This window comes from Rhododendron vialii, chromosome 5a (genome assembly GCF_030253575.1).
Source record: "Rhododendron vialii isolate Sample 1 chromosome 5a, ASM3025357v1".
Taxonomy (NCBI): domain Eukaryota; kingdom Viridiplantae; phylum Streptophyta; class Magnoliopsida; order Ericales; family Ericaceae; genus Rhododendron; species Rhododendron vialii.
In genome coordinates, this window is record NC_080561.1 from 195,528 (window position 1) to 319,280 (window position 123,753).

General features: G+C 38.5%; 11 protein-coding genes across 26 annotated transcripts; 7 read left to right on the forward strand and 4 right to left on the reverse strand.

Annotated features, from left to right (window-relative positions):
- Nucleotides 1–394: 394 nt before the first annotated feature.
- Nucleotides 395–2,884, forward strand: LOC131326870 (probable pectinesterase/pectinesterase inhibitor 13). Its single transcript, XM_058359779.1, has 4 exons — nucleotides 395–517; nucleotides 554–1,549; nucleotides 1,652–1,812; nucleotides 1,985–2,884. The coding sequence occupies exons 2-4, from the start codon at nucleotides 618–620 to the stop codon at nucleotides 2,674–2,676; spliced, it is 1,785 nt and encodes a 594-aa protein (XP_058215762.1). The 5' UTR covers nucleotides 395–517; nucleotides 554–617; the 3' UTR covers nucleotides 2,677–2,884.
- A 6,276-nt stretch (nucleotides 2,885–9,160) lies between these two features.
- On the forward strand, nucleotides 9,161–12,876 carry LOC131326873 (DNA repair protein RAD51 homolog). The gene is made up of 9 exons (XM_058359782.1): nucleotides 9,161–9,318; nucleotides 9,827–9,971; nucleotides 10,087–10,197; nucleotides 10,331–10,422; nucleotides 10,707–10,801; nucleotides 10,880–10,993; nucleotides 11,931–12,060; nucleotides 12,276–12,397; nucleotides 12,478–12,876. The coding sequence occupies exons 1-9, from the start codon at nucleotides 9,226–9,228 to the stop codon at nucleotides 12,599–12,601; spliced, it is 1,026 nt and encodes a 341-aa protein (XP_058215765.1). The 5' UTR covers nucleotides 9,161–9,225; the 3' UTR covers nucleotides 12,602–12,876.
- A 3,414-nt stretch (nucleotides 12,877–16,290) lies between these two features.
- LOC131326869 (conserved oligomeric Golgi complex subunit 3-like) lies at nucleotides 16,291–35,368 on the forward strand. Of its 8 annotated transcripts, XM_058359770.1 has the most exons (25): nucleotides 16,291–16,808; nucleotides 17,605–17,688; nucleotides 17,788–17,895; nucleotides 18,554–18,598; nucleotides 18,687–18,761; nucleotides 18,934–19,029; nucleotides 19,557–19,634; nucleotides 20,335–20,414; nucleotides 20,692–20,758; nucleotides 20,914–20,976; nucleotides 21,057–21,158; nucleotides 21,328–21,432; nucleotides 21,529–21,621; nucleotides 23,324–23,412; nucleotides 27,012–27,231; nucleotides 27,695–27,781; nucleotides 28,222–28,338; nucleotides 28,427–28,459; nucleotides 29,765–29,851; nucleotides 29,940–30,002; nucleotides 31,104–31,220; nucleotides 32,316–32,408; nucleotides 32,877–33,002; nucleotides 33,319–33,419; nucleotides 34,773–35,368. In XM_058359770.1, exons 1-25 carry the CDS (start codon nucleotides 16,710–16,712, stop codon nucleotides 34,903–34,905), a joined length of 2,361 nt encoding a protein of 786 aa, XP_058215753.1. In that variant the 5' UTR covers nucleotides 16,291–16,709; the 3' UTR covers nucleotides 34,906–35,368. The 8 variants fall into 8 exon arrangements, with proteins under 8 accessions (XP_058215753.1, XP_058215755.1, XP_058215754.1 ...); XM_058359772.1 differs by lacking the exon at nucleotides 33,319–33,419 and having other exon boundaries at nucleotides 16,297–16,808; XM_058359771.1 differs by lacking the exon at nucleotides 31,104–31,220 and having other exon boundaries at nucleotides 16,297–16,808.
- A 589-nt stretch (nucleotides 35,369–35,957) lies between these two features.
- LOC131326872 (uncharacterized) lies at nucleotides 35,958–42,536 on the reverse strand. Its single transcript, XM_058359781.1, has 5 exons — nucleotides 42,322–42,536; nucleotides 40,407–41,319; nucleotides 39,870–40,070; nucleotides 37,314–37,509; nucleotides 35,958–36,474 (listed from the first exon to the last, which is right to left on the reverse strand). Exons 2-5 carry the CDS (start codon nucleotides 41,271–41,273, stop codon nucleotides 36,290–36,292), a joined length of 1,449 nt encoding a protein of 482 aa, XP_058215764.1. The 5' UTR covers nucleotides 41,274–41,319; nucleotides 42,322–42,536; the 3' UTR covers nucleotides 35,958–36,289.
- A 2,853-nt stretch (nucleotides 42,537–45,389) lies between these two features.
- On the forward strand, nucleotides 45,390–67,838 carry LOC131326867 (phosphoinositide phosphatase SAC3-like). 2 transcript variants are annotated; one of them, XM_058359769.1, is made up of 16 exons: nucleotides 45,390–46,197; nucleotides 47,932–48,136; nucleotides 48,217–48,382; nucleotides 49,105–49,327; nucleotides 49,708–49,784; nucleotides 56,945–57,132; nucleotides 57,208–57,305; nucleotides 57,531–57,664; nucleotides 57,789–57,917; nucleotides 58,769–59,150; nucleotides 60,616–60,737; nucleotides 61,073–61,177; nucleotides 61,812–62,003; nucleotides 65,344–65,496; nucleotides 65,829–65,937; nucleotides 66,790–67,838. In XM_058359769.1, the coding sequence occupies exons 1-16, from the start codon at nucleotides 46,072–46,074 to the stop codon at nucleotides 66,907–66,909; spliced, it is 2,529 nt and encodes an 842-aa protein (XP_058215752.1). In that variant the 5' UTR covers nucleotides 45,390–46,071; the 3' UTR covers nucleotides 66,910–67,838. The 2 variants fall into 2 exon arrangements, with proteins under 2 accessions (XP_058215752.1, XP_058215751.1); XM_058359768.1 differs by having other exon boundaries at nucleotides 45,404–46,197; nucleotides 56,945–57,305.
- LOC131326874 (eukaryotic translation initiation factor 3 subunit K) lies at nucleotides 67,447–72,608 on the reverse strand. Its single transcript, XM_058359783.1, has 8 exons — nucleotides 72,285–72,608; nucleotides 71,181–71,237; nucleotides 70,985–71,035; nucleotides 70,825–70,887; nucleotides 69,509–69,559; nucleotides 69,364–69,430; nucleotides 68,187–68,269; nucleotides 67,447–67,837 (listed from the first exon to the last, which is right to left on the reverse strand). Exons 1-8 carry the CDS (start codon nucleotides 72,402–72,404, stop codon nucleotides 67,634–67,636), a joined length of 696 nt encoding a protein of 231 aa, XP_058215766.1. The 5' UTR covers nucleotides 72,405–72,608; the 3' UTR covers nucleotides 67,447–67,633.
- A 1,545-nt stretch (nucleotides 72,609–74,153) lies between these two features.
- On the reverse strand, nucleotides 74,154–80,911 carry LOC131327005 (kinesin-like protein NACK2). Its single transcript, XM_058359947.1, has 15 exons — nucleotides 80,586–80,911; nucleotides 79,594–79,846; nucleotides 79,365–79,454; nucleotides 79,185–79,285; nucleotides 78,939–79,052; nucleotides 78,765–78,846; nucleotides 78,439–78,506; nucleotides 77,868–77,927; nucleotides 77,658–77,782; nucleotides 77,162–77,360; nucleotides 76,505–76,642; nucleotides 76,215–76,283; nucleotides 75,200–76,108; nucleotides 74,625–74,929; nucleotides 74,154–74,529 (listed from the first exon to the last, which is right to left on the reverse strand). Exons 2-15 carry the CDS (start codon nucleotides 79,823–79,825, stop codon nucleotides 74,199–74,201), a joined length of 2,823 nt encoding a protein of 940 aa, XP_058215930.1. The 5' UTR covers nucleotides 79,826–79,846; nucleotides 80,586–80,911; the 3' UTR covers nucleotides 74,154–74,198.
- Nucleotides 80,912–86,053: 5,142 nt separating this feature from the next.
- Nucleotides 86,054–92,058, forward strand: LOC131326610 (sucrose synthase). Of its 6 annotated transcripts, none has more exons than XM_058359449.1 (14): nucleotides 86,054–86,203; nucleotides 87,496–87,628; nucleotides 87,761–87,887; nucleotides 87,999–88,150; nucleotides 88,256–88,448; nucleotides 88,849–89,184; nucleotides 89,283–89,378; nucleotides 89,479–89,652; nucleotides 89,739–89,855; nucleotides 89,974–90,140; nucleotides 90,249–90,473; nucleotides 90,796–91,359; nucleotides 91,462–91,600; nucleotides 91,715–92,058. In XM_058359449.1, the coding sequence occupies exons 2-14, from the start codon at nucleotides 87,531–87,533 to the stop codon at nucleotides 91,745–91,747; spliced, it is 2,421 nt and encodes an 806-aa protein (XP_058215432.1). In that variant the 5' UTR covers nucleotides 86,054–86,203; nucleotides 87,496–87,530; the 3' UTR covers nucleotides 91,748–92,058. The 6 variants fall into 6 exon arrangements, with proteins under 6 accessions (XP_058215432.1, XP_058215430.1, XP_058215434.1 ...); XM_058359451.1 differs by lacking the exon at nucleotides 86,054–86,203 and adding an exon at nucleotides 86,279–86,395; XM_058359448.1 differs by lacking the exon at nucleotides 86,054–86,203 and adding an exon at nucleotides 86,312–86,736.
- Nucleotides 92,059–93,671: 1,613 nt separating this feature from the next.
- On the forward strand, nucleotides 93,672–96,312 carry LOC131326782 (pectinesterase 3-like). The gene is made up of 2 exons (XM_058359661.1): nucleotides 93,672–94,934; nucleotides 95,513–96,312. The coding sequence occupies exons 1-2, from the start codon at nucleotides 93,860–93,862 to the stop codon at nucleotides 96,310–96,312; spliced, it is 1,875 nt and encodes a 624-aa protein (XP_058215644.1). The 5' UTR covers nucleotides 93,672–93,859.
- LOC131326609 (uncharacterized) lies at nucleotides 95,309–108,180 on the reverse strand. Of its 3 annotated transcripts, none has more exons than XM_058359443.1 (11): nucleotides 107,325–108,180; nucleotides 106,342–106,618; nucleotides 105,970–106,155; nucleotides 105,426–105,578; nucleotides 103,401–103,862; nucleotides 100,325–102,625; nucleotides 99,675–99,880; nucleotides 99,189–99,344; nucleotides 97,712–97,946; nucleotides 97,186–97,499; nucleotides 95,309–96,951 (listed from the first exon to the last, which is right to left on the reverse strand). In XM_058359443.1, exons 1-11 carry the CDS (start codon nucleotides 108,086–108,088, stop codon nucleotides 96,645–96,647), a joined length of 5,361 nt encoding a protein of 1,786 aa, XP_058215426.1. In that variant the 5' UTR covers nucleotides 108,089–108,180; the 3' UTR covers nucleotides 95,309–96,644. The 3 variants fall into 3 exon arrangements, with proteins under 3 accessions (XP_058215426.1, XP_058215429.1, XP_058215427.1); XM_058359446.1 differs by having other exon boundaries at nucleotides 106,342–106,580; nucleotides 107,325–107,464; XM_058359444.1 differs by lacking the exon at nucleotides 105,426–105,578.
- Nucleotides 108,181–115,927: 7,747 nt separating this feature from the next.
- On the forward strand, nucleotides 115,928–116,964 carry LOC131326611 (auxin-responsive protein SAUR76-like). The gene has a single exon (XM_058359453.1). The coding sequence runs from the start codon at nucleotides 116,081–116,083 to the stop codon at nucleotides 116,522–116,524; it is 444 nt and encodes a 147-aa protein (XP_058215436.1). The 5' UTR covers nucleotides 115,928–116,080; the 3' UTR covers nucleotides 116,525–116,964.
- Nucleotides 116,965–123,753: the final 6,789 nt, after the last annotated feature.

Below are 123,753 nucleotides of genomic sequence, written 5' to 3' on the forward strand. Positions count from 1 at the left end.
ACTTGAACCAGTGACTTCGCCCATGAAGTAAATCATCGCACTTACGGTCCAACAAATTGGTAGAGACTCAATAGAACAACGAACCAAAGAAGTTAGCTAATTCTCTTAGGATGGATTCCACTCTTGAGAGAGAGAGAGAGAGAGAGAGAGAGAGAGAGAGAGAGAGAGAGGGTACGTGTAGGAGTGTGTTTTGTTTATTTTATTTTAGATGAAGGAAATGTGGAGAAAGAAAACATTCCCGCGAACTACGGTATTTTAAGGAGCAGAATGTCCATAGCTCATTGTCCAAACATTTTAACTAACTAACTAACTGACTGACTTTTTGAATAATGATCCTAAAATGTCTCTTATCCAGGCCTTGCTCCATTCACGTGAATAGGTTTAAAAAAAGAAAGGCATTTCAAAAGCCATTGGTTGTTTGACAAAAACAACAATATATAAAGGAAACAACAAAACACAAAAACAAGGAGAATACAGAGGACGAAGAACAACCGGTCGCATTGCCTTGGTTTGTAACCTTAAGGCAGAGGGTCGCATTGCCTTGGTTTGTAACCTTAAGGCAGAGAGAAACCTCTGCCTTAAGTGCTGTCATTGTCTCAAGCAAGGTAAATCAAACCATGGCATTTCAGGATTTTGACCATATATCAGAACGACGGAAAAATGAGAGGAAGCAAAAGGTGAAAAAGAGGATAATCATTGCGTTAGTTTCTACTGTTGCCGTTGTCCTCCTGATTGCTGCTGCAATTTGCGGTGTGATGTATAGCAACCATCACTCGGATCATTCCAACAATGGCAGTTCTTCTCCACAAGCTAAACCAGAAAAAGAGATATCACAATCCCAAAAGGCGGTTAAAATGATATGTGCACCCACAGATTACAAGCAAACATGCGAAACCAGCCTCTCAAAGGCTGTAAGTTCCAACTCCTCTACTGCGGCACCAGAACCCAAAGATCTCCTTAAGGCTGCCATCTCAGTGGTTGCCGATGAGATCAAGATTGCCATCAATCACACCTCCTCCTTCAAATTTGACACCCCTGAACTCAAAGGGGCTTTCGAAGATTGCATGCTACTCCTAGAAGACGCCATGGAAGAATTGAATAGCTCCATTTCAAATGTGGCCGGACAAAGTTTGGGAAAACTCAACTCAAACACCCCTGACTTGAATAATTGGCTGAGCGCCGTGATGTCTTACCAACAGACGTGCATTGATGGATTCCCAGAAGGGGAATTGAAATCCTCTCTGGAGAAAGCCTTAAAGAATGCAAGGGAACTCACCAGCAATGCTCTTGCTATTATCAACCAGGTCTCTTCTGTATTTTCCAAATTTATGCAGGCACCACCTGCCACCAACCGACACCTTCTCTCCTATGATCACCCTTCCTTGGGCAAGGATGGGCTTCCAACATGGATGACACATGAGGATCGAAGAATGCTAAAAGCACAACCTGCCAAACTCACCCCCAACGTGATTGTGGCAAAAGATGGTAGCGAAAAGTTTACTTCCATTTCTGCTGCACTAGCAGCAATCCCCCCAAATTACCAAGGACGGTAGGGGTACTATTCCATTTGGTTTGCTTTCTTTCGCATGAAAAAAGTTGTTAATCCAGTGGGAGTCTATTATTTTAATCATCCACATTTGCCACAATGCAGGTACATTATATACGTAAAAGAAGGGATTTACGAGGAGTACGTTACAGTGACCCAAAAGATGGTTAATATTACTATGTATGGTGATGGGTCACAAAAGACTATTATCACGGGAAACAAAAACTTCGTTGATGGAACTCGAACATTCCAAACTGCAACTTTTGGTATGTTAACAGACAATCAAGAGGAATTAAGCTCTCTCTCTTCGGGTTTTTTTTTTTTTTTTTTGTGAATCACGCTATTTGGTTCATGACCAGCTAACTAAGAACATAAAAATACTAGATCCTAATTTCATCCGTAACTTGCTGATTCTTCTCTTAATTATCTTATCTGCAGCGGCTTTAGGAGATGGTTTTATGGCCCAATCAATGGGATTTAGAAATACAGCTGGTCCAGAAAAGCATCAAGCGGTGGCCCTCAGAGTCCAAGCAGATCGTTCAATATTCCTCAACTGCCGTATGGAAGGGTACCAAGACACCTTATACGCTCAAACCCACCGACAATTCTATCGTAGTTGTCTCATCACTGGAACTATCGACTTCATCTTCGGTGATTCGGCTGCCATCTTTCAAAACTGTGTGATGTACGTCAGGAGGCCATTGGATAACCAACAAACCATTGTCACTGCCCAAGGACGAACCGATAGGCATGAGACCACAGGAATAGTTATACAAAACTGCCGTATTTTGGCAGATGCCTCGCTTGAGCCTGACAAGACAAAGATTAAAAGTTATCTAGGAAGGCCATGGAAGGAATTCTCAAGAACCATAATAATGCAATCAGAGATTGGTGATCTTATTCATCCTGATGGATGGCTACCATGGGACAAGGACTTTGGCCTCAAGACATTGTATTATGCAGAGTTCAACAATAAAGGTCCTGGAGCCAGTGTTGCCGCAAGAGTAAAGTGGCCTGGTTTAAAAGTTATTAACAAGGATGAGGCGACCCAATATACAGTAGGTCCTTTCATACAAGGTGATTCTTGGGTAAATGCTGCCGGTGTTCCTGTTCATTTTGGACTATTTTAACGTTGACTTCTCATTTATCATTAGTTGATCATAATAGTTTCGCAACGTGAAGAGGGCCCAACACCTTTCACCAGCAGAGTACAGCAAATGATTTCACTTGGTTGGAACGGCATACACTATTTCAGTGGTTGATTGTTTGTGGTTGCCCTATGGTTTTGAGAACAAGAGAAGTAATAAAAAGGTGGGAAAATACAAATTTTGTTCGGTACATATATTTTTGAACTATAACTAAAGAAATGTTCGGCGCTTTGCTCAATCCATATTCTACCCAATTTAAGCTCAAGGTAGCTATTTTCTCATAAAAGTCAGGAAGGGTCCATCTCCAGCTTTTGTGATGTTATAAGACTCGAGCTCAGTATCATTTTACTTTGATAACCATTTGCAAGTGCTTAATGTCAGCAGTTTACTCTATAAAGTTAACTAGAACCTGATATAAGTTTTTTGCAACAAAGATCATGTAGCAATGATCTGTGATAACACACATATATACCAATAGTACAATGGTGTACACCACGAATCCATGATTACTGCCGCCATTAATAGTGATTGGGAGAAAAAGGCACCGTAAGTTTGTTTTTCTTCTTTTTTTAATTCCTCCCTCATCACCGTCGATCTCATGTGATGAACATCACTGAAATCACCATAAGCACCCTCCCAATATGGTTCCACCCTTTTATATATTTACATATTCACAACCAGACGTTAAATATTTGAGTCAATTTCCAACATTTCTAACATCAATAAAGTTTTCAGAGAAACTAGATCTACTTCTCCTATCCAGCGGCAGCCCTGTTGTGTTCACTACATTTGTACCATGCATGCATGATGCATAGACATGTATCACCACAACCACCGAGCCAGAGAAGTAATCCTTAGGATCAACGAACTATTTTGTTGTAAAAGGATTTATGGGCGAATTTGTAGTCTAGTATGCTAAAACGTTTACAATATTCTGACCCGAAAGCAATATTATACAAGCCACTGTACATTGTGAATATTACAGAAACTGTAACACCCATGCTTAAACAATTTTGACAAGCAAAATTTCGTGAGATGCTACTTTTTAAGAGAATCTGAAAATAAAAACTACGAAAATATGAAAAACTAAAATGGAAGTTGAGTTAATAGAATGTAATAGAGTATACTGTATACGTGGAAGAAAAGAAAGATGTAACGCCAAACCTGGAAGAAAAGAAACACGCAAAAAAAGATTTTACATCACGAAGGTAAAGCCAAACTTGGAAAAAACGAAACAAGCACAAAAAATATTTGACATCACGAAGGTTGTTTTCATCTGATCATAAAAAAAAAAAAGGTTGTTTCATAGACCTTTGTTATTCATCTTCGAAGCGCGACTGCACTGTTCACTGTTAGTACTGAAGTGAAAGTTTAACTGCACTACAAATTAACTTCTCAAGTTAGTCGTGGGCTTCGCTGGCAAACTAGGATTTGCAAGACATAAGTGTCGGGGAATTACTTTAAATCTTTGAAAGTCAAAATCATTGTAGTTGTCTAACGAAACAACAAACAAGTTTTAGTACTCCTATATTTTTGACCAAACAGAGAAAGCAGAGAGATACGGAGAAGGGATGGGTGGCACACTCCGCTCTAGCAGGACCAAGGCCCGTGCAAAGTGGTGTGACATTTGCTACTTTCATGTCCTATTTAGAATAGACTTGCTTAGCATCACTATTGTTAGAAACATGTATGAAAGATTGAGTCTCACATTGGATAACTAGAAAAAGAGTTGAACTTTATACAATTAGATAATTCATCACTTACAAGGCAGCCTTATAAGTGGATATAGGTCACTCAATGTATATTGGGTCCAGGTAACGTGGTGCGGACTCTGTGGATACTTTTTAAGGGATTGGACCTACGCCCACATGGGAGAACCTCACGCGAATTAGACTCCCAACAAGTGGTACTGGCTAACAATTTATGGGTGGAGCGAGCAAGTGGCTCTCAATGAAATAGGTGCCCAAAACAAGCTCGGGTACGGACACAGTGTCGGAAAATATCTGTCACGCCCTCGATTTTCAACATAATTAAGTAATACATTTCAATAAAAGAGAAACCTCGCATATCATATACGTTACCCAAAGGAGTTCCCACCTGTTTAATTTACAAACAAGTCCTTGAGTTTAGACAATTACAACTTTAGTCAAAAGAAAATTCAGTAGTAATTATTTACAAAACCATCTTTAACGAATTGAGATCTTTACAAAGATGACGAAGCAACTAGTGATGTCAGCTTCAAAAAGTCTTTTACTGTCAAGCACACAATGCATGTAATCTATTGCCCGGCATCAGAACCTGAAAAGAAAGATTTGGTTGAGCTACACTAGCCCAGTAGAGAATTCTAAGCTCAAGCTATATGTAGTTTGAATGAATCATACACCGAGAATGAATGAGTATGGACAGATACGCCTATAATACAAGTGACTACCAACAAGCTGCAAATTATCGCCTAAGAGTCCTAGATTTCACATCAATGTCACTAGCCGTTTACTTCTTTAACTAGTTATGTTATTAAGCTCACTTCATTCCACATTTGTCTATAATCAAATCAAACATCTTATTCTTCTTTGTACAGTAGTACAATCTTTCTCGTGTCCACATTGACCTTCATTAAATCCCTTTATTGCAAAACCTTTCTTTTCTTTTAATCCAGTATTTCCCATCAATCATCACTAGGGTCACCTCAGGTCTAGTTCCCTCGAGCGCAGGGTCACCCCGAGTCTTTTCTCTTAACAATAATAATCAGTTGGGGTCACCTCGGGTCTCGTTCCCTCGAGCGTAGGGTCACCCCAAGTCTTTTCCTCCAATAATATGAATCAGTTGGGTCACCTCGGGTCTAGTTCCCTCGAGCGTAGGGTCACCCCGAGTCTTTTCCCTCAATAACGACCACTTGGGTCACCTTTCACACTTTTCACAATCGACATCAATTCATAATCAATTTCATCATCCCTTTGACGGTTATACCACTGAATTTTAATTAATCATTACGTGGCTCCACAAATGTACATGTTCATGCCTTTTCATTGGTTTACCCATTCGCATCTAACATAGCATATCAAGCCTGTACGTATAATCCTACCATACCTTATCCATTAGTTTCTACACTTGAACCTCATAGAGAGAGTGTTAAAAGGATTAAAAGACTTGACGAGTCGTGAGGACACAAGTTATTTTATCATCTCAAACAATTCTTTCTCACATCATTTTCACTTCAAGCATTTTAAACAATCTACCAATCCACCACGTTGATTACATCTCAAACCGCTCCTAACTGTCATCCATATCAAGACTCTGATTAATTAATTAATACACACCTTTTCCTTTAAGTGCACCCTAATCCCACACGTCCTCACCGTACCTCTAAGTACATTTCCCGTACCTTTACAAGCCACAAATTTACCCACGACTAGACTCTACGATGCCCGATTATCTAGTTTCTATACTCGGAGTCCGTAAAAGCATGTACTAAAGGAATCTAAGAATTTTACGAGTCGAGAGAGAGAACGGATTGCACTACTACTCGTCGAATCCCTAGACATGTTCACTCTAGTCCATTGAATGCCACTCTAAGTGAGAAACGAGTAATACTCACCAAAACACTTGGAAGGATGCGTAAACAAACCCATTAGAGTCAATGAAAAGCTTCGACATGCGAGTTGAAAGATATATGGAAGCAGCTGAAAGATACTGCAGCAGCTCAAAGAAGCAGCTGGAAGCCCTAATCTCCTACCGGTAGGCAAGCAAGTCCTACCGGTAGAACTTTGAAAACGGAAACGCAACCTACCGGTAGGCAAGCAAGTCCTACCGGTAGAACTCAAAAACCTAAAGGCCAATACTACAATTCTTGCCTGACCTACCGGTAGATGAAAAATTCCTACCGGTAGAAACTGAAAACAGAAAGGCCAACATTCAAGTCCGTGCTTGAACTCGAAAACCTAAAGGCCAATACTACAATTCTTGCCTGACCTACCGGTAGATGAAAAATTCCTACCGGTAGAAATTTAAAACAGAAAGGCCAACATTCAAGTCCGTGCTTGACCTACCGGTCGGTAGAAGATTGGTACGTTGAGCAGCTTTTGAGCTGCTGCTATACGTTTGAGCTGGTTGACGAAATTTCTCAAACGTTCTACCGGTAGGTGAAAAGTTCCTACCGGTAGGGAATCAATTTTCTGGTAAAGTAACAATGTTCTACCGGTAGAAAGGACGGGCCTACCGGTAGGAATCCAGGAAAAATAGACAATTCTGACAGCAACTACGAATTTTCAATCCAAACTTAAACACGACATTACAAGCACGATTCATGCACCAAATCACTCATAAAACATATAAAGAGAGGTAGAATTCCCTACCTCAAGTCGAGAAGCGAAACCCACGCAAGCTAAGCAAGCCCTAGCTCTCCAAACTTCGAAATAAACTGAATACTCCTCTTCCGAGCAAGACCCACGAGATTCAAGGTTGGAGTCGCGTATAGAAGTCAAAATGGAGGTGGGTTTGTATGGGTTTTGCACCAATTTGGTGGGCTTTGGTGGAGAGGTCGGGAGAGAGAGATGAGGGCCGGAGAGAGACGAGAGAATTAGAGAGAGAGACAGCCGAGAGAAAAATGAGAAGGGGAAAATGTTCCCTGGCAATAATAGAGGTGGGGGAAATAATCCCATGCCCTCACACCACACACTCACACATGCACCTCTCATCTATTTACCTTTATATCCTTCTACAAATACGCCATTCCATATATTCACACCGTTTATCTCGACAAGCCGTACAATTATATAAAAAAAAATATAGGACTAAAATACGGGTCTCTACACCATCTAGATACTTGTTGTAAGTAAAAGTCACACGTTTAAAATCTACCTAGAATGAGAAGGAGAGGTGTAAGAATGATGATGGCGAAAATACACAATGTGTTTGGTCCGAAGAAGGGAGGAAATTAAGAGTGAGGATTAGGCTTGTGATGTTGGAAGATAAGTGAAATAAAAATGAAGAATCCAAACACTGTTTGAGAAGAAAGAGAATTGAAATTTATAAAATATATATAGGTATCATGAATAGTAAAATATCATTCACACAGGAACAAGTGTCATATATTATTGACTAAGGCAACACTTACTATCTTAAATAGGTACATCACAACTCTTAGATCAAAACCATCAACAAAACGTAGAGTGATTTTGTTAAAAATAAGAAGATAGTTTTGTAAATTTTTGACCAAAAGATGTAGAATTACTTACTACAGAAACAAGTGTCATATACCATTAACTAATGCAACACCTACTATTTTACGAGGCTAAACTTACTGTAGAGCATGACAACACTTACTAAGTATCTTATAAGGCTCTACTAATGGTTGAGATGAAACCAATCTGATCCAACGGTTCAGAGACCATGGGAGTATGGTGCTCCCAAACCGCTTGGGAGCACCACAGCCGTTGCCGTTCCAAACAGGTCATTAGTTGAGTGGGCCGTATGTGGGAAAATTTCAAAATACCCCTCAACTTTTATACCAAAATTCAATTAGACTCTCAACTTTTTAAAAACTTCAATTTTACTCCCAACGTTATCTTCCGTTAATCAAAACGCCCCCTTCCGTCCAAATGACTAACGGATTCCGTTAAAAGCTCCGTTAAATAGCGTCCCGGTCGAATTTCGATAATCCAAGCTGCTCAATGTGATTAAAACGTGATTTTAACGGTACCCACGAGAAATCAGCAAAAAAAATGACCGGAAAAGGCTTCATCTCAGTAATTTTTTATTGAATAGTTCAATCTATTCAATAAAAAATTGCTCACATCAAGTTTTTCCTGGTCATTTTTTTTGTTCATTTCTCGCAGATACCCTTAAAAATCATGTTCTAATCACATTGAGCAGCTCGAATCATCGAAATTCGATCGAAAAATTGGAGGTGCAGACCGAAGCAAAATCCGGACGTTCAAACTTGAACAAAATCTGGATCGATCTGCACCTCCCCTTTTCCAATCGAATTTCGATGATCTAAGCCGCTCAATATAATTCAAACGTGATTTTAAGGGTACAAGCGAGAGATCAACAAAAAAAATGATCGGAAAGGGCTTCATCTGAACAGTTTTTGTTGAACTATTTAATAAAAAACTATTCAGATAAAGCCCTTTTCGGTCATTTTTTTTTGCTGATTTCTCATGGGTACTTTTAAAATCACACTTTGAACCCATTGAGTGGCTCAGATCATCGAAATTCGATCGGGACGCTATTTAACGGAGTTTTTAACGAAATCCGCTAGTCATTCTGACGGAAGGGGGCGTTTTGATTAAAGGAAGATAACGTTGGGTAAAATTGAAGTTTTTAAAAAGTTGGGAGTCTAATTGAATTTTGGTGTAAAGGTTGGGGGTATTTTAAAATTTTTCCCGCCGTATGCCCTTCAAAGCTTCCCCTGTACGCTTTTTGTCTGTGTACAAGTGCAAGTTTTTGGCGCCTCTCTCCAACTCCAACTCGTTCGAATCTCTCTCTCTCTCTCTCTCTCTCTCTCTCTCTCAACCCAGGCAGAAATCGACAATGGAGCAGCTAAGGAACCAGAAGATGGCTCAAGAACACGACGAACTGGAAGAGATGCAACAGCATGGTCCTTTACCTGTTGAACAACTTCAGGTAACCCTTCTCTTCCTTCCACCCAACCCTCTCTGAAGCGGCCTCTCTTTCGTCCGCATATTCTTACGTCTTTCTCCTCAAGGGGTTATCGCTCGATTACCATCGGAGAAGCAAAATTGTTTTTTTTTTTTTTTTTTACTGATCTTGTTTTTTTCTTTTCAGAAGAATGTGACCAATTTTATCCAGTCAGGTTTTTTTAATAAGATCCCCAAATGGGTTTTCGCATTGGTTTCAACTATTAGCTTCGTTTTTCTTGTCGCAGTTTTGAGTACTTATTTACCTTCCAAGGGCTAGGGTTTTTGCACATTTTTGGGTCGATAATTCTTGTATGAGACCCTATTTTGTTGAGAAACCCTAATTTTACCTTGTGAAAAATTGGTTGGTTTCTAGCTAACCGATGATGACACATCGACATTTGATTGGTTGCAGAGGGATTTCCCTTTATTTCGATGGAGACACTTGGAATGTTATATTAATTCGTCTATCTATTTTCACATCAAAAATTCAGGCATCTGGAATTGCTGCCATGGATATAAAGAAGCTTAAAGATGCTGGTCTCTGTACAGTTGAATCTGTTGCATACTCCCCAAGGAAAGATCTTCTGCACATCAAGGGAATCAGCGATGCTAAAGTCGACAAGATTGTCGAGGCAGGTACATTTTACTGTTTCTGTTGCTTCTGGCCCCCCTTCAATTTCATCCACGCATTTGAGTGATGCAATGATAAAGTAAACTAATGAAAGTTCCATCTTTCCATGTTTGTTAACAGCTTCCAAATTGGTGCCTCTGGGTTTTACTAGTGCTAGCCAACTCCATGCACAAAGGCTGGAAATAATTCAGATTACTTCTGGATCAAGGGAACTTGACAAGGTCTTAGAGGGTAATTTTCCTTGATGTTATGTGCAATGAAGGATGCCTTGAATTATGCTAATACCTAAATTCTCTGGCATGGAAGTACTTGTCTTGAAGTGGTAACATCTAGCCTTGTAAGCTCATGTAGCTGTATTTGACAGGAGGAATTGAAACTGGATCTATTACTGAACTATATGGCGAGTTTAGAGCTGGAAAGACTCAGCTTTGTCACACACTATGTGTCACTTGCCAAGTAAGACGTGCCTGTTTCTCCATCACAGTATCTACAGCCATTAATACATATCACAGAACTCTCATTACAGTAACAATAAATTTTTGGCAACATTGTATAATGATAAGGACATCCACGAAGGGCGTAATGATTTTTGTTTCGTTGCCCTTTCCTCCTTTTGTCATTTAGAATTCAACTCATTGGCCTGGAAAAGTTTACGATTCTGTTGACCTATTTGCAACATCCCTTTGTTTCATTGTCAAGTCAACCCATTAATACTTACTTTTACATTTTTAATACATCAGCTTCCTTTAGATCAAGGGGGTGGTGAGGGAAAAGCAATGTACATAGATGCTGAGGGCACATTCAGGCCACAGAGACTTCTGCAAATAGCAGATAGGTGTTGTGCTGCTACCCTTACCTAAACACAGTCTCCTTACTTTGGAGTTCGTAGTTGTTAATTGCCTGAATGGTGCAGGTTTGGATTGAATGGCGCTGATGTTTTGGAGAACGTAGCCTATGCCAGAGCATACAATACTGATCATCAATCAAGGCTTTTGCTTGAAGCTGCTTCAATGATGGTGGAAACGAGGTATTGTTTGTTTCAAGAGGCTTGTCAGTTATTTTGCTTGATTTTGTGTTGGCCAGATTAAACAACAGAGTTGCCTCTGTTTTCCCTTTGATAAGTCCGGTTCTCTTCTTTCCTTTCTTTTGGTGATGTTATTTTAAGACAAGATTCACCGCCTTAATTAACAAATTGTAATGGCTACCAGATGTAACTTCTTGTCCGTGATTCATGATTGACCCTAAAAAGAATTCTGGAGATTTTGATTTGGACTTTGAAATTGATGTTTACTCAAGGCTCATAGACCGTTTTTTGTCTTTTTTCAAGGATGCCACTCTTATCGAACCAGTTGTACAGAGTTTCTTTTTGCGACAGTCAATTTAATTTGGATATTAGAATCTATTTTTACTATCTCGCCATGTCAACGCTTAGTTTAGCTTGGTTCAGTTTACTAGACCAAGTGAGAGTTAGCACTTCGTGCTGTAACTAACCTAGCTTGTGGTTGCATGTAAATTGTAAAGTATTGTAACCTACTTTAGAGGTGAATAGAATGGATAACTTCAACAATACAAAACCAACGCAATAGTATAAGCATCACTTGAAGTTTGTAGAGTATCCAAATCCAGATATCATCGAGTTCACTAAATTGTACAGCAAAAGAAAATGGATTATTCTGCAATTAAATGAAAAAGAATACCATGATACACAATTGAACTCTATTGTTTGCAACTTTATGGTGTGGGTTTAAGTCAGGGAATCAGCCTCGCCACTTAAATTTGGATAAAGCAGCCTACCTATTACCTCTCCCAAGCCCATTTGCAAACAATAAGCCTTGTGCACTTGGCTGGAACTTTTATTGGTAATTCAATACAAACCATTGACTAGTTTACCTTATCTCTAGTAGTTCATCTAGTTGATTTAACCTGTTACTGTAGTGATCTTTTACTGAATTTTGCTCAAATAGGTTTGCTCTCATGATAGTGGACAGTGCTACTGCTCTTTATAGAACAGATTTTTCTGGAAGAGGAGAGCTATCTGCCAGGCAAATGCATCTCGCCAAGTTCTTGAGAAGTCTTCAGAAACTAGCAGATGAGGTTGGTTTCTCTGTCCATCGTCGACACTGTTGAGTGTACAAAGATGATATGGTCATGTAAGAGGAATAACATTGCTGTTAGGATCGCATATTTAGTTGGTGTGGAATATTTTCCTTAGGCTATTGTACTTCTTAGTATTTCTTCATTTTGGTGTAGATGTAGATGCTACTTATCTTGCAGTTCATAATTTTTGTTTGTACTGCTTGTAATTGTAGTTTGGTGTAGCTGTTGTTATAACAAACCAAGTTGTTGCCCAAGTGGATGGTTCTGCCATTTTTGCTGGGCCTCAAATCAAACCCATTGGTGGCAACATCATGGCTCATGCCTCTACAACAAGGTATGCTTATGGCACTAGTGTTTTTCTTTCTATACCATTACTTTCTTTAAAGTTCACTATCCATGTCCATCTCTTTTCAGGCTTGCTCTCAGAAAGGGAAGAGGGGAGGAACGCATTTGTAAAGTAATTAGTTCTCCATGTCTTGCAGAAGCTGAAGCGCGCTTTCAGATTTCTGTGGAAGGTGTTACTGATGTTAAGGACTAATTCTTACCACCCCAAAATTTCCTTGAGGTTTTCTTGATGTATATTTGATCTTGGTCATCAACATGTGATATTGTGTAAGTCACGGAAATTAGTAGCAATTGTGTACTTTCTTCCTTGGCAATCCAAGCTTTCTGGATTTCTTCTTTTGGTTGTAATGTGATGACTGATGAGATGTTTCTCTCTTTTGTTTTGGTTTTCATAAGCATTCCTGTAATCCCACACGGGGTTGTTGCGCGAATATTTTAAGAGTTCAATCCTGCACTTGGATCTCTTAAGTGTTGCTTTAGAGCATCCGTATTAGTAATTCATCTCTGTTTTGCCGATGCTACCGTTAAAAGTTAGCTTGCTATAAAGCCATTTTGCTAGTTTTGCTTTTGTTATCCGTTGATTCATAACCGGGGCAGTTAGCCTAATGATTGTGTAACTATACTTAGGTGCAATGAGGTAGCAACTCAACTCGTATAGAGAGGATATCAATATTCTTATTGATGGGTTGGGATTGTTTTATTAGGATAATATAGCTTCTAAAATATAACAAAAGCAAAATCCATAGATTCATGTAATTTTGCAACAACTATTCATCATTCATCAGTTCAAATGCATTTCTTTTGCACAAAAGGTGAATTGCGGAAATGCATCTTGAGATTCAGGCGAATTGTGTGTGCTTTAACAATCATATAAACGAAAGCAATTTTTACAACCGTTAGATCACATCCTTTAAAATTTATGATCATACAATTAGGAAAAAACAAATAAGGAATACTTAATCTCACCTTTTTCTACCAAATCTCAATCTCTCTCTCTTAAATTGGTAATGATACTTTGTGAAAATGGAAAAGTGTTCGGAGGCAAATGTGTTCATGCACGAGAATTACTAAGAGATATAAAACTTTTGTTGAAAGTGCCTTTAGACGCAGGCAATTCGCTAGTTTCTATTAATTTGGGTTGACAATAAAAGAAGAAACTACATGTAGAGACCCGAATAATTTTAATTTTTGAATTGTTAACTAAATGCCTAATCGAGAAAATATGGATAAATTGGCGGATATTTGGATTGAGGACTAGAGTGAAAGAATAGAGAATTGAGGGAGCGTGGTGTAATAAAAATATACATGAGTATATATAGGGGTGTGTGAGGAGTAGGAGAACATTTTTTTTTATCTCCAGTCTCTCTCTCTCATCCGTTCTCCCTCTCTCTCCCTGCCGATCTCTTTCTCTCTCCTCTCCTCTCACTCAAAATTCCACATCATCTCCCAAAATCTTCGAGAATCAACCTCCCTCAGGCCTTCCATTCGCGTTCTTGAGCTCGGAGATCCGTGGGTCAAGCTTGAATCTAAGTTTCGAAGTTCGAAAGGTTAGGGCTCGTTCAAAAACGCTTGAATCTCGGTCATTGTTGCTAGGTAGGGACTTCTTTACCTCTTCTATGTGTTTATGTGTTGATTTGGTGTAGAATCATGCCTTGGGTTGTTGGATTTTGTTTGTTGAGCATGCCTTGAAAATCTGCTGAAATCGCTACCCGAAGACCCGTGGTATCGATACGGATTATGTGGCGTATCGATACAGTAAGCTTATCATTTTTGGACAGTTAGTGTTGTATCGATACGGATTATGCACGTATCGATACCAGAAGCTTAACTCCAGTTTTGCTCCTATTACTTCTCCGTCGATTGTTTTGACCCCCAATTACTTCTAAATCCTTTTGGACACCTCCTAACCTATCTTAAGCTTATCTAATTGACTTCCTTTGACTTCTCAATGCTATCCTTGTTCCGATGGTCTTCCGTTAGTAAGAATTGAATAAGAAATTACGTAGTTAAAATGTCGTTAGAGTCTATTCTATAGATTATTGATACTTGTGATTGTTCTTGGTTCATTTGTGATGACATAGGCATAACGTATGATGTCTCATCTATGAATGTGGTCATGGGTGAGTCTTAGCTTGTATATTGTATGAGAAAATAGTCGAATGGGTTGGAAGTTGGTTTAGGGAGTCCCGTAACGCAAGGGGGTGGAAATACGGAGACTTAGAGGGGTTTCGTAACGCAAGGGGTGGGAATACGGTAACCCGAGTCGTTAGGGATCACCGTGATGCACGGGGTGGTAACGCGGTAATCTTTGTGGCGTTGTACGGTAACGCAAGGGGTGGAAATACAAATGGTGGGAGTTTGGGTTAGCGAGTCGAGTTGGGATTATCTAAGTCATTTGTGTCACATGACTCATGCACTTAAACTGGATAGAAGTTCACTTTCAAGTCGGTTGAATAATATATATATTCAAGCTGAGTTTTCTTATCCTTCTTCGTTTGCACTTATCAACAAGTTTGCATTTAGCGTTGGTAAAGACTTTCCTACTGGGCTAGTGTAGCTCAACAAAACTTCTTTTCAGGTTCTAATGCTGGGCAATAGACTGCATGCAATGGTGTGCTTGGACATGAAGATTTTTTGGAAGCTAATTTCATTTAGTTACTTATTCATCTTTGAAATATACTAACTTTTGGCCAAATATGGCTTTGTAACTAATTTGCTCGTGAATTATCTTTTGACTAAAGTTTGTAACATCCTGAATATGTCGTATTGTATCTAAGTTAATTTGGGCCGTACTGCCAATGTTGTAATTCTTAAATCATGGGGACTTGTTTGTAAATTAAACAGGTGGGAAACTCTTTTGGGTAATATGTACAATGCGCGAAGTTTTTTTATTAAAATGTATTACTTATTTATGTTAAAAATAAGGGACGTGACATTACAATTCTTGAAAAAAAATTGCTATTTTTCTGCAGACTTTTTTCTATGAATTGTTGTAAAAGATTCTCAACTCTTTAGAATAAATAATACTATGCGTATTACGCACGGAAAACTAATCCTCTCTAAATTTCAGTACCAATTTTAGTACTACTCCTATGATTCGCAACAACACCATTTTATCAAATTTTATGAAATTGCTCCAATACTGTCCAAGTTTTTTTTTATCGGACCAAAGTTTTGTTTTGTTTTGTTTTTTTAGCAGACAGTCTACACACATACAATCTGTGCACAGATTGTGCACAGATTTTATTGTGGAGCCTACCACGGGTTCCACACAAATTATTTGAGCCGTTCATTAAATGTAAAATTATTTTCAGGGGTTCCCGTAAAAAATAATCTCAATCCGATACCCGTAGGTGCTTGATCCAATCATATAACTTTTCATTATCCAAAAATCTGAATGAAAAGTTAGATGGATGGATGACGCACCTATAGGTATTGGATTGAGTTTATTTTTTACGGAGACTCTTGAAAAAATGTTTTACATTTAATGAACGGCTCGGATAATTTATGTGGGACCCGTGGTGAGCCTCACAACAAAATCTGTGCACAGATTGCTGTGTGTAGCATAGTTCGGCCCTCTTGTGCTACGTGCACAGCAAGCTGTGCACAGCGACCTTTTTCTCCCGCCTCAGGTAGTGCAAAGATGATCGGAGCCGCTCATTTTGTTCAAAATATGTCGTTTAAAGTATGTGTAAAAAATAAGCTTCGTTCGATATCGTTAGAGGCATTAACAAAACACCCAAAATCACTTCACTAACGATATCGAACGAAGCTTATTTTTTACACATACCTTAAACGACATATTTTAAACAAAATGAGCGGCTCCGATCATCTTTGCGCGACCCGAGGCGGGAGAAAAAGCACAGCTGCTGTGCACGAATCATTTCTGGTTGATGGAGCACGAATCATGCCTCCACCGGAAGCGAACCCTCCTCCACCTTCTCCAATAGAGCTGTGACTCACACTCCAATCGAACCCTCCACCTTCGACCTCCGTCCGCGGCGGCACTGGACTGGACTACCCGAATCCATCCTGGGAGAGGGTTCCCTCCATATCCCTCAAACAAACAGGCCATAGTGTACCCTCTTTAACCGAGCTATAACGGCCTGTGGAACTAGTTGTATCGAATTTCCAACGGTGCAGCATGAGGAATGGTAGCAGAGAACCTGAGAGAGATATAGACACACAGTCACACTGAATCGAAGAACGATTGGGAGAGATAGAGCAAAGATCGATCCCCCTCTCACCCCATCCGTCTTGGATTGTATTCTCCTACCTCAAAATCGAAATCGAAATCGAAAATGGCAACAACCAAAGCAGCAGCTGGCGCTGGCTCCACAAGTCTTCCCAAGACGGGAGCCATTTCCAAAGGATACAACTTTGCTTCGACTTGGGAACAGGTTTCATACCCTTCTTATTCCTTGATTCATTTTTATCCTTCTCTTATACCTATTTTCTCATTTTATTGGTCCAAAGCACAGCAGATAAATGGAACACTAACTGTCAAAGAATGGTGAGAGAGCGCTCTAAATTATCAGTTACATGAACACAGACACAAGCAAAAGTATGTAGGTAATTACACAATTAAGAGATGTATACAACTCAAAACGAGAACGGATAGATCTCACGAATGGCGCTTGTGCAGAAACACGCACACAGAGTGAGATCTAAAACTGATCACATTCTGTTACATTAAACAAATATGAATTAAACCCGATCAATGAAAAAAAAAATTATGTGAATTGATTGATATACTCATAAGAGGGTAGATTTTCGATCTTTCTTTATTTTCCTGCTGTTATAATATTATACAACAATGCGGGTAGATGCATGCAATTAAAGGTTGCTCTTAGCATTTTTATAAAACTCAAACTTCTACTATATTATTTTTATTTGTGAGTTGTTCTCCCTCCAATAATAGTGCTATCATCTTATGTACCATATTTGGTTCTCATTATCAAAATTCATAATCCGTAGGTTATTTTTTATACTTCCGTCACTCCTTGTGCTAGTATACACTATCCTAACCCTTTGTTTTATCGTTTCTTGCTTTCTTTGTTTTATCTTTTCTAGTTTTCTTTTGGATTTGTAAAAATGTTTGACCTCAATTAGCTGATTAGGTTTTGCCAATCGTCCACAAACGTTTGGTAGAGTTTAAAGTTGGGTCCTCACCTCAATCTATTGTTGTTTGTGCAGAATGCCCCGCTCACAGAGCAGCAACAAGCAGCAATAGTAGCACTTTCTCACACATTTGCTGAGCGACCTTTTCCTGTCAAATTGGTGAGACTTTCCCTTGTGCATGATGCATTTTGCTGCTGTTGTGGATGCTTTGCTTCAGGGCAATAGTTTCATTCCAATTACCGGGCTTTGCTTGTGTAGTCCCAGGAGCATGTAGGTGGACAAGATAACGGTTTGTCCATTTCCACTAAGCACAGCACCATGGAAGAAACAGGGGAAATTGAAGCGGTTTTGGTCAATACAAATCAGGTTTTTCACCTTGACTTCTTGTCTCAGTCAATTCATTTACTGGGGCATATTCAGGAGCAGCAAACCTTAGCTCTTACTTTAAAACCGATGCCGGCAGGAACTTTATTCTTACATATGGTTGAGGAGAGGGAACAGAGATAAATTAAAGAGCAAGAACTTTTAGTATTGGTTGGATAATCTATTGTGCTTAACTTATTGGAAATGATCCCATAAAGAAAGTTTGATAAGATTTTCTCCTCTGGTTTTCTTTTTATTCTCTTCCAAGATGGAGATTCCAACAGGAGAAGATAAACTTTCTTTGCTTTTCTCTTCCTTTTCCATCCAACAAACACAACATGTCAAAGTGAATAGAAAGCTGGCACGCCCACTAACAATGATGTTTGGGTGGCCATTCACTTTTCACTTTCTCTGCCCTTTATGTTTGTTCACTCAATTTTTCTTGACATATCTTGTTTATTTGTTGTTCCCACCTCGTAGACGCATTATTGAACAGCCATTAAGTGGAGTGTGAGAAGATTTTGGTAGCAACATATAGTTCCTTTGGCATCTTGCATTTATGCTAAATTCTGAATGCTCTATTATAGTCCAGATTTAGGTATTTAACCATGGAACAAAAATTTATCTCTTGGTTCTACTTGTGTGCATTCTTGCGGTGCAGTTTTACAAATGGTTTACAGATCTTGAAGCAGCTATGAAATCAGAGGTTAGTAGCTGTTTCATGTTTTGAGATATTTGTCACCTAACAATTGCGTTATTGAATACCACTATTACAGCTGTTCCTTTTTACGCAGACCGAAGAGAAGTATCAGCACTACTTAACCAGTCTAACAGAACGCATACAGACATGTGATGGTATACTTCATCAGGTAAAGTATCTATGTAAACACTGTAACACATATGTTTAATAAGATACAATAATTCTTTACGTATTTTAGTTTGGCTATGGCTTCAATTCCTGCCTATTAGGTCAAGTCATAGTTGTCCCAAGGGGATAGGACAAGCCATACGATTTAATTAATTGATCTAACTTTTCTGTAGGTGGATGAAACCCTGGATCTGTTTAATTTATTACAGCTGCAGCATCAAGAAGTGGCAACAAAGACCAAGACTCTTCATGATGCATGTGATCGAGTGGTGTGTACCTCTTTATGCCCGACTCTATGCAAGCAACTTGATGGCCTTACAGCTCAGTTTTGGTGGGGGAAAGTACTGTGATAATAGAACTATTCGATGGTTTTTCTTGGAAAAATCTTGGCAAGCCTTTCTCTTGGACATTGATGCTTCATCTTTCAAGAGTTCCAGCATTGTCAATTTCATACCAAAAGTTACAGCTTGAGGTTTTCCAACTGTTGGAAGACTCATTCAAACATTTACTACAGGGCACAAACTTAGACCTCTGCTCACTAGGGCATTCCTTCAAAGCATGTCTAAATGATTGAGAAATGGAATAGGCTCCGCTTTTGTCTAGGATTGGATGTAGGCATGTAGCAACTTTGGGGGTTGAATACTATTCGTGTTGCATTTTTCGAATAATTTGGTTGGTTATTTTATTGGGTTTTTGGCTTAAGAAATTTGTTTATGTTTTTTTTTTTTTGAAAATGGATATGGCCTTGTTGGATGTCCTGGTTTGACTTGTTTTAGTTGCTTTGTTTCTGTTGCAGCTAATAGAGAAGCAAAAACTGATCGAGTTTGCAGAAGCACTTCGTACTAAACTCAACTACTTTGATGAATTGGAGAATGTATGTTTCGATCCTTACAGTACCTATGAGATTCATTTTCACGTCAATCCAACTTTTGTGGAAGCAACAAGTTTAAATTTGAAATTTCTAGCTTTCAGTCCAAAACAAGGATGGCATGACAAGTGTCCATTTGACATTTTGGGTTTCCACTTTTCAAAAGAGTATAAGGTAAAGAAACTGAGTCTACATGGTTTGTGAGCTTCGTGAGTAGTGCTCACGCACTAACTTTTAGGAGCTCAAGCAAACGTTTGAACGAATGCTTATGAGCTTGGTGAGTAGTGGCTAGGCTTGCTTACGCTAATTCTTTAGGAGCTCAAGCAAAGCATGACACATACCCGTCAGTCTTGAAGCCAAACTTGAACAAGTTCTAGATATTTGGCCCTGGGAAGTGTCAGCAGTATAATTGATTTCTTTGAACAACTATTAGATATATTCCTTGCTCTGTCTACATTCTATGGTATTAGGCATGTGCATGCACGTCAATCTAGGAGGTCAAGCATAGCTTGAACTCACCCTCCAATATTAGAACTCCAGCTTGAACAAGTACTAGATATTGGCCTGGCTAAGTATTAACATTATACTCAATTTTTTTGGACAACAACTAGTTACATGGCCTGGCTCTATTTGAATTTTTTAGTATTAGCCATCTGCACTTGCATAAGTAAATCTTGAGGATATTTTATTGTGCATACGTATGCAGGTTGCTACCAATTTCTATTCTGTGAATGTTGCGAGTGGAAACTTTCTCGCACTGCTCAAAAGACTAGATGAGTGCATATCGTAAGTCTTCTAGAGTCCATTCTTTTCTTGTAACTCTGTGGATCTGGCTTAATCAGTTTAGACGATGCTTATATGTTGCTGAAACTGTGGATTAAAAGGGTTTGCATTGTTAGGCTATAAATGTGTCATCTTTTTTTTGGTAAGCATAAATGCGTCATCTTGTGTTACCTAATATTGAAAATTGCTTGTTTCTTGTGAGCAGGCGCTTAGAGAACGATTGTATTGCTACCGTTATACTTTGTGATATTTATGTGAGCTACTGTTATATTGAGTATAGGTATGTTGAAAGCAATCCTCAGTATGCTGAATCCAGTGTTTACTTGGTCAAATTTCGACAACTACAGGTACCTGCAATTATATTATTGGTTGTCTAGAAAATGGTTAGTGGAAGATATCATTTTTTTTTCTTTTACTATGCTGGATGGTGCTTTTGTTGCCTTCAACATTTGCTTTGGATGTTAAAGTTCTAAAAACCATGTGCTTGCATGCTTTTTGGCAGTCTCGAGCACTGGGTATGATTCGTTCTCATGTTCTCTCTGTTCTCAAAAGTACTTCTTCTCAGGTAAAGTACCCTTGCAGAGCTGAAAAGGTTGTTATGTTTAAAGATGTAAAGCTCTATCATGCATTTGTTTCTTTCATCAGGTCCAGGCAGCAATTCGAAGCAGTAGTGACAGCAAAATGGCTGTTTCAGAGGGTGTAGAGGCATCTGTCATATATGTCCGCTTTAAAGCAGCAGCAAGTGAGGTAATGGTGTTCTCTTCTCATCTCTTTGGTTGTTTCTCAAGCTTCTATTTGGATTGTGGGAGGATTAGGCCTGGAACAATATTAGTTACTATATTGTGGGCATGTTTTTGCACAATTTATTTGCTTTGTATACTTCCAAAAAAGAATGAATGTTTCTACCTATTTGCAGCTTAAGCCAGTGTTGGAGGAAATTGAAAGAAGATCACCCAGAAAAGAATATGTGCAAATTCTTGCGGAATGCCACAAACTGTACTGTGAACAGCGGCTCTCCCTGGTAGGCTGGCAAAAAAATTTCCTTCTAGTATAATCATAACTCTCCCAAGTCTCCCTTAACTGTTAATAACTGATCTTTTTGTTTAATGTTACATAGGTCAAAGGCATAGTGCACCGGCGGATATCTGAATTTGCCAAGAAGGATAAGTTGCCATCATTGACTAGATCTGGATGTGCATACTTAATGCAGGTTTTTGAAATTTACACATTAGAAGTTTACCGGACCAAAATTGTTCTCTGTTTTGGGTAATGATAGGAAGCTTGAAGTGTGCTGTTTAAAGTTTGAGGCATGAACTTCCTAGATTGCTGCTTCTGGTTGTTTTCTTTTTCTTAAAAGAAGTTTGTTAATGTGCAAACTTCTTAGATAGTAGAGTTCCAATTCTATTACACATTAAAGAAGAGTTCCAATTTTATTAACAAAGGAGTGTCAAAGAAAGTAATTTATTCTGCTCAATTTGATATACTTTTTTATTTGATCTGCTAGATTTCCTATTGGAAAGCGGTGTTCTTATCGTTAAGCTTCTGTTACTGTGCTTAATCTGCAGTACCATTCTGTCGACAATTTCACTTAATTTTTTATGTAATTCTAGCATGGGGGGATCCGTAAGTTTAAGGTAGTGCAGGTAGTCGTTCAGAAAGTCCGCAAGACCCTTTTGAGGCTCTGAAAAGAAAAAGATGTAGTCAAGTTTGGATTAACAAGATCAGCCACGTGGGAGATAAGACTTATGCAGAGAGTAGCTAAATGTTGTCACTACATACTCAACCTTCCCATACAATATTCCAGTATGATAATGAACAACTTTTTAAGGTTGCTTATCTCCCCATGATGAGTAATCTCTCAACCATAATGTTAGCAAGTTTGGAAACAATATAGTTGCATAGTTGTCTCGTAAAATTCCTACATTTATATTTTTCCTTGTAGCTGTGTAGAGTACTAGAGTGGGAAGAAAGGTAACCCAAAGTATGTGTATCAACTAAGGGGGAAAACCTGGTTTAACTATGATCCCGACCCTTCAAAAATAGGAGCTAATATTTACAATCAAGCTCAGCGTTCGTCGCTGGGTCGACCACCTTCGAGACCTATTAATCGCCGATTAATCGGCTTGTAGCAATTAGTCAGGTTTTTATTTATTTATATATAAATACTCCCCAATGACAACTCTTATAAAAAATTGAACATTCATCTATCAATCCATCAACATCAATTGTTTTTCAAATATGACATAGAAATCTCTCCTTTACAGAAAACTGCAGCTGGTACTGGGTATGGGCCGTTCATTTATTAGTCACTTACCAATTATAATAACTTTATTTATATATACCAAACAATACTACACTTCATGTTAAGATTTAATAAAAAATATTACTACACTTTGTTTCCAGAATCACTAACGTGTCAATATGGGTATGGGCTTTTCAGAAAAAAAAAAAAAAAAAACTAATGTTCGAGGTCGGTGGAGACGTGGAGTGAGAGGAGATCTCGAATTTGAGAGAGAGAGAGGAGATAGGCGGCTCGGAGATCTCGTGTTTTAGGGTTTCACAGAGATATGACAGGTGACTCCGAGATTGATCAATCGATGACTGGGTGTTGAACAAGCCCTAAAGACTATGATTTGAAGCCCTTAAACTGGTATGAGTATATAACAGTTACACTCCTTAATTTTTCAAAATTATAGATTTTACCGCTATTAATCGCCGAATAGCCGACTAATCGCCAGTTAATCGCCGACTAACTCCGATTAACCTCCTGACCTACTGATTCAACCGACTAGGCATTACTCTAATTGGTTAGGCCAAATTTTCAATTAATCGGCGATTAAATCCTTCTTTTAGAACACTGAGTAAAAAAGAGATGAGGGCAAGATTTAGATTAATTTTTGTTTCGCTTGCAGGTATGTCAGCTTGAGCATCAACTCTTTGATCATTTTTTCCCATCTTCTGCAGAAGATATTTCAAGTTTGGCTCCTTTGATAGATCCTCTGTGAGTTCTTGATTATTTCATCTTTGCTTTCTCTCTTTTTCTTATTGTTCTCCTTTTTCCTACTCACATTGAACTCTTGTGTATAACTTTTAGTTCTACTCCAGCGTATAAGTTTTATCCCATCAATAATTTCTCCGTAGTTGGACCCTTAGGCCATGTTCGTTGGGGGGTTTCAAAACCCCTGTGCACGGTCTCCAATAAATTTTGTCTATCTCTCTCCACTCATTACTCTCAAAAACCTCCCTTAAAACCTCCAAACGAACAAGTTCTTAATGATTCAGAGGTGATACAGGCTGATCCGTCAATCCTTCCTCTTTGCTAGAGACTGAATGGTCTCCTTTAGCCAGCTTTCTTTACTAACTACCAAAAAATGAATAGGCATCATTAATAGTAGAAGGCACCTTGCTAAGCTGATACTCTCCTGATCTTTGTCGTCTTCATAAAGGTAGCATAGTGATGTACTCAGGATACGACCAGGACACTATACAAACACACTAAGATGGTGTTGCAAAGACCATTCCTTCTTTTAGAAACAGCTATAATCAGGAACGTTTATTTATGTTTATACATATACATTGTGGAAGATGAAGCTCCACACATACCATGTACTTATAATTCTGTTTCTATTTGCTTTCTTTCTTCATACATTCTTTTACTTTTATTCTTATGTTTTGTCCTTTTTACATGATGTCTGTTGTATAAGTCATGTTGCTGTTTTCCTCAAAAAGAGCAAAATTAATAAACCTCAAGACGTGCACGGTTTTCTCCTTGTTGCGGGCACGCCAGGACTGGATTGCAGTCCAAATTCCTATCTAAGGCCTGCGTGCCTCAAATCTGACTTCGTACAGAACGATCGTGTACGACCTAAGGGGTAGGGCCGTATGTGGTTCGTGGTTTGCCTTTAATGAAAAATGACTTAAAATTTCCCAACTGTTGTGGAAAATGGAAAGAAAAAAAACTGGACTAAAAGGAAATTAAACGAACTCCATTAACGGTTTAATGAAGTGGATTGATACAAGGAAATAAAATCTAGGCTGGGCTAGATTGGACTGAAAGATAGAATACTGTGCAAGAAAGTAAAGGTAATTGAAAGATAAATTGAGTAAGCGTTGGGCTTTGATGGTCGTGGACCCTTTCTAAGGTTGTCCATTCTGGTATTTATAGGCAAAAATTCCAGGTCTGAGCTGCTTCCTCCAGGCTTGAGAGCTGCTTGAGTTGTCTTCATGCACGGCCGCCAAGTGTCCTTCCTCAGGTTTGAGCTGCTTCCTCCCGGCTTGAGAGCTGCTTGAGTTACTTTCATGAATGGCTGTCACATGTCCCAAGCCTTGCTTCATGCTTAAGAATAACGGCTACAGGCCTGAAGGCCTTCTTTTTTGCACGGAAACTTGCCAAAAAGGAATCTTGGGCCCACCACAAGTAAAGGCCAAAACTTTTACCAAGCCTTTCAGCCATTTTTTACTCATAAGTCCTCCTTTGCGGGCCTTTTATGCTTCTAAATAGGTTCCTTTTGCATGAAGATTTAGGCAAAAGGGATTTTTTGGTACTTGTGTTGTGCACTCTCTTTTCGTCTAATAAAAGATCCAGCAGCCCTGATTGAGCTGCTTGTGCAGGCTTGATTGAGCTGCTTGTGCTGGCCTGATTGAGCAGCTTCAACCCTTCCCAAAGAAGGCAATTACTTGAAGGCCGGTTTTTGTTGACTTTGTCACCCTTGAGTGGTGGGGCCCTCTAGGCCTGACACAGTTATTCCATACTTCTCATTCCACCATATTCTCTTTAGACCTCCTCCTTATTGGGCCGAAATAATTCTAGACTTGATTAATCTGGGCCTTTACAAAATGGGCCCAGACCTGAAAAACGAATCTGGGCCTTTAATCAATTGGACTACATGGCCAAAGACCTGAAAATGAATCTGGGCCTTTATTGATTTGGGCTTGGACTTTGGCTCTGATTATGGCCCATTACTTCAAACCCAAATCTACCCAATCCCTAAAATTTAACTTGGGCTTTAACTAATTGGGCCATGCTTCAAAATAATGAGACCCAATCAATTTTCAAACTCTATTCAGCCCTTCCAAATTCAATTCGGCCCAATTATGGTCCACTATAAATTCGACCAATGGCCCAATTCAATCAAGGCCCAAAAATAACATTTTGGGCCATTAATCCATTAACAAATTCCTTTTTAGAATTTGGCCAAAAATGGGTGTAAACAGTTGGTCATGCCTATTGTGTTTTCTCATTGAAATGTTCTGAGAGACAATTGAGGTGTGTGAATTCCCTTACCAATATGGTTAAGAAAACCACCACTCAGATTGTGTTAGGAAGTGACCAAGAAGCACCGTTGAAGCTCCCTACATTATGCAGCGCTGTGAGAATCGTCCAAGAAGTGTCGGCATGCAACCTAAACATTGTGTACTTGAAGCTTTACGGATTACATTTTAGAGGCAGAATTATGGAGTAGAAAGGAAAGGCCGGTCCTCCGCAGTTGAATACAGTTGCTGATACTGGGAATTAAGCTCCCTTTGAATTTATTAGCCGCTTGTATTATGTGACTAATGTCTAAGAGACCATACATATTCGCATTAATTAAGGAGACTTTGTACGAGCTATAAGGGCACATTTTGCATTTCAACATAATGTATGCCCTGTAAATCTCGTTAGGACAAGCCCAAAAATGGTTCAAGGATCTAGGCTCCTAAAAGTTGTGATATATGAGATGACGGGATCTTTGATTTGTGTCAGGCTCCTTGAGAGGTGCTTAGCTTTTGCTACTTTACAGCATCTCGATTTATGTCTCTGCGGGTATGCAGCTTAGTCTTAGTTATACATAAGCATTAATGGAGAGAAATGGATAGTATTTGCATCTAAAGCAGTGAAGGTATAAGCGGCCATTTTCATAGTGATACTGTCTTGCCTCTGAAGTCCTATGAGAGATTCGATTGGTTCTTCAACTAGGGATTATGTTCTGTCACCACAAATAGCCTAGGTTAGATGAAAGTTGGTAATTGATTGTCTCTTGGCTCTTGCTTTCGATCCTCTTTTCTGTTCCCCTCTCTACATTCATTCATAAATGACTGAAAGTTATATTATCAGAAGAATTTCTGCAAATCTGACTCCATTGCAGAGACCTTATGTACACGTCATCAAAATGATTTTTTGATTCTGAAGCCCAAAACGATAAATGGGTTTCCAAGAGGGTATTCCTTTCCTAACCAAGCAATTACCATGTCATCGTTGCTGGACCAGAATACTATCTTGTAGCATGGACTTGACAAAAAGGCGTACCTAGTGCACGAAGCTTCAGCATATGCGGGGTCTGGGGAAGGGTTAATGCACGTAGCCTTTCCCCTTGCAAGCTGAGAGGCTTTCCCGTGGCCTTGAGGCCACAATGGGGAAACTTTACTGCCGCAAATATGTTGTTTTCCCCACCCTAAAGCAGGCTCTGGATTGAACCCTGTTATCTTGACAGTTTATCTGTTACACAAGAAAATTCGTATTTCGGTTTTCTCTGTGTGAGTTTGCCATTGGAGTTTTTGGTATGTTTGATTGCTTCATCTTTACCTATTATTTATGCTTCTCTGCTGTTAACCTACTTGCAGGTGTATGTACTTGTATGATACTTTACGCCCAAAGCTTATCCATGAAGCGAATCTTGATATTCTGTGTGAACTTGTGGACATCCTTAAAGTTGAAGTCCTTGGAGAAAAAGTTAATAGACGAAGTGAATCACTTGCCGGACTACGTCCAACATTAGACAGAATTTTAGAAGATGTTCAGGAGCGATTGACTTTCCGTGCTCGAAGTCATATTCGGGATGAAGTAGGTATCGCAGCTGAGAAGTCTTAGTTTTCTTTGTTCTTCAATATTTTTGCTTTGTTAAAACTCATGGGTTCTCTGTAGTTGTCCTATTACATTAAGCCAGCCCTAGAATTGGGTATGGCACTCAACTTTGGTTCTCTTTTCTTGCTGCGATCAAACACTTAGAGATTGACAAAAGAATCATCGTTAGGCTTCCTGCTCATGTGAAACAACTTGTAAGCACTGGAATGTCTGTATTCCAACATGGGGAGAAGTATCCTTATAAAATGCATCTAGGGAGAAATTTGCCTTCTCATCATAGTTTTATTCGTTCCGATAAGAGAAAATTAGTTTATTTGTTATCTTGTATGTGTGTGCGTCATGGATGCTCATTGATTACTGTACTTCAATGTGATGGTTACAGTCACTATATTCGTTGCCTTGTATTAGCATCTTTCTGAATCCCTCTCTCTATGTTTCCTAGATCTCAAATTATATTCCTTTCGGTGAAGATTTGGATTACCCTGCTAAGCTGGAGCAATCGCCTGAGATGAAACCAGAGGCTACTTCCGTAAGTCCAACCCTTCATTTCCTTGTGTATAATTGTGTGCTTATATTTGACTAATGCTCGTAGGTGGATTTTATATAAAACAAAATGAGACAATGGAAGTGTAGTTGTTTCCATTTCCTGGGCTTGGTTTGATATCATGGGTTTGCACAAAAGTTGCATGATATTTGAATGTCTACATGATTTGGTTATAGCAAATAATAGCTTTTGTCGCCTACAAGGAAATACATTTGCGGTATCTTGTTTGGTTTCAAGGGTCTGCACAAATTCTATTGGACTCCCTATTTGTTTTCTTCCTGCATTCAGAGGAACAGATTTCTAATCCAATTCTTGTGTTTTTTGCTCCCTTAAACATTTTTTTGCTGTATGTTTCTTTACTTTCTTTCGTAAAACAACTTATCATTCAACCTCGCTTAGCTCTGTGATGCTCTTATTAAATGCAGGCTGATGAAAACCCAGATGTTTTCAAGACTTGGTACCCGCCCCTGGAGAAAACTCTGTCATGTTTGTCGAAGTTGTATCGCTGTTTAGAACCTACAGTTTTCACGGGTTTGGCACAGGTTTTGGTATCTTTTCCCGCTAAACATCTCCTATGAGTCTCACATATCTGCTTGTCTTATTCAATTCTCTGGATTCGGTCTCTTACAGGAAGCTGTTGAAGTTTGCTCGATGTCCATCCAAGTAAGTGAGCTGACAGATAATTTCCGTAGGCAAACTTTAGTTATGGGAAGTTTTGCGGTGCATTGTTTTCTCTTGTAAACAGTAGAGAGGATGCGTCTTCACGTTAGCAATAGGATGACATATTCAAATTTGTCGTAATTATGGAAAGACTCGCTGCTTTCTTAGTATAATATAAGTTTACTCACGCACGCGCTCATACATGTATTAGGGCTGTCCATTGGTCGGGTTGGGCCCGGCCCGACTTTGGCTGGGTCATCCAAAAGCTGGCCCGAGACCGCCCGAACTATTGTTTGGGCTCCAACCGAAATGGTGGCCAGGTTGGCCGGGTATTTTGAGGCACAAACAGAGCCTCCATTTCTGATCCAAAAGAAAAAAAAACAAAGGAAGATAGTGATCCAAAATTCACATAGAAATTAGAAACAATATCAAAGATCAGAAACTCCACATGCAGATTCTCAGAAGATCGTATTCTCATCGGATAGAGTAAAATCGTCTACATTACACAACTAATGAAAAGGAGAGAGAGTGAATGAGAGGCCGCCGTTGGATGCGTTCGCGGGGTGGAAATTGGCAAATTCGTGGAGGTCGATGGCGCCATTGTCTTCCATGTCGATCTCCGTCATGGTGTTGTTGAGCTCCTCCAGTGATGTGTCTGCCTTGAAGCCAAGGGCTTTGGAGATGGATCGAAGCTTGGAAACGAAGATGTTTCCGTCGCCATTGGCATAAAAGTCCAACTCGAGGTCTGAGAGAGAGAGAGAGGTGATCAATTTGGGGGAGGAGGAGGCGTGAGGACTGGAGGAGTCCGGAACTGGACGGGTAGGGAATTAGGGTTCCGAATTCAATAAAAAAACTGCTCAAATCAAGCCCTTCCCGGTCTTTTTTTTTTTGCCGATTTCTCGTGGTTACCCTTAAAATCACGTTCTGATCACATTGAGCGGCTCAAATCATTGAAATTTGATCAGGAAAGGGGAGGTGCGGACCTAAGCTTAGGTCATGGATCCCTGACTGTATATATAGACACACACGTCGGTCGGGTCGGGTCACCCAAAAATTAATATAGTACATCCGACACCCGACCAACCACTTGCAAAATCTGACGAAACGGATCCGAACCCGACCTAAAAGGGTAATCAGATCCGTCCATTGTGTCCGTTTTTGGGTTGGGTCGGGTTTGTGGCCAGCCCTAACATGTATGAAGTATATTCTCTTATGCTTAACCTGGAACTTTACTAGTGTCCTTTGTAGTGACTAAGCTTTGTTATGCGATGCTCTGTGTTTGATTGGTTTTTGCTTTTATATGTGCAGAAAGCAAGCAAACTGATTGCAAAAAGATCATCGCCAATGGACGGACAACTTTTCCTTATTAAGCATCTCCTCATCTTAAGGGAGCAGGTTATGTTTTGGCATCTCGCTTTAACCTATATACTTCCTGCAAAGCATTTCATTATTTAACTCCTAACTCAGAAACTTTTCCTTCCAGATTGCACCATTTGATATAGAATTTTCAGTCACACATAAGGAACTTGATTTCTCGCATTTGCTGGTCAGTAACGCAGAACCTGAAGTTCTAAATAGAATGCATCATTGTGTTTCACCATTTCTTTTGTCAGGTTTAATTCCATGCTCTAAAGCTAAAGTAATCCTGGATTCATGTGGGGTGTTTCCCTTTTACGATTGTTGCACCACAAGTGAAAAACTTCCCTGCATGCATCTTTTCTTGACATGTAATTTTAGGAATTAGAATTGCAAGCATCTACCTCTGTCCTAATTTAATTGTCCTTTTTGGGAGTTCGTGCCACTTTTCAATTGATTATATCTTGTAATTTATAATGTTTTAGGTGATTTCGAAAACATTGTATTATAGAACAAATATCAAACAAGATCCATATTGGGTATAAAATTCATTACCAATTTTAAGATATAACTAGTTTTTTTATGTAGTTAGAATAGAACTGGGACAAGTAAATTAGGACGGAGGGAGTATAACATTCGCTTTTTAATTCATTGGATTATGTATAGATCTTTTTTTATTCATTTTTCTTATTGCCTGTTCTGACTTTAAATCCCCTCTTCTTGCTAGGTCTGGTAAACTTTTATATCAAAAAGTTGTGGCCAGGTTTACCATAGTTCTGCTTACTTTTGGGGGATGACATTGTTCTTGATGTTTAACGTGAAAGAGAGAAAATTGGGAAACACTAAGTGTTCCGAGATAAATCATTAGGTGTTGAAAAAGTAATTAAACCTGTATGTGTTATCATTAGGCTGCCATACGTTGATTCGTTATAGGACTTAATATGGGCTGGTTGGGACTTCAGTCGGTTACCAAAATATATGTTGTCTGTATGTAGACAAATTAGGAAACGCTTACAAAGAAGGAAATCAAATTTTAAAAATAGCTGCTTGATGTGTTTTGATGTTATGGGGACTGAAAGTAAATGGATCTGTGTTCTACTTGTGCTGGATCAGCAAATGTGTAGGAGATGTATTGGGCACTAAAAGCTTTTGATTTTGTGGGATTCTTTGCGTAAAACTTTCTTGAAGATGGTGTGTCGTCTACATATTGCAATGCTTGTCAAGATGAGTAAATTAGTTTGATTTACACAAGAATAATGGAAATTTCTGCATATTGATATTCCATTACCAGGATCATCTGCGACGAATTCTTAGAGGCCAGGCCTCGCTGTTTGATTGGTCAAGATCAACTTCCTTGGCGAGGACACTATCTCCTCGAGTTTTAGAAAGTCAAATAGATGCCAAGAAGGTATAAATCTGCCTTTCAATCGCTAATATTGTACTCGTTGACTTGACTTGAATCTCCCCTGGTTTAACACATCATTCGTATGCATTTGTTTTGAAAAGTTCAAGAAAATTACCCGCATCTTTGGATTCATTCCTGGGTCACAACAGTGATGTATATCTAAATCATCTTCTATGGTTTAGTCGATCACTAATGATGGCAGTCCATCTGAAGCCTAACAACAACGGCTTCATGTGTTCAGCCGCGTCCAAACCCACACGCGCGCGCGCGCACAAACTCACACTCACACTCACACAGGCACGAAGAAGATCAAGTAATCACAAGAAGAAAAGCAAACGGAGTTACCAGGATGAAGTAGAGTACACCAGATTTTATGACTCACACAAGTAATCACAAGAAGAAAAGAATGAGACGGAGTTACCAGGATGAAGTAGAGTACACCAGATTTTACGACTCACACAAGATTTCATTATCAGCAGGTATGAAGAAGTAGAGTTACAGAACGGCATTTTACAAGGTTTATTATCATCTAGGTTCAGCCACAATTTATACCACTAGGGTTTTATGTACAACAGAGTTGCCATATTACGTTAACTACTCCTAGAAGAAATCTTATTTGCATGCTTACATTTCTTACAAGGTTTTAGTCATCTTTCAGAAACATGTCTCTTGAGTTTATTTATTGTGAAGCATAATGATTACCCGCACTCCAGAAGGTAAAATAAACCATAGAAGCAGTGTTTTAAAAGGTGCACGCCTCGCGGGCTTAGGAGCTTATTCGAAGTAAAGCGCAGCCATAGTGCCTCCTCAAATACCTTGAGGTGAGGCACAGTACGCACACTTGAGGTGGGAGGCTCAAGATGGCTGCTCGTTTTCTGCTATTGGTATGGTAGTCAAATCTGATAATGATCTTGTCAGTAGCCTAGGATGAATATTGCTTTCCTCTTCTGAGTGATAGGGCTGACTAAATTAAAAAGTTATGCAGGATTGAGTGGAACCTCTTATTTTCAATGCTATTATTCAGTTCAAGGGATGTCAGTTTTTGTATTTCCTTCTTGTTAATGTTGCCTCATGTAGTGACTATATGTTAACTTGCAGGAGCTGGAGAAAAGTCTCAAAGCCACATGTGAAGAGTTCATTATGTCAGTCACGAAACTTGTTGTGGACCCCATGCTTTCCTTTGTTACGAAGGTTTGTTGTTTTTTACTACTGCCATCTTGTTGCAGACAGAACACTGTAACTTTTCTGTTTAGCGACACGTGTAGTATTATTTACTACTTAGGAAAAGCAACTTTTATGTTTAGCAACTTGAGGGACCAAGCCTGCTGGATATAGGCATATAGCCAGGAAGTCAAAAAAATCAGACAAATGGGGCAAGCATACAATTATTACACCACTTGGCACTTTGCCCATGTCAGAAATATTAGAGTATGAGTTCATCACAACCAGATTTATTTTTCAAGTGTCCCACCTCTGGTTAACAGTGATAAACGAAGTGCCAAAGATTAGTAATAGATTCATAATACATATGTTTGATAGTATTAGTCCTTCTCAACTTACAAAAGTGACATCATTAATCTTGCTATGTGGACAATCTCTTTGTCATTAGAATCACAACATTGTCTTTAAATTGGAATTTTTACTGTTTTTGGTTTTTAGGTTACAGCGGTGAAAGTTGCATTGTCCTCAGGCAGTCCAAATCAAAAGATAGAGTCCCCTATGGCAAAACCCCTCAAGGATCAAGCTTTTGCTACACCAGATAAGGTTGCTGAACTTGTTCAGAAGGTATGTTATGAAACTGAATGGCTCTTTTGCTGGATTGTTTAGAGACTACCCTGTCTGCTATGGCATAATGGAAGTAACATGTTTGGACAACATTGACGAGTGATGTCCCTTTTGTGATTTACATTCTGATGGCATGACAGAGACTTGTGCAAAGGCAGCAAAGCAATCAAGCTAATATTCCAAAGTAAAAGCTTTTATAGTTTTCTTTGTTTTTTGTTTTTTTGTGTGTGTGAATGAGCAGCTATAACTACAAGACTGTCAACAAAGGGCTCGAGCTTAAGTTCAGTTTATCTAATGGTATGCATCTCTGAAACAGGTCAGTGTTACGATTCATCAAGAGTTGCCAAGAGTGATGGCCAAAATGAAGCTATATTTGCAGAATCAGTCAACACGTACTATACTTTTCAAACCTATAAAGTAAGCATCTGATTGCACATTGTCTGTTGAGTAATATTCACTGCACTTAAGGCAGATTGTTCAATCTTAATGCTTTGATTGTCAAATTTAGTAGGTCATCTTTCTTATTAAAAAAAATGATCAGCATAACACCCTTGCAAATAACATGTGTGGCTGACTGAGGGAAAGGCTAGAGAACCGAGGCAGTCTTACTGGGAAAGAGTGACAGTAGTGAGCTTGCAGGTGATGGGTATAGACTGCAGATGATTGGAGATGGTTCGGAAGTTTCATGAGTCTTTTCTGTGTAGGAGAGGTCTGCCTAAGGGCTAGCCTGGTGTCGGGCATCAGTGGCCAACAATACGGAAGGAACATAGCTGTTAAGTTAGCCCTTGGTGGCACTACTGGAGAACTCTATAATAGGATCCTGAGACCATATCAATATGTCCAAGTAGGTATTCTCGGAGGTTAGGTATGCTTTGCTCTCCAGTGTGCTGTCTTTTGGTCAATGTCTTCCTTCCCTCGAGGAAGGGTATGTGAGGATCCTTATATGAACCCTTGAACCCATACCTCCAGTTGGTGATGAAATTTTTGAAGCATTGGATTGTATGCCAATGAGCAGCGAGCGGCACGAGGATGAGGGCACCCGTTGACAGCTTCTTTCAGATTCCTCACTTGAGATGAATTGATGCTTGGCCAAGGTCCATGTTTTTGGCACGGTCTTGGCTGACAAATGCCAAAGCTCCCTAGGAGGGTCGAAAATGCATTGGGCTGATGGGCCAACTGTCAACTCACAGGGCTGGCAAGTGGACCCTTTCCATGGTGATCAAGCAACCACGGACGTGCCGCATGGTGGGGTCTGGTTGGTGGAGGGGTGACCTAGCAGCCATGTGATGTTGTCATGCCACATGGCGTGGTCTCATGGGGGAGAAGGCAGCTGTGCAGCCCTTTTAATTTTGCCTCGTTTCAGGGCTAGACCTATGTGCCTAGTGTGTGCAGGCACAAATGCGTGCTTTTTGAGTTTGGTTTTTTTTCTTTTTAATGGTTGAACCTATTTATTGAGCCTTTCATATGCAGAGCTTTGAATGTGTGGTTACTGACCTCTTTGGATGGATACTGACTACCATTGTCAGTTTGCCAGGGTTTGTGTGTGTGTGTGTGTGTGTGTGTGAGTTGAGATGTATTTTGCTTGTTTCATGCTTTTGGGCCATTTGATTCTGCCATGTTTAATAATGCAATTTCTGTTTTATAAATATTCTCAAGGATGCTTTATTGAAAATTTTGTGTCATTTAGGAGCATGCAGTATAATTGGATTTGGAAGGAGGTCAATTGGACATATGTATTCTTATGAATTTTTGCATTCTGTTCTTATGTAGGAGCAACATTGTTGAAGCCCATACTCAAGTACTATCCCTCCTAAAATCAGAGTATTCTCACGAAGAGATACAAGGCATTATCAATATGACTTCAATACAGGATCTGCAACTGCAACTTGACAGCCTCCTATAGGATGCCTCTCAAGCCGTTGGTGGTTAAAAAAATTCCTATACTTCATCAATTTCATCATAGTAAACATAGAGTTGAAGTCTGCCACTAATAATTAGCATCCTGGAGGCTAGCTGATAATCGCCAAATATTTGTTGAGGACATTGGGATAAAAGATGTTAAATGGTGCTTCACATTTAAAGAAGAAAGCATGGACGGTCTCAGAAAATTTTGCACAAAAAGCAGATCAAGTGCCCAGAGAGTGGAAAAGCATAGAAGTACAAAGCTGATTTAATTATTCATTGTTGACAATTTTGAACAGACTGTTTAATTTGAGAACGACCATGTCAACAAATTCATGGACGCAGTGTATGCATTCTTCTTGTCTGTTCACAGCATACGTTGTGAATGATGTGTATTTTTATCGAAGGAATACTAACCCAATCCTCTTTCTTTTCAGAATGAATTCATGCCAGCATTTGCAGTATTATTATTCTGATGAAAAAATTAATACATGGGTTGTAATCAAGAAAAATAAGAACATATATACACGGATTAGCTACACACTTGTTGCAGGGATATCGTCCAACGAATTCCCAAGCCCTATAGATGTCTGTTGGTCGACATTAAACAACGGGGGTCATTCAAGAAATCCATCTACCATACGGTCCATACCCACCAAGAACTAAAACCCTTCTCAGATGATAGGGAGGGAATTGTGCATTGACTTCCAGAAGCAATTGTTCTCAGTCAGGAGATTAAGGTCCTGTGAGTTTACTGGTCCACAGAGGAGTGAACTTTCAAACTCAAAATAAGTTGGTTGAGAATTGAGATTTTGAATTTGCAATTCTCCAAGCGAGCAAGGCAATACAAAACAACCATTGGTATTGGTGTGCATGCAACACCTTGGTACAACTGATGCCATCTTCTATAGAAGTCAAAGTACATATATATACAGAAACCTACCTATGTGTACGTTTATCTTCTACTCTAGTTGTAGAAACCTGCCATAAAACGAAAGCAGCACAAATATGCAGAAAAAAATTCAAGGGTACGGGGCATTGAAAGAATCAGAATAATAAACCAATTTCAGTTGTGCTGGCAATTAATAATAAACCAATTTCAGTTGTGTAAGGTAATTTCCAGCATCACTTGAGCGGAGAGAGAAGTCCTAAAGAAAACAGAATATATACATTCTAAAACAAATGTCACTGCGTCTATATACAAGTAGAGGTATAGAATTCCCACTGAGTGAATTGATGGAGGAATGACAGATTTAGGTACATACACTGAATTGTCCTCTGAAAGCCACATGTTTTGAACCCCTTGAACCGTGCAATGTACAAATACGTAACAATGGGAATTACGTCATGATCCAACCAGATATCATTTCAGCGTGAACTGACGTCTAACACTTAAGTTTGGAGAAAAGGTCTCGAAGACAAGCATACAAGGGCTCAGCAGCCTTCGGCCTGTCCACTGTCCCAAGAAGAATATCAGCTGTGGTTAGATAAGGATCACCGTAGAAACGCAGGTTGGTGTCCATTCTTGTTGCAACGATGTTCCCTTCCAATGAAACTCCCACAAAAGCACCTGCAGAATTATTAATAACATAAAAGGTCATAATCCAAAAATTGTCTTTGTTAAAGCTTCCGACTCAACACCAATTGGCAATGAGTGGAGAGGTCACCCAGGCTCATTTTTGGTGGAGATAATTAACTGATGTGGGACAAACTCCAACACTCCCCCACACGTGTGACCCCCAACTCGCACGTGGAGAGAATAAACAAACAATTCATAACATGTGGATCAAAACAAACAACGGTGCACTTATGGCACAAACAAGGGGGAATAAATTCTCCAAAACCCTAGCTCTAATACCATGTTAAAGCATCCAACTCAATACCAATTGGCAATGAGTGGAGAAGCCACCCATGCATTCACAAATGCATTCTAATAGAAAGAATCATAATCATTAAAAACTACTATTTCTGTAGTATGGAATATAAACAATCAACATTAACTGAAAGCTAATAAAACTGATGCAAACAAAACCCCACGGCCCCCGCACACTTGGGCAGTGCAAATGCAAGGGTCTAACTGGAGTAACAGAAAGAAAAACGCAACAATACACAATACCAATGACACAGTCAAACAAGGTCTAAACAACAGTTCCTATTGACGAAAATAATATGCTCTCTGCATTTTTACAAGGCAAATAAGCCATTCCATCTATGGGATAGCCGAAGTATAAAACTAGCATAAAAATGTTTTGCAGACTTGCAGTTGCCTCTATCTAACCGAATACAAACGCCGATTAGGAGCGCCCAAATCGAGGCACCCAATTATCAGGGACACAAAAGATAACCCAAATGATTCATCAAACAGCAATTCCACAGTATGGCAGAAAATAGCAATCCAAGATACAATACCTTTGCTACAACTGTAAGTATAACACATGCCAGAACCTCTATCTCCAGCCCGTAAATCTGCTTCCAGAACTCTTCCCACAGGTCCAGCTGCAGCACTACAACCAGCCCCAATAGAAAAATGCATGCGACTACAAAATGTTTTTACAGCCCTAGAATCATGGAGCACAATTATGAAGTCCATCATCTCCCCACCAACCTACAAATGAAGACGTTGAGAAAAAGAACAATTGTCACAACCATACGGAATTCAAACCAAATACTATCTGGTAGCGCATTTATCTCTAAAGAAGTGATCAAACGAATTGACATTGGAGCCCGTTATAGCATGTGTCATGAGTGTCAATGCCTCCAAAATCTGACTAATGACAAAACCAATAACTGTGACAAATTTCTATTGATCTGTAGGAAAGAAATGGAATACCAGCACTAAACAATAGCTCTACCAATCAAGTTGATGTAAGAGATATATGCATCCACACATTCTGAGACCACCCATCTAGAAGTATACTGGGACTCTTTAACGAAGCCCGGGCGTCACATATTCTTTACGCATATAATTTTATATAACTTCACGAGTAATGGACCAGATACATGCATATGATCCAAGAAAAGTACAAAGCAAGAGAACTTGTAGCAGTTATGGGATATTAAGCTGTTAAGTGTTAAGCGCGAGAGCATGGGCTCAAAAAATGAGATCAGCCACACTGTACATGTTATACCAAAGCTGTGTTGAGTCTATGCCTTTGAGCCCCAGGATATTGGTGACACTCGGGAATAGCCTTTGAATCCATATTGGAGAAAAAGATTATACAGGATTTGTGCATGCAATATAGCGTATGAACGTGAAACAAGAGCCTTTAAGAAAGGGTGAGGATTTGGCTCAGGATTGCCAATTGTTTCTTCTTATTTCCAGAGTTCCTCTATTTTGAAAGTTATCACTTAGTAGGTTTCTATACCTAGGGTCTATCCAAGCAAGAAGTGTGAAGAAAACAATGGTTTAGCCTAGTTGAATAGATTATTCAATTGTCTAGTGATGAACAAGAAAATCACTGAGTCTAGTAAATGAAATTTATGACTTCCATATAAGAAATCGAACTAAGCTAATAGTAATTGAACTGACTGTTGGGTGAAGGACAGCTAGCAAAGAACGAAACATAAAACAACTATTTTCCACTTCCAGCCCCAAACCAAATGATAGTAACGTGAAGACTTGCATGAAGAGGAACATCACATACATTAGCACTTAACAAAGGCTAGCTACTTCAGACAGACTGCATAAATGAGGAGTTACAATGAACACTCAATGTGTGCTCTGTAACCAGAACTTAGAGATTCATTTTCACCTGTTTATTAGTGTCCTTTCTCTGCAGGCTACAGCTATATGGAAGAGTTCTTCTTAAGAATCAAATTAGAAGAGGGCCTATACAGTTTGATCAAGAGTTGAATTGGGCATGCCAGCCATAAAAGGAAAAGGGTCTAGGAATGGCCTTTGCAAACTTCAGCTGCATCTATATACATCATTTGGAGGGAAAGGAACATGAGGATCTTCCAAAGAAACCCGTGGATGTTGGTGTTTGTGACAAGAGCACTGTTCTATATGAGATCAGAACCAACATGAGTAGCTGGAGTTGGACATTTTAAAGTTTACTAATTAGAATAGGAAGCTCGGCGAAGAATGACTGCTTTCTCCAAAGGTGTTGTCACTACTTGCTAATGGATTAATTTACCACAAAATATATATATATATATATACACACACACACACACACACTTAGGATCCAATGAGGGATCCCGCACGGCCTTACCGTGTGGGACTCCCCTTTCCTGATCAAATTGCGACGATCCGAGCCGCTCAAAGTGTGCAGAACGTGATTTTAAGGGTACCCGCGAGAAATCAGCAAAAAAAATGATCGGGAAGGGCTTGATCCGAGCAGTTTTTTACTGAACCTTTCAATAAAAAACTGTTCAGATCAAGCCCTTCCCGATCATTTTTTTTGCTGATTTCTTGCGGGTACCCTTAAAATCACATTCTGATCACTTTGAGCGGCTCGGATCGTCGCAATTCGATCGGTAAAGGGGAGTCCCGCACGGTAAGGCCGTGCAGGATCCCTTAGGAGATCCGGACTGTATATATATATTTCTTTTGGAAAGAAAAAAACGGCGGCATCCGAAATATTTACATTTGGCTCCAACAAACAAAGGGTCTCAATTGATATAATGAAGACACTAAAACAGCAGACATGATGAAACATACTTGGTGTGAGAACACACAAAGTAAACAAAAACTCAAAGCCTATAAGGTTACATATCTAGACGCTAACTAAAAAAATCATAAATATCTGTAGTTACTTGCACTTGCATCCTCGATAAAACGTGTTAAATTGCACGTTTCTCATCTATACATTTTCTTTCTTCAACTGTCTTTCTTTTGTTTTTATATAGAAAATAGAAAAGACATTGTTCGCATTCGCAAAGAAAAAATGACACAAAAATTAACATCAACAAAAATCAGATTGACACAGAATAATCAATCGTTTTAACTGATGCTAAGCTCACCTGAGCACCCCATCCTAAACCGACAGAAACTATAGCAGATGGGGCAGACCATGATCCATCTGACCTCCGCGCAACAACCAGACCAGAGCCCAGTTTGTAGGCAACTACCATTCCTGCTTTAGCAACTGTTAAAATAGCCAAACCTTTTGCTCCTTTTAGAACTGTAGGGGGTATGGATCTCTCAGGGTTCAATCTCGCAACCTGTTCATTTCAAAAACAGTTTCCAAATAAAAAGATGAAATACTCATAAATTTAACTTGACCTGGGTTGGGTGAAATGCTGGCTGTTGAAAGATATCAACTAACCTCACCCGGAAATCATTAAATAGAAGGGTAATTGCCTGTCTATTTCACCGACTACTAAATTAGAACTGCCATTTGTAGCAAGTCAAAGGTCAGGTACTCGTGTGTGTGTGTGTGTGTGAGAGAGAGAGAGAGAGAGAGAGAGAGAGAGAGAGAGAGAGAGAGAGAACTTTGACGCAGAGATAGGTGGGTAACGAACAAAAGCAGTCATGTGTAGGAAGAGTGTAAACAGCACCTGACAGTAACTCCTCAAGGTATTACAAGATTTATATATTTCATGTTCCATGGACAGACCCACTGGTAGGTTCAGCCAACATCTGGCGCTGGTCCAATCCATCACATCATGCTTTGCAACCTGCACAGCATTGCTGATGGTGTTGATGAGTACACCTTGTAAAGGATCAAGCCTATCGTAGCAGGTGTCACAAACCCTCTGTGGATTCCTCTCTCGGAACTTAACAGGTAACAAGCACCTCCCTTTTGAGCATATCCGACAAAATATCCCTCCACAAAATCGACAATGATGTCTGCCGCGAGTAAAGGCAGTGAAAGGAGCAGTGCACTGCATGCAAACTGTAGTAGAACTGTCTGGAAGCCACTCAGGGGGTTCAGCTTCCAACACATCTTTGTAAGCACTATAGTTAATCCCATTCGGCTCAAGAAGGGGTGGAGCACTCGGTATATACACTGAAGAATGCAAGAAAGTTTCTCCATTCTTGGCTGAGCCAAGAAATGAAACATTTGAACTGGCGAATTGCTGAACTGCATCAAGACCTGAATCTTTATTACGGCCAGTCACAATTGCAACAATTCCGGTCAAGACATTTTTCAAGTTCACTTCCGGAGGCATATTTTGTTTCCCAGAATAACTATAATGATCTTCACCAGAATCGTATCCTCCCTCAAGAAATTCTTCAGATTCAAGGGGGTATTGGTGAGGATATTCTTGTCCCAAAGACCTTGAGCCTGAGGAACAAGTACTCTTGTCCTCCGGCAAAACCCAACCAGAATCACCATAGTCATCAATATAGTGGAAGTTGGTGTTCTCCTTTTCTACTTTAGACAGTGAGGAATATGAAACCCTTCCTTCAGATTTTTCCATATATTATGGTGTACGCATCCACTGTCTAAAATCAACCAGAAATTCCCTGCATTGTCAAAACAGATAAAAAAAATTGAACCAAGGAAAAAGGTCCTTTGACTTGAAAGGAAAGGCCGAAAATATTTGCCCAGTCAAATAACATCACGTATGTAATGTGTCTTTTTATATTTGATGGCCAAAAGGGGATCTCTTCATATAGAAGCAAGTTTCAGTAATACATATGTATACTCCCCGTCCCCATTTTGTCCTTTGTTGGTAGTTGTGCCATTTTACTGGATTAACAAATAATGTATTTTCATGAGAAAAATCAAGATTTTTCAACCAATTAAATGGGCCCAATTTGCAAACATAGGCAAATTCATCTGAGAACCTAACGATTAGCAAACATAGGGAAATTTTGAGATGTTCAGAGTAGTGAAAATAGACAAATAAATGGGGAAGGAGAGCATACATGTATCGTGTTTGTACAGACAGGTGGGATTTCTACTTATTTTCCTAAGCTGCAGAGGTATACACACAAACATAACATACAAACTACTTTTTTGCAGCTTAAACGTCACTGAGATTTAATACGACAATCGGAACCCAGTTCTATATTAATTATCCAACTTCCTTAGAAGGATTGAACACGAGCCAGCAAACATGACTGATACGGAGCACCTTAATAAAATTATTATTGGAAAACATAATGTAACAGAATACGAAACAAAAATGCCAAATTGAATTGAGTGGATGTGCCTCCATAAACAATTATCTAAATTGAATCCCAAATTAATTAGCCACTCTCATCTCAGCAACTAATCTCAGCAACTAACTGTGTATTTTAGGGTTACAGGCCACAAAAATTGGAGGCGTAATCAGCACGATTTAAGACGAAAATAAAAGCTTTGGCCTTGGAATTGGAATTGGAATTGGGGTAGTTACTTTCCTTCAAAAGGTTGTTATCTCCAATCGAACACAAATCATACGAAAAGAACACCAAAATCAATCCAAGCAAGGAATTGGAGAAAAAAGTTGCCGGCATAGAGATTAGTCGCGATAATCTTACCTTGTTTTTTGCACGCCGTTTGTATATGCTCAACCTTCGATCTTCTTGGTGGCGATGAAGAAGAAAGACGACCCTTCGTTGAACACCTTCGATCGATGTCTTTTTTTCGTTTCGTTATAGATAGAGATAGAGATAGAGATAGCTGGTTGTGTTTCGGATGATACGAGACCGAACCTCCGTCTCCGCCCGACGTTGGCTAAGAAAGGAAGGAACGTATAAATACATGAGAATAACTTGAATAAGTTACTATTTCACAGCTCAATTTCGGCCTTCAAAATAAATTATCTATTAATCGTAATAGATTGTTTTTAATTTGAATTGTCCAAAACACTTTTAGACGGTTGAGATTGAGCAGAGATCGAGCATACACACATTCCATTCAAATCACACATCATAAAAACATCAATAATTTTAAACTAAAAAGACAAACTCCACTTGCATATTCTTGAGTCGAACTGACGATGGTTGGATGTTGTGTCTATTTATATCATAGTTAACAATCGGGAAAACCCAAGCGATGGGAGCCCAACAATGAGAGAGAAACACAAGGCAGTAAATAAGTTTTAGGAAAGATTATAAACACATGTGGACTTTAATATAAATACACGGTAATTTATGAGTAATAACAACCGAAGAAAAAAGTTTGAATACAAAAAGATGAGAATAGATCAAGGCCTCGGTGGGTGTTTGGTAGAGATTTTGGAACCGAATTTTGATAACCAAAGTGTTTGGCACATACTTTGATAATGCATTGTGCCATAACTCATTACTAGCATCAACCCGTGGTATGAACGCAATTGAAACGAAAATTTAAAATAAATATTATCAAGAACAAACTTTCTTATCGCAACAAACGTAAACCAAGATAAATAAGAAAATAGATTGATCCATATCTAGTAGGGTTTTTTAAATTAATTCTATGTTATCTTATTGTTTAGACGAATTGAATTTTAGAACAATTCAAAAGTAATCGAGATAAATAAGAATTAAATTAATTCTAAGTTATGATCAAATGTTCACCTACAAAGCAATAATCTGATTATCATTTCGAAACACTCCAATCACGTTCGGTTTATTCCCTTCATATTCTCCCCATAAACTGATTTTTCCGAATGAATCCATAGAAACCCGATCAGTTAATTTTGTTCCAAAAACACACCTATTTGCCCCTTCCCAAATAAATGAGTAGTTGAATGATATTCACACAACAATTCAAACACAACATCAAACACAACCTCTTATATACTTATGGGCTTCACACACACTACTATGTATAAATCGTCCCACATGTATGTGAAAGATTGTGTAAATTATTGTATTTGAATAATTGAATCGTTGTGTGAGTAGCATTGTTGTTTCCTCTCCTATCCTCTCTCGTCTTGACCAATGGGGTTTTGGAAGCAGTTTCAAATGCTCGTTACAAGAAAATATGCTTAAATCCAAAAAATGAACATAGTTATATATTCATAATATATTCCAACACATTCACAAAAGTTCACTTTCACAGTTTTCAATTATGAGTTTTCTCATAACCAATAATCTACAAGCTACAATCCAACATCTATAATTCACCAAAACAATATTGTCAAACAAATCTTAGTATCAATTTTTAATGGATGAATAACATTTAAGGACGGATGAGGCCTGAATTATGAGAACAGACTTAGAAAAAAATTATTATAGGAGTAAATATGTTCAATTGTAATCGGTATTTTACAGATTTGGTCCCACAAAATACTTTAAAAAATGAATATTCCACATATCCCTTTAAATTTTCCAACTTTATCTGTTACTATTGTTGAACTTGAATCCTACTATTTAGGGATTCTTGCTCTGGGCCTCTGGCCTGACAATATTATCTCAATTTCTTTCAGTCAACTAGCTAGACTGAATGAAAGAAGCACCAATGGCTAGAAATGAGCCGTTCATTTTTTAGATGGCGCTAAATCAGGCAGACAGGCGAAGCACTAAATTTGGTGGTAGAGACTTTTCGCTTGTATCTTCTACTACGATTATCTTCAGAGAAGTATCTTCTACTGGGATCCATAATAGGAGAAGTTTTTGGGTGTCGGATGGGTACCACATACGTGGTATCCGTTGACGATCTCAGTCGTCCAAATATTTTTAGATAGTCCAGATTTTAGAAAGAAAAAAAGAGGAGAGAGAGTGATGGGGTGAGAAGAGATATAGTGAATAAATCTGAATCGTATAAAACACGTTTGGACGGTTGGAATTGCAGAATGGGTATCGCCATGTGGTACCCACTCGGCATCCAAAAATTTATCCCAGAATAGGGACGAACATGGTCAATCATTAAATTAAAACGAGAAACACGTTTCGCTTCATTGATTGATCTTCTAAGTTCTGACCAATTCTCCATTAAGCAAAGAAAGCTACTACTAGTAATCTACGAGTTATCAACGAGGGAAAAAAGAAACCAAGTTCACAAGCAGCTTGCTTCTTGCAGTTGGCTTGTGTGTTGTCGAAGTCCACTAGATAAACACACACATATATAACGTAGTTATTCACTCAGTGTAACTTAATATGCAAATTTTTGTCTCATAAATTAAGCTTCAAATAGAAAAGTGATTAACTTCCAATGGATTTTCATATTCCTTCTGTGAATAGATATAGTAAAAAATTCTCCTGTTGTCTTGTGGGAGTATGACAATGATTTTTATTAGTAGTAATATTCACAAAATTACTCCTACATACGAAGCTCACCAAAGCAAAATAGAGAGGAATTACATATCTAGGAGTTGCTCCAGTAGTAAGGGTGGGTGCCAGACTTTGGAAGTAATCCCCTTTGGTGGAATCCGATTCTCCACCGGGTGAAAATACCCAAGTATTTAAGTGGGGGCCGAGGTTGGTATGCTGTAACTAGCTCTCTTTTTCGTTTGGGCTGTTCTTCGATACCAAAAAAAAATAAAGAAAGAAAAGAAAAGTAGAGAGGGATTGATTTATTTTCCTTTTGTTTTTGGTAATTAGGATTGATTTGTTTTCAGGGAAATAAAAGGCTGCGTTGTAGTACGGAGTATTATTCTTATTTTTGTGGGGATGGAGCGACCACACATGTTGTGGTTTTCATTTCCCCCTCTGGATCTGACCGCTCTCTCTCTCTCTCACACACACGCAATATAATATAGACTACAAAAACATCATCATCATAATCAATCATCAACTCCATCACCAAAATAGTTCTCCAATTTCGAGAATTTCTAGAACATCTCACACACCATTTCTCCATTCCATGTTCCAATTTTCCCAAAATACAAACTTCCCATTTCATTTCCCAGAAGATCCGTAGGGTTATTCAATTGTCGCCCTGATTTTGTCTCTGTCTAATATTTTAGCTTCTGAATTTTCATCACTTCTTCGCCTTTTTTTCTCCCTTTCTTGTTGTCACACATCAAAATTCTCAACGCAATTGCTGTAACCATCACCATCACCATCACCATCTATCTTCCTGCGGTTTTAAAGCGTATAAGAAGGGATTGCAGAGGAGTAAGGGTTGCTTGATTGTGAATGGAAGAGGAGGAATTGGAATAAGGAAAGGAAGTAAACAAGCTTTGGAGATTGATAAAAAGGAAATGCTGTATTTGAAGCAACCAAGCTTTATGATGATGATGATGATGGGTTGTTGTACATGTTGGGGACAGAGGTGATTCATTCATATTGTATCATATCTGTTGAATGCGCTTGTGATTGGCTCCCGAGCCCGAGGCTCGGGATCTAATCCCCCCTTTGTCAATGGCGTCAGAGAACGAAAACCCATCACCACCTGCACCTGCTCCTGCACCTCTGTCTCCACCATCACCACCTGTACCTGCGCCCCACGGTTTTATGCAGAAGTTCAGGCTATACGAGACTCGATCGGTACATCAATCTTCTTGCCCACTCTATTATCTTGTCTTGATTATTGCTTTGATCTAAAAATGGGATCTTTGGATTTCTTTTGGGATTGGAAAATTGTATCATACTGGCAGTAGCAGTTTTTCAGAGATTAATTTGGAATTTTGGGTGTGACAAGGAACTAAACTAATTTAAGCTATTTTACATTCAATTGACCTCAGTCAAGTATGTGCTGGATAAAAGTTGATCAACTGTTAGTTGGTTGTATCATTGATTTGTCGATGCTTGCTTTAAGTTTTTTGGATTTTCCCTTCTGCTGGTTTTGTACAATTATTTTCAAGGGCAATCCCTAACTAGGGCTGCAAACGAACCGAGCCGAGCTGCGCGTGCTCACGAGCTGCTCGCAGCTTGGCTCGTTAGTGGCTCATTCAAGCTCGGCTCAGAAGTTAAACGAATGAGCTCGAGCCCATTTTTTCAGCTCGTTTTGTAAACAAGCCAAGCTCGAGCTAGGATAAGCTTGGCTCGAGTTGGCTCGCGAGCCGGGGTATATATACTTAAGTTTAGGATTTTTATTGTTATTTCATAATTTGTTTTTTCCGTTTTCACTTTCTAATCAACCAAGGGAAGAGAGAGCACATGCACACCAGTACACCCCCCTCTCCATATGAAAATGAAAGATATATACCTTCACAATCAAAATATTTTTGGTTGTATTAGGCCTATGCGAGGATATATATACATTTTTCGTTGGTTCGTTAAGGCTCGTGAACAAGCTCAAGCTCGAGTCAAGCCAAGGCCTGCTTGGCTCGAGCTCGACTCGTTAAGTTTTCACTGAGCTCGAGCTCGTGCTCGTGTTCGTGAAAAACTTAATAAACAAGCTTGAACACCGTAAAGCTCGGCTCGGCTCGGCTCGGCTCGTTTGCAGCCCTATCCCTAACCATAAGTCCAAGGGACAAGACAACAAAGCTCATACCCCTAAAGCTCCAGCACATAACTATGTTGATGGCTAAGTTTACTGCGTTAGATAAGTAATGTAACCTGAGTTTCTGCTAATGGTTTCAGCGAAGTATATTCAATGATTGGCGGTATTCTCAGAAGGTTTCCAGTCGTGACATGAGCTGCACAATTTTGCATAAAATTTCTAGTCGTTTTCTGTTAGCTGTAACAGAGTAACTTGTTCATGGGAATCGTTTACATGTCCCGTATAATAGGCAAATATGTAGGTACAATACCAGCGTCCTGGCTATGCTAAACCTAGTTGTGGTAATTTTTAGGATTTTAATTCCAATCCAAAAGGAAAAAGAATTCCGATAATTTTTTTAAAGGATTTTAATTGAATTATGTTATGATAAATATCTCATCCATTTTATGCTATCAATTTCTAGGCTTTAAGCAAGATACTCGGAATGCTAAACACCGGAGGCTTGTATGCAGTTCTCATCGGACATTTAAAAACCAATTAAGTTTTTGCTTGCTTTCTGATGCGAAATATTACACTTGCTATTTCCCAATTTGCTTTCTTAAGCCTTCTGCTTGTAACATGAGGGGTCGAACTGCCGTGATATCTTACTTCTTGTTGGTCAAGGGCCAATGAAAAGGGGCTTGCATAGGGGATAACGATACTGTAACAAACTCTGAATTACTCCATACGAGTATCATCACTATATTCAAGTGAAATAACGTTGTTGTCAACATCCATTGTATGAATCTACAATCATGCACCTCTTACACTATTCATTAGTGTATGTTGTGCTGCAGCTATTTTATATGGTAGGAAGGGATAAGAGCAGAACGTATTGGAGAGTGTTAAAGATTGACAGATCAGAGCCTTCTGAGCTAAATATCAATGAAGATTCTACCACCTATACAGAGAGTGAATGCTGTGACCTCTTGACAAGGATACATGAGGGCAACAGATCCACTGGAGGACTGAAATTTGTCACTTCTTGTTATGGGATCATTGGTATGTGAACTTTTTGTGCACAATTTCATTACTATGGAGACTGTCAGTATAACATTTGTTGCACTATTCTGTTCTTTTAGGATTCATTAAATTTCTGGGTCCTTACTACATGCTGCTGATCACAAAAAGAAGGCAAATTGGTGCAATTTGTGGCCATAATATATATGCTGTCTGTAAGAGTGAAATTATTCCTCTCCCAAATTCTACTGCCTGGGCGAACACAGTTAATTCTAAGATAGAGAACAGGTAATCAATTGTCCATTCTACCGGTATATTTCTTTGTCAATATAACTCTTAAAACTCCACAAATGAATGTGAGAATTCTTTATACTTGTTTATATATATTATCACAAGTGGTTGCACTTTTTATGATTATCTACCGTCTTATCGTTTTTTTTCATTTTGAGTGTTATGGAATGGTTTCTCAAAAAAAGTGTTATGCAATGAGTAATTCTGCTTTTGATTATCTCCTTGTTTTGCTAGACAATTCTAATGCACTTCCAAGCCACATGTTCACAGTCAGTAAACTCTCTGTGTAAATGAAGAGCTTGATCTCTTTTAAATAATACGGTGGTTGCGCAAAATATATTACATTCGCTCCGCCTTTGTATACATAGGACACAAACCCATTCGCGAGTGAAGTTCTGAAGTATGAAGCTTTTGTGGGTTTTGACCGTCATCATCGGCCAGCTAATCGCAATTGGAGTCCTGCCATTCAGCAAATTTAATTACGGCCAACTAAAGGCTTTTACGGCCAACCAAATTTAATTATGGCCAACAAATCACATATAGTTGTTTTCTGGGTCATAAGCTATTACAAAAGTTGAGCTGAATAGGTTATTCTTATGTCTTGTTTTAATTCAATTGGAAAGGTCTTCATGCTGCATGTTTTTCCTCTGAAATTTTGCATTCAAGTTTGCTTGGGTATAAAAGTTGTTTTTATGTTTTCTGTTTCATTGATGGCACAGATACAAGAAGCTCCTATGCACGGTGGATCTTACAAAAGATTTCTTCTTCAGCTACTCATACCATGTTATGCGTAGTCTTCAAAAAAACATGTGTGAAAATGACGCAGGGAAGGTCCTCTACGAAACCATGTTTGTTTGGAATGAATTCTTGAGCCGTGGAATCAGAAATGTTCTCCAAAATACTCTTTGGACAGTTGCATTAGTCTATGGCTTTTTTAAACAGGTGAGGGTGTGCTCTGCTTGTTCTCTGGCATTGCAGTGAAATGACACAAACAGAATGTATTGGTGGGCAATTTTACTTGCTTTCTCTCCCTCCTCCCCCCTCTTCAGGAACAACTTTTAGAAAAATCTTTGAAATATCCATTGGTTGTTCTTTAGTTGTACTTTATATGGAGATGTGCACAGGGTAGCTGGGTAGGTTCAGGGACTGGACTGAGTTCTTATGCAGTGCAGTTTTAATCCATTGCAATGCACTTTTTAGTTTTTTCATAGTATCTTGGTAATTTCTCACATTATCTGCTTAATTGGTGGGATTATCTTGTACTACTTTTTAAGATTTTTAATTCAATGATTTAGTTATGTTTGCATGCTCTGTGAATCCAGGCTACACTTTCTATGTCTGGACGGGACTTCAAACTTACTTTAATTGCTAGACGTTCACGACATTATGCTGGTACCAGGTCAGATTGGATACTCAATTGCAGAGGATATTTGTGCCTTTTTTTGTCACTCTTGCAGTCGATACCATAGTTTTTAAACTGTTTGTTTATTTTTTATTCTGAAATTCATTTACATAATCACATGTCCCTCGTGTTTTCTTCAAAACATAATTTGCATTTCTGGTAGAAGTAGGAACTTCTCAAAGATTTATCTAAGCGGACATTGTGATTTGAAGATGATGACATTGATAGTAGAGGAACTTGATCCAATAGTTTCATGATGGTACACATAAAACTGGAATGTCGGTCCAAAACAATTAAAAAAATCCTGGAATTATCTTTGTCAATCCCCTGAAAGATTGTGGTTCTGTGTATTCATAGTTATGGGAGATACCGATGGAATAGTGAATTAGAGGAAGTCTTGGTATATGCTCCAGGAAGCTTTAGCAAGTTACGTTGACAAATTTTCGATTAAGCGGGATGGTGTTCAAATGTTTGTAGCGGGTTATGAAAAGAAAGGCTATGTTTTGAACTAACTTTAGAATGCAACCCATGCGAAGAAGAACTATGGAAGTGCAATATAGTTCGAAAAGAAAGTCTTATGTTGTGAATTGACTTTGGAATCCAATTCCTAGGGGGAAAGAGCTATGGAGTTCAATATAATTATTGATATCAGGGGGTTTGCATTGAGAATTATGGGGTTTAGAAAGGTGATAAGTTAATTGTAATCATAGATATTGTGAGAAAATCCTTGATTGTGCGAGGAAGATCTTTTTTATTTTTTTTGATAAGTAAGCAATTGTATTAAAAAGAAGGCATTAAGGGAATGCAGCCTGTTTACAAAAAGAGGGCCACCTGCACAAAAAGCCCTTTACACCACCACTATTCAACAAAAAAGCTCAAATCAATCTAAAAATTGATCAATAGAGGGATTACATTCTCCCTTGTCCCAACTATACAAACTGCTAAGCACAAAACTTGTGATTCTAAATAAAGGCTTTTCGACCCCTTCAAAGCACCTCGAATTTCTTTCACGCCATATCGTCCACATCACACAAAGAGGGATCATGGCCCAAACACGCTTCCTTCTCTTGCCCACTCTAGCCCCGTTCCAAGCAATAAAGAGTTCCATAATATTCCTTGACATGACCCATTTTAACCCAAACCAAGAAAACACCACAGACCAAAGTTCCCATGGGCAATGGATGAGGAGATGATCTACTGTATTTGCATCCCTTTTACACATGCAACACCTATTAACAATGATTCTCTACTACGAATCAAATTGTCAATAGTAAGAATCTTGCCTTGAGCTGCGCACCAAGCAAAATAATACACCCTCAATGGCGCCACTGTCTTCCAAATCGCTTGCCAAAGGAAGGAAGCATTCCCAAATCCACCTAAAGCTTGATAATAAGAATTCACTTGAAAGCATCCTGATTTGGACAGATTCCAATGTATCTCATCCCTCTTGTCCTATTCCTTGCATGCCATACACTTTAGCAAAAAGAGCCATCAAGGCCTCTTCCTCCCCTTCTTGAACATGCCTTCTTAAACGGATGTCCCAAACTATAACCCCCTCATCAAGGGAAAGATAATCTGCGACGATTGCAAGTGAATAGCAGAAAATGAAGTGGAGCTATCGAACCTTTTCTTATGTTCTTAGATCCAACTAAGCATACAAAATGAAATCGAGAGTGAATAAAGGGAAATGGAGGATGTGATGAAGAAGAATAAGTCGTTGGTGTTTTTTCAGAAGAAATATGGTTCATTCGGATCAAGAAAAAGAAGAAATATGGTTAATTTCTTTTCCTATGGTATGTTTCAATGGATGACTTATCAATTAGAAAGGAAAAAGTAAATAACAATTGGAATTTGAAGATTTGACAACATAGTCTTTGCACTTGTAAGGGTCATTGTCCACAAAAGTTTTGTACTTTTTAAGATTTTTTTTCATTCAGTTTCTGTTCATAGAATTTGGCACTACCCGGACCCATGCCATGTGCTGGTTGATCTAGGCTTACAATGAGGTCTAACTTTTCCTTTTAAGATGTGCAATGAGGTTTGAACGTGTGGTCGATAATCGGGATAGTGGGTTTGTGGTATGGCTTTTGGTGCATGCGGGTCCAAGAAGCTCTGCTGCCCAAGAAATTTAAATCAGATCGATTGAGGACCAAGAGCTTTGGTCACTTTGGGGAGTGTCACGCTCAACTCCAAGGACCTGTTGGGTGTCATTCTATAGCTCTCCAACAACAAGAAGTAATCTGCAGCCAACACTTGAGAGAACTTTAATGGCTCCCTTTTAACCACCCTAATAGAGCCCCAACCACTACATGCTAATGTGAGTTTTATATTTTTTAATAATTCTTTTTGTAAATAGTTTATTACTGAAGCAAAAGGTCCACCAACAAATTATATTAACAAATTAAAGAGCTATGACGCTTGCCAATTGAAAACGTAACCAACACCAAGTGAGTTTTTAGTCTCTTTCAGAACATGATGAAGTCGTTAGTCATGTTAACAATAAACTAATCAAATAATTAAATCAAATAATTAAACCCTCATGCTGATGAAGCAATACAGACTATAGTGAACACTTAATATCTCCTTGATATTATCATCCAAGTTACAACAAACTAAGACAAAAGACAAAAAAATGAAAGAGAATCAACTATACCTAGAGCAACTATTCAAGATAAACTAAACTCATACGTTCACCTCTTCAAATTGGTCTAAGCAACAAATGAGTAGAGAAACTTGGCATCATACCCGACATCCAGTGTCACAATTTGTATATTCACTAGCGCAATGCTCATAACAAAAGCAGTTACCTACATTAAAAAGACAATTCGAAATTGGGATCATTAACTGGCATAAGTGTTGGAACAATGCCATAATCCATTATAATAATATAATATAAAGAGGGAGAGAATGAGTATCATTGTGTACTTCTTTTGAAACGGGCTTTGTGATCCTTATAAATTTCGCCCTCCTATGCTTCACCGAAATCATGTCTAATACCCCATCCAAGAAACAACTGCAATCAAATATTTGTTGTAGCTCCGCCACAATATCCCTAACGCAATAAAAAATGAAAATTAACATTATAAGATAAAGAATCGAAACAACAAGGATATATTGAATTAGAGATAATCATGTAAAAACCTAAAACACCTCATAAAAGGTTTTCTCACGAAGCTCCATCATTTCCCTTTTAGTGCTTTCGAGGGGGTAAACCATGCAAAACACCAGGCAATCCACCTCGAAAGACTTCGGAAAACCTTCTTAATGATACGTCTTTACCGTAGTCAAAGAAGCCCTTTACTACATACCCCCTCCATAGGTCCTCAACCTTAAGAAGTACCTCTTTGCATTAGCTGGAGTAGGAAATGGGATTATACTTATATTCACCCTTACATCATCATCGGGCAGAGGAAGTATCAGACAACATGGTCCATTCGTATACTAACCATGAATCACGGCCTTCAGTCACATAGTTAATTGTCACAGACAAAGTCTTAGGCTGCTCTATTGGAGAGTTGACTTTGAATTTTTAAGCAGCCTAACTCTCCAATTGAGCAGCCTAAGACTGTGTTTGTGACAATTAACTATGTGACTGAAGGTCGTGATTCACGATTCGCATGCGGATGGACTATGTTATCTGATACTTTCCTCTGCCCGATGATGTAAGGGTGAATATAAGTACTATCCCATTTCCTACTCTAGCTGATGCAAAGACATACTTATTAAGGTTGAGGACTTTTGGGGAGGGTATGTAATAAATGGCTTCTTCATCCATGGTAAGGACGTCATCACTGAGAAAAAAGTTTTCTGAAGTGTTTCGGAGTGGATTGCCCGGTGTTTTGCATGGTTTACCTCCTTGAAAGCACAAAAAGGGAAATGGTGGGGCTTCGTGAGAAAACCTTTTATGAGGTGTTTTAGGTATTTACATGTTTATCTCTAATTCAATTTTATCTTTCTTGTTTCAATTCTTTATCTTATAATGTTAATTTTCGTTTTCCATTGCGTTAGGGGTATTGTGGTGGGGCTGCAACAAATGTTTGATTGCGGTTGTTTCCTAGACAGAGTATTAGACATAATTTTGGTGAAGCATAGCAAAGCGAAATTTATAAGGATCACAAAACCCATTTCAAAGGAAGGTACACAAGGATGCTTATTCTCTCTGTCTTTGCTCCTTCGTTGATTAGATCAATTTGAAGAGGTGAACGTTTGAATTTAGTTTATGTTGAATAGTTGCCCAAGGTATAGTTGATTCTCTTTCATTTTTTTGTCTTGTGGTAACTTGGAGGATAATATCAAGTTAATGGTTCACTATTGTTTGCATTGTTTGATTAGTTTGTAATTAATATGACTAACGACTTCCTCATGTTCTGAAAGAGACTAAAAACTCACTTAGTGTTGGGTTTAGTTTTCAATTGGCAAGCATCATAGCTCTTTAATTTGATTAATATATTTGTTGGTTGACCTTTTGCTTTAGTGACAAATTCTTTACAAAAAGAATTATTAAAAAATATAAAAGTCGCATTAGCATGTAGTGACTGGGGCTCTGTTAGGATGGTTAAATAGGAGCCATTAAGGTTCTCTCAAGTGTTGCTGTTATAGAGTTGTAGAATGACACTAACAGGTCCCCTTGAGTTGAGTGGTGTTAGGGTTGCATCGAAACCCTAATTCCCTCTATCGCATCTACGAGGGAATAGGCTGAGAAGGATAATTTGGAAACTGTCTTATCTCACAATTGTAAATAAGGGAATTCATGTATGCTATGGGGAGGGGTAGACCTAAATTGACATTAGATGTTGTTGTGCGCAAAGATGAGTATAATGGGTTTGTGTGAATAAGTGGCCCTTGACAGAGCTCAATGGAGGAAAATGATTCATGTAGCCGACCCCAAGTGATTGGGACATAAGGCTCGGTTTGGTTTAGTAAAAGACGGAGATTTTTGGTGTATATGCTGAATTGTAAAAAAAGGTTTCTTGAGTTGCAATATATCTATATATATTGTGTGTGTGTGTATATATATATAATCATTTTCAAATGAGGAGACCTCCCCATTTCTTACATTTTTTTATTGAATTTCAATGATCCAAGCCGCTCAATGTGTACAGAACGTGATTTTAAGGGTACCCGCGAGAAATCGACAAAAAAAAATGACCGGGAAGGGCTTCATCCGAGCAGTTTTTGTTTGAACCGTTCAATAAAAAACAAACAGAAACTGGTCGGATGAAGCCCTTTTTGGTCCTTTTTTTTGCTTATTTCCTCGCGGATACCCTTAAAATCACGTTCTGAACACACTGAGCGGCTCGGATCATCGAAATTCAATCAAAAAAGGGAGGTCCACATTTTATTAAGTTAAGGTGGTCATTACGGGAAGTGGACTGATATATATATATATATATATATATATATATATATATATATATATATATATATATATATATATATATATATATATATGAGTTTAGAGCTCCTAGATGGTATTCAGACGAGAGAAATGAAGCAAAAACAGCTGTTGAGGTTTAAAAACTGAATAAAACACTTCTACTAGCCTTGCAAGTGAATTTTGTTATTTGATTGGCTCAAAGAGGCTCATGAAAGGGGTTTAGCGAGAAGTTGGTTAGGGATGTAGAAACTGCAAGAAAGCAGTGAATGGGTTTCCTGTGTAGGGTGTATCAAAGAAGGATGTGGATGACTAGTATATCAGTTTTGTTGCCATTACAGGCTTGAAAAATGTGAAACTCATGGATGAGCTTTGGATAATAAAGCTTAGGAGGAGATCCGTTAATGACTAGTCTATGAGAATGGCCAGGGCTTTGTATATAACTTACATTACATGGAAAAGGTGCTGAAGCTGAGAGATGAAGATGTTTGGCACCGGTCATCTTGGAATCTGTGGGTCTAAAATATTCCTTTTGAATCGATGAGTTCAAGACGTCCTTAATAGCTCACCCAGTTAGGAAGATTATAAAAAGTAGACCCTCAACTAACTACGAGAAAGTAGCTTCCACCTACGAAAAACAAAAGCGACCAACGAAGGGGATGGACACCCTCTTGGAAAGTTAACGATTGATGGCACTACAACACGGGAAAAAGTGTTTATAACCTACTGGACAAATAAATTGCTTCAACAGCAATATATCACGGACAAAAGAGAGGTTTTCTTTGGGAATTCAATGGAAATGAGCCAAGACAATCAGAATGCAACAAGTATATTTAATTAATATCCGTACTTGGCATGACTAAACCTTTAAATACTTGCTAGTGCCCAAAGATCTGTATGCTGGAGGTGTTAAGGTGGAAGACAACTCACATCTATGTCAACCAGTCCACCTCTTCCACGTCATCCCTACGTTGAGATTGGCTGGGTCCACGTGGTGACCATTTCAACCACCTAAATTTCGGGCTTAAATGAAATATCGGAAAACAGATAGGGCTTGGACTGGCTTGCGGCTGATGAACCATATTGCGTTCCTTTTTATGGTGTTGTTCTTTATTCTGGTTGGTTCAGAGAACTTGCTGGATTCTTTTCTGTTTGAAAAATGGGACTTAGATTGGACCCTGACCAAAATGATGTGGAAATAGGCTGAAAGTTGTCCCATTTAGCTCTTTTGGTTGTTCTCTTGGGCTGGGTTTTGAGTGCTGGCTAATTCTTTGGAACTCTTTTCTTTGCAATAGCCATGGGTCCATGGGCCCATGGGCTTGGGCTTGTGGCAGGGCCCGTGTTCAAAATGAGTTCTTTTTTTGTCTAAGCCTGTCTCATTATAAGTTATCATACTGTTACTCTTTCGTATTCTTTGGGTGAAGTTTGTTGTTTTATGTGTCATCTTTGGTAGGTGAAACTAACAAATGGCAACAAACCAACAAGAAATTCCTAAGGCTCCTTGTTCTATTTGTCATGTATCTTTAATAGATGAACTTTCAGATTAAAATACGAATGAACTAAAAGATTTGAACCTTAGGTCTGTACTCTTTAGTGCGATCCAGGTCATAGTATGAAGATTGCTGACTTTCTGGACCCCGTTATGCATGTTCGGTGCCGTTTAACCTCCTATGATAGCTTGTATGCTTTTCATTTCTATGCAGCTTCTCAGTGAAAGTACGATTGATCATTTATTAATTATCAGTAATTACATGTTGATGCTGATAGCTTTCATCCAATTTAGGTATCTAAAACGAGGTGTAAATGAGAAGGGCAGGGTTGCTAATGATGTCGAGACAGAGCAGATTGTGTTTGAGGATGTTCCTGAAGGATGTCCAATGCAAATTAGTTCCATTGTTCAAAACCGCGGCTCAATCCCACTTTTCTGGTCGCAAGAAACTTCACGCCTGAATCTTAAACCAGATATCATTTGTATGTATGTTAATGCATCTTGTGTTCTTTTAGATTTCCCCTGTATATCTAAGACCAACCTTTTTTCTCTTCCAGTGTCAAGGAAGGACCAAAACTATGAGGCCACCAGACTTCATTTTGAAAATCTTGCCAAGAGATATGGAAACCCCATAATCATTTTGAATTTGATTAAGGTATGGTTTTATAATTTTCAGATGGTTTATATAAATCATTTTCTATTGACAATTGTTATAGTTGTGTTTTCTTTTTCTTTATTATATGTAAAGATGTCATGAATCCAAATGTTTGGAATATTATTCATATATTGCATTTCATAGTTATTGATCTTTAAGGCTACTTTGGAGGCCCAATGTTTTTATTCAAGACATTTGATTAATTTAACTTTCTGCAATCAACAGACGCATGAAAAGAAGCCTCGAGAGTCCATTCTTCGTGCAGAATTTGCTAATGCAATTGAATTTATTAACAAAGATTTATCAGAGGAAAACCGCCTTAAGTTTCTTCATTGGGATTTACACAAACATTCTCGGAGGTATTAAGTTAATGGCTTTTCTATTTTCCATGTTTTACTTGTCAATTTTCTTCTTTAAAACTTGCTTCTTGCTGGAATAACCAACTGATTTGTTTTTGTTTTATGCTTTTTTTATTTTTTCCAGCAAAGCTACTAACGTTCTGCTACTGTTGGGCAAAGTGGCTGCATATGCGTTGACACTAACAGGTTTTTTTTATTCTCAAGTGACGCCAGTCTTGGGATCTGAGTGTTGTTTAACTTGGACCTGTTCTGAGTAAGTTTTTCTTTCCTTCAAGTTTTTTTGGGTTAAATGTAATGTCTATTCTAACATGACTCCCACCCTGAATGATGATAACTTGCTTTAGTAAGATTAGGTTTAGGTATCCATTTGTCCTTCATTTTATTTGTTTTGATCAGCAACAACAAAAAAATTGACAAGAAGTACAACACAAAGGAAAAGTACAATTATGCTTTTTTAGCATCTTTGATGTAGCATAGTTAGATAGCTTGATACATGTTTTATGGTGTTTCAACATGATTTTGTTACACCAATCTGGGTGTAGTTTTCTTGTTTAATCCTAACTTCCCTGCCTGTCCTTTACTTTTAAGCAATATCTTGTTCTTTCATTCATGTCATAGCCGTGGAACAGAGTTCTCTAGTCAACTGTTGACTGACCTATGCAACCCACACAGTGAATTTAAGGTTGTAAACTTACTTCTGTTAAAAAAAAAAAATGGTGTGTATCTTAGTTGATGGGCCAAAAATAAGTTATCCTGTGGGCTTCATTATCTCAGTGCATGAACCCTTCAGTAAGAACATTAATCATGGTTGAGGGCTATTTAGGCAATATTCATAAGTTTCATAAGAGATGATGTTAATAATTGAAAATTTTCCCTAATTTCGTGTTGCAACTAAGTTGCACTGCTTTTCCCCATCAAATGAAAAGCTGCGGGCTAAATTACTAACCCTGTGATCCATTTCTCTGGTAATGGATGACATTTGGTCGTTGCAACTGCGTGATGTTGTATGCATAACCGTAGGCATTACATGTGCAAATCTGCATTTCTTCTAGTTATTTTGATCTGTATGCTATTTCTGAAGTTGAAAATGGATGTTTGCTGCAGGAATGTTGCAGCTGCTGACCATTCTCCCACAAGAGATTGCGACATTGACCTTGAGGAAAATGGCGACAATGAGGACGTTGATAGTTTGGTGGTGAATCTTCACGGAGCTAACAATGTGGCCAATGGAAATCACTCTCTCAATTCGTCTATGTTCCAGAAGGGGGTGCTCAGGACAAATTGCATAGACTGTTTGGATCGAACAAATGTTGCACAGTATGCATATGGATTGGCTGCCCTTGGGAAACAGCTTCGTGCTCTAGGAGTCCTAGATACCACAAAGATAGACATCGATGACCCTATAGCTGATCAATTGATGTGGTTCTACGAGAGAATGGGTGATACACTTGCACACCAATACGGTGGCTCAGCTGCACACAACAAGGTAATCTACTGTTCAATGCTGCTTGCTAGTGCTCAAAGTTTCTCAATCTTATTAGACTAATTTAGCTCATAGTTTTTCTAATCTTCGTAGATGTTTAACTTTTCTAATCTTTTAGAATTTTAGCTTTTGTAATCTTCTTTTTTTCAAAGTGAAAGATTTGGTTTTGTCTTCTACTAGAGTAAGTGTTATACTTCTACTATCTACAGAATACAAGAGTAAACGTTCTACATTCACCATTTATTTCCATGATAATACCATCACGTCACTGGAGAAAATAGATAGTGCGAAAAATGGTAGGTATTAGCTGGCATACGACTCCCGTGGAGGTGGAGAGAGTAAGAGCTGGAGCAACCGAGAGATCAAGTTTAGAGCTGGGTCTAAATTTGTATGGTCTTGTGGTGCAGCGGAGATCATGGTTCATGGTCATACTCTTGCTACACGGTGATGACTTTGTGCTGAGATGAGGTGGCAGTTGTGTCTTGAGGTCACAGCATGTGTGTTGAGAGTGGAGTCTTCTGTCTTGCTAGGTTGAGGCGACCTGTGGCGAGGCAGCGTATGGCCACGATGGGCGTAGGCCAGGGACTGTTGAGGTAAGAGGCAGGCGGTATTGTTGGTGTTTCATCTTAGGTAGGGTCTAAAGACGTGGGTGCCACATGGTTGGCCTCAATGCTTCTATAGTCAGAAAGCAACCTGATAATTGAAACTTCATGTTCTGCTTGATGTATTTGACCTTTTGTATGCTAGGAGAATTCCACAGCATTGATAAAGTCCTCGTTATTTTACTGTATGAGATCTCATAATGGAATTGTTTGGGTAAAATCACCGCTTGCTAGTCACGTGCTGAAGGGGTACAGACTATTGTGGACAAGTCCTTTCCTTGCTTTGAGATCTTTTCTCAACATCCTTCTCATTACAAATTTCTTCTTCCGGGTCAAATTTCAAGAATGGTGATAGAGTAGCGATTGTAATTGTAACTACCCAAGCCAGCTCACCAGCTAACCGTTAAGCCTAATCACGTGGCCTAGAAGTATATCTTAGGTTAATAGTCGCTAGTGGGCATTACCTTATATACTAGTTTTCTTTCATCCTTATCCCATATCTAGAAGATGTTGGACTTTTTAGGAGGGATTTCTCACTGTAATGACTTCATTCAACTGCCACAACCCCCCCCCCCCCCCCCCCCCCCCCCCCCCCCCCCCCCCCCCCTTTTTTTGTCCTGTACTTCTTGTTGAATGGAGCATGAGGTTCTACTCAAAGCTACAAAAAGGCTTAAAGTAAACAGTTTTAAGACTTCTAGAAAATGGTATAATTTAAGGTTGTAAAGGAGAAGTACCTTGAATTTACATCCTGGAAAGGCATCTTGCCAGCTGTATGTGTTTCTTTAATCCTTATTTGTTGTCCTGGTAGTTAATTTTTTTCCTGATTGGGTATCCCTTTGACATCTTGAATACGTTATTCTCGTTAGATATTCTCTCAGCGAAGGGGTCAATGGAAAGCAGCAACCCAATCCCAGGAATTCTTTAGAACTCTTCAACGGTACTACAGCAATGCCTACATGGATGCGGAGAAGCAAAACGCGATTAATGTGTAAGTCCGTTTGGATTATGGAAGTACTGAATTGTAAACAAATATGTTAGGGTGGTGACTATTTTAAAAAGGAATTTAATGCTGTCTTCCTTTTGTTGGGGTTTATGGCAAATGAGTGAATGTACAGTATCTGATTGGTTAAATCTGTATAGAGTTGGCTAGATATTTTTCAGTTGTAATAGGGATATGTGTGATATAGTTAGTTCAATTTCATCTATTCTGAAATCTCTTTGCGGTATGCTTAGAATCTGCCACTTAGATTACATATCATGTCATTTGAGTATCATATTCTTTGGCTGATTTAAATAACCATTGTTTTGACTATTTTTGAGCAGATTCTTGGGGTATTTCCAGCCACAAGAGGGTAAACCTGAACTCTGGGAGCTGGATTCTGACCAGAATTACAATGCATGGAATGCAAAAATGGATGATTATCAAAGGTACTCAGCATTTAACCAAATTGTTAAAATGTATAATATGCCTTTTCGTAAACAAGATCAGAAGTCTCTATTTTATGTCTTTATCCCTTGCTTGACTTACTTGGGAGAAAAGGATTTACGTCTAAGAACCTTCACCGGCCCTTCAGATTCCAAGTATTTAATGCATTCTGATGCACAGTCCGGATCAGGTGCGGACCCCCGCATTTTAGCCTAAAATGCGGACCTAGCTGCTGGCCGTTGGATTGTGTTTTCAATGGTCCGGATCCACGGACGTATTCTTACCTGTAACGTCCGCGGATCCGGACCATTGAAAGCACAATCCAACGGCAGTTGAGTGGTCCACATTTTAGGGTAAAATGCGGGGGTCTGCACCTGATCCGGACTGTTCTGATGCATGTCCTTAAAGTTAAATGAGCAGATGTTTAACAACTCCTAAAATTTACAATCTGCAAATATAGGAGATGGCACATGCATCATCTTAACCGGTGTGTATAGTTAACGGGTTTGTTATGCGATGATATATGGTGGAGTTGAGAAATATCAGATACCTTAAGGTTTTTTGTTTGATGATTTTTCTTGGTTTGACAGAGATGCCAGATTATGTTGTGGTAACTATTTTGCTCTGTATTTCCAGGTTACTTTTCAAAAGATCCTTATCTGATGGAAATATTCTTCGTGAAAGTAGCTCACCAATGTCGAGCACGAACATGAAGAAGGACCTTACCAACTCTGCCTTCTCCAATGATCAGTCACAAGGAGGAAGCAAAATTTTGAGTGAATCAAGTCCAGAAATATCTACTTGTGAAAGTGGGGTTACGATTTCAAGGTCTGCTTGCCCCCTTACTGATATTAATTCTTTTGAGTTCTTGCTGAAGTTGTAGTCACAATCACCTTCTTGTAGTGGCCACAAATCTTTCCATCTGTTGCCGAAATCTCCTAATTTTTTGTACTGTTCATACAATGAACTTGTGCCAAAAAAAATGTGGTAAAAGTGGTGGTGGTTGTCCGTCTATGTTTTTATATTGGTAAATCCATTTTTATAGGAATGATCCCAAGGGGGAGTTGCCTGAGTAATCAGGAATGTACAAGAAAATACAATTGCGCCCCTCTCTAAAGTGTAATTGCCCTATAAGGTCATCTAACCAAAAGGACGAATGACAAATCCTCCTTGATCAAAAAATGAAAAGCTTTAGAGGCACCACATGAGTATTCATTTGTGCAACATCTAAGTCCTCCTATTCCTCTCCCTTCACGAGCTTTGCATAAGGCATAAAAAGGGGAAACTCCCCAAGGACCCCAACCCTCTAACCAATACAAGCGAAACACAAATAATCAAGCAATTGAGTCACAGATTCAGATGAAAACTCAACACACTCCAGAAACAGAGAACAACATGCTCCATGAAGCCCAAGCAATCTCGCAATAAAGTAGTAAATGGTCGCTGATACCTCCTCCGCCTTCTTGTTCGCACAACAATAATTTGGCAGTTCGAAACCGTTACTTCCCAAGTTATCAATGGATAGTATAGCGTTCAAGGTTGCCATCTAATAGTCGGTTTCAGCTCCAACAACAAAAAGGGTAAGTAACCATTGGTAACCGCCATGATGGAGAGTGGATGGAGGTTACACGGACTAATGGGACAATTGGCAAGTTTTCGGACAATCACGCAGCTGAATTCGAGGCCTTGGTTAGGTGGGTCCTTGGCCTATAAATACAAGAGCCGAATACAAAGAGGGGGTTCCAACACCAAGAGCCCGGCACTGCCATTAATTATTTTGGTCTAGTACCTCTTTTATTTCCTTTGTGCTTAGTTTTTCACACTCAAGCCATTGAGTTTTCACACTCAATCCATTGAATTATCATTCCCGGTGTTAGTGTAGTCTAACCTAGCTTTGTTCTTATTTCCTTGTCCATTTCCATTTCCACCTTCAAACTTCATTATTTGCAGTGATATTGATCGCTAATTCTAATCTTCCTCCCCAATCTAGTTAGTTTTTCCAGTTTAAGTTCAAACCATGTAAAAAAAGAAAAAAAGAGCAAAAGTGGGGCAACCTTAGAGGGAGCACCAGTTTTTCGCATCCTTCCGCAGAAGTGGGACACATGTTCTAGAAGGAAGGGAACGGGTGGAACTGAAAATAAAGATTTTCCCTCCTCTCCACTGCATCTGAAATGGTACAACTACTGCAAGACTATGTTACATGGACTCGGGTGCGGGTGCAAGTCCAAGCGTCGGACCTTCCTAAACTTAAATTTTAGGATACGTGGGTATGTGTCCCCAACTTGGATACGGGTATGGGGACACGTCCTGAACTCTTGTTTGTATTATATATTGCATAATTTTCTCAGATTATAGACCGTAAACTATGTTTACAAATGTATTTAAACAAGAAAGGGTTAAGCAAATTATGTTTTTGCTATTTTTTCTATTTCCTGTCTATGTGAAACACTCGAAATATCACTTTTCTAGCTAATTTGATATTCGTTTTCTGTAAGTATCTTAACAATTAGAGGATCCGGGTGTCCAAAAGAATATGGGTGTCGGACACATCGACACGGGTACTTGAGACAAAATGAAGGATCCATGTAACATAGCTGCAAGAAAGCCTCAACCTCCTGAGATTCCCAATCCTAAGAATCCCTAAAGAAACAAGGGCTCCCACATCGGAGCTCTCTCCATAATCCGAAAATAATCAGAAACTGAAGCTTCCTTCTTGGCTACGATGCAGAACTACGAAAGGCTAAGGAAATGAAGAGGCTAAATCATGCTCTGCACACCTCACCCTCCTATTGACCCTACAACAAAGTGAGTCTGCTTAAAAAGGACCTCCCATCCACTGAATGGCCTTCCCTAATCTTACCCTGTGAGGGCCCCTAATGGACTTGGAAGTACTCCTCCCCTCCAGACTCTCAATCCACCCCTCCTTCATGTACTATCCACCTTGAATTTATCTCCGTTAGCCATTTCCCATCCAGGCCAGATTGAACTTTCTGAAATGACAGATACCGAGCCCCCCTTGTTACTAGTTGGAACTTGTGTTCCTCCCTCTAGGAGTTTGTCTCAAGGAACAATCTTCCTTCTTATTTGGCATGTGATATCTGATGTTACCCAGGAGTTGAGTTTTCTAATGGTCTGAGAACAGCTTTTTGGTGGAAATAATTATGGGCGTTGAATGTTTATGTTGGTGCATTTTCAATGAAAATCATGAACTAAACCGCTTCTAGAAAATTTAATATCTAAGCCAAATCGAACCAAGGAAACTGAACCAGAACAATAAAATGGGGGTATGGTCCGGCTTGCTTTAACTGTTCCAAGGCTATCCTAGTCATCAGAATATGTCAAGAATGCCTACATTTCTAGACCAACATGGTTATTGTCTTCTTTGGCATAGATGGACTTCTCTAGTAAAATGAAAGAGATATCACATCCATGAACAAAATGAGGCTATAGGCGTAGCCGTGTAGGAAACAGAATGTAATGAACAGTAGCATCAAGAGAGAATAAAACAACAGCACCAGAAATTGCAACCAAAACCCTGAACTGAAAGCATAAAATACACACATATATGTATATATGAAGTGTATGCTATATATGTAATAACCCCGTTTCTGTTCAGTTTGAAACCAAAACCGTGACCTAAAACCTGTCAATTGAACTGATAGCCTATGTTTTTGGTTCATTTTGTAAACGAAAACCAAATCGCTCTACTAAAGAATGAGACCAAACTATGTGAATTGGTTTCATCTGGAAAATTTCATGGTCCAAGTAATCTTTCTATTGACTATCCTAAACAAGGTGAGGAGCCTGTGCCAATTTCATGAAAGTAGTGGTTGTGGTGCACAATGCTCCCACTTTTTCAAGGGTCTCACAGAGAGAGAAGGTAGGTAGTTATGTCAAATTACTTCTGGAAATGCTGATTGTACGACGCGAACCCATGCCATTGCTTGTGCGGATGTGCGTATACATCCTTTTCTATTCACATGCTGTCAAGTTTTATGTACATCGAGACTAGGATTCTCCTAACAGACATGATTTTTTATTAATTTCAAAGTTTACATCATACAAAGCGTATTGGAAATTGTTTTTTTTTCTCAACTCTGATCTTTAATGTGATTATGAAAGTTTGAGATATGATCATGATTATTGGCAATCAATTTGTTTCATATAGGTATACTTCCTCTGCACCTCGTAGGCAGCTTTTTGTAGATATGCATAGAGAGAGATGGCTAGACAATGACCAAGGGGATGCATGCTCAAACTTCGTTGATTTAGATTGGCTATCTTCTTCTGGAAATTCTTGTGATGAAGAGTTGTATGAGAGGTAATTTATTAGTTGCTTGCTGAGGAGATCAAAATTCTGTTGTTGTTTCATTTTTTCTCTCAATTTATTTTCCACTGTCCATTTCTTCTAGTTATGAAAAGTTTTTATAATAGCAACATAGTCAATCATAGATATGGAACAGTTACTGACTATTCTTTAAACTTTGGCCTTCTCTGAAGAGAGGGACCTGAAACTTTTGCAGTAAGCTTTGCACATATAGGCTTTTTGACCTGTCAATGCATCTTGAACTGGAGTCTGCCTTAATTCTATGTTCTCAATAAAATGAACTTAAGTAAAAGAAACCTTATCATCCCCTTTTTCTTATGTTTCAGGTCCATGCTCATGAGTTCTCCAATTGTGGGGCGGTCATCGGAGAACGTCATCAATGGAATAATGGGAGACAGAGCACCATCTACCAGTGAATATGGATCTAGCATGAAGGTCTGTCTTCTTTTACCACATCAGTCGCATTATCTTGTCCTCATGGTTATGTGTTCCTCGATTTAGAGTATTGGATACGAGGGAACTCTGGAAATTAAAACCAATTCATGCCGGTTGATACGCAGAGTGCCCCACATAATCCCCCACCCATGTGATTGGCTTTGTCTTTGCATTTGGACTTATCCAATATAATCTGCTGAAGGTTGTTCTATTGTGGGATCAAACATCTGGTGTCTGTAGCGCATAGCCAAGGGCCGGAGGGTGGACTGAGCTATATATGTCTAGTATGTCTTTGAATAACATCTTTTAGGTTTTTTCTTCTAGATGAATCTGACCTTTATCCAAGAACATTCAGTTATTATGATTTTGCTTTGCACAAGTTCCCGGGCTGTCAATTAGGATCAATCAATTTACTAATTTGTTTTCATGTTGTTTTGTCTGTACTGGCATCTTAATCCATAATCCATAACTGAAATGAGTCACAAGCACCATGTATGTGACTTCGGATATATAACAGCAGAACTCCTCAAGTTTCATTGCGTGTCCAGTTAAATACCATCTCGTACAGGGGACGCCTTTTCTTGGCCGTTAGATCCTATGTTGGTATTTTGTTGAAGGGATTGGATACAGGAATTATGATAGTTGGTCCTGTCGATTGGTTTCTAATATGGATGGGGGGAGATATGGTTTTTGCTATTTATATGAAGAGATTGGAAATGAGAATTTTGATATTTGGTCCTACCAGTGATCTTCTGAATATTGATGGAAAGTTTCAGTTTGGAGTTTGCTATCAAAGTTTTCATTTATGTCCTTCACCTGTATTTGACTCCTTATTTTCTGTTATATTGGCAGGGAAGGGAGCACACTGGAACAGACCTATCATATGATGATGTTCAGGATTTTGAAGTTCTCGAAGAATTTTCCGATAGTTTTGTGCGCTGGGTGACTTTTGGAGAGACACTCAGCCATTGAGTACCTTGCATTGGTTACTCATTCCGTCCTGCTCAACCCTGACTTATACTGAGGATTTCAATTCGTGAGGGGGAACACAGAGCATAGGGGCACTGGTGGAAAAAGAGAATGGAAAGAAGCATGTGGTGAAGGCATTCCTTTTGCTGGATTGTTTCCTATGAGAGCAACCTAGACCTTGATGCAAAGTTGATGAGAGAGAGTAAATAGCCAACAGTTTTTAAGATTCTTTTAGAAGCACTTCTTGTCTTAATTTCTTTCTCTTCAGAAGTTTATATGGACTTGGTAGTTTTTCATGTTGTAAATATACACTAGTAAATAGTAGTAAACTGACTAAACTCCTGGGAGCTCCATTGTTTTTTAGGTTAGTGATTCTTTCAACTTCTCTGAATTTTAACTCCAACATCTCTCTTGCTTGTGCCATAGACATACTGAGACAGGGCGATGATCTGTTCCCAAATGGGATGTGGCCATTCCTTCTTTGGTTAAGTACTGTTTTTTTGCGGTTTATGGATATCATTATTCTTTTTGGACAAGCAATTTTGTCGATACCAAAATGGATTCAAAATCCAGACTAGGAAACGTTATAAACGTTATAAGCATTATATCATTTCAGCGAAAAGCAAAGATCAGAAGCCCTGAAACAATGTAGATTAAAAGTTTCCCACACACGGCACTGAATCAGGAAAAATAAAAAAAAAAACTCAAAGGTCCTCGAATGGATTATTTAGCTAAGAATGGGAAAGATGCGGGTAATGTGATCCAAGGGAATGCTATCTGCAGTGCTCTTCTTCAACTCTGGATGGTTGAACTCATTCTGTGGTAGGATAATGAGTTGGCTCCTGCCTTGACCCTTCTCAAGTATCCAGCTGGAGTTGGTTGCCTGATGCTCAAGGAATTTGTCAAGGGAGAGCCCTTCAATGTTGATAGCCTGCATAGTGCCATGATTTATTAGAAGGTTACCAGTGAGGAAAAATATAAAACAGACAATAGAAACATCCCATACAAACCCAAGTAAAACAGATCCAATTTGGCCTAGCTTAAGTGGAGGATATAACCCATACACCGTAATCTAGAAACAATGTGTTCTTGCACCAATACAAAGCTACAAAAGTCGTCAATCATAATCAACAAAGCACTACAACACATTCCCCGCAATGAGTCAACACTTGAAAACCATATTTAATCCTCGCAATACTATGACACTTCAAAACTACATGTTTCAAACCAATAATCAGGTAACGACATCAGCAAGGTAAACTGACAAAATTCAAGCATACCTCAGCAAGAACAGACCTCGGGACCTTTTGGTAACTCAGAGAAAGGACATGAAGAGCATATGCTTGAATTGCGTGCTCAAAACCTACAATTTTTAACTTTTGTAAGACAAAACATGTCCACACTAGAGAGAGAGAGAGAGAGAGAGAGAGAGAGAGAGCTAAGAACAAGAAGTAAAAGCAGTGCCAATAAAGTAACAATAACTGAACCATACTTGAAAGTTGTTTTTCGAAAGGGATCATAAAGTTATGTATGGCCCCAATCAAATAAACTCAGTTACTCTTACATACACATCCTGTGCCAACACCCGTCAATGGATTTGAGTTGTTGCCGACAGTGCCTTTACTGATGATGAGTAGAGGATGAAGGGATTGATACATGGAGAGTTTTGATTGAACTCTCTTCAAAAGGGATCATAATAGCGGAATGATATTCAGAATCACCTAACCTGATTCCTGATTACTAGTGCTCTGAAAAGGACTAAGAGGCCCAAAAATATCATATTTAGAGATTCAGTTGACAGAAGGAATCACATCATCAGATGATTATTGTTAGAGCTTTTCCACAAGGGTTATTTCTAATCTCCAAAACTAGTTTATGAGCCTGGCTAGCCTCTCCACTCATTGCCAACTGGTTTTAGTTGGATGCTTTAACAATTATTATATATGAAAAATTCTCCAGTGATTCGTTGCCGATCAAAAAAGGTGACTATAATGAAAAAAGAGAAGCTAATTTCATAATGGAAAAGGCATTTTCTTGGAACATACTTACGAAAAGGAACTCTCTTTGAGCAAGTTTGCTACATGTTGACCTTTATCAACATTGATTCCATTTTGCATGTCTTAACTCAATGTTTTTTGTATCTATACGAAGTAAGGCCTAATTTTCCTAACCACCAGCGCTTGACGAGTTCCAATAATTAAAGACAAATAAAATCAAGAAAATTCCAAATTCAAACTGTTAACGGCTATATTGTAGGCCTTCGTTTTACATTGCAGGACCCAACCATGTCAAGTGACAGTCATGGAAACTTTGGTTCTCAATCCCCCAAAATAAAATGGACACGTATTATCCCTGTTGAAATGATGGAAAAGATACGTTCATGGATATCAATATATCAGACATCACACAGCTCAGAAAGACACAACAAAGCCCCACTATCATGCAATTCAACATTACCTGGTACCGCTTCTACAGTGTGACGACTTTTAGCGGCTTCATCCCAGAATTGGCGGAATCTTGCAGTCTGTATGTTGAAACATGCATGCAAGTGTTAATCAATGTCACGCAAATGCATACAAGTCAGGGCGAGGCAAAATCATACCTCCAAATAGTGTGAGAGAACAATTAGTGTCTTGAACTGTTCCTCCATTTGCTGATGATGAGATGAAAAAAGAAGTCATGAGTTGAATTCCAGCTAAATTGTGAAGTCAGAAGTATATAACACTCCAAAACCACACACCACAAATCTAGAGATTTTTTCTCGTGAGAAATGATAAAAGATGATTGTAGCGAAATCCTCAATGGCATTTAAAAATTCCAAGAAATTGTGAACATTAGGAACATTTCCTTCTTGGTTCATTCTGCAGAATCCGCACTATAACATCAAGACATTTTATTAGATGCACAGTGTTACTAATTGAAAAAGGGCAGAAGTATTTTGTGTTAAAAATGGCTCCAGAATTGACATTAACCAGCTCACATACTGTCCAAGAAGAAAAATTACTTGGAAAATAATTCAAAATCTTTATGAAACAGAAGAGGGAAAGAGAGAGGAGGTTCATCACAGAGAAAGTTGAGTCAGTTGACCAAACAGATAGTGGGAGAATTACTGCTGGAGCTGCCTCTTTCCTTTTTCAATGTCATTGTCAACGACACAGAGATCCAAGTTCAGAAAGGAAAAGAGGTTGGATAAAATAAGAGTCTGCAAATGATAAGAGGAAAACAAAGATAACCTACGCATTTCTTCAATAGTTTCTTACTCATAATCAGACGACAGGCCATGAAATTTGAGTTCATAATATTCTTGTGAACTGTACATTTGCGAACGAAATGAAAAGCGAACTCTGTAGTAGCTGATTAAATTATCTGCATAATGTGATTATCCACAAAGTCTCAATTTTTATATTTTGGATGACCAGGGAACCTGGTCTGGCAGCCCCATGTTGGCCTCGCCCACCATGGTAAACCTAAGAGCACGCAAGATCCAGCTCACCAGGTGGGACAGGCTGTTGCCAGTGGGATTCAAACACAATACCTTCAGGTTTATGGTTGATCCCAGTGACGACCTTAAACCAATGGGCTACCCTAAGGAGCCTTGTTCAAAATGAGGCAAACAACAAATGTGCTAATAATTTTCATAAAACGCAATGCGGTATAACTTGGTAAAATCATCTCTACTCTCATTATTTTAGTTTGTCATAAGTTGAAATCATCGTTGCTATTTATGTACCCTTCAGACATGTATGACAGCTCCACTATCTTATTTGAACATTCCAAACACTATTGTCTACCATAACTTTCATCTAAATCTCTCATATGCTCTCGATAACAAAGAAGCCTTCCTCGACAATTAAGCGATCTAGAACTAATCATGCTTCATGCTATGAAGAGGATAGGAAACAAAGCGAAGTTAAATACCACACGTTCTGGGATTAGAAAGAGACAAAGGCTGAAGTCTGGGGCAGGCATTGCCATAAGAGCCTGTTTATAAAACAAGGGAAATCAAGTATTAAAAGAAACATTATGCCATCAAGAAGAGTATACACTTCACAAATTTCATGCAGAGATTTGATTGAACCTTGACCAAAATGCGGGCAACAATTTGTGAACTAAGTCGCTCTGGCTCAAACTGCAATGAAAAAATACAGATAAATAAAAAAAACAGGTCAGTATAATTGAAACAATCGATCACCTAGCTAGGAAATATCGAAAAGGTCCTCTCCTGCCGGATTCGGTTTAGGTCCATTCTTGTCACAAGAAAAGCACCAACTTACCTGATAGAGACGAAGGAGACAAAGATTTGCATCCAGACTGTATGTTTGTGATGAAACCTGGTTGTGACATACTACTGTTATAGGATTGACATTAACAGAAGCAAAATGAAAGAATACGAATATGCGCTGGTTCAACTAGGAAACATACAAACATTCGTAAATCCGGATAATATTCACAACTTGAACTGAAAAGCACTACTGGCATATCAAGTAAAATAGTTCTGATTACACTTTCCAGGAAGAAAAAAAACCTATATCTTCCCACTAACTAAATGAGCATAAACATAAAAATCAGCAGAGCAATTTCCAGAATTTCATAATCTAATGTACACCATGACAGCGAGCTAACATTTCAAATTCATTCCAAGATTTCCGGCTACTTGTCGAATTTATTCACACGTGTAAATACCATTATACTGATCACTCAAATTCTAATGATTCTGACAATCATTCTGGTCAACGGATGAAACAAAGAAAAAAGTGAACACTACAACTAGCCAACAAATTATTTTTAACCACCATTAGTAGACAAACACATTATGTAGCACTGCTATCAGAAGTGAAGTTCTTTAATTATACAATATCTGCACATGGCCAAAGGACTCACTGAGGCTCCCTTTGGTCGATTTCAAATGAAGGGAGAATCTATTTTGCTTGTGAAACTAGAGTGGAAGATGAAATAGAAACGGAAGATGTGCCTCATTACAACCATAAACATTAACATGATGGAATTCAAATCACTCATGTTACTTAGTGATATAATATGTGTCCTGATAAAACTCTCAACCTCAATCTCTACATAAGCTATCAAATCTAAGTTGAAGCTATTCTTATCGAATGATACTGTCAACTCCCTTTATTTCAAATCCATATCCATCCAAACGGAGCCTAAGGCCTTCTTGTTCAAGTGGATGATTACCACCCCATAGAGAACATGAATTACAGTATAAATTTGCCTGCTCTGTCTATCTGCCCTTAAAAATCATATGATGAAACCCTAGAATCTGACTTAAAACTCCAAAAAATGTCGACAAAAAGGTTAGCATGCGAATAATAAACGAAGAAAAATGTGCTAATAATTTTATTTTTTTGGCGGAGGAGGACCTGCTCGTTGACATAATTTTCGAGATCGGGGAGGATGTCAGGATTGTAGGGATTGACGGCGACGAGCTGCTCCACCGCCTCCGCCACCGACGACTGCTGCTTTTGAGTTTCTATCCCCATTTAGTATAGGCAGGCACGGGAATATACTGAGACACGCTCGTTTACAGATTGACACCTCAATCACAGAGAGAGAGAGAGAGAGAGAGAGAGAGAGAGAGAGAGAGATTAACACCTCGTTTGGAATGAGGGGACGGGGAGTGAAGAAAGTTCGTAGTCTTTTACTATTAGCCTTCCTAGGGTTTGGTTTTGCGGGGGGAAGAGACCACTGTGCCCTTTTCCTCATTTTTATTTTATTTTCCCTCCACCCAATTAATTTTTTATTTTTTTTTCCGCTCCACCCAATTATATTCTTTCTTTTTTTTCCTGCCAACCCAATTCACATTGGTATAATCAAAATCAAAATCAAAATTAAAATTAAAAAGTTGCTAAAGTTAGTAACATTTGCTCAAAAAAGAGTTCACATTGAAATAACAAAACTTAACAACCCCTTAGCAACTCATCAAATTTTAGCCCTTGAATAATTAAAACTAACAATCTTTTGCCAATAATCAAATTTAGCTGTCTCAACATTTTCTCAATCAAGTACACCATTATTACACAAAACATTCTCTCTCATCCATTTCCAACATGTTTCTTAGAAATATACTTTTAAAAACTGTTTTTTTTTTTTTGCAAAAACTGTTTTTTTTAACTTTTTCCCGAAAACTGTTTTTTTTTTAAATCAAAGTTTCAAAAAACTAATTTTCTTTTTCTAATAACCTGTTTTTATTAGTTTGAAAACTATTTAAAAAAAATATTTTCTATGAAACAATTTCTAAATTTTTATAAGTTGTAAAAGTGACGTGGCAAGTTTTGGTTATTCAATTTTGATTATACCATTAAACCTATACATTGCTAAACTTAGCAACCGCTTAAATGAATAACCAAAAGATAAAGTAGCAACAAATAATTATCTAATTCTACTATGAATGCTAATTGTGTGTTTGGTTGAACCAGGAATCAATACGCTGGTTCATCACAATCAACAACTTCCGGCCACATGAATAGAATCAATCAAAATCCCATCAAGTGTAGCATTACCTTGTAGCCTCCGCCGACATGTTGTGGGTTCGTGGTCTTTGTTTCTTTGGTTTCTCCTCTTCCTTGATTTCCCTTCTTATTTATTTATTTATTTATCAATTGCTTGGTTCCCAAATGGGTCAACTTGCAGTGAATGTGTGCCCCCATAAGCTACAGATCCACCATTTACCATGCCGTTAGTTCCGCACAAAAATTCCCAAACTAAGCTAGTCAAGTTGCTTCGGCCTTTACGTGTATAGGCCAGAAAAATCCCAAAATGAAAATATGGATGAAAGTTGTTTACACATTGGACAAATGTAATGTGAAGATTCACTGGTCAAACAAGGGAAAGTCTACAATACATACCCCTTAAAAAGATGTACCATATGCACTTATTTTATAGTTCATTCATAACATAGCGTGTTTCGTAACTTTTGTTCTAAAATTCATAACTTTTCAGCAGTACGATTCGTAACATTTACATTATAATTTATAACATTTTGGTGTATCTCGTACTCTTTATATGATTCGTAACTTTTTAGCAATACGATTCGTAATATTTTCTTTATAATTCATAACATTTTGGCGGTGCATATGATACACACTCAAATAAAGGGTATGTATAGTAGTGTTTTCTGTCAAACAATGGCTGTCAAAGTTCAAACAGCAATTTTATCTTCAAAATCACGTTTCGTGTAAACGGTTAAATAGAATGGCATTCGTAAACATCATTTGCTGTGGCACGGGATCTTGAAAAGGTCAGTAACTAGAATGAATAACAACTACATGTGTTTCTTACAAATGCAAGAGATTTGATATCAAATTCCAGCCCATCCATGGCCTTTTGTCAGAAGGAGATACAAAATTAAGTTGAAACATCTCCTTGGAAACGTGTTCACCAGATTCGCAAAATCCAACAAGCTTTGCAACAATTTCAGCACTCTCTCGTACATGTTGCATGTTAAGAGGATCTGTCCACAATTTGTTCACCAGTTGCAGCCTCCTCCTTTGTTTTCCTTCCGGTGGAATATCCCATTTCATGTACAGCATCTCTCTTTCTTCCGGTGTTAATTTTGAACTTACCCTCTTCGCTAGATATTCTCTTTCCTGCTTCAAAGCCCTGACACTGTTCGAAAAAGATTCATGCATTTAAGTTTAGATTTGCAAACACTCAAGAAACACAATCAGAGTGAAATAAACGCTAAAAGAAACACAAAATACCTTGATGCAACAGAGCCCGCAGGTTCATCACCTAAGAGGGCGGGGCTTGCATTGCCAACTTCTGCCAATTGCTGTTCCAACCATGTCAACCTTCTAAGCTCAACTTCCATGTATATCTGATCAGCAGGGTCTCCTCGGAATAACAAGTAAAACTGTGTGCGATGTACTATCGAAACATGACACAAATGCCACAGCATAATGATTTGCTGTCTTTGATCCTCAAACATCAAAGGCCATGACATGGGAGATTGATCAACTGAATCTGTCTCCTCATTCATAACATCATTTGCCTCCAGCTCCAACACCTGATACCATATGTTGAATTAAAGTATGACACCTTAAGACCAAGCAATATAGTATAAGCGATGAAGTAATAAAGTTAAAATTTAAAATCCATCTTGCGGCTCTAACAAATACACAAAAAAACTGATGGATTTCATGGCTTTGGAAAATGCAGATGGTTCTACTACTATGTGACAATCAAGCTTGCTATGCTAAAATATGGAAATGCCACCAATTCAGTAATTCATGCACCATTTTAAAAATAAGAAAGATTAATAACTAGTAGTTTTCACCTGACAAACCAGAAGCTGTTTCTGGTATTGTAGCTTTGCCACCCGTTCTTTCAGCTCAGTGACATAAGCTTTGATGTTTCGAATGTTCTCCTCGGCAGCTGTCTTAAACATCTTTTGCATTTTCTTCACATTGACTGTGTTGGATTGCCGTGGTGCAGGAGTACCATCCTTCGAGGATACATGGTTATTATTCACATCTTTCTTTGTTGGAGTCAGTTTATTCCCCCGCAATGTATCCCCTCCAGAGGCACCATAACTATTTTCTGGGGCCCTGTTCTCGCTATCATGTTCCATTAATTTGCGAGAGGAGGATAAAGGAGTGCATGGAGACCGTATGAGATTCGGCATGTTGGCGGAATTGCTTAAGGTGAAAGGGAGAATTTTTTTCTTCTTCAATTGGTTCTTGGAGTCTGAACTATCCTCACTACTTGGCAAATACATGACCAGCTTGTCTATTGACTGCTGGACGTTCTCAAGCTTCTCCTCTAAAGAAGCAATACTGCTTCCTTGAGTATTCAACCGGTTTATCTCTTCCTTCAAACTGGCTTTATCTCTAAAATCAAACTGTTCCGGAAGAGAAGCAACTGCTCGCATATCCTTTATCTCTGACAGAAGCTTTTCTATCGTTTCAGATGCATCTTGACTACCCAGCTTATTTGATGAAAACTCCTTTTGAAGAACTTCAAGTGCTCGATTAGCTTCTTCACCTAGCTGCTTCTGCAGCATCTCAAGCTTTCGGATTTCATGGACAAGCATTGATGGATCCGCAGAAGTAGCAGACTGCCTCACTGCCGTCTTCCTTCCAAGTGCCTTTCTTTTGCGAGATTGGACTAGAGATGTACTCTCATTCTCAACAGAAGAAAAAAGACACTTTGATACTTTACGAGACTGGCTATCTAGGTTTAACCCCTGATAATGGTGAAAACATTAAATCCAACGGCTGCTTCTCTCAAATCGATTAATAAAAGAAAAACATAGAGTTGAAGAATACAAACAATGGAACTATCTAACGTACCTTTGGATTATTGTTTGCACTTCTTTCAAGTTCAAGTTGGTGCTTCAGCTCTTTCACCTCCCTCTCCATCTGCATGTAAGAAAATTTTCACACATATTCAACAAAATTTATCATTAACATATGCAAGCTCCTATATATATTTTTTCTTGAAAAGCAGATGAACAAGACAAGCATTTTCAAGAAGCCAGTAAGCAATCCTGCAGCTAAAACGATCAACCCACACACATGCAAATTCGAACTCTACACGTCAGCCCTGTACACTGGTATTGGTCGTTTCACAAAATGCATACCTGCTGGATTTTCAAGTCCTTTTCCATCAGCAATGTCTCCACACATGAAGAGGAAGAAGGCTCTGGACTCCGGAGCTCTGCTTCAAGTCTGGCAACTTCCTTTTGCAAATGCTTCACCAATTTCTTGTCTGCAACAACCTGAAAATATGGATTGCATCATATCTTAGAAGCATTCCAGCATTATAAACTTGAGGAACCCGAGATTATGAAATGTGAAACTCTGGATAGCAGCACATTGACATATTAACTTTTGCCACAAAGTATGATCTACAACTACACATCCAATGCGGTATGTACCAAGACAACTACTCATGTATGTATGTCCATACGTTACACGTTTTCTAGTTGGGTCAATTCAAGGAAAAATGAATTATGCCCAACTTCTATGTACGATGTGTTACGTGATGAAAAGACCGCTGTGCAATGAAATGGTTTCAAAACAATATTGGTTGTCCATTCTGCTACTTAATAGCTACATTTGTGAGCTGTTGACGACAACAACCATCTGGATTATGTAGTCAAAGATTAGTTTTTCTTTTTAGTTTGGAAGAATGATGGACATAACAGACAGTTATCGAATAATCCGAATAAGAGTAGTAAAAATGATTGCATATGTCCTAAATGTCTTCTGGTTATTAGATTATGCATGATACGTACCATGTTTACTTGGGCATTGTTTGTTACTTCTTTTGCACTAGTAGCAAATGAGAGAGTATTCCGTGATTGTTCCACATGGCTTAAGGCAGGACTCATAGTACATATAATTGCTGTTCGAGCATTTCCTCCAAGTGAAGTCTGCAATATTCTCGTGAGTTTCGAGTCTCTGTAAGGTATGTGATTGTTCCTCTTTCCACCACTGGCAGCAGAAAAACCAATAAGAAAAGTAAAAATCATTTGCACTTCAATTACCACATAGTACTAGATACTGTCTTGAGAAATCAGGTATGTGATTGTTCCTCTTTCCACCACTGGCAGCAGAAAAACCAATTAGAAAAGTAAAAATCATTTGCACTTCAATTACCACATAGTACTAGATACTGTCTTGAGAAATCATTGGGAATGACGCCTTAAAAAGGTAAGTTTACCAAAACCTCAGATCATTTGTATGACTGCAAACATGTGCATTAGTTTTTCTGACTCTGCAAATTCTAACCTTAACTTTCTAATCACGGTTGTCAAGGTCAATAAGCTGCGGTTAATATGGCTCCCTTCCTTCAACCTAGTTCCATCTGCATTTGTTTGAGAGGCACGTTCACTCCCTGCTAGGTCCACAAGATTCTGCAAAATCCCGAAATTCTTCTAACATGACTAAACTATCACTTATGAAAATTAATCAGAGGAAGGTGAAAGAAGATCAACATACCAGACTTGCTAAAAAAGATTGTACGCAGCCCAAGTTTTCTCGCAGGCTACTCTCTATAGTCTACAAAAAACAGAAACAAAAAAGAAAAAGAAAACAAAGAGTCACATACTGAATCAAAACTTTCTATCAAATGGTTATATATTTCACCAAGTTGTAATATTCCAGCTCATCTAAAATCTTAAGTTCTTAGAGATAGAGGTAGCTTCATTTCTTATATCCTCATGCCCATTCATGTGTGGCCCAAATCTCCTCCATAGGTAGGCGAATCATGCAGACGCTGATTGAAGACCGAGAGGACAGTAGACGACATGTATTACCATATTGCATAATTGTTCACAAACTCTTCCAAAAGCTTAAGTAATTAGAGAGATGGAAACACCCACAAGTTACAGGATAGCCAAAGGCTTCATAGTGCCAACTGTGAAGTATGTAACTAAGTGAAAGAGATCAAAACGTGACAAATATGTACTTATATTACAAGAACTATGATCACTGATAAACCGAAATCCTAGACACACTTGCACTACACCATTGAAAAAGGTCATGAGCAAACACAGCTGATTAAGTTTACCAGTCTAATTATCTGATGTGATCTTGAGCTTTTATCATTTAGAGCAGTTTCTCCAACTTGTCTTTGAGCTGCAGAAGAATAACAAGATCATAAGATGCAAAACTACCAACATTGGGGAATATTTCTGCCTTTTGCAGCAAACAATCCATATTCATAAAGGCGTGATCAATTTGTAGAAAAGATTCAATAATCAGAAAATTAGAGTATCAGCTTGTATTTTTTTCCCCCCCAAAATTTTCAGATTTATGCAGCTATGATGGCAATACCAAGTAAAAGCAGAAAGTAGTACTCTAAACCATTTGACAATAACCAGAAGGTGTCATTACCTTCACAAATACCAATTAACTGATTTAAATGTTGGCCATCATTAACAACCTCTTCCATTAGCTTCTCCACAATCGTCCCTTTCTGCAGTTAGAAAAAACAGTATAATATAATGACATCAACAGCAACCTCTAGACTCTCATTCTCATAAGTCATAAAACGTCTACTGCATTTACCTCAGGATCATCCAGAAGCCGAAGAGGGCCAGATTCGCGATTTAAGAGGTCAACTACAGTTTCGTTATAGATTTCCAGAGCAGAAAGTTTTAGAATGAAGTCCCTCTCAGGATTCTGTGGGGTGTGCCAGATAAAAACCATAATAAATAAGTATCAAAGTTAACCTTGTCAACATCAAAACTCGTGCACAACATCTAGTTAAACTATATGGCTGATCCCAAATTAGCAAACAGCAAGAAAACTTACATTCCTGATGTGATCATAGATGTCTTTGACAGCATTTTCAGTTATTCCTCTCATGGTAAATGTCTTACCACTGCTAGTCTGCCCATATGCAAAAATTGTTGCTACAAGACAAAAATCAGATCACTCTCACCGTATATCAATGCAGGATGAACCCTTAATTCTAGTTAAGTTGGTATTTACCATTAATGCCATTTAGAGCAGAGAGAGCAACATCCCTGGCACCTTCTGTGTAAACCTTATGAGTTGAGCACGTTGGGTCAAAAACTCTATCTGGTATACACTCACATGTAAGTTCGGATACACAAATACAAAACAGTAAGTGATTTCTTAGACTAGTGTTAGAACCAATCGTTAAAGTCTAGCCAACTTAAGAGTCAATGGAGCTGAACACTAACAGTTGAACACGTACCAAACGTGTATGGTCCCGAATGCCGTTCATGATTTAAATTCCTAGATACAACTGTATGTTCATCTGCGACGTCCCAAGCTATAAGGTCATATGCCGTCTGTTCTCTTGAGCTCAGAGGCCTGACTCGAACAGTAACAAGTATATTTTCCTCCCGAGCCTTTGGACCCCTGGGTGTACATGAAGCGATTCTCCTGATTTTCGATGCTGGTGTGGCTGGTGTTGACGCAACCATCTTTTACTTTTCTCAGTCTTACTGCGCAAAGAAAAACATTCTTACAGCATCAAACCTCGTTAGGAGCACATTATGGGCTGAACCATGGCAAGAGCCGAGACAAAATAGCCCATAAATAAATAGGGAAAATTCAATATCAGTAGCTGGATCCTAGTGTTGCCATATTAAAAAGGCTTTACTTTTGTTCTGTCTTTTACAAAGAATTAAGTGGTGGTCTCACGGGTCCTGGTGGACAGTCTTGGGGGGAGTCAGTGTAAGAACTTTGGTCGATCTAAGACCTGTACATGAGTTAACTAAGTATCTACGTTACATCATCCTACCATATCTTTAGGGTTGGATAGAATTCAATTGACAGTTTGGGAAAAGTGATAAAAAAAAGAAAAAGAAAGAAAGAAAAGAAAGTAAAATCAAGAATTTCTAACCGCCTTAACCCTTCAGCTGTTTGGAAAAAGTGATTTAAAAAAAAAAGAAAGAAAAAAAGAAAAGAAAGTAAAATCAAGAATTTCTAACTGCCTTAACCCTTCAGTATATATTCATATCATCCTTTGAAGATAATGAACTAGAAACAACAGGAGAAATTGGTGTGTATCGATGAACAGATTCTAAGCGTAAGTGGTTAAATAGCATCCCGAATGTTGTTCTTGAAACATACATATGAACAAATCTTGATACCTAGATTTGTTACCCCAAAAAACAACAAAAATCACCTGAGATACGAAAATTGAACACTAAAGAAACTAGAAGGGACAAAATTACTTACATTGTCTCAATTCGGATAGTTCGAATAGAAGAGTAACAAAGAAGAGGCGATGTATTTGTGAAGAAGGCCGGAAAATCAAGATTTGCTTCTGGGATGAGGCTCCAAACCCTAAGGTCTAGTACTCTTACTACAGAATATCGAAGAAGAGATGAAGCCCCTTAAAGGACACAAATTGGTCGACCATAAAGGACTCTGTCTTTGTTAGGGTTACAGGAAGAATCTGCAGAGAGAGAGAGAGAGAGAGAGAGAGAGAGAGAGAGAGAGAGAGAGAAGTCTCCTGAAACTTGAGAGATGATGTCGATTTTCAGTTTAATGGTAACGGCTAGTATGCTTCCAATTTAATCTGGGTCGCCGCACCTGAAAATGGTTTTTTGAATTTGATTCGGCTGGATAAATAAATACTCCTAACCATGGATCGCCACCTGGCGTGGGCCGCAAATATATAGTTGATGGGCCGGGCAAGGTGGATATGCAACAAACACGGGCTCAAACCCTTTACGAAGAGGCGGGCCTATATTACCAGACCAAAAAGCAGCCCAATTATCCATGAACAGATTTCGCAAATAATTTTACTAGGCTATGAAAAATGAAGAGAGATATTTAAAGATCCAAATAGTGTGTCGCAATTTATGGTTCATATCAATATTCCTTGTCTCCAATTTTTTTTTTATAATTTTATAAACGGGAGTTCGGGCCAGTTTGGGTGCGCACACTTCGGGCTCTGAAGTTAACAATCGAGCAAACCCACCAATGGCTCCCAAGGTTTGATGTATTTGGGCTCTATGAAATTCGAACATGCGACGTCCTAATGGAGGACAAACACTTATTTGCTTCTCTCCCTTGATTTTCCTAATTAAGCTTTAAAATCTCGATGGTAAGCATTTAAGACCAAAATTAAGCAATGGATTTGAAGGATGATATTTTCTTCTTCTCTATACCCCACAAGATGGGTATCGTATAAGTCCGGAACTTAATTAACATGCAGAATGCATAACAATATTGGATGAATTTAACAAGGAATTCGCAAGTCGATCCAATTTCAACGTACAGTCCCAAAACGCATATATAGGTGAGATTAGGTGGAGATAAAGCTCGGTAGCTCCTCCCAAAAATAATGGAGTACACTTGACTTGAGATGTCAAAATTTGGTGAAATTAACATGACATGATAGATCGAGATAGATATTGGTGATTATATTAGATAGGTTGGTTGAGGGGTAGCATTCTCTCTATTTAAAAGCAGAGACACCCACTTGCATGTTAGAGGGGACGAAATGCAGGTGATTGATTGGTCATGCCAGCTAAGATTTTTAAACCCACCCACATCACATGGTGCAAATCAGGGAGGATGGGGGGGTGGGGAAACAAAAGAAGCGGTACGATCGAATTAACAGCCCATCTTGATCGGACACAAGGCCCTACGCCTCATTTTGGGCCACTGCTTGTATTTTCACATTTACTACTATATACAGTAGTTAATAGATGGGGGCTTCACAAAATGGCATGCTGCTGGCAGCTGCTGCATTTAATTAACATATATAGTAGGAGTAGTATAGTTTTGTTCAAGTACTGCACATACATGTAGTGTCCAAATTACACTACACTATATACTGGAGTAGTACATGCATGTATATCCTTAGCCAACTGATAGATCAGTAGAACAACGTATTCCAAAACAAGTAAAGTACTCCATTACAACCTGCCCAGCTGCATGCAGTGAGGTCTATAATTAACTAGTAGGAAGGAGTATAAACCAACTACTAACTACTAGTATAAGCCAATGTATTATCCTACCCAGAAGCAAACATGATTGAACTGGATGGAGGAGGAGGTGGTTGGACAGACTTGAAGGAAAAGAAAAGTGCTCTGTGCTCAACAACAAACCCCTTGACCAAACCAAACATGGATCGATAAAAGGGTAGTGCTATTTTAAAATGAGTAGTACGATAGGGTGAGCCATCATTTCCAAACAACTGCATGCCCCCACAAACCACCAATCCACTCTTTTCCTCTAATCACTCCTTGTTACGTACGTTTATTAAATATTACTACTACTATTTGAAGGCACTTGTACCTGGTTAACTCCTCCAAAATCAGTATTTTAAATTCAAAAAAAATACGATACATGAAACCCGGTTCATGAAAATATCCATAAAAAAAAATGAATGATCCAGATTCACAGTATGAACACAAGTTCTGGTACCCTATTGGGTTAGTTTGGTGGTCATTCAATCCTTAGTAGTTATTTCTAAGGTCTCAAGGTTGATTCTATTTGTCAGTAACTCTTGGAGCCACCTTATCCCAAAAAAGACAGTGGAAGGAGTTATAGGGGTTAGTTTGAGGTGTGCGCAAGTTGACTCGAGATACCCTTCATTACAATATTTTTTTTGTCATTTGCCCATATTATTTTTCAATACATGATTTGTCATTTTTCTCTAAGGTAGAACACATAAACCTGTCATTTTCACTAAACAAAACCTTTAAAAATTCATAATATCACTTTAATTAGCTAGGCAAGTTACAGAGTAACAAGATCAAATTATTAGCAATTGCTTACATGACTGATTATATTTTCGATAGTTACCCATGAAAATTATCGAGGTGAGACTAGATATTACTACTTAAGTACTCAAGTTTGTTTTATGAAGAGTGAACTTGGAAAGCGCGTGTCACCTACTCTTATCCCGAGAGATTACACAATTCTATATCTCTCTTTAACTTGCATATAGTAATACCACAAGAGCATTGAAAAATATTTTCCTATCTATGCCATTGGTTCTACCATGCGTGTTGTGTGATGTAGCGCATCATGTTCTCCTCGAAAACATAAAAAGAAAAAAGATGCATTAGTGTATGATGTTGTTCTTATGACTTAAGTTGTTCTTTTGTGTGAAAGGAAAATGACGTTTTGTGAACGAAAGAAAAGAAAAGGACAGAGACTTGCTATATTGACGCTTAAGCTGGCGGTGTAATAAAAGGGTGTATATTATAGTATTAACCCTAACATTCGATTATTGCTCAAAATCACGAGAGAGAGAGAGAGAGAGAGAGAGAGAGCAATTGTAATTGGATCTCAGAGAGAGACCAACCCCACCCCCATAAATTGAGCCTGTCCCATCACTATGCTCGTTTTCTTCTCACTTTTTGTATCGGTGCTGCAATATTACTGGACGAGACGAGGACGTACTGCTAAATAAATCAATATATTCATGATGGTATTGCTGGCCCGGTTGCATGGGACCCTAGCTTTCTTGCCTGTGTCACAGCGCACAAACCTTTTTTTTTAATTATTTTTTTGGGTTTGGACACATAAGAATAATTAGAAAGGATTCCACGTCCAAACGGGAGGACGCTGGGGGAGCGCGCTGTTGTCCCCGAATTCGGGGTGAGGCAAATTCATATATGGTCAATCGTACATAACCAACACCCACAAAAAGCAGAAGAAGAATCACTAGACTAACCCATGAGGTTACTCACGTTAATTTTTACTTCACCGGTTAACCTATTCCTGAGAATCAAATTCACACTTTCAAAATGGGAGCAAACCCCTAACACTCATTGGTGAACAAAAAACTCATCATCCAGTGTAATGTGGGAGGTACGAAAATCTTCTTTGGTTGGTCTCCGACATAAATCACTCATACGAATCATGACGGGTGGTGCACAGGAAAAGCCAACCTCTTTTTTTAAAGGTTTTCAGAAAGATAGATGAACAAAACGTGATTTCATATGGTTCACATTCCGTTTGATTAGAAAAAAATTTATACTGAAAAGTGTAAATAAAAGAAAGTAAAGTAAAAGAAAAGAAAAGGAAAAGTTATTAGCATAATGAAAAATGTCAAAGAATGTGGCAACTTTATCAAGAAAATCTTGTATTTTTGGCAAAAAAGTGGAAGCAATATACTCATACTTTAATGAGTTGTATAGAAAAATCTACTTTCTTACACTTTCTTATATTTTCATGCTAATCAAACACCAAAGAAATGTCATTATTTTATATTTCTTGCATTTTCTATCACTTTTACTCTATTCAAACGTAAAAGGAAATATATTATTGTATTAATTGCCCATTTGATTAGTGTGAAAGTGATAGAAAATGCAAGAAAGATAAAAATAATGGCACTTTTCTATTGTTTGATTAGCATGAAAATACAAGAAAGTGGATTTTCTTATACAACTCATCATTAAAACATGAGTACATAGCTTCCACTTTCTTACTAAAAACGCAAGGAAATAAAATTTCTTGTGAAAGTTGTCAGCTTTTATGACACTTTCTATTATGTTCATAGTTAGTTTTCATTTTCTATCATGATCCATAATATATATAAAAGGGTAAACTAGTAAAAATATTTTTTCCTCGCAAAATTCTTACAAAAAAATTCATTTTAACCAAACATATGTAAGAAAATAATATTTTTTCACTTTTTTCTTTTACTTTATTTTCTCTCATTTTCACTTTCTAACACAAATTTCTTTCTAATCAAACGGACCCTTATAGAACTGTATGACCTTGTTTATTTTTCTATGAGATCCATGAAAATTTGGGTAAAATAATGAAGCAACTTATGGAAACTCACCGTTGATAAATTCCGATACGCGATGATGGAGGTGCCTATCAATTCGTATATTGGAGTAACTAATTTATTTAATGGGTCGGTAGACAAATAAAAAACAAAACAATATGATGGAACTAGCTAGTGATGATGATAGAGAAAACTGATATTTAGATGTAGTTATAAGATATTTGTCTTTTATCTCTTTTTCTCCTAATTCCCAATAACATTGGTGATTACGAAAATGATGGAGAATATCGCCGTGGTTTAGTAGTTGATGACGACATCACGACTTCATGTGTTACAAACATGATTGTATGAATAATTTATGTTAATATAACTTTATTGATTATCAGTATTAATGACATATGATGGTTGATATTAAACACGTGCCCGGCATTGATAAATATTGGAGCGCGACTCTCCAACTTGTAGATTGATATTGCAACAACTTTGCCCACCAAGAGGAAGTTACAAGAGAGAACCTAAAACTCTAAAAAAATTCCAAAAAAAAAAAAAAAACCGAAGCAATTTAAGAGTTAAAGAAAACATGAACCACTGAAGTTGCTTTTTAAGAGTCAACCAAAAGGACACACCTTCAGTATACTACTCCTACAGAAGTTGCTTTTTTAAAACATAACTACAAGAAGGAACCAATCCTCAATACACAGGTGTACGTACATGGTTAAAGATGTTCAGTGGGAAGATTTGGTTGGTCCAAATGGGCTTATAATAGTGGGTGAAAAGCGAAAACGGGTGATTAAAGACAAGCGGTTTTGGAAAACAAGGTGTGGGTTTAATAAAGCAGAATTGCTTGCTCCTTCTCCAAAACCAAAGTACCGTACCAGAAAGACCATTAAACAGTAGATGGTATTGTTGTATTTAATGCATTACTCCACTATCATATAATCACCAATTGGCCTAAATTGTGGATATAAAAAGGAATCCAAGGCCTACCCCCTTCTCTCCACCTTCACAAAGCAAAACAAACTCATTCATTGCTTTCTCTCTGTTCTTTCCGTACTCTGTTATTTTTGTTCGTCTGTTTTTTTTTTTTGAGCAAAAGGTAATTTCTCTCTGCTGTAATTTTAGATCTAATCCGTAAAATCATTATCTATGTCGGTGGCTCAAGATTTCTACCAAAGGTCCTAGATTTCAAGATTTTGTTTATTTCAGTAGCTTTCGTGGGTAGAAATTCATCTTCAGTAGCTTTCTTACACTTGAATGAGTTGTCGGTTTCCCGATATCTCCGCCGATGGTTTCCTTTTTCTTCCTTTTCATTTTCCTTTTTTCTTTATGGCAAGTAAATATAAAGGAATCGGAGGTTTTCTTGATCAAAAAGTTGCTTTGTTCAAAAGAGTCTCCACTCCGGCTATAGAAAGTTTTTCTCTGATTCTACACGCAATATTCATGGATAAATAGATAATCTCTTTATCCCACGACTCGAAAAAGGACTGTGCTTTAAATCTAGAATCTTCTCACCCAAACATTCCATTTTTGAGCGAATTTTTTTTTGGGATTTTTCGCTATAAATTCCCTGACAACCCCCTTCAAACGTACAGACTTGTCCTTCTTCTCTTCTTTGTTAATCTCTCTAGCGTGAGTAGTCTCTGCTTCTTCTTCTCACTCCTTTTGTTTTTTGTTTTTGTATGAACACATTCGATTTGTTTTTTGTTTTTGTATGAACACATTCGATTGTGTGTTGAAAGTGAGTAGTTCTTTTTATCTTGAAGAAAAGAAGTTTGTTGTTCATCCTCATCATCCAAATAGAAAAAAAAAGTGTTCCTTTTGAAAATGCTCTGTTTTCTTTTCTACACGGTTGGGTTTCACAAATCTCGCACGACACACCATAGTCAGATTCTGTGTCTTTTTTCTAATGGAGTAGTTTTTTAAGAAAGAAAGAAATTGGGTGCAAATCTTTTTCTGGGTAAACAAATTTCTTGGGGTGTTGCAAAAAAAAAAGAAAAAAAGAGAAGAATAAACTACACTTTACGAAAACAGAGACTAGAAATGTACACCAGAAAGTTAGGTTGGACGGTGAATGAAGAGGGAGGGCCCATTGGAGCCGCCTTGGTCGTTACGCAATAATCGTCTTTGGCTACCAGTGCGATCTATATAGTAGTCTTGCAATTGTACAGTAGTACTAGTAACAACTAGTAAAAATTTCAATGGTTTGTGTTTCCGTGCGGGGTTAGGTATTGAAAATTTAATGGACCCAATGGCATATTCTAGATTATCTCTAGATTAGGTGGGGAAGTTTGACTTTCTGGTCAATTCTTCTGGTTTTATAGAAAGGGTCTGATTTCGGATAAAACCATTATATCCAGTTTTCAAGTTAACGATTTGTTTTTGTCCCAGGTTTTGGTTTTTGTCCGTGAATCCCTTCCAAAGATATGTCTGGACACGTTCTGACTCGCGTTCACAGCCTTCGGGAGCGTCTTGATGAGAATCTGTCCGCTCATCGCAACGAAATTCTGTTGCTTCTCTCCAAGTATGATGTTTCCCATCCTATTAATCAGGACATTAGCTAGTAGTATATATAAGATTAATGTGGTTTGACCATTGTTAGATTACATGAGATCACTTCACAGACTTTTAAACACAAGAGTTGTCTGTTCTGTAGGATCGAAAAGCATGGAAAAGGAATTCTGAAGCCCCATCAGATCGAGGCAGAATTTGATTCACTCTCTAAAGATGCCCAACAGAAGCTGCATGATGGAGCTTTTGGAGAGTTTCTGAATTCCACTCAGGTAACGAAATAAAAGTAGAGATTGTTTACTTTTTGTCTTGAATGATCTGTTTAAATCTGCCGAAACGTCCACTTATGATCTATAATCATGCTGTGTTTTTTACCTCATTAGGAAGCAATAGTTTTGCCTCCATGGGTTGCTTTTGCCGTTCGACTAAGGCCCGGTGTGTGGGAGTACGTCCGAGTGAATCTTAATGCCCTTGTTGTCGAGGAGTTGAGCGTCCCACAGTATCTGCAGTTCAAAGAAGAACTCGTCGATGGACCGTATGTTTCGATTCTTTCAAAGTGTTGCATTATTTGTAGTCTCCATGTCATGTGTCTTGTCTTGTTTTACTCCAATTGCTAATGTTGGTTGTGCTGATAATGCAGGCAAAATGGCAACTTTGTACTCGAGTTGGATTTTGAACCCTTCACCGCATCTGTCCCGCGCCCAACCCTTTCCAAGTCAATTGGGAATGGAGTTGAGTTCCTCAACAGGCACCTCTCTGCTAAAATGTTCCATGACAAGGAAAGCATGTTCCCACTCCTTGATTTTCTCAAAGCCCACAACCACAAGGGAAAGGTAACCTTATTTCTCTTCTCTCAAGCAATAGATCCGGTGATTTCCTTCGTTAAAATTAGACTGTGATAATGGTAGAACTCAATAATGGCATAAAATTTCTAAACTTGGACTTACTTTGTGATCATGGCCAATTTTTTATGGCCAATTTTTGAGATCCCATCACAAAAAGTCCATAATCCTCATGAGGAAATTCTTCTTGGTTTCTGTAACTTTAGTTATACATTGTTCAGGATTGTTCCTTGCCATACTACCTGAGTATCTAACTACAAAATCAGTTTTTTAAGTTCGATAAGTGAAGAGGAAGATAGATCCATCCGTTTATGCTACGGATCTTGATATCTAAACATTCGACTGTTTGATTTGAAGAACTGTGCTGAGAATATTCAATTCTTTTGTGCAGACAATGATGGTCAATGACAGAATACAAAACCTCAATGCTCTGCAGTTTGTCTTGAGGAAGGCAGAAGAATATCTGCTTACACTTCCGTCAGAAACCCCATATGCCAAGTTTGAACACAAGTTCCAAGAGATTGGTTTGGAGAGAGGGTGGGGTGACACCGCTGAGAGAGTGCTAGAAATGATCCTTATGCTACTGGAGCTTCTTGAGGCTCCTGATCCCTGCACTCTCGAGAAATTCCTTGGAAGAATCCCCATGGTTTTCAACGTTGTTATCCTTTCTCCCCATGGTTACTTCGCTCAAGAAAATGTCTTGGGCTATCCTGACACTGGTGGCCAGGTGTGATTCTTAGACAATAAAGATCTCAAGTATTCTAGTTTCGTCACATTAGATTTTTGGTAATTGTTGACTTTTTTCGTTAAAATTTCCCACCTTAGGTTGTATACATTTTGGATCAAGTTCCTGCAATGGAGAAGGAAATGCTTCTACGTATCAAGCAGCAAGGGCTTGATATCATTCCTCGTATTCTCATTGTGAGTGTTGCATTAGTTTACATAAGCCTATTTCTCTAAACTTACTAGCGTTGGTTACTGTTTAGTGTTTTTCTTTTTTAATGTGTATTTTCTGTTACAGGTGACTCGGCTTCTCCCAGATGCGGTAGGCACTACTTGCAATCAACATCTTGAGAAAGTTTACGGAGCAGAGCATTCACATATACTTCGAGTTCCCTTTAGAACGGAGGAGGGAGTTGTCCGCAAATGGATCTCACGTTTTGAAGTCTGGCCTTACATGGAGACTTTCACCGAGGTGAAAAAAACTTCTGTCTTTCCCTTGTATTTACTGAATGCGTATTCGAGTCCTTTGCTGACCTTTACCTTGGTAATTGTTCAAAGGATGTTGCACATGAAATTGCCAAGGAGTTGCAGACAAAGCCAGATTTGATAATTGGAAACTACAGCGAGGGTAACCTTGTTGCCTCTTTGTTAGCTCACAAATTAGGGGTCACACAGGTATATGCTGTTTAGTCAATTTCAGTCCACTGCGGAGTTGATCTCTGTCCTGTTTTTTTTTCCTGGCTTCATTTAACGAGCCAACGGGACTAATTTCTCTCCTTTGATGATTTTGTAGTGTACCATTGCTCATGCATTGGAGAAAACAAAATATCCTGATTCTGACATCTACTGGAAAAAATTTGAGGAGAAGTATCATTTTTCAAGCCAATTTACAGCAGATCTCATTGCGATGAATCATACCGATTTCATTATCACCAGCACTTTCCAGGAAATTGCTGGAAGGTAATCGCTCTTGTTTCTTGTTCTGTATATGTTTTTTCTCATCAGCTCTCTTTTTTGGTAATCCATTTTCCTGTATGCTTATGCTGCTGTTTTTGCTTCTTTCTCCAGCAAGAATACTGTAGGACAGTATGAGAGTCATACTGCCTTCACCATGCCCGGACTATACAGAGTTGTCCATGGGATTGATGTGTTTGACCCCAAATTCAACATTGTCTCACCTGGGGCCGATATGTCCATCTACTACCCCCACACAGAGAAGGACAAGAGATTGACTAAGTTCCACCCTGAAATTGAAGAGCTTCTCTTTAGTGAAGTAGAGAATAAGGAGCATTTGTATGTTTCAATCCAACCTTGGTTGGATTCCCCTCCCCTCTCCCCCATGCTTGTTGTAACCTTTGACAAGTTCCTCAATAAAATGTTATTTTGCCAATCAAAAAAAAAGAAAGAAACCCATTGGTTGTATTTGGATCAAGGATTTGTGGAGAGGTTTGTTAAGGGGAAATCTCAACTTCAGTTTGTGGAGGCAAACCTATATTTTCATTGCCCTTTGCAAGTTCCTCCACAAATTCTTAACCCAAACACAACCTTACTATTTTTCAATGTCATATATATTCATAGAACAAAATTCTGATACATCGATTGGGTGTTGTAACAGAGGTGTGTTGAAGGACAAGAAGAAGCCAATCATATTTTCCATGGCAAGGTTGGACCGTGTGAAGAATTTAACTGGTCTAGTTGAGTTGTATGGTAAGAATGCCAGGCTTAGAGAGCTGGCAAACCTTGTGGTTGTTGGAGGTGATCGTAGGAAGGAATCCAAGGATTTGGAAGAACAAGCTGAGATGAAGAAAATGTACGACCTCATTGAAACCTACAAACTGCAAGGTCAGTTTAGATGGATATCTTCTCAAATGAACAGGGTGAGGAACGGTGAACTCTACCGATACATCGCAGACACCAAGGGTGTTTTTGTCCAACCGGCTTTCTATGAGGCCTTTGGTTTGACTGTTGTGGAGGCCATGACCTGTGGTTTGCCTACATTTGCAACTTGTTACGGTGGTCCGGCTGAGATTATTATTCATGGGAAATCTGGATTCCACATTGATCCTTATCATGGTGATCAGGTGGCTGAACTTCTCGTCAACTTCTATGAGAAGTGCACACAAGATCCTTCTCACTGGGACGCTATTTCCAAAGGCGGGCTGCAGCGCATCCTGGAGAAGTAAGGCTCACCAAAAAAAAGTTCATGTCAACTGATTGATTATTTATTGAGTGAATGTGATTTTACTGCCTGTTTTTTATTTGGTTGCTTGTATATTTGTAGATACACATGGCAGATTTACTCAGAGAGGCTAATGACACTTGCTGGGGTTTATGGGTTTTGGAAGTACGTATCGAATCTCGATCGTCGTGAGACGCGCCGCTACCTGGAAATGTTTTATGCTCTGAAATATCGCAAGTTGGTAAGTGCATTTCCCCTCCTATGCCAGTGTTCCTAGAGGAGGTGCTTGCCAAAACATAGTTTTGCTGACCATCTGCATCTAAACTCTCTTTTTTGTTGTGATACTGTGAATCAGGCTGAAGCAGTTCCATTGGCTGTTGATCAGTAGATGGATGATTGGCTCTGGGAGTAATAATGGCATTTTTTGTCAAGTGGGAGTTTTCAAGTATTTGAGGTTGTGATGAGAAGAGTCTCTGCTGCTCCTTTTGTTTATTGAATTTCCTTTTTATTTCTGTTTTGCTTTCCCCATTATAATGGGGCATTGCGTGGAATTTCGGTTTAAAAGACTCTGTTAGTATGGTAAAAAGTAGGTTATCTTTTGTGTTTCCTTTTCCCCCGCCCTATCTTCGGATGAAGATTTGGTGGGGTATTTGAGATTCTAAATTGTTGAGTAATAATAAAGATCAAGTTGCCAATCTATTTTGCATAGTATTCTTATTTCCTCTGTGCTTGTGATGGTAATATTGACAGAATCAAGTTGAATATTTGGTGCTCCTTTATCTGATTTTGGGAAAGCAGAATATTCCAAAAGTTGATATCGAAGAGACTTTACAATTGGCTTTGTGAACTTGGTTTACTTTATTTTATATTCCAAAGAGAATTTTTGCAGTGCACTCAACAGGCTCTTGAAAAATCTATAGGAGTATCTTATCTGTTGTACACACACTAGTAAAATTCATTGATAGCATGAATTGCCTTCTATTTCCAAGGGACGCATAACAGGTCAAATGTTAATAGTATTTGCAGGTTTTGGTTCTTTTTCGGTGCTCAAGAGATACGTCAAACATTTTTGTAGACGCTTTAAACACTCTCACCTTTTAAATATGTAGAGCCGAAAGGCCATACTAGAAATATCTCTTGGAGCAGCACATCACAAAAATCACTCTTTGGCCATACTAGAAATATCTCTTGGAGCAGCACATCACAAAAATCACTCTTTTAAGGGTCGTATGATATAGAGTAGAGTACATTTTTGGTACTATAATAATTTCTTTTACAAGTCACTTGGAGTTATCTTAATTCTCTTAAAAAATAAGATATTGGAGTTTCTTAATGATTAATAATAGTTTTACTGTGCCTGTAGATCCTGATTGAATTTCCAGATTCTTTAAGAGCATGTCCAATCACACTCTATATGGAGATGCTCTAAAATTTCTATTGGTAGGAAGATTTTACCGTGCTCGCAAAATTTTCTAGTTTACCGCATAACTTTTTTCATACTCCGAGCACACATTTTTTTTAATTGCTTCCTCAACCTAAATTGCATCAATTAGTTGTTGAATTTTGAAAATCAAGAAAGCGCAGACTCAAAGCCCCAGAATATTATTTGACTTAATTTCAAACTCAGTTTTAATTCGCTCTTTTACTTCCCTCGAATATTTTGGGGGCAAAAAGTCTAGGGACAACTCCGGATACAATTATTTTTGGAGCTGTTCGATGTATGTCTATTGAAAGGCTCTGGATGCAATTGTGTTCGGAGTTGTGTTCTTAGCATTGCTTTTGGGTGGTGTGGGTGGCTGTTAAAGAGCCAACTGCTGAATTTCCAGGATTTTGTGTGATCGATTCAAGTACGGATGCGTTTGGTTGGATAGAATGAAATGTGAATAGGAATAAAATTGGAAGAATTGAGAATAGAATAATCATTCCCATTCTCATGTTTGGTTGTACTTAAGAATAGTCATTCTCATCTCCAATGGAATAGTGTGGCATCAACAATTTTTGGAGTGGTAATAGTAATTTTTAGAGTGACAATAGTATTTTTTGGAGTGGCAATAATAATTTTTGGAATGACAATAGTAATTTTTGGTGTGGCAATAGTGAATGTTGGAGTGACACTAGTAATTTTGGTGTAACAAAAGAATAAAAAAACAATTTCTTTTTTTGAATGGAATGACAATTCCTTTACTAAGGTGAATAGGAATTCCATTTGGAATCATCAATCTATTATTCAATGGCGAACCAAACATTGGAATAAGTAAGTCATTAAAATGACTATTCCATTCCAACCTTAATTCCATCCGACCAAACATACCCCAGTAACACACACACTCTCTCTCTACTATTACGCCGCCTCTCTCTTAGGATTCTTGCTCTTTTTTTTTTTTTGATAGGCTAGGATTCTTGCTTTTCAAACATCTTCGTCAGTCTGTACTTCATCTATACACGTGGACTACATGTTCCGATCCATTTGTCATCGCCTGCATTTCCGCATGTGAGAAGAATGGACCGCCTATGCCAATCCTTCAAGAATCTGCACAGAACAACACAACCAAAGACGACCATGCTCGTCGTCCTTGTTACCCTAATTGCAGCACTACTGCTCGTTGCTTCTCCTCTGCTCAGGCCTTACCACTCTTCTTCTACCCACCGCCATGCAAGAAATCCCTCTTTGGTTTCGCCACCACATTTGATCATCAAGAATGCATGCACAAACACTTTGTACCCTTCTTTGTGCTTCACCACCCTCCTCTCTCCGCCACCCCCTTCCGAGAATGTCACTACTAGCCTCCATTACATTCTTGAACTCACAATTAATCGAACCATCAAAAAAGTCGCCACCACAATGTTAAGTGTAGTGGGTCTCTTCACCGGCCAAGATTTGAATTCTCAGGAAAAGAATGCCCTGAATGACTGCACAGACATGCTGGAACAAACCCTTTATGAACTTAGACAAGCCATCAATGACTTGCATAAATTCCCCTCCTCGAGAGGCTCCCGTCATCGATTGTATGGTAACATCAAAACCCTACTCAGTGCAGCTATGACAAATGAGAATACGTGCATTGATGGATTCGCTGACTTGGAAGAATGTAATTTCAAGGGTCGAAAGGATCTCAAAGAGTACCTTCAAGGCCTATTGACTCCTATCTCTCACATGATCAGCAACTGCTTGGCCATGATCAAGTACATGGAGACCATTAACCGCAAAGTAACCGTCATCAAGAATAGACCAAGATTGAACAACATGCCAGAAGATGATTTCCAAAATTCATGGACTATGAAAAGTAGTGATAGGAAAATGAGGGAAATAACACATGAACGGAGGCCAAATGTTGTTGTTGCCAAGGATGGCAGTGGAAAACACCACACTATTCAGGAGGCAGTCAGGATGGCCCCAAACAGGAGCTCACACAGGTTTGTGATAAGGATAAAGGCAGGAACGTACCGGGAAAATGTTGTAATTCCAAGGGAAAAGGTTAATATTGTCTTTGTTGGAGAAGGAATGAACTCAACAGTGATTACAGGTTCTAAGAACTTTGTTGACGGGTTTTCCACCTTCACTTCGGCTACCTTCAGTATGATCACTGTCCAATATACATTTTCACATCGTTTTTCACATTTCCATTTAGGCTTTGTTTGTTTCGATGGAAATTATTTCTGATTACCAACATTCAGTTGCACAAAAGTTAAGCAACACACTTTTTCAGGAAAATAATTTCCATATCCAAAATCACCTTGCAGTCCAATTCTCCGTAAGTCATGTTTTGCAGTGCTCGACAGCCTCCACCTCAGTTGCACACTGCAGCCTCAACCATTCTCCCACAACAATATGTTCTGGGTTAATGACTTGGGAGACTAATGTCTGATCAATTGGGCTCTAGTTCTACTACTACTAGTCTTGAAAATTGTTTCTCCCGTGTTAACCAAATGCAAGGAAAGATAAAAAAAATTTCTCGCAACCTCATGTTTCATTTTTCAAGCAAATGCCGGATAACAAAAGGACAAGTGAGAGTTTTTGTGAGATCCTTTTACATGTAAAACAATTGAAACAAACAGAGCCTTAAGTTCTAAAGATGTTCACCGACACAATCTTGTATCAAAGGATTAAGTTACCTAATCTCAAGGGGACTAACTCCTGCTATTGTGTTTGCAGCTGTGGTTGGAGACAAATTCATAGCTAGGGACCTGACAATCAAGAACACAGCTGGCCCACAGAAGCACCAGGCAGTTGCTCTACGGGTGAATTCCAATGCTGCTTTCTACCGGTGCAAAATCACTTCATATCAGGACACCCTTTACGCTCATTCTCTCCGTCAGTTCTATCGTGAATGCACAATCCAAGGCACTGTTGATTTCATCTTTGGAAATGCAGCAGCCGTATTTCAAAACTGCATTATTCTGGTTCGCAAACCAAACCCTGGTCAAAACAACATGATCACTGCTCAAGGGAGACAAGACCCAAACCAGGACACCGGCATATCGCTGCACAACTGCACCATAGTCGCTGCACCAGACTTCACGGAGGCTGAGAGGGCCAACTTCTCAACCTTCTTGGGTAGACCATGGAGGAACCATTCCAGGACTATCGTCATGGAGAGCTATCTGGGGGATCTGATACACCCACAAGGTTGGCACAGGTGGAATAAGTACAGTACTTTAGACACGGTGGAGTACATTGAATACATGAATTATGGACCAGGATCAAACACGAGCGGAAGGGTCAACTGGGCAGGGTATAGAAGGAATTGCAGTGAACGTGTGGCAAGGCAATTTATGGTGGCTTCTTTTTTACATGGAGCAGACAGCTGGCTGGAATCCACGGGTTTTCCTCTCTCAGATGCTCCACAAAACAAAACAGGTTCACATGAACTCTCCAGCTTGTCCTCTCCAGCAAAAAATACAAAACCACCAAGAAAAAGAACCACTATGTACACTGGTGTAGGAAAAACTTGAAGTGCTTCCATAGATGGTTCATGTACCATCAATTCACTGGTTATAAAATTGCCTTAAAAATTGTACGTTTGGTGGAGTTCGGCTAACTATAGACTTATCCTATCTTAGCACTACACATTATCCAGGGCATTGGGAAAGCCAGCTCTAGAGAGTATGGAATGCACTGGCCATTATAGTTAAAAGGCGCTTTCTAAACTGCGTTCCCTTCCTTTTCCTTTCCCTTACGAAGATCTCCACTGTCCTGCACTGTATGTATAATGACAGAGGAGCCACCAAAGATAAAGCTAACTTTCTTCATAATGTGCCCTTGATTAACCGACTTCTTTAGGCACTCATTCTGGAGCAGGCCAACTGTTCTTCTGCTGATGGAGTGGCTGCCTTGGATGCAGAATTATTGCAACTAACAAACCAAAAGCAAGACCAACAAGGCCGCTAAAGGGTTGTAATGGGTCAGTACTGGTTACCCACATAGGATAATTGGCCTGATAAGTCAAGATACCACTCTTTTGTAGGACAAAACCTGAAGCCATTATCCCTGAACGCAACCCAACTGGAATGGAGAGGCTACCTTGGCTTCTTTCCTGAGCCCCTGCCAGAGCCATGGACAGAAGCCATAGGCTTGGAATAGCCCATGGAGACCTGAAATAAGGTAGAATAAAAGGATCACGACATATTCCAATTTATTACATTCATAAGAGAGAATCATTATTCTTAAAATTAACGGATTCAGCAGAAAATTCTCCCATAACTGTAGTCAGCATTGCATCGTTATTGCAATTCTTCCATTTCACTTTATGAAATGCCATTGACATAAGAATCGGTATGTTGAAAAGAGAAACGACATGTGAATCAAAATGCGAAGGACAAACATACCTCTGACTTACAGAAAAGGCCAATCCAGAAAAAATAATTCCGCGGTAGTATCCAAGATCTGTAGCAATTTCATCAGGCAACCATGACCTAAATAGCAGTTCTTCCACCAGTGCAACACCTGTTGCTGTTATAATTCCTTGACTGACAAGTAAAAGCATCTTGGCAAAAACTTTGAGCCAGTTCACAACATCTGAAGGATATGATAGGACCGTGGAAGGCCATGATAAGCGGACACAACCAAGCAATAGATTCACAGTGTGTATGGATAAAACAAGCATAACTCCTCCAACGAATCCCTTCAATACATTTTGAATCTGCAAGCAAGTATATAACCTTAAATTTTCGCTAGGCAACTGAAGGAAAAAAATAAGCATAGATAGGACTCCAATACATCTCTTCTACGCCCAAAACAAACAATGCCTAAGGTCTAGAAAGAGACTATTTTGCAATAACCTACAAGCTGCAGTCTGTATGCGGCCCTAAATAGTGTGCAGTGTTATGCATGCACAAAAGCTGAAATGTATACCTTCGATGAAGAAGAAAAATCAAGGCCATATTGCTCGAATGGATTATCATACCCTCGAATTCTTCTTCCCCAAATCGCAATAAGCATTGTAATAGAAGCATACAGGCCGGCAATGCAAACGAGTTCGGCAAATTTGGAGGAGCTGTGTGTCACCCAACTTTTCACAAGTGCAGGGAGCAGAGGAACAGCAAATGGAGACCATAAAATAAGCACCATGCAAACAAACCCAAGTACCCTAGGGAAGGAAGCATGGTAGTAGACAGATTTCAGCAAACACAATACTTTAGTATACTTAAATACTTGACTACAAAGCATGAAGAAGTGGAATATAATTGGGAAGAAATCATGTGTAGCATCAGACACGCCCACTGTTGGGATTTGCTGATGACACATTATTAAGCTCATGTTACACAGCGGAAGATAAATGGGTATGCTGTTGGTAAGTCCTGCAATATCCATAGAACATCTCCAATCTTGACCCATTTTAAGACACAAATTCAAAATTTGGACAAAAACCACAGAAATCTCTCTCCAATATTTTACCCAAACCCTTTCCCATTTTGAGTTTTACCCATTTTTTCCCCCAAATCTGGGACAACCCAACCGAAGCCTCTGCCTATTTTTCCAACGGCCATATGACTTCATTCTTTATTTACAATTATGCCATTTGTTGGATGACAGCCATAGACTGAAAACAGAGCACAACTCCTTTCTCTGATACGATCCAGACTTCATTCTTTATTTACAATTATGCCATTTGATGGATGACAGCCATAGACTGAAAACAGAGCACAACTCCTTTTGGAAAGGTTTGTTACCGGCTGTTTTCAAATTAGACTGCTAAATGAAATCCTTAAAGGAATGTGGCTTGATGTAGTAGACATGATGAACTGAAGGCATGGCCCTTGTTAGGGTAACAAAAATGCAATTCGCGTTGTCAGCATTAAGTACTTAAAAAAAAAAATGGAAGGATAAAGGATGCGGTAGGGAATTATTTTGACTGTTGGACCAAGGTAGAGATTATTCTGCGGCATGGGATAACTAATACCATTTTGGGAGTTGGGAGCAGCATTAGTTATCCCCGATAGGAAGTTCCCTGTAGTGGGATTACCAATCTGAGGGGACTCCATCTCATGGCCAGCAAATTTTCCCACTCTGGACTTGGGGACAAGGGGTGAAAGTTGGGGACCACATGTTCTATCCCCACCACTGGTGCAAAAACGTGCCCAACTATATTTTATACTTTGGAAAATGCTAATCACCATCTACTGGTGTTGGTTAGCCTCGAGGAATACATACAACTAGATAGACTGGTGTAAAGTTGTCCTGAAATATGCAAAATATGTTCTTGGAGATCATGAATATTTTGGCATTTTTTGCCTTTACCCGCCGCCATAGGGCTCTGGTTAGCAAAATTGTTATACTTTCAAGTTCCGACGTTCAAAGGGAGGAGAAGACATTGGGTAACTTAATTTACCTCTGTAACAAAGGGCGTTCAGCAATATTGAGAAACAAGATAAGCCTTCCAGTCAAACTAATAGCGCCACGTACACCCCCCCAAAGCAAAGCAATTTTACCAACCAGCTTCAACATACCACCCCTTTGTCCCAATTCTGCCAGCATGGCCACCAGCCTGAGTTGTGAAGTAGAAAAGTGGGTGAACATGAGAAATGGAATCAGGTATTTATGAGTTCCCCCATTCAAAATTGTTGGTCCATCTTTCGTTTTCGTGATTTTTACCAAATTGTTAGTCCTTTTTGAAAAGTCAAGAGTCCAAAACTTTTAGGTTTTCAAAACTATCCCTGCCATTGAATGTATTCAAACATGAGTGCACATGGGAACTGTTGGAAACTAATGCTTTCAATTTCAAGGCAATAATAATAACACGTCTCCTTAAAAACATGGAATTTGCAAAAGAGACTAATATGATGGATTGGAGGGAATACAAAAACAACTAACATACCTTTTATGATCTACTTCTCCATTTGCTTTCATAGGTACCATAGTACCAGCAACAGACATGGCTTTGTCTGCAAAGCTTGTGACTATGCCATTCTCGCTTTTCTCAGAGATATCCTCCTCAAGCTTACCAGGCTCCTTTTGATGATTTCCCTTATTGCCAAAGGTCTTGGACAAGACTGTAGAAGTTTCATTACCTTCGTCTGAATCCTTCATGCCCATAAATCACCAACAAACATGATAAGCAAGTAAAGACCCACCAAGAAAAAAAGGAAACAGGAAGGCACAATCTACCATGCATTATTTACTATGATACGAAGAGGTCTTGACTCTTGAAGCTGTTCGAGTCAGGCAACAACTGAACAAATATGTGCATTGATACTTGTACCCGAGTCCATGTAATCGTAGTTAATATGGAATACCCATTAACATTGTCTAGGTAAACATCACCACTTTCACACCTTTGTATTATTTGAACTTCACACTTTATAAATGTATCAGAAACTCAAAGTTGATCTCCTGGTACACTACCCTTGTACATGGTACGTGGGTTAACTCACTCATGGTGAAAGAGATACCAAAATTCGTCAGCATGGGAGTTGGTTAGATGAGATCATAAGAATAATACAGCTTGTAAAGAGATCCAAGTGCTACCTGTTGATGCACAAGTAAAGCAGATGCTCCAATGGCAGCTGTAACGGCAGATGCTCCAATGGCAGCTGTAACAGCACCAACCATGATTTTGGCATTGTTTAGTTTTCCCAATTCAGCCTTTCCCCAATCTTTGCTTCTCGACATATTGTACTTCAGATCAACTTCATGAAGAAACATTAGATCACCATCTGTTTCAGACAGTATGCAATTTGTTTCGGCAGACTGAGAAATTTGATCAAGGGTAATGGTTTCACTTTGGGCACTACCATTTACTGTTGCTACATTGAAGGATTTTCTCAAAGCAGCTAAGCTCAAGCCTACAACGATACCAAGTGGAAGTAATCTTCTCACATAATTGGTTTCCTGAACGGCTAAGGAAATAGCTTTCACAATATGCTCTCCATTCAGTGTACCAAGTTTTTCAGAATTATGATTTTTAACATCCCAACTCAGTATGTGTCCTGCAGCCAGAGACACAGCATTTGCAATTTCTTCCAAATCTTTGGCAAGATTTGGCTCCATCTCTTTTGTTTTAGCTACACTTAGCCTTCGACCGACTTCGACCTTCAATGCATCCAAAATAGTACTTTTAACAAAGCTCATCAACTCCTCCGATGTACAGTTATTAATTACACATTTTTGATAAGTATAATCTACTGTCCCATATTCTTGAACAGGTTCCTGTTGTTGTCCAGCATCCATTATGACATATAGTGGTTTAATTACTTCGATTGTAGCAGCTTTTGAAGGTGAATGAGCCCGAATGTCTTTTCTGTCACCCTCATTGACATCACCAGCCACATGTTCATTATTTCCGGGTTGTTCTAAAAGCTTCCACTGACCTTCTTCTGGAATATAGTCAAGGAATAGAGTGGTAGTTGTATCTGAGTCTAGTGACTTGGACTGCGTCTTTGACAGAAGAGATTCAGGGAGGTATTCCTTGTAAAGAGTGTCACTGAATGGGTTTGTAGTTATGTACAGTGGAGAATTAAATAAATGTCGAACTTTATTTGGCTGCTTAGCCAAAAGTTTGCTTCTTAGCAAATCTTCCCCTGTTCCTTTTTCTTCATTTATATGGCAAACCACACTGTTTTCCCAAGAACTACTAATGCTGTTCCCCAGAACTGAATCAGGGCTGCTTATAGGTCTCCCCTCCTCTTCCCATCTAGATCTTGCATCGTTGTGTAAATCAATTTCATCATATGAAGGTAGATCATTTTCCATGTCAGACTGTGAGCTCAGGTCATTATTGTTTTCTTCGTTGCTCATTGAGTTATAGTCATTGACAAGTTGACGGTTCTTAGATAAGAAGCCAGCTCTACCGTCCTCAACCTCTTTCTTATCAAACTTAGTTTCGTCAGCTTTTTCAAACTCCAACTGAGTAATCATACCTTCTAGTACACCGAAGACACTACTAACAGCTACTTGTGTTGAATCATCTATCCCTGTTAAGGCATCTAATGCCTGAGAAACACTGAAGGTCGCGGGATCATAGCTATTTTGATTATGAACGGAATGCATACTTCCTTCCCTTTTCATTGGTTGGGCCTCAAAAGATGATACCGGATGTGACAACCCCTCCTCTGCCTCGGTGGATGGCATCATCTTATTTGGATCAGTAGAAAGATTTGTGACTATTTCTATGTTCTCCTGGATATCATCTCCCTCTTTCTTGTCCGACTCAACCAGTCCATTCTGGTCCACTTTGTCCACGACAACAGCAACATTGCCAGTGCCACTAGCACTTACAGACCAGCCAGGACAATACGGCTTACCACCTGCAGCTGACTCATTTTCATTATAGCCATAATATTCAGCATCTGTTTCTCTGGAAATACACCCATTTTCATGATTGCTTTCCCCTTCAATAATGTCCTCTTTTATTGAACAGGAAACATTGCCTCCGTGGGTTGTAGATTGAAAGTGACCATAACCAGTCATTTTGTGCAGCGTATCTGAAGCCTGACGCTCTGAGTTCACTCCCCCAGCAGGCTTGTCCACTAAAATTTGACCATCACTATAGTCTTCCAGGTCATCAACCCTTGTCCTTGGATCTGAAGAATGAGGATCTTCATAACCTCCTGCACTTGATACTCCAGCTCTTTCATTCATCTCTGACTGTATTTCTGATGGCACAGTAGGTATCGGACCAATATTTAGGTGGCTGTCCAGTTTCAAATTGGCCCCCCGATTACGCAAAATTCCAGAAGCAGCAGTAGTAAACTTTTCACGAACATCCTCCGGCACAGCATCTTGAAAAGCTTTCATTACTGTCTCCCCTTGGCCCACAGCATTCAGGACCTAGAAATAAAAGAAAAAATAGTTGTGATAAAAAGGTAATATTTCGTCGGCATAGGTAAATTTTACTGCTGTCTTCCGAATTTATGTAGCCCCCTGAAGCATTCTACAGCAAAGCCCTGATCCACTTTCTCACACTTTCTTGCATTTTCATGCTAATCAAACACCAGAAAAGTGTCATTATTTTCTTTTCTTGCATTTTCTATCAGCTTCACTCTATTCAAATGGAAACACTCTCTATGGATCAAATAAGCCATTTGACAAATATCAAAACAACCAAAATATATTTTTCCCAGGGAACAGTGGATACACTGGCAAGAAGGATATGAAAAGGACCAGCAGTCTGAAATCCATTACAATATAGAAGCAATGTTTTGAAACCCGAGCCGCTGAGCAAATTGGAAAAAGGAATGGGTCAAGGCTCACTGGTTCAACCAGAATAGAACAATGTGATGTCATAATAACCTCATAAATATACAACTTCAGGGGAAAAAATGAAGTAGATTCTTACACCAGTTATCAGTAACCTCGTAAAAGATGTTAGAGTTAACGAAACAAATGAAATTGCAACTGGTTTACTGGTTTTATTGTTCACACTACCAATTACCAGTGTAGCACAGAAGTCAGTACAGAGAACTATTTTTTAAGTGTCCGAAAAGAAAGGCCTTATGGAAAGGCCAATATTATATGCTTATGTCAAGCATACAAAGCACTTAACCCTACAGTTATTAACTGCAGTTAAATAAGCGAGATGTACATTCAACTAAGAAAGCAATACCTTCTTCTTCTGTTCTTCAGTTAGCGAGTTAGGCATGGATACATCAATCATATTCATAACTACTTGTGCAGTCTGGAGCACTTGGCCTCTTCCATTATCTATAGGACTGGCTTCCTCGTTGACTAATTCTGCATTACAAAAGCTAGTCTGCTCTAATAGACCATTGTTATCTCTTTGCAATCCTTTATCTTCAATCTCACACTTTTTTTGTGACTCTCGCCCGAATTTTGACCTAATGATCAAAGAGGTATCGCTTTCTCCGAACACCTTCTCTAGAGGATATACACCATACCTATCAAGAACATTTGATGGAGAAGCATTCAAAATTTTATTTAGTCTGCCCCTTTTATCAGATGCTCTGCTTTCCACACGTGGTAAACCATTTGAAGGATTGACGGTCACACCGTCTTTCAAAAGAGGATGACGACCTTTCAAAAGTCCAAGTTCCACCGCTGCAAGCCACTGCACATAGGGCATGCATACTTGTTAGCATTCACAACACCAGCATCCATGCATAATTGCGTATTAAATTGACCAAATCCCTGCTATAAAACTATCAAACATGCCCGTATGAATCCAAAGATTAGTACCACAGGCTCGTGCATGCCCGATTCAAATGACACCAAATTAATTTAAAACACGTGCAGAACAGGGTACTTTTCACAACAGAATAAACATATTTTCACGATATTGATGCCCCTTAAACCCAAATGCACACAACTTCTTTGTAAATAAGAAAAGGGTAGAACATGAGAGGAAAGATGAGTCTTTCAAAAGCACTGAAGCATGGTGGAATCCAACAAGCCAACAAATCAAAAAATGCATTTTTTTTTTTTGAACAGCCAAATCAAAAAATATATACCACCCACAAAAAGACAAATGAGCCCTAAGGGGCAAATTAACATTACCCACGAGTACGAAGAAATTCTCTTTGATATCTCTCTGTATAGTCTAAAGGACAAAAGAAATTTTCCACAGTACCAAGAAAGTGTAAATAAGTTGATTTTGTCGCTTTCGTTAATCTGGTCTTTTAATAAGCAACAGATTCCAAGCGCATATTCCATACTTCCTACTTATGTTACATGGACTCGGGTGCGAGTATTGGGTGCGGGTGGAAGTCCAAGCGTTGGACCTTCCTAAACTTAAATTTTAGGATACGTGGATATGTGTCCCCAACTTGGGTATGGGTATGGGGACACACCCTGAACTCTTGTTTGTATTATATATTGCATAATTTTCTCAGATTATGTACCGTAAACTATGTTTACAAATGTATTTCAACAAGAAAGGGTTAAGAAAATTATGTTTTTGCTATTTCCTGTCTATGTGAAATACTCAGAATATCGCTTTTCTAGCTAATTTGATAATATTTTTCTGGAAGTATCTTAACAATTAAAGGATCCGAGTGTCCAAAAGGATATGGGTGTCGGACACATCGACATGGGTACTTGAGCCAAAATGAAGGATCCATGTAACATAGCTTCCTACCATTTCAATCCACACAACACAAGACTTGCTTAAAAGCAGCACCTTGCACAAGGCTCCCCCAACCACAGGGTCCGAGGAGGGTCAAATGTACATAGCCTTGCCCTGTGTACAAAGCGGCTATCTACATGTTTCCGACGCATGATTTTGTCGCTTTCGTTAATCTGAGCAGGTCTTTAATAAGCAACAGATTCCAAGCACATATTCCATACTTCCTACCATTTCAATCCACACAACACAAGACTTGCTTAAAAGCAGCACCTTGCACAAGGCTCCCCCAACCACAGGGTCTAAGGAGGGTCAAATGTACATAGCCTAGCCCTGTGTACAAAGCGGCTATCTACATGTTTCCGACGCATGATGACCAAGTCACAATGTAGCAGCCTAAGCCTTACCAGTTACAACTGCTCCAAGGTCTGCCCTAAGGGGAAGAACCAGGATGATTAGGCGGTGGGTTCAAATACCTAAGCATTATTTGGAAAAATGACAAGCCCTTTAGACTTGCTCAATGAACAAAGAACAGACAATTTAAGTTGTTACCTCAATGGTGAGACGCTGGTACCAACAAATAGCAGATCTTCCACTTGCAATAACCTTAGATGGAGAACAAGAACATAAAAGAAGGCTTGTAAATGGATTTTCTGCTATTAGACTGCGTGGAATAGAGAACAAAGGGACTGTTCCATCATCATTCTGCTCAATCACAACAACTGTAACTAGTCAGATTTCCTTTCAAAAGAAAAAGGTCACATAACCCCAAAGTTTTCCATAATGAGTACAAGGAAGACAAAAGAGTACTAGAACAGTGATTTGGTTGTCTGCCGCTACAATTAAATAACAGATATGCAAAGCTTATCATCAACAAAAATCCCATAGGTACGTATTTTACCAACATCAATAGGTAAAGCAGCCATATATATATATAAAACAAAAAAAACCCAGGACAGTTGACATATTAACAACTCTTTGCAAGCAGCATTGATACTTGCAACATTCAACCCATCCCACAGAAATCGTAGCATAACCCTAGTGATCTCGTAGAAAATCCAAATGCACAATGGCAGGATAAGCACTAAATATGCACCTGTATAAAGAGAACGGGTATCTTCACATTTCCAATGACACCTCTAGTGCTAGAATTTGCGTAAAAATCTTCTATGGCATCAAACCCATGTGAGACCATAGAGATTGTTTTTTCAAAATCTTGGACAGACTTTGCAAGTAGAGCCTTTTCCACGTCAAATCCTTTTGCTCCACCTCGAAACAGTTCCTGAAAGCAACAAAAAACAGCGGGCGCCAGTCACCAGAATGAAGGGAAATGACAAGCACTTTCTGGTTGACCCAACTGGAAGCTTACCAAGTATTGCTATTTGCTACTTTAAAACATTAACAATCTCAAAATTAGAAGCTTAAACATTGGTATTAACCAGATAGAATCTTTGCACAAATTACCAACCTTGTTAGATCGCAGAATATCCTTGAGACCATCTGTTAGCTTCTGATCAAGAGCGGTGTGATACGGAGAGGACCTAGCGGCCTCCTCTAAGTCAAAGGGATTGTCAATGCACGTGGCACCTGTAAGGGGTGTCCTATCTCCAACTTCTGCTAGGTACTTTGTTAGCATGCTTGCACCATAACCCCAGCCAACACCCATCAATGTTGTCCATGGCCTTGCCCGGTTGATGAATTGTATAGCTGTGCAGATATCATCGCTGTCAGCAGCTGTAAATAACCTACATAAATGAAGGAATTATGCTGTCCTAATCGCAGCTTACTCTTGGGAAAAACCAGAGCCTCTAAACCAGATTACAACATTTCGACAACTCAAAAATCCTTAACAAAGAAGATACGAGACCATAAAATACTAACAGTTTTGACATGGGCGTTCCTGTACGCCTCTTTTCTTGAATTTTTTTTTTCTGGTACTTCTTTTTATCTTTTCCAGGAGGAATCAAATAGGTAAAGCCATATTTAGATGCGGTTTCAATCCGAAATGAAACAGAACAGATGAAAAAATATAAATCCAAGAAGAAAGCTTTAAATGGCCTTTGAGGCAACTGAAGGTTCCATGATTCTACCACACTAGGAAACTGTGATTTCCCACAAGTGAACATGCACATTCCAAATTTATCACTAAGCGAAACGCTAGTGCAACTTTAGTAACACAAAATCTGCTCAAATGGCTATTGGAACAGCAAGATCCATTCACAACAATTTTTTCTTTCCTCTATAAGCATAACGTATCCAAAGATCGGAATTTTCTTTTTTCGGTGCAAGTTGTGCAACAAATATTGAAATTTTGAAATATGGGTTAATGAGAAAATTGCAGGCATCAGAACAGAATTGGGAAATGATAAAGATTGAATTTTTCACATATGGATGGGTGAATGAGTAAATTTCAGGCATCAGAACAGAATGGGCATGGCAAAAAACACTCACCGTGGTGTGGTGAGTGGTGAACCAGCACAACCCCTAGGATTCACTACAACAGGAAAATACCCCCGCGTCAACAATTCACACACAAACGACCGAATGTCCTTATCCATACTCCCTTGAGCAGTTCCTGGAATAAGCAAAACCGTGGTATCCAGCCCAAGCTCCTCCTCCAACTCCAAATTCGACGGCCAGTCCAAAGATATCACTCCACCGTCCTCAGTACCCACGCAAACTCTCTGATACACTAGTCTCTCTCTCTCCTCCACCAAATCATCACCAGCGCTCAACCTCACCTGAATCCTCCCACTGTTCAACTTTACCAAATGCCTCTCCTCATTCAAAAGCTGATCGCTTCCCTGGAAAGACATGGACGGACACCGTAGCATGACGAAACGGTTAAACCGCGTCGGGCTGGAGAACAGTCTCCACTCGCCGACGTCAGAAACTCGAGAATTACGGTTGGACTTGAAGCGAGAGAGGTAGAGTGTTAGAACTGCTCCGGAGGTTAAACCTAGGACCGGAGCGATAAAATCTAGGGAATTGAGAGAAGGAAAGTGAGAAACCAAGTTTTGGAACAAATCACCGAAGGGCGATGGGCCTAACAGACTGCGTACTAGTACCGTTTTCCGATTTGTTTTGAGTCTTCGACGCCGCCACACTCGGCACTCGCGGACTTGGAATGCTCTGCTGGGGAGAACTCCGAGGTTTCGATTTGGCGTTAACGGAGAGTTTTGGCGGGTACAGATAAAAGTAGATTTGAGGCTCATTTTGATGATCAAAATAACCAATCAGCAGGGTCATTGAACGGGGGAGGAGAACTACAACAGAGAGAGAGAGAGAGAGAGAAACGAACTTTGAGAGGATCAGGAGGGTAACGGTTCACGCAATTGAATTAATAATTACACTAAGAAAGTGGAGTAAATCATTAACAATTCTGTAGCTTCTCCTTGTCATTAACAGAGTAATTAAGAATTATATTAGGCGTCGTCATCAACTTTCTTGTTGGGCTTTGGTTTGCATTCCCCCCAGGCCCCAACCCAATGGTAGTAGAAAGTAGGTTTCTGGGCTTCTTTCAAGCTTCGTTTAGCGTCACACTGGCTTATGTAAGCTAGGCCTGTGATGTCCAAGTTACCAGATTGGACTGGGCTTAGCTCTCTCTCTCTCTCTCTCCCTCAAATTTTTATTTGACTCACAACTAAAGCAAAGGAGAAGACCTGGCATTGTGGCACATTTTTAACACACTGCAACTAGAAAATGTGGTTATCGCTGCCAAAATAATAAGGGAAAAACTTTTGTGCTCAAAATAATGAAAAGCTAACCTATTTACTGAGAAAGTTATTGACATAAACTATCAAAATAAACCAATTGCTAGAATTGTTTTAGCGGATTAGTCTAAGAGATATTTAATATACAAGATAACAAAAATGTCAATAGTTAGCAATCTTGATCCAATCAGAAAGAATATTTTTTTTCCCAAATTTTATCCCTAAATCTCTAAATTCAAGTTGGATTGTGGGTTCTATTGACAGAGAGAAAGAAATAAGTCAAAAGTTGTAGTAAACAATTGCTAAAGCATATTGCACATATAGCCTATGGTTTAGCATTTTTTAAATGTTGAACATTACTCAAATTATGCATTACAGAGTTTCAAATAGTAAGTGGTGACCATTTTTCTAATTAGGCATCTCATGTTGTCAATGTAGTGGAAGTGTTTGAACTATTTGTAACAAAAACAAAAACAAAAACAAAAACAAAAACAAAAACAAAAACAAAGAAGAATGAGATGATATATATACAAAATATGTTAGTGTGATAGAAAGATCACTCTAATATATATTGTGCTTGATTTGCAGTACATTTGAAACAAATTAACTGGAAGTTATGCAACAAATAAAATGGGATCACTATAACAAACGAAGGCATGCGTGTGGTACACATATTTGTATAAGACTACTGCTATGTGTACTTTAAGTGCTCAATTTTGCTCTTACAAATTCAATTTTTTTTTTTCGATATCGGATTGAGCTGATTTTTTATAGGACTTCATAAAAAATTGTTCTAAGAATAATAGGCGGTTCGAATTATCTTTGTGGGACCCGAGGTGGACCCCACAAAACTCATATGTACATGGTATATACAAACTCATATGTACCCATAGCTTTATTGAAATTAAGGAAGTGACGCGAAGAGTACTACTTCACATTCACCTGGAGAGCATTCATGCAGTTGTCAGTTTTTACTTTAACTCTTGTTCGTAGCGGTGGTTTTTTTGTTTGATTGGCGAAAAGATATACGGAGTAGTACATTAGTAAAACTCAACAAATGGTACATGGAGAAAATGACGAAACCAACTAACTCAGGCATTTTTAACACAAGATCGAGCAAGGTGATAAGCGACAAAAAGTAGGAACATTCAACAAAAAGTTGGATAGAGCAAAATAGTAGTATAATGTAGTAGTAGCAAAAGGCCAAAAGGCCAAGGTATCACCATCTAGCATTCGAAACCTCCAAATTTAAACCAGTCAGGATGCATATTTGACACTCGCTCTCTCAGGAAATACTACCATCCAAAGCCAATCGTAATCCCCAATTAATCTTTTTTCAAGAATAGCAACCCAAAACCAAAACTAGTCAAGTACAGTACTTTGCAGTAGAGGAATTGAAGAAGCAGCAAGCACCCCATTCCTGATGCTGTGATGCATATATATCAGAAGCGTCCGATAGCAAAAACAAACAGCACCAATTGACATAACCGGCCGTCAACATTCTAGACGTACGTAGCTATGGTTATGTCTTCTACTTTATGCCATATATATAAGTATGGATTGTACAAAGTAAATCCACATGCTAGCTAGAAATTAAGTAAAATCAACACCTTGACATCTCAGGCAGCGGGTTCACTTTCTGATCTAGCTTCTTTAATTATAAGCCTCCGTTTGTTTGGGCGTAAAATATTTTCCTATTTCTCGGTATTTAGTTATGTAAAAAATTAGGAAAATATTTTCCATCAATTGGATGAAAATGACTTACCCTTGAATATTTCGTAAGTTATTTTCCGAAATGAACTCGCTGTCTTCTACTGCAATTCACTGCTCAATTTCCTCGATTGTCGGTCCTAATCTATGTTCAATTCCAATATTCTCAGATCTCTCCACCGTTTAAGCCCCCCTCTCACTCTACACTATTTTGTTGATTTCTAAAAATATTTTCAAGTACCAAGCAAACACCGGAAAATAAAAGTTTAAAGTTTATATTCTGAAAAAACATTTTACATGGAAAAATATGATCAAGTTAACAAAAGATATTTTAAAGACAAAAATAAATCAAAATAAGTTTTTTGATTTGTTATTTTCTTCTCAAAACTTTTTTCAAATTCGGTCCACATTTTCTACAGTTTTAATTTCTCTTGTTGAGATGAATTTCAAAGGTAACAATTGTGACTTACAACTAAAGAAATTCACCAACAACGAAAATAAACTGACTAAAAAGAAAGTAAGTTATGAAAGCTGAATAGCTGATCATACTCAACCTTAATTGAGTAACTAATTGACTGAAGTTTAAATCACATGTGTATATAATTATATATATAAGCAATACTCCCTCCGTTCCAAATTGGATGACAATTTTTGATATTTGTGCCAATTTCAATTCATTATATCTTTCAATATGAATCTCAAAAAATATGCAATATGGATCTTGTTTGATAGTCTTGATTGGTTTTATTATACAAAATTTTCAAACTTATGAAAAATATTATAGATTGAAAAATATAAGTAATGAAAAATGATACGAATTTCAAAAATTGTCATCCTTTTTAGGACAGATAGAATAACTACTACATTTGGAAGGATTGGACTCTGTACTCTCATGCTATCCGTCTCACTAGTATAGTGTTTCGTCTCAATTTGAACCCCAAAAATGAAAGAAAGCTAGCTAGCTTTGTAGTTACTGTAGGCATCATATTGTTTGTAATTTTGGATGAATTCACATGCGAGGAAGTATGGGCATCTATACTATATATATATATAACTATATAACTATATATATATATATATATATATATATCAACCATATTTTGATGCAATAATAATGTAGCTCTATTGTTGATGTAACTCTAGATCAATCATGATTCGGTTTTGATAATTAACCGGATGTTAAAACCAGCTCGCTCATACCTCAACAAATTTCAGAACTCTGAAGTTTACGGTCAGATAAACCTTCTAGTGACCTATACATTTGGACTATTTAGCTTTCTTAGATTCGAGCTTTCGACCTCTCAGAAACAAGCATTTTAGTTGACCAGACCCGGGGTTCCGGATCAATCGCGATTTACGTACGTAGGCATATTTATACATGCTGATCGAGTACGCATGTGATGTGTTGCTGATCATCACAAATCACATGGCCCTGCTGATCGTCAAGGCCTGGGCCGCCTTCTGATTCTCTCCGTCTTGTCTTTATCGCGAATTATACGTAATCCAGTTGGACCACCATCTATATATATATATATATATATATACACACACACACACACATGGAAATGCCACTGTGCCAGAGACTTTTTGTTGATCCAAATTGACTAGGTTCTTGATACTTGCTGATGTTTATATACCACTTGCATTCTTATATAGACAAACCTATAGTCTTTTCTAGCATTGTGCCCATTCAATGCACGTAATAAAAAATTCACATTGGTTTTTTCCAATTCCGTGTATTGAATGGGCACAATGCTAGAGATAAAAAAGATAGTTTAATAATTTTTCGATTTTGTGTTCGATGCACGTTAGCATTTGTCTTATTTTATTCACTGAAAGACGCGTGTGGTGGAAAATGAATTTGAAGTGCCACGTGACGATATTCCTGCAAAGATATAGAATAATTATTCCTCCATATTCAACCCCCAAGGCTCCCTCTCCCTCTTCCACATTCCTCTCTTTCCCTCCCTCTCCACGTTTCTCTCTTAATTTTTTATGAACAACAAAAATAAAAAATATAGAAAATTAGGATTGAAGGTAATAGGTATGAAAGCTTGTGAAGAAAAAATACATTTGCTTATAGCATGTATTGATTGATGTATCATACAACTGATCTTCTAATCGATACGCGCCATCATGCTGCCAAATGCATACATCTAGCTTGCGCTCCGTTTGTGTTTAAAAAATAGTCTCTCTTTTTTGTTTTTGTTTTTTTATAACTCAGATGTTTGATTTAGGTTACGCACATCTCGATTAATTTGGAGAATCAATCTCATCGTCCACTAGAGCATGGGATAAAAAAATAAAAGTTTTAAGAAACACAATTTCCTATGTTTGAAATTGAAAAGCTTGACATTTATAGATATCATCATCACATCACATCACAATGCATTGTAATTGATTTGTTTTTTTTATAACTCAGATGTTTGATTTAGGTTACGCACATTTCGACTAATCTGGGGATCAATCTCATCGTTCACTAGCGTGCAGGATAAAAAAATTAATAAAAAGTTTTAAGAAACACAATTTCCTATGTTTGAAAATGAAAAGCTCGACATGTATAGATATCATCATCACATGCATCACAGTGCATTGTAATTGACTTGTATGCGATAAAATTCTCAACCAAATTAATGGCTTAAACTGTTTGGTTAGATACAAAATTGATTGCATTCCAAGTACCTACCGAATCTTCTGTTGGATTATTTCATGTATGCCACAGAGTACCCTTGAACTTCCTGCAAATTAACTAGTAACTAGGGGTCGGACACATGCGATGCGTGTGTACGTCGAATTTGATCTGCAGGACTTGCTATTTGATGGCTTTTTATTTTTGAACAATCTCATATATGGGTACGTTGCTGCACTTCTTATCATCATACCATTTTACAAACCCATCAAATATATAGCAATCACAATTAAGCACTTTTAATTAATTCTAAAGATTAGTGAAAACAAAATAACAAAGGATAATATTTTTGCTAAACAAAAGGTAGTAGACAACGGCAATGGCAAGGACCAAGTATTTCCCCACAGTATGCACAATTGCTCCAAAGAGTTTCAGGATCGAGATCACAATTGAAATTAATCAACTTCTTCTCCATTTGGAAGAAGAAGTTTCGAAGGGAGGGAGGGGAATTGCAGAAGCAGACAACTGGGAAAGCCGAAACATATGGCACATGGGTGCTGTTTTGTCGTGATGATTTTGATAACTGCCATGCCAATTTATGTTTTTACCCTCCAAATTTTTAACATGCGTTCAAACATATCCATGGACATTTTTGAAAGATCGAGTAAAATGTGAGTCAGACTCAAAGAAGAGTCCATCCCAAATTGCACTCTCCCTTTATGTATCAGAATAGATGTTCTCTTCTAGCCTTTTCCTCAGGGCCTCACAAAGGCAACAACAGAACATAAGTTAACAAGGGATAGGGAGGGTTAGAAACCCAGTCAAGGGGGAGAGCATCTCTCAACCGAGCATGAGCTACCCAATGAGCCGCCCCATTAGAGGAACCAAAAACCCAAGAAAAACAAAAATTAGAAAATAGATGAAAAGCTCAAATCTCTAAAAAATCGAAGCACTCTCCCAGGGAGGAAAGTGTTGGGTCCGGAGTGTCCCCATAAATTTAGTTATACAATGTCACTCCTGTGATAAGAAGTTCTTCATCGAGCAAAATTGGATCACCATTTTGTTGTCACGCTCTAATCGGCCCTTTATGTCACATTGGTGGCCAACCAAGCTTTCGCATGCTAGCTAGAAGCCGGACAGCTAATTAGGCTTCACCTAATTACTTTCCCTATCGCAGTACATATGAGTCATATGACCATGCCCAATAAGGGTCTCTCACGATTGGACTAATGGCTAATGCCTCAACTAATCTATGGTTCAGCTAAGTATAAAAACGTGGATCGAACTTAAAACAAATTAAATTAAATTCATATAAGACGACAAAAATACTAAAAATATTTGTTGTTTGACAATTTTTCGTTTTTAGTAGCCTTTTTTTTTTTTTTTTCTTCTTCTTGCTTTTGATCGTAATTTTTTATTTTTTAGATGAAAAAATTAATCCAAAAAAAATAATGTGTATATAGCAAAGAAAAGATGAAAAAAAATTCAAAAAAAATTAGAGGGAATGGGGCCTGAGATTAACTTTAGTTTACTCACTTTGTTTTTCTCTTTGAATTAACAAATGGTGGTAGTTGCATTGTCACCGGTTGGTTGAGATTCTTTGGGCAAAAGGGTATCCCCTTTAATGGAGTAGTATTTTGTATTCTTTTTTAAATCAGTCGTCGAAATTCATTTTCAAAGGACAGAACATGATTAGAAGAATAAAGAAAATGAAATTTGAGAGCTTGAAAACTCCATTTGTCAAGGCTGATTGGGTATTTGTCAATTGCTTCTTTATTAAATTCTCGATCTCGATTGGCTTGTTTAGAGATTAATTGACAACTTAATTTCTACTAGTAGGTACGTGAATAGTATAAATTAACAAAAACTCAACCACTTTCTTAATTATTTTACCTTTGGACTTAATTCATACTCTCGAGTATTGCCAACGATCAAAGCTGGACATAGGGTCCCGCACACCCAACATTTAAGGTAACAACTGTGTATGTCTTATTTATCGTTGGTTTTCAGTATTTAATTAGGTTCCAGTGGCAATCAATTAAGTTAAATTTCCCTGTCTACTCCCTAATTAATCTTGTGTTTTTGTGTTTTATTTGATTCAGAGTACCAAAATATATAATTAAGGACCCGAGAGATTTAAACTGACGAGAAATGAATTGGACCAGAGAGATTTCAAACTAGGAATGGAGCCACCAATTGGCATTCGTGGAATAACCCCAATTAATGGTTGGCTTAGTGGCTAAAACCTGAGATTTAGGGGTTTGTTTTCACTTAAAATTATAAGTTTAAAATCTCTTAGGTGCTATCAACTCTTTTGAGAGCTAGTTTTTACACAGCATTGCTCTGACTTTAATCAAGTTGGGCGCAAATGACCCAGACAAGTGAGTTTGGGTGCATCGGTGGAATTTTCACACACAAACTCACATTTTCACAAGCGCACATGTATATAATTGACTTTTGTTCAACAAACTTCAAAATCTTCACTTTTATTTGTGTATTTTCCTTCATTTAGTTAGGTTCCGTTGTCATCAAAAAAAGGTTAGGTTCCATTTGTCTGCATGCAACAAACAAGTTTTTTCTCATTTAGTAAGAGATCATTCTAGCTATAATTGATTCTTTTGTAGCTCACAATATGAATTTTTTTTTTAAGTAAACTAATCGATCTTGCAAGTTTTCTCTTTTTGGGTGAAGTGTGTTTTTACATGAGAAACTTATTTACGGTTTCGCGTAATCTCAACCTGTTTTGGACGATCCAGATTAAAAACAATTTATTAATGGTAATAGATACCGTTAATAGATTATTTTCAATCCTAATCGTCCAAAATACTTTTGGTTTGGATAGTCGAGATTGAGCACCGTTAACTTTATTTACGATTCTTTGGTAAATAAGATTATTTTTTACTCATGCAAGCTAATTTATGCTGCCATTTTTTGGGCCCCACAAAATTGGTGCCATTTTGTTGTTTTTTGAATATATAGATAGTACTGTATTGGCAACCTCTCCCTCTCTCCTCGTTATAAAAACGAACCTTCCCCTCACCTTCAACAATCCCCACAAACACTTCTCTCTCTCTCTCTCTCTCTCTCTCTCTCTCTCTGAAAAGTGTTGAAGGCTTGAAGCACATTGGGTGTTATTTAAACATAAGGTAGATAAGATGGCGAAAGGAGGGAAGCTGACAAAGCTGAAGTCAGTTCTAAAGAAATGGAACTCATTCAGCAGCATGCTCGGCCGCACCACTAACGGCACCTCCATAGTGGCCGCCGCAAGCCGCTCTTCCTCTTCCTCCTCCGACTCCTACAACTACGACACAAGAAACAACAACAGCAACAACATCATCACAAGAAAAGACCTCCACCCCGTGTACGTGGGGAAGTCACGGCGCCGGTTCCTGGTAAGCTCAGAAGTGGTGGAAAACCCGGTGTTCCGGGAGCTAGTGGAGAAGTCCGGATCCGGCAAGAACGTGGAGGGAGGAGAGTCGGGCGTAAACCTGGTGGGTTGCGAAGTGGTAATGTTCGAGCACTTGCTGTGGATGCTGGAGAATGGGGATCCTCAGCCCGAGTCCCTCGACAACTTCGTCGAGTACTACTCTTGCTCCTGATGATCAATTTCGATCGATCTATCCAACGGAGATCATCGAGTAATTTGATTTCCATTTTGAATCACTTGGGCAAATGAATAAACTTTTACCTAGTAGTACTTTTATAGTACATGTAGTATTGTATAATTGGTATATATACATGAAGCAGGAATGCCAGTTTGGGAGGCTAATTAATGAAGATTAGCGGTGTACGTAGAAGAAATTAAGAAAGAGGAAGTGAGAGAGAGAGAGAGAGAGAGAGAGAGAGAGAGAGAGAGAGAGAGAGAGAGAGAGAGAGGATATGCCAGTGATGGTGTGAGGAGTAATATTCCGTTTTACATCGGCTAATCGTCTTTTAATTATGGAATTAGCGCCTGATCATTATTGTTGTCATCTTGTTGGTTCTTTAATTTCTGTGTATCTGAATGTATAAATGCTTAAATTTATTCACGTTGGTTAAAGTTTTTGTTCAAGTTCACCCAACCTTTTTTCTTGATTTTACTAGTAATTACTAATTACTTCAGTGTCAGTAATTCTGTTTTGTCGTTGATCTCATAATTTGGCTTGAAATTAAACCGACACACGTTTAGGGAGCTGAACTTAATTAATTAAACAATTTCCAAATGGGGGGCCGTCAATATGTCGGTTTCAGGTCGAATTTAGATTCCTCCCGACTATCATTTTCCGTATCTCGTATTGATATTCATGGACCCCGGATTTCAGCAAAAAAATAAAAATAAAAATTTATGGACCCCGGGTCACTGGCCCGATCGATATGCTTATCCTGGACATACTAAAGATGATAGGTGACAAAATTTGGACATTTGATGACATTTTTACATGTCACCAAATGTGTTTTTAGTTGTAGTGAACTAGTGTTTTCTTTCGAAATGCAAGATGTTCTGAGTGAACTTGTGCGTATCTCGGTCAAGACCTTACAATCTTTCTCACGCTTACCTAGGTTAGGTAAGCGTGGGGTACATATATCCCCTACAGAAAAACCAAGTTCTCTGCAGCCAATTATTCACACTCTTAACTTGTTCCATTATACCATATTCACCTCTTATATATCTCCCTCCCTCTCGCATTCGCCCTACAAACGGGACGTAAGGTTTCAGTGCAGGGAGACTCAAATATTTTATCAGCATGGTCTGAATTGAATTGCCAATTTTATTGAGTTTTTTTTTTTTTTTTTTGGGTCAAAGTTTAGTAATGCTTTCATTGATACGAAAACAATACATCAAGAACAGGTAGTCACCTCCCAAGAAAGGAAGAAATCAACCACAAAGGAAGCCTAAACTCACAAACGAACATTTAGGACCTCACATAGATAAGACTCATCTCCAACCCCGAAAAGCCATCAAGACGATATAGAAAACCCACCACAAAAACACTGACGAGGAGTGAGAGAAAGTCCCACACATAGGAAGAAAACCAACAAAAAACAGCAAACAAAAACTAAAGAAAAACTTGCAAGCAAATAACAGATCCACGCACCTAAGTCCAACTGCCTAAAAACGCCGATCAAGATCCTCACTGCTACCGCTGCCACAAGGGCGGCCGAGAAACAATAGAGACCACTGAATGGAACCTTCATCACCACAACAGCCACACCCCACTGCATAGCACCACCAACTGCAACCTCCGTCCCAAGAGACTACGCCATTGTCAGGGCGCAAACTTATGCAACGCCCAGAACGACAAGAATGGGGCCGGCCTGATAACATCGATGGAATTGCACGACGATCAGAAAGAAGAGCACACGGTGAGGAAGATCAGACAAAGGAGCACACCAAAGGATTGCTCTGACGACGATTGGCTCCATCGACGTTGCTTTGACGACGATTGGCTCCATCGACGTTGGAACTCGCCGAAATCAGGGGGATAGATCTGAAGGGAAAGAGGGAGGGGGGGGAAGGAAGGGAGGGGGGGCCCTCCCCTAAGAAAACCATAAGCGCGTCAAAACTGAGAGAGAGAGAGAGAGAGAGAGAGAGAGAGAGAGAGAGAGAGAGAGAGAGAGAGAGAGAAAGAGAGAGAGAGAGAGAGAGAGAGAGAGAGAGAGAGAGAGAGAGAGAGAGAGAGAGAGAGAGAGAGCACCTTGCTTGCAAACAAAATAAGGAAAATCAAATTTTGTTAGTTACACGATTGAGAGATTTGTTATATAATTGATTTTCAAATGATATTAATTATTCATTTTTGTAAACTATATATATATATATACACACACACTGATAATCAGGTCATTAATATGGAGTATACGATTAATTAATTTTTTGGCACATAAAAGTGATCAACAAGTTGTATATATATGTAACGAACTAGTCAGTCAAACCATATCACTTGGACCCGAAATTCATTTGATGCAGTAAATTCATATTTGGTGAGATTCAGAGATTCCACATTTTCAATTTTTCTTTTTAGCCTACAAGCTATAACCAGATAAGTGTAGACAATAAAATCAAACACCACCTTATCTGTAAAGATTAGTAAAGTAGCTAGGATAACTTTGTGAGACATAGATATCCAAACAATCATATCTTCATCTTTATAGTATTTGGGAATTTATCTACAACAATTATCTAATTTAACAGGCTGTTTGGCTGAATAAGTAAAAAATAAATGGATCAAACTCGAACCTTCATCCATTCTGTTCCAGATTCCCACAATATAAATCGTATTTTGGAGTAGAAGAGCGAGATGAAAAATCCCTAACGGCATTTATTCACGGGGATACAAGAATAATATGTCAAGCAGATCTGTCAATCTTTACCTCTTGCTACTTGTTTGGCCGAAAAAATGAAGAATCATTAATTTCTTACAAAATTACCAGATCGGCTGTACTAAGAGCATCAGCAGTGGAATAAGCAAATGTGAATAATCAAAACTTGCTACATCAGATTTTGATTATCCATTTAGAGGTTGCTAAAGTTAGCAATGTCAAATCCCACATTGGTTATTTTTTTTCCCATAATCAAAATCAATGGACCCTCCAAACTTTTTCCTTTCATTTCACACATATTTTTTGAAAAAACGGTTTTTGAAGGAAAAAAAAAACAGCTTATGTTAGAAACAGTTTTTCAAAAAACACACTTTTTTTTTGATAGGCAACAAAATTTTATTAAAAGCTCGCCAGAGGGTACATCGAGAGAGGACCAATTACAGACTTCAAAGATTGAAATCCATAAAAGACCAAAAAGAAAAAGACAATACAAAAAGATTACGTTTAATGAAACTTGAATAAGCCCTCGATTAAAGGTCATTCAACCACCGTCCCATATCAGAAATATTGGCCTTGAGAGTCGCCATACAAAATCAACCTCAACCCCATTGAGCAACCCATTAATGATAGCACAATACATGAGTCCTTTCAAAAAACACACTTTGTTCACTTAAAAATTATAAATACAATTTTGAGAAATTTTGAAAGAATTATATTTACACAAATAGTTTTGAAATTTTAAAAACTATAAATATAGTTTTTTAAAAACAGATTTTGTGTGAAAACCAGTTTTCTATAAAAGAGTTTTGAAATTTCAAAAACAGATTTTTGAAAAACACACTTTATGTACTTATAGCTTGTAAAATTTTTGAAAGAATTGTTTTTTGTAAAAAAAAAAGGTAAAAAAAAATCTGAAAGTTACAGTTTTTTAAAATTATTTTTTGAAAACATTGTTGAGAGAGAGAGAGAGAATGAAAGAGAGAAGGTTTTTGTGTAATATTGATGTACTTTTATTGAGAGATAAAATTTGGTTATTGACAAAATATTGCTAACTTTGATTATTGAAGAGTCAAAATTTGATGAGTTGTTAAGAGGTTGCTAAGTTTGGTTATTCCAATATGAGCATTTTTTTGATCCAACATTGCTAACTTTAACAATTTTTTATTTTGCTTATTCCACTGTGGATGCTCTAATAACTTCAATTTGCTAAGAGATAATAACTATATCTATAGTAAATGATCTCAAAACACTGTAACTTCTTCTTGTTTTGGTTTCTCCAAATTACATATTCCACCTCATTGTAAGCCAAAATTGATTTCATTTGGTCTCTCACACAAGCTTTGGACCCCATACCAACAAAGATCAAAACACAATTTCGGACACAATTTTATCTGGTTCATGAATTCATGTGCATCATATCTAACAGTTTTAGAAACAGTTGTTTAATTTCATAATTATGTTTTAAAAGTGTATTCGTAACATTGATGGGTCGCTTTTCGCCAGAAAAACTATAAGGACGCGTGAAGGGCATGCAGCTGAAAATTGCTTCTATATAATCCTAAGACAGCTAGCATCTCCATCAACCCCTTGATCACTCCATACTCATTATGGGATTTGATGATTCTTTAATTTGTTTACAACACACTCTCTTCTTTATTTATACAGTATATTTTTTTAATCGAAAAGTGAGAATATCCCTGGTTAGTTTACTATACGAATGATTGGGGTAGTTAAGAGATGCCCTGCATTTTTTTATTATTTTGTGATATATCAGCCTCACATGCCGCCCCTGATCGGTTCTTTGTTTTTTAGCTAGGTGAACCCTTTCTTCCAGAAGTTTTTGGTGCCCAGCGTGCCGTCAGCGGACCATTCAAACGTGTTTGGACGGTTCAGTTTTATTCTCTCTCTTTATCTCGTCACACTCTTTTTAAAATTCAAACTGTCCGAAACACGTTTGAATAGTCCGAATCGCCGACGGGATACCATGCACGTGTGTGGCACCCTACCGGAACCCAAAAATTTCTCCTTTTATTACACTTTGGAAGACTGACTTTTATAATTAAACTCTTAATTAAAATGAAGTCAAGAATATATATATTGTTAAGAACACGGTTTAGGCCCTGATTAATTACCTGCAAGTAACGCGTTTTTAATACTAGTTGCCATTTAGCAGGCAAACTACAAAAAGCTACGGGGCTCTTCGTTAGTAATTTGACTATTTGGTTTAATAGACTTATTAATGTGCCTGGACTAAATAATTAGGGACTAACTAATCCGCTGTTTTCTCAGATTAAAAAAAAAAAACTAATTTGGTGTTTGGTAAAAGGCACATACGTACATGTAGACTATTTATGCTCACCTTCAATCCCGTCCTTATTAGTCTCGATCTCTTAATTCACCATTTACTAGTATCCTTCTATCCCCACCCCCATACTTGGATATTAAATAAGTATTTGAAGCGCAAGCAAGTGATATATAGTAATCTTTTTTGCATCTCGCATGCACCTAATTTCATTCATTCATATAAACTACCAACCAAACCAAGTCTAAAATAATACTAGTACTGTTGGGTTGGTAATTAATTGAGCTCCCCTTCTACTATATCCTCATTTTCCCACCCTTGTTATTTAATTTAATGTACCCCCAAAAAAACTAGTGAAATGAATATTTTGTCGATATTGGTGTTTCCGAAATTAAATAGACAAGCAGTGCAGTGGGGGTCACTGTGAAAAGTAAAAACGTAGAAACGTACGAGTGGTTCCGTCCGTTAGATTTAAATACTGTATGTATATATAGCCGGCCATGTGACAGAAAGGACTAGCTAGGGCTAAGACAAAATCAATGTATGGTCCCTTTACCAATGAAATGAAATGAAATTAATATAAGGCTAACAAATGGAGCTAGGGGCCGACCTTTGGCTAGCTAGCTGGCTACTGTACTAGCTAGTGCATGCATGCCTATATTAATTACTACTACACAGTAATATTCGTACATATGATCCCATGTGGAATACACAGTATGTTGAAACTTTCAATTGCTGCTGCTTTCTAACAGACTCACCGGCCCTGTATTGGTGGTTTACACCAAGTTTAAATTCTACGAGTATTTAATGGGCTACAGTACACTCATCCAGGAGCGATCCTTCCTACGGGGTGAAGGAGACCGGATTCCTTGCACAACTCTAAATATTCTCGCGCATTATACTTATTTTTAAGTTAATTAGGAAAAATTATTTTTGTGGGATTGGCTCCTACAAGTCCATTGAGTGAAAAAAAAAATTCCTTTAAAATTTCTATATTTGTGAGGTAAAAATTCCTAAAATTTCAAGTTATTAATCATTTTTAGGTTGCATCTATAAATTTAAATGGTGGTTATGCACATATACATAATATCGTCTCTTCTTCAAACCTTACAAGTAGCAATATATACTTATAAAATACTGTGTATTTTTTGTTGTCAATATGATAATACACGTGATTCGGGCCCCTACTAGACACAAACCTTGCGTCCCCCACTTCATTGATCAACACTGTTAGTAAATAACTCGGTCTTAAATAGTTAAGACCATATATTTAGACTACTCTAACAGATTATTGAACCAATAAAAAATGGGTTGTTAATTACACAATATTAATTGTACACTAGTATTTCAAAACTTGTACTATATACATCACTCAAAATTAAGATGAGTCTGAAATTGTTGAATTCATCCAGAACTGCCTCTCGAGCGCTGTTACCCCTACTTTTGATATTACATGTAAGGGTGGAGGTGTCCCGACAATTCTACTTTCGATATTACCCCTATATTTATTACAAAAATTTAGTTATATAGATTCTAAAAAATTGGCACCCCCATAAAGCCCGAACCCCATACATGCGCTAGCGTAGTAAGATTCTTAATTGAACTTTTAATTTCAGTACCTCATGAATTTATCTCATCGGCCGAAAGACAGCAGTGAGATTTGTGAATTGCAGTAGTCTCTCAGTCAGGTTGTGTTGTGGCCTGGAGCTGGTGGACACAAAACAGTGGTAGAGTAAAAGTCCATCCAGTCAAGGAGACCAGACAGCCCACGTGGGGAAGTGGGCCGACAAATCCGATTTCGTGTTTTAAGATATGGCCCTTGAGTTGGTGTTGGTTTGTGATTTTACGTCTCCAAATTCATGAATATTATCTATCATCTGGACTGGACTATTCGGTTTTCTTGATCGCCACTGGGACAATCACTTTTCGCTGTCAACAAACACACACACAGTCAGTGTCACACACCAACATACGGAGAGACAGAGAGAGAGAGGTTTTTTTTATCGCCACTAGGACAATCACTTTTCGCTGTCAACAAACACACACACAGAGTCAGTGTCACACACAACATATGGAGAGAGAGAGAGAGAGAGAGAGAGAGAGAGAGAGAGAGAGAGAGAGAGAGAGAGAGAGAGAGAGAGAGAGAGAGAGAGAGAGAGTTTTCATTAAAAAGCTGAGAAATGATTGAGTATATGGTAGCTTGGTTTAAAATGCATTAGAAATTCGGAA

Coding starts and splice junctions, on each gene's coding strand:
- LOC131326870 (XM_058359779.1), top strand. CDS start 618: ATGGCATTTCAGGATTTTGACCATATATCAGAACGACGGAAAAATGAG. Junction 1,550..1,651: donor CCCCCAAATTACCAAGGACG/GTAGGGGTACTA, acceptor GCCACAATGCAG/GTACATTATATACGTAAAAG. Junction 1,813..1,984: donor ATTCCAAACTGCAACTTTTG/GTATGTTAACAG, acceptor TCTTATCTGCAG/CGGCTTTAGGAGATGGTTTT.
- LOC131326873 (XM_058359782.1), top strand. CDS start 9,226: ATGGAGCAGCTAAGGAACCAGAAGATGGCTCAAGAACACGACGAACTG. Junction 9,319..9,826: donor TACCTGTTGAACAACTTCAG/GTAACCCTTCTC, acceptor TCAAAAATTCAG/GCATCTGGAATTGCTGCCAT. Junction 9,972..10,086: donor CGACAAGATTGTCGAGGCAG/GTACATTTTACT, acceptor GTTTGTTAACAG/CTTCCAAATTGGTGCCTCTG.
- LOC131326869 (XM_058359770.1), top strand. CDS start 16,710: ATGGCAACAACCAAAGCAGCAGCTGGCGCTGGCTCCACAAGTCTTCCC. Junction 18,599..18,686: donor AAGCAGCTATGAAATCAGAG/GTTAGTAGCTGT, acceptor CTTTTTACGCAG/ACCGAAGAGAAGTATCAGCA. Junction 21,433..21,528: donor GTGAACAGCGGCTCTCCCTG/GTAGGCTGGCAA, acceptor AATGTTACATAG/GTCAAAGGCATAGTGCACCG.
- LOC131326872 (XM_058359781.1), bottom strand. CDS start 41,273: ATGGAAAAATCTGAAGGAAGGGTTTCATATTCCTCACTGTCTAAAGTA. Junction 40,071..40,406: donor CCTTGAGGAGTTACTGTCAG/GTGCTGTTTACA, acceptor TGAAATGAACAG/GTTGCGAGATTGAACCCTGA. Junction 37,510..39,869: donor GTTTAGGATGGGGTGCTCAG/GTGAGCTTAGCA, acceptor CTTCATTTGTAG/GTTGGTGGGGAGATGATGGA.
- LOC131326867 (XM_058359768.1), top strand. CDS start 46,072: ATGGCGTCAGAGAACGAAAACCCATCACCACCTGCACCTGCTCCTGCA. Junction 57,306..57,530: donor TCATTTTGAATTTGATTAAG/GTATGGTTTTAT, acceptor TGCAATCAACAG/ACGCATGAAAAGAAGCCTCG. Junction 57,665..57,788: donor TTACACAAACATTCTCGGAG/GTATTAAGTTAA, acceptor TATTTTTTCCAG/CAAAGCTACTAACGTTCTGC.
- LOC131326874 (XM_058359783.1), bottom strand. CDS start 72,404: ATGGGGATAGAAACTCAAAAGCAGCAGTCGTCGGTGGCGGAGGCGGTG. Junction 69,560..70,824: donor TTCTAATCCCAGAACGTGTG/GTATTTAACTTC, acceptor TCTCATCATCAG/CAAATGGAGGAACAGTTCAA. Junction 69,431..69,508: donor TTCTCTCACACTATTTGGAG/GTATGATTTTGC, acceptor TTCAACATACAG/ACTGCAAGATTCCGCCAATT.
- LOC131327005 (XM_058359947.1), bottom strand. CDS start 79,825: ATGGTTGCGTCAACACCAGCCACACCAGCATCGAAAATCAGGAGAATC. Junction 79,286..79,364: donor TGCTCTAAATGGCATTAATG/GTAAATACCAAC, acceptor TTTGTCTTGTAG/CAACAATTTTTGCATATGGG. Junction 76,284..76,504: donor AGGACTTGAAAATCCAGCAG/GTATGCATTTTG, acceptor TCTTACATGCAG/ATGGAGAGGGAGGTGAAAGA.
- LOC131326610 (XM_058359449.1), top strand. CDS start 87,531: ATGTCTGGACACGTTCTGACTCGCGTTCACAGCCTTCGGGAGCGTCTT. Junction 89,653..89,738: donor ACATGGAGACTTTCACCGAG/GTGAAAAAAACT, acceptor AATTGTTCAAAG/GATGTTGCACATGAAATTGC. Junction 91,360..91,461: donor CTGCAGCGCATCCTGGAGAA/GTAAGGCTCACC, acceptor GTATATTTGTAG/ATACACATGGCAGATTTACT.
- LOC131326782 (XM_058359661.1), top strand. CDS start 93,860: ATGGACCGCCTATGCCAATCCTTCAAGAATCTGCACAGAACAACACAA. Junction 94,935..95,512: donor CTTCACTTCGGCTACCTTCA/GTATGATCACTG, acceptor TTGTGTTTGCAG/CTGTGGTTGGAGACAAATTC.
- LOC131326609 (XM_058359443.1), bottom strand. CDS start 108,088: ATGAGCCTCAAATCTACTTTTATCTGTACCCGCCAAAACTCTCCGTTA. Junction 99,345..99,674: donor GGAGAAGTAGATCATAAAAG/GTATGTTAGTTG, acceptor TTCACAACTCAG/GCTGGTGGCCATGCTGGCAG. Junction 96,952..97,185: donor GCCTTTTCTGTAAGTCAGAG/GTATGTTTGTCC, acceptor ACCTTATTTCAG/GTCTCCATGGGCTATTCCAA.
- LOC131326611 (XM_058359453.1), top strand. CDS start 116,081: ATGGCGAAAGGAGGGAAGCTGACAAAGCTGAAGTCAGTTCTAAAGAAA.